Source organism: Cinclus cinclus, chromosome 11 (assembly GCF_963662255.1).
Source record: "Cinclus cinclus chromosome 11, bCinCin1.1, whole genome shotgun sequence".
Taxonomy (NCBI): Eukaryota; Metazoa; Chordata; class Aves; order Passeriformes; family Cinclidae; genus Cinclus; species Cinclus cinclus.
In genome coordinates this window covers 13,324,964-13,436,446 of record NC_085056.1, presented here as the reverse complement: position 1 = coordinate 13,436,446, position 111,483 = coordinate 13,324,964, and the positions used below count along the sequence as shown (strand labels likewise).

The following is a 111,483-nucleotide window of genomic DNA, read 5'->3' as shown; positions in this document are numbered from 1 at the left end:
GAATCAGATGGTAGAGTTTGAAAAATTATAGGAGAAGCAAACAATTTTATTATGGCTTTTACAGTATGAGCATTTATAAAGCACTTTCTTAAGTTTCTTCAGTGCTTTTTGTAAAGAAAATAAATTTCTTCACAAAGAAGAAATTCCTTCATAAGTAAGGAAAAATAAAGAGAAGCATAAGAGTCAGGATATCAAGGATCTGATGATTTCACTGCAAAATCTATTACTCCACTTAGCTCTGTGGCTTGTACACAAATAACAGTAACATAAGTGAAAGCAGATTAGAGAGGCTGCTACAGGCTGAGGTTACACAGAGTGATGGCTTCACTGAGACACCCTGTTAGAGACTCAGACATTTTATGAAGACTGACTAAGAGCTTTTACAGGTGGTACTTTCTCTATTATAATAGCAAACCTGATGTAAAAGGCTGTAATTAATATAATCTGCCTCAGGTATCCATAATGTAGATGTCTGCAGTTGCCAGTCTTGTTGCTACATCTCTTCCTTCCTTTCATTTAGTTTCACATGCCCCCTCTGCATTTGTCAAGTTACATAGAATCATGGAGTAGTTTAGGGTTGGAAGGGACATTTAAAGCTAATCCAGTCCAACTCTCCTGGAATCAATAGGGATGTCTTCAACTAGATCAGGTTGCTCAGAGCTCCACCCAACCTGACCTTGAATGTTTCAGGGCTTAGGGCATCTACCACCTTTCTGGGCAACCTTGCCAATCTTCTACAATCCTCATCATACAAAAAAAAAACCCAAACAAAAAACCAAAACCTTTCTTACATTTATTCTGAATTTACTCTCCTTTAGTTTAAAACCACTGCCCCTTGTCCAGTTGGTACAGGCAGTGCTAAAATGTCTGTCCCCATCTTCTATAGACCCCCTTCAAGTCCTGCAAGACTACAATAAAGTCTCCCTGGAGCCTTCTCTTCTGTAGGCCTGAATTTTCTCAACTCTTCCCCATAGGAGAGGTGTTCTATCCCTCTGAACTGCTTTTTGACCCTTCTGGACCAGTTCCAACAGGCCTCTGACTTCCTTGAGCTGAGGAGCCAGGAGCTGGATGCAGTGCTCCAGCTGGTTTACAGGAGCTGTAATACAAAATGCTTTGTAGAACTAGATGTGGTCATTTTTGTGCTAATGTCAGCCAATATTAAGCATATTTTGGTACAATAACCACATAAAAGTGCCTTTGTGTTGGTTATTTCACAGGAACTTTTTGTCAAATGTACTTGTACACAGAACCCTTGCCTTTGCTAAATGCTACTGTTTGGCAGGTACTCCTTCCACTTTGTAGCAGTTATTGAGTGACTAACAAATTATAATAAATTATATGTTCTTACTTTGAATGATGAATAGGTCTGCATACAGAACTGCATTGATATTCCATTTTCCTCCTTCTCATCCTTGACAAAATAAAATGTCAATAGGAAGAAATGCAAAAGCCAAATTTTGTTCCATGGAAAAGTAGTTATAGATCCATTTTCCTCTCTGCCGCCTCCTTTCTATTTTTCTGAATTGAACTGGCAGGGCAGAATTTTTATAGATTAAAATGTGATTTTTCCTCTTGAAATGAACCTTCAAGCTATAAAGAAAATTGCTATGGGATGATGTAATAGAGATCTGAAAAGATGAGAATAAGCTAAAGAAGATGGATAGGAATTAGATGGTCAGTGATAATTGGGATGCCCAAAACCTTTCTGAGCCAAAGGTGATGGGTTCTTTATAGCTATGCAGTAAATCTCTAGAATTTACTATCTATGCTCTACATAGTTCCAAAGTCAGACTGGACAAGTTCAAGAGGAAGAAATCTATAGGTTTCATGGATTACTAAATACTCAGAAATTACAATTAGTTAAGAAATTGCTTAATATGGCCTTCAAATAGCTAAACTCAATCCCACAACCTGTGTCATTGATGGAACACTAAAATATTTTTGCTCTCATAAAGATTTGTGAGGGTTTTCTTTGCCATGGGAGGCAGCTAAGTGGAAGTGTGCTTCTGCCTGTTCATGGAAACTGTAAGAATATCAGATTGCAGGATTGTGTTGTGGCAAAGCAGGAATCAGGTCAAGCTAGTGTGCAAGTTCAAAGAAATGAGTTGTCAGTGAAGACAGACAGCTTTTGTTTAAACTGTTCTGCAATGATCAGTGGGTAGAACACACACACATGATATAACTGGTAAATACTAGCTCTTGTTTAGAGCCCTTATTTTACTTTGGCAATTCAAGACAATTAGCTTGCAAAAAACCCACAAACAAACAAACAAACAAAAAAACCCAACACTAAAAAAAGGAGAAAATGTTCTTTTTATTAAACAATGTACCTTTCAAAACAGTTGGGTACTTGGACATTTGTACATCCGGTAATTTTTTTTTATTGATGATTCATTTACTTGCTTTACTTTGTTTGCTCTTTGCAAACAAAGGCCATGAAAAATATTCAGAATAAAAAATAACAAATGTGAATCCATGTAGGTTGGTCTTTTCTTGAGATGAGACTGACAACTCATAAGCTCTGTTCATTTCAACAGGTAATTAACATGAAGTTAAAATCAGTTTTTAATGTTAGTATTATCTCGTTACTGATCTTCATAGTGGATTTTTCACAAAAATCTCTCTTCCCTTGAAAACTCAAATGCTTTGTATTTACCTGCTATTCCCTCTCTTCTACTTGCACTACAGCAATCTTCAGATGCATTGTTTTCTGTTCTGTTTCTGAAAGAAAAGTGGTGTCTCTCAGATACTTATTTGCATACATTTTTTTTAAGAATTGTTACTATTTTGTGAAAATACATATGCATATTTTATACCACAGCATTCATAAGTGAAAGAAAAAGACCCCTATTTACCTCCTGTAGTTGATTCATTGCCAACAGTATTGGTTTTATTTATTTTTATTTTTTATTTAAGGGAAGCTTTTATGCCTTGTTCCAAAATAAGCTCTCCAACATGTGCATTAACTGCTGGTAGGGGATCATCCAACAAATAAATATCTCTGCTGGCATAAACAACAAGCACCAAGATGATTCCTTGTTTCTGATCACCAGACCTCTTCCATCTATCCAAGGGGAAGAGCAAGCTACACAAGTTAGAGGATACATACCTAGACAAAACACTGTTACAGCATAATTACACCTGATACATGATTATAAATCTGTGTTCCTAATCAGACTAGGATTTACTTACCTGATACAGTTTTAGCATTTTGTGGAGCATAACCATTAAATCCCACACAAATTTGGTGAAGCTTTATTCTGTGCCTTTGTTTCATTTTTTGTTGTTAGTGTTGCAGTTGCTTGTTTCACATGTTCATGAAAGAGCATTGGCACCTGTCTCCTGATCTTTGCTAATAGTATAAGAAATTATTCCCTCACAGAGCTAGGCATAACCTCATAGACATTATCTCGAAACTTAAGGAAAAGTGCAGCAAATTTAGACTTCAATTTTATGTCTTTTACTACTTCAGCTGTTCCATCTTCAGTCCAAGAGGCACTAAAATTACAATTTTAACAGAGGATGAAGTATCAGTGCAGGGAATTCTGGAAAAAAAAAAAAAAAAGGACTGTGGCTGTTTAAAGCTGCTGAAGAGAAGGAAGAAAGAAAAGGTAGCATTCAATCTTGTGGGCATTAGTAACTTGCATTCAAAATTACTTCAGTGCATTCTACAAAATGGCTTTTGCTCAGGCAAAGTGCTTCATATTTACTAAAATTCTGCATATTGTTCTTTATCTGATTCAGCTGAATCACATGAGATTTCTTTTATTTTTAAAATGGTTAAGCCAATCAGTACTTTTCAGAGATTATCAGCAGGTAGTAAAAGGGGCAGATGAAAAAATGGGTCGAAAGGTCCTTTATGATTTCAGATGCCCCCCAGATTTAACAGTTTTTTTGGCTACAGCACAACGTTTGATCCCAAATCTTTCTGAAGGCTGTAATCCCATCTTTCCCAAATCTGAAATAAAAGGGGTAGTTATCAACTGTTTAGCCAGAATGTACACTTGGAGAAATTAGTATATGAGCTTCAGTGTGAGTGGAGAGGGATATAAATATGTAAACCTTCTGTTGAAATGTATCCTTCTGACAGCTACTTCTCCAGCAAGGAAAAGACCTCTCTCAGCACAGGTCAGGTCAGGGAATAACTGATCTATTATAAACTGGCATAGAGAGGTCTCCTTTTGTGCAGTTTGGAAGTGGGTTATTTTCATTCCAAGTTTTTTTGCAAGAGAAGGATGAAATCTTAAGGGGAGCAAAGTAGCTGTGTACCAGGGTGCTCTGATTGTATCACTTTCGTGACTGATCACATTAACATTTGCTCTGATTATTAGGAGCAACTATATAATTTGAAATGCATGCCTCTGGAGTAGCTGGTTAGTTTAATCAGTCATAGCATAATTTTTCATTTGCATTTTGAATCCCTTAATGCAGATCAGAAATTAGTCACATAAAAAATGTGCCTAATTTTAAAACATTTCAGAATGTTTGCTCTTAAATGTGTGATAAGAGGGAAAAAAAAAAGCAAAATTCTGTACTTAATTCACCATTTGGAAATAACATTCAGTAACAGATGCTTAGCAGCTATAATATAATATAGCTTCATTCACTTCAGTCTACCCCAGCTGAGACACTGGCCCTTGTTAATGGACTATAAATGACTCTCAGGCAGTCACCACATTGAAATGGCAGAAGGGAATACAGTCATTCTCCTGAGCCTGTTAAAGAGTGTTTCCTTTATGAAGATGCTCAGTGAACCTCTCTCTGTTTCATTGTTTTACCAGCATGATTGCTAAATCTGACAGGATGTGGTGTAACTTTATTAGCAGTAGAAGAAAAGTATTAAAAGATGGTAAAACACAGAGCTATTTATAAGCAGTAGTACCTCCAAAAGGAGTACCTACTGTACAGTTTATCTGAGGTTATTAGAGGCAAATCCACCAGTATAAGGAAAGTATATGCCCAAGATGATTGTGCTTAGGAGAGCACATAGATACAGCCAAGGGTGTGTGGGATCCTTGGGCTTCCTACCATGGCAGGATTCTGACAGGCTACAAACCATCATGTCTGAAAGAGACTTGAGTGCAACTGAATATGTGCTGCTCTGCAGAATTTTTGAGAAACAGAAGTGTGTAAAAGAAATCTTGAGACACAAAGTAAGTATATTTGAAGGCTTTTTATCTTGGGGTTAATTTTATTAATCAATTTGCTACAATAAGATTGCTCCTACAATGCAGTTTTCAGTTCACTTAAGAATTATAAGCTATTTAAAATCTAGTCTTTCTCTATTATTTTTTCTCCCTTTTTCTAAAATGGCAGTATAATTGGATGCATTTTAGTGTGAATTGTAACACTTCAGTTGTAGCTCCATAAGGAAGAATTTCCATACCTAACTCCAGACTGTATATAGACCACATAATTGTATCTGAAAGTAAGAGTTCAGTATTTCTTATTTTTTACCATCTGAATAAAATTTCATACATTTTTTTTAATTGTATTATGTGTGCTCTGAACCATACAGCTCCATGACTAAGATTCAGTCCTTCATCTTGCTTTTATGTGTTCTTTGTAAAATTGCAGCTGTTTCCTACTGTGAGACCTATGGTATTCTCTTTAGTTCTAAAGTTACAGATTTGTATGAGAAGAAATCAATTGTTACACTTTCTAGCTTACATTTTAGACAAGAAGCACTCTTCAAAATTTTGAGCACTTATAAACGAACAAGTTCCTGACTTGACATAAGCCTTTACTTAGTATATACAATGTACAGGATTTTTTTTTCCTATAATAGGCCAGTTTGCCCTAACAGTGAGGTTACAGATTTGTCAGGTGGATTACCTGCCTTTTTCATCCCATTTTCACAGACACTGTTACCCTTGCTAGTTACCTTAGGCCAAAATGGGCATAGTAGCCAGTTCTATATTTTCTTTAAGACTGCTTATCCATCCATCCATCCATCCATCCATCCATCCATCCATCAGCATTTCAAGATTGATGCTTATTAGGGAAATTGGAGTGAGTTTTAAAAACTGCATGAAAAGTTACTTGGAGAATAAGGGAGTAATTTATGAGAAAAGATTGAGTTAAATATGTGTAGCTTAAAGAAATATCCGAGTTTTTCATAAAGGTCTACATATCTTTAACAGCAAAGAGGTGGTGAGTAGAATTATTAAGGGACTTGACTGGACTAAGGAAAAGAAGCAGGTTTGGGCTGTTTGCAAGTATCTGAAAATCAGAGAGAAAATAATGGTACAAATAATAAAGCATTTGGCCAGCACGTGACCTTTGGCATGCTCCAGGATCAGAGTTACAAAATTCAAAGTCTCTGAAGAACCATGTGATTTTGAGACTGTTTATCATTTCATTGTCTGTCATGGTTGTTGAGACAGAGTCTGGATTTTAAAATGATTGGAATTACAAGTATAATGAGTTTAGGTGCTTGGAACATTTGAACTGGTTGTGAATCAAGTACCAGATAACAGGGAAAAGCACACACTGAGAAAGCATTAGCAAAACTGAGATTGCTGTTTTGGCTTGGTTTTCTTTTTAGGTTTTGTTTGGTTTCATTTTTGTTAGGAACAAAACTGTAACAGATTGCAAAAAGCCCCCAGTGATTTAGGAAAACTGTATTCAGAGGAATGGAACTGTGAAAAGAAGTCTGTAGTACCTGAATCTCCAGTTCTCTTAAAGAGGACTTTTGTTCCACTGGGATGGAGCAAAAAAATACTACTCTCTTGAGATTATTTCTGTTTTGTTCTCCTTGTCTTTTATTAGGAGAGAGACCTCAGAAGAGAAATATGTAAAGATCGTTCTTTATAAAATGTTTCAGAAACTACATTAATTCATCCTGTTTCTGTGAACTGATGTTGAGAAAAAACAACAATTACAATTGTGTTCACTATTAGAATCACAGTTTTCTATGCCTTAGGTGGTTGTTTCAAAGGCTGTTTCCCAATAGTACATTGTAATCAATTTAATGCATGTTAGAATCTCATTCTTTATTTGGGTACACTTATCAGTTAATGAAATTGCTGCTCATTGAAATTCAGTTATGAATTTAGCCATCTTCATCTGTAATCAAGCTGTAAAATTCTTGTTAAAATATTTCCTTTATGCTAAAATATCTGAGAAAAAAATTAACATAAACAAAGATAATTGGACATAAGTGTTACAAAGTAGAAATGTTACAAACCTTGTGCCACACTTTTAAAAGTAATATTTGTGATATCTCCTTTTATGCTTATTTTTCCAAGCATATATTCTCTCAGTTTAACCACTGAATATTAATTTGTTCCTGTGATTTCTATCACATTTTATTTTTTCTTTCATTTTTTTCTGTCTTGCTGCTCAGTTAGGATGTCCTTATTTCCTGTCTTTCTTACCTTTCTGTGTTTTGCTCTACCCTCACTATGGCTAAAAACATCCCTTCAGTGTCTGGATTGTAGATTCTAACTGGAATCAGTGAGATTTTTTTTTTCCCAGTAGTGCTTTGGAATTAAGCCCCCAGTCTTTTTATTTTGCTTACATTATCTCATTTATTTAGGCAGAATTCTCTGCTCAAGGGTCTTTAAACTGTAATTTGGATCAGCTTGTGCCAAAGCTGTATTTAAACAGGTAAATGGTGCATGCACAGGGTATGTAGGTGTGTGTACATGTATACAAACAGGGAGTTCATGACCTAGACATACACACACCTATATTTACAAACACTGCAGAAATCCCACTGTTCCATAACTCTTTCCTAGTGCTTCCCTGTCACCATAATTCAGTTGCATCAAGTGCCATATCCTTTTCCTCCACAGAGTTTTAGATCACCTGCATATTTGATCAAGGCACAATACAGCTCTTTCCAGTCTTCATAAATATTAATTATATTAATTAAATATTAAATCAAATAGTAAATCATAATTAAAATTAAAATATTAAATATTTATTGAAGGAGTTCTTTTGCTGGTGACTCTGAGAGCACATATCCAGACATCTCCTCCTAGTTAATATTGTGCCATATATAATTGTTATGGTAATGGTCCAGCAGCCAATTATGTGTTTCAGATTATATTCATGTTCAAGTCAGATCATGCTTTCTCCTTGAAAGAGATTTGTTGAGCTATATTGAAACCATTGATAACATTTCTGCAGCAGATTTCTGGTTTGGAGAATGATAATTATAGCACAAGACCTGAGAATTATTCTGCTCAAAGCTGGGCTTACTCCCCAGTTCAAAGGCTCCTGGCCCTGGAACTTGGTCTTTGAGTAGTTTAGAACATAGTGAAGGACAGTTATAACTTAAACCTAATCATCACTGGGAAGGAAAAAAAAACCCACCTGATTATACTTTCTACTCTTGGAATTTTATTGCAAAATTGACATTAATTTACATTAGAACATGTAAATTATGGTAGGATAGGAAAAAGTCAGGTTATTCCTGCCTGTACTGTTTACTTTTTTCCTATTTATGCTGTTTATTTTGAAGAGCTATAATTTTTGCATATTTAACTGATTTTCAAATATTCAGCAAACCTGTCAGATTATTTTCACTAAATCGCCATTCTGAGGACAAGTATAAAGAACTCACATAATTTTAGCATTAGAATGATAGTGTTTGCCAAGAAATCCTGTCTCTTGTCTTTTTCTTCCAAGTTTTAAGCAATAAAGTGCTCCTGAAACCTAGAAATCCAGCATATCTGAAAGCATTTCTTTATCATGGAATAGATCAGACACTTTTGAACAAAGCCCTTGGTGCAACAGATAGAATACTGAGTATGCAATAAATAAATGTGAGGGTTTCATTGGTGAAGCAGGTCTGAGACTTTCTGATACCAAAAGATACTTGGAATATTCTATCCTGAGCCCTGTATTTCCCAAATAAAATGTTTCATAGAAGAAATAGGAAAAGTCTGCCATTTTTCCCCCTACTAGTGTTCATAGGACTTGATTTTATTAGTTTTTATTTCTGGCCTCATTTTTGTTCCCATGTGAAGATTCTATTCCATTTGAAATTGTGCAGGCTGAGATTACAATCACCAACCTAGTACAGCTACCTATTTGAGATAGCTGATCAAATCAAAAATGAGGCAAGAATCAAAACATGTAAGTTCTGTTAATTTATAAATTACACATTTGTAATGTATCTGCTTTCACCACATTTTGCCAGATAATTTTGTGTAGCCTAGTATTTCCTGAAAAGCTTGCTTGCTGTTTCTTCTGCTCTTCCTAAATGTAGCAATTTAGAATTAAAAATAATTATCCCCTTAAATTATTTCAAGTATTTGCTTTTCACTGATTATATATTTTTAAACCCATTGTGGGATTAAATGAGAAAGAAATATTGTGAAATACACGATACATGTGCCACCTACTGTTGGACGTTTTGATTCGTATTACAACCATTTTTATTAATCTAGTATACATGTTATTTATAAATGTTTATGCTGAAACAGATGAGGCTAAAGAGAATACTCCCTGCATTTGCAGTAAAACAGTGAAGCTTTTCATCCATTTCTATGTGGAAACTACTTTTAAGAAATTCAAATATAATTTCTAAACATTTTGTAAGAAAAAAACCCAACCAACAAACAAGAGGTTGGTAGCAAAAAGAGATATTAATCTGTGTCTTAATTTTAAAAAGCTAACCAGAAGTCAGTCCATTATCAGACATTTTCATTTAGCAACAGGGTCTTGGTTATCAGTGGCAGCTGCTGAGCAGGCAGTGCTGGGTGAGAGGTCTCAGTGCTCTGCCTCTTGTAGCAGTGGCACCAGATTCCTCTGCAGTGTGCATGGCACAGCCATTTGCATCTGCCCTGGACTGAAGGAACAGATAAGAACAAAGCCACTGCTGCCATTAATATTTGCATGCCAGAATCCAACCTACTGGGCTTTCTCAAGTACAATTGACAGAAAATGTCATTTTTGCTCCTCCCTTCCTAAACGGCTTATCAGCATTTCTATTTCTCCTCTTCTGCATTTCCGTAATTCGGGGAAAAATTCCTTATGTGGAAAGGAACCTGCTTGACATGTTTTCACTCTATCAATATTAATGTTTTCCAGAGGTGACTAGATAAATCAACAGAGATTGTTTGTCTCTCTGGCAAAAGAGGCCATAAAAGTAAATGACTGTGAGGAGAACAAAGTGGAATAAAATGTCAAGATTTATGCAGAGGTGTGAGGAAAACAAGGTTGTTTTTTCATGTCTTAATTTGTAGTCCATTTTGACATGCATTCAGAATTGTCTTTTCTTCTTCCTATCCTGGAGAAGTAAACCCAAAATGGGTGATTGAATTAGGGACAGAAGTAATTTTGGTAACATGTCTTGCTGTCTCAGATGGTGCCAGAGAAACTGCTAATTAAATGGAAGACTCTTTACTGAGGCCATTTCTGAAGAGTGCTGTACCCTACATGCTTCATCATGAAGCTACAATATCTGTCCAGCTTAAGAAAATTATGCACGTCACAGTGATTTAGTAAATCTCATATTTGTAAATCAGAAAACAGCTATGTTTTATATACTTTAAAATATCTAAGAATCCTGTCTTTCTTTTCTCTGTATTTTTATTTACAGCAGTTTTTGGCAAGACTCCCAGGATTTTTTAAACTGGTAAGGTTTTTCAGTTTTTTATAATATGTACTGAAAATAAGTTTGTACACATGAAAGTTTTATGAAGACATGAGAGAGGCAATAGGTAAAAACAAATTCCCTATATCTGCCATGTTTTGTATTTTCTCTATCATGATATTCTACAAGAGGGCCAACAGGGGAAAAATGTAGAACTGTGGATGCTGTTGTGCTTAGCTAATACAGTAATTTCTATGAAAAATAAGGTGGGTTTAACTTAATTTATGTACATTAGAGGAATCAGCATGAAGTAGCAGTGTTGTTGCCAGGTACGCAATATGTTTGTGCTGCAGAGATTTCAGAATTTCAGACAATGAGGTCAGTGGTTACCTGACCTGATTTTCCACAACTATATTAGAGAGGAAATTGGTTCTAGTATATAATTTCCTGGAACATCCTCAGGGAGTACACAGTTATGATTACTCAGTGGCTTTAAATCAACGCAACGGCTGGAACAATATTTATAATATTTGGCAGCTTAAAAACATTTTTGAAGATGAAATGATGGATGGCATTTTGGCTAATGACTCCATTCACTTTGTATTGTGGTCAAAACTGGCACTGAAGGGTTGGGTGTCTGTGTAGCACAGCCCCTGCCAAATGGCAGAGTGCAGGTACGATAGCAAAGAATGAGAAGGATTATTTTGCTAATTCAGAGATAGGTAATTGCTTCTATTAACTTTAATTTTTAAGGGTTTCACCTCTGAACAACTGAATAACGTTGATAAAATTTGGTTGAATAATTGAAAGCAGAGTAGGTCATGGTTCATGTAGAGAATCATTTGAAAGGGATCAGGTAGAAAAACATCCTTGAATTGATTGACCTACAGTGTGCAGTTAATATCCTCTCAAACTGTTGGAAACACAGACGAGTAACTAAATTCAGACCAGGCAGTCTAGCCAGTTGCTAAGGAGAAAAAGCAAAACTCTGTTCATTCCCAAACTTTAATGTGCTTATATCTCTGGAATAATTCTAGGCCCTGTCCCAGTCTGTGTGGACTTCCTGTGAGGTCAAACCCTAAAATTACTTCAGAACATTTACGTGCATTTTTTAGGTGGCAGTCAGCAAATTTTATTTGAACAATGGGAAAGAAAATGCTCCCTTGGGTAAGAGGGACATAAAAATGTGATTCTGGAGCTCCTTCGAACTGTTGCTTCACTAAAATATTGATTACAATATTGAGTTTGACTTGGAAAAGTATTTCTTTCAATAAGCTGTGGCAAAAACTACACTATTTCCCACATTTCTCTTCTTTGGTGGCAATTATTTTCCACTTTATGGGGTTAAAAAACACAGGAGGGTTAGGCTTACAAAAGCTTACCAAATATATCTGATCCTCAAATGTAGCCTTTTCAGCTTTTTCGTTCAGTTGCATTATACTAAGGAAACGTAGTTTTATCTCTTACTAGCAGTTTTCTAAAAAGGCTGATTTGGCAGTATGCAGATTAAAGAGAAAAAAAAAAAAAAAAAAGATGTATTCCAGGTAGTGTGGTATTGTGTGCAGCAAAACTAAGTGTAAGTGAAATTCTCTTTCAGTTCCTTCAGCTGTATCCTCATCAGCACAGTTCTACTGATGGCATTTCTTTAATTTCCCATGGATGTTTTCTGTCCTTTAGAAGTTCCTCTGAATCCTTATTTTTTTGTGGTATGGGTATATCTGGCATGAAAATCATGTCTGGTTAGGCAAGGCAGGCAAGAACTCTGTCTGCCCTGTTCTATTCTAGCTCAAATTTCAAATTTTAACAGTAATTCTGAATTCCTTTTCCTGTGTACCTCCCCCTGTCCTTTCTTGGAGTTCGCTCATACTTTTGAATAAAAGATTAAGCCTTTAAGTTCATCTGCTCTGGTGAGGTCTGTTAGCACTTACTCCTAAAACACATTTTACAGTTGCCATAAAGAATCCTACACAGAGCTTCAGAAATGTCAGAAAGGTCTCTCACTTTGTTAGTCAGTGATGTGCTGCCAGCAGCTCCTGGTGTGTGTTCCATGTGCTATTCTTACATAACCAACTGGGAGCTTTTTAATCAATCAGGATCTGGGAAAAAAAATTCTTTTGTGTGAAGGAAGAATGATTGAGGATACAAATGATAGTAAAGACTATGTTAAAAAAACCCAGATTTTTAAATTTCCACTTCAACCTTACACAGAGAAGAAAAATTGGACATTAAAATAAATGTACTTTAAAATGCAGTTCAGTTATGCTTTTACATACTTTCAGTAGTCTTACATAAACCTCCTTCCTAATTATGGTATTTTAAAGATTTTTGAAGTATTTTAATGCAGGCCAAGATAGTAGGAAGCATCTGGGTTGGAAGAAAAATTATTGAGGAAAATAATCTAATGAATAGACAAGTTGGGAAATCCATCTGTGCACAGACCATGCATCCATATAATCTCTCACCTCAGAATACACAAAATGTATGTTTTATCATAACATGCATTGCAAAATCCTGACAGTTAATTCTTCATATTGCACGAGGTTTCTATATTCCTTATTGGATATCTCATATTACCTGATACATAGAAACAGACCTTGAGTCAATTCCAAGCATCTTCTCACAGCATCTTTAAGAAAAAGTGTTCTGTTGGATTTGGAGTCAGATTATGTAATTGTTAAGAGAGGCTTTAAAGTTTTCAAACAGTAGAGAGAGAATTTGAAAAGAAAATCTGATTTTTTTTTTTTTTGTCTTTGATTTACAGACATAGGAGTTGAGACTGGAGAGAAACAGTTCTTCAAGAACATCACTGCATCAAACAAGCTGTAAGTACAAAACAAAGCAGTGTGAGAAAGGGAAAGTCTGATGACAGACTGAGAATCTTGTTTTATAAAATAGCTGCAGAGGGCTTGAGAGCTTTAAAAAGTGCCAGTGAGGGGGCAGAAGAGAAGTGTGTGCACATCTTAGGAGAAAAGTACTGAGCTTTAATCTCAAACATATTAACCTCAAGTCTTCATTGTGAGGGGGCTTGATCTTGGTTTTTGGAAATACTGAGCTCTCTCAGTTTGTGTAAACAGGAGAAATAATGCAGAGGTGAGGGGAGAGGAAAATGTTGTATATGAGTTTTACAGGCATAAAATACAGTTACCTGTGAATTGCAATCCTTTTTAAAGAAATAGGTCTTGAGAAGATCATTATTGCAAAATCATTAGTATGATCTCCCAAGGAGCTCAGGAAGAGCATGGCTATCCTGTCAGTCTCTGGAGCACATGAAATGAATACCACTACTTACATGCTTAACTGGGACCTAAAACAGTGCCCAGCTGTTCTAGCAACAAAAATTCAGTGGGGTCCAGTTGTTGTGCTAGTCCAATATCAGAGAGAGGAAGCAGGGGACTCTTGATTTATGAAGTGGGGAGCACTGCACTACACCATCTGGTAGAGTGGTCCCTGTCTTTACCCCATTGCACTGACACCCATCTCCTTCAGCCAGGCTCGTGCTGCACCCAGACCAAAGCAGGACAATCTGAGCTGTGTGAAGTGGGGCTGTAGCCAAAGAAACCTCACACTCGATTTCACTGGAAGGGAATATTGAATGGAAACACAAAGGGGGTATTACCCCTTTATGTAACATTTGCAAGACGAGTACTGGAGTTATAGGCTACCCACATTTTAAGGAGGATGAGGCTTTATTTAAAAAATGAGAAAGAGAAGCTCAAAGTTAAGCCATGACTCAACCATAGAGCACTGGTCAGTCACTGAGGAATTATTTTTATTATAGTAGGCAACTCTTCAATGTATTGGATACAACAGAAGCCAGTCTGTGGAAGCAGAGAGTGCAAGTAAAATTTGCAAGGTGCAAATTTTAACCAGGTAATCAAGTACTGAACAGTACCTCCATGGAGGTGGTAGATGCCCTCTTGCAGTCATTTATAACCAAAGTTGAATGCCTTTGAGATACAGTGTAAGTCAAAAACTATGGACTTGATGCAGAAGTTGCTGGTGAGAGTTAGAGGAGGTCAGACCATGTGGCAATTGTCCCTTTTTTTAATCTTCAATTCCCCAAGATCTGTTTGCATTTCAGCAAAATACAATTTGGGGGATCCAGTACTATTTAAACATAATCAGGATGTGACCCTGTAGTGTTGCTTGGTACACAGAGTAAAACACAGCCCTGGGTATTAAGAGTTGCTCAGGAGAAACAGAAAGGAATTTTAAAGGAATTATAATAATTGAGATTTTTTTATACAGCTCTAGAATAATTAAGAAACTATTGTCAATGACCACAGATACCAGTCATCTCTGAAGGAAATAAAAAATGGTTTTCTGCAGAATAAATATGGTGCCATTTCTAGATTATTTTAAATCAAAATACTCAAACTGAGAAAATTACTCAATAAATGTGATGAGCAAATATTTAACCTTTAGGTTTAGTTTGTGATCACATTCCAAACAAATACAGTTAGAGATACTTAAACATTTGTAAGTGTTCAACATGTTTACAGAGTAATTATATTTAACATTGGGAAATTCACAAAACACTTTCCACATGTGTTATGTGCCCTTTTATATTAATGTTTTCTAAATGTCATGTTGAATAGTATATTAAATTCCACCTGAAGTGGTAGCTTTAGAAGATATTTTTCTCAGCTGTAATAATTCCTGCATTTAAATATATTGTTGGTATTTCCATATATTCTATTACCTTGCATTTTCCAGTAAATCAACAGATGAAGGTTTCAATAAACCCCATGGTTAAGCAAGGCTTTTACTGCAGCTATCCTTTTGCGTTTCAAATTGTCAGTTTGTTGCTGCTGTGATTTCCCCTCTGTACAGAATTACCTTTGTTCAACAAGATCGTGCAAGTCAGTGATTAACAAGAGATTGGCTAATGTAGTTCACTGCATTATGCAATTTTGAAATCGCACCTCATTTCACCAATGGGGAAGTAAAAAGGAAAGTTTCTAAACCCCACTTTTTCGTCTGATCTCTCTGTAGGGCCTCAGTGCTTGGAGCCCTTTCAGCCGGGCAGGCTGTTTTGGCTCGCTGTCCTACTGAGCTGGTGCCTCGAGGGCTGCTGAACATCACTATGGAAGTGGAATTCCCAGGCAGCCAGGCTGGGAACGGGGAGTACCAGATGGGCTTTGCTTCTCGGGGCCCCGCAGGGAGATGCCGGCTCCTGCACCTCCTCCCTCCGCTTTGGGGCCCCCAGGAAGGAGCACGTGGAAGGGCTCACCTGTCCTCACCTGCGCTCCCTCAACAGGAGGAACAACTGCTTCCCATGGAGACAGGCAGAGCCCTGGAACCGCTGCCCAGGGAGGGCGTGGGGGCTCCTTCTCCGCAGACCTTTCAAACCCCGCTGGTCGCGTTCCCGTGTCACCTGTGGCAGGTGACCCTGCCTTGGCAGGGGTGGCACTGGCTGATCTCCAGAGCTCCTTCCAACCCGAACGATTCTGGGACTCTGAAACAGGACGCTGAGCCTTTCCACCCGGAGCACGGATGCAGGAGAGCAGATTTGTGTAAAAACCAACAAAAAAAGGGATTTCACCTCGTAGCCGTCCCATTTAACAGACGGTTTGTTGGAGCCTTGGCGCTGGTTCACAGCTCACGGCCCGCACCCATTGCCAGTGCCAGCCTGACACCTGCCGGCGGCCAGCGGCCTTGGGGGGACTGACGGGGAACCGGTCCGGCTCGGTGTTTGCAAGGAGACCGGAGCCGAGAGGCCCCGGGAGCGGCAGTAGGGGCCGTAGGGGCAGTAGGGGCAGCGGGACCGGTTCGGGAGCGGTTCGGGACCGACCGGGGCCGGGCCCGGGCCGGGGGCAGCGCGGCCACCGCCGCCAGGGGGCGCAGCGGGCGGGGCGCGAGAGCCCGGTCCCTGCCGGTGCCCGTAGGGGGCGGGGCCGTGGCGCGTGAGGGGCCGGGCTGCCATGGCGGCGGGGCCGGCGTGAGGGACGCGGGGCAGGGCGGGGGTCACGGGCAGCCATGGCGGCGGGCAGCGCTATCCAGATCCCAACCCGGCTGCCGCTGCTGCTCACACACGAGAGCGTGCTGCTGCCCGGCTCCACCATGCGCACCAGCGTGGACTCGCCGCGCAACATGCAGCTCGTGCGCAGCCGTCTGCTGAAGGGCACCTCGCTGCGGAGCACCATCATCGGTGTCATCCCCAACACCAGCGACCCCACCTCCGACTGCGACGATCTGCCCAACCTGCACAGGTGCGGCTCGGCCCGGCTCTCCCTGCCCCGGCTCTCCTTGCCCCGGCTCTCCCTGCCGCCCTCGCGGGCCTGGGGCCCCCCGAGCCCGGCCCGGCGTCCCCGGCCGGGGCTCCCCGCGGTCACCCCGGGGGCCGCCCGGCTCCGCCGCCCCCGGGAAGCGCCTCTGCCCTCCGGGAAACCAGGTCGCACCACCGGCCAAGCGGGAGAGGTGCCGGAGACGGGCTGGCCGGAGGGAGGGTTTGAGAAGAGGCTAAGGTGGACGAACAAAGTAAGACGAAAGAAAGCAGGTCGCAGCTGTTAGCCATAGTATTTTTCGCCTAACAGGTAACACGGGTATTGACTTAGTTCACATAAGATGAAAACAAATTCTGTCTGGTGAAGCTAACATAATGTAACCCTTACTCTCTGAACTTTATCGTATCGGTGGACTTAGCAAGACGTTGCTAGAAAATAATTTCTGTTGTACATCTGCTTACATAGGTACGGTGGTCTAAAACATAGATTCGGTAGGAGGCTGGGAATCTCAGTGAGGAACTGTCATTTACCAACACTCCCGTTTCCCAGTGCATATTGCCTAAGCAGAAATGTCACTGTGCCTGTCCACAGCCAGGTCCATTATTATTAAGAAATTACGTATGTTTCTAAGTTGAATGACTGTATTACAGTACCTTACTTAGTTTTTCTGTTAACTCATTTGTGTTCAGGTTTTGGGGTTTGGTTTTGTAATCTCTGTTACAAAGGGAATTGGATCATTTGATTTAATTTCGTGATAGGAACTATGACCCAGCAGGATCTTGCGACCTACAGCTTGATTGCTCCTTATAAGGAGCACACAAAATGTTCTATGGAAGGTGACAGATAATAGAAGGATTTAATCTGTTTTTAGGATTGGCACTGCTGCCTTGGCAGTTCAGGTGGTTGGTAGCAACTGGCCCAAGCCCCATTACACGTTGCTGGTGACAGGCCTCTGCCGATTCCAGATCCTGCAGCTGCTGAAGGAGAAGCCCTATCCTGTTGCTGAAGTCCAGCAGTTAGATCGACTTGAGCAGTTCACTAATGGCCATAAATCTGAGGAGGAGCTTGGAGAGCTGTCAGAACAATTTTACAAGTATGCAGTACAGGTAATTTGTTCTATTCTTGTGTGTCACCTTACTTGTGAGTACACTTAGGCTCTTTGTTTGTTTTCTATCTGCCCTTCTGTTTCTTCAGTTCCTATGTTTTTCAGCTACTAGTAGAGCTTCGGTATTTCTGCTGCAAAATAATTATTACTGTTACAGCTTGAGTTTTCTGTGCCAAGATTCAGGGCATCTACACCGCTCATTGCAGCTGAGTCTTGTGCAGCTGCTTGTGTTGGTGCTAAGCTGGTGTTTCATATATAGCAATACTATAAATACATTCTAGTAAAAGAATTAATTATTTTTTCAGGAACTTTACAGGTATATAAAAAAATGTATATATAGAATAGGAACTTAATGAAGTGGAATTTAAAGGATGCATTGAAAAAGAGTCATGGGGAAGTTTTTAATCTGGGTATGTGGGGGAAATAGGAGACATATGTTTGAAAACAGTGCTGCAAACAATAATGATACTTTTGAACTTCTCAGACAAGCAGAAGGCTCAAAGTCTCGGTGCTCTACGCTGAGCTAGTGCTTCATCTGTGAACTTCTGGTCAATTTATTTCAGTAGCTTTTTGGCAAACTACCTAGACATGCTTCACACTGAAAGGCACAATCCTGTTTGGATCAGAGAGCCACTGAGATAATTCCAGAACAAACACAGTGGCCATTGGCGTTTTTCCTTGTGTGTTGTAGCTGGTTGAGATGCTGGATATGTCAGTGCCTGCAGTGGCAAAGCTCCGGCGTCTCCTGGACAGTCTGCCCAGAGAAGCTCTGCCAGATATCTTGACCTCTATCATCCGAACAACCAACCAAGAGAAGCTGCAGGTATTGTGTTCTTCAGAGGTTTTAGTTGTAGTTGGTGTTGCTATCTTTTTAAAGTCAGCCACTTTTAGGTAATTTTGGAATTGCTTACTCTTGTGACTGTACAGTGATAACATTATGCCAGCAGGGATTTGTGTTACTACTGAGCGTGAGTGCTTGCAGAATGGTTTGATGGTGTTGTTTAAAGTGTTTATATATGCATATGGCAGAACTCGCCCTGGGTCTAGTTGGGAAATCTTGGAAATGGTTCATTTTATTAAACAACAGGTGGAGCATTGACTTCCCGAAGTGAAGAAGATAAATCTTTCTTCAGATTGTGTTGAAACTTCGCTTAGTTGTCCCAGCTGACTGATCATTATACATATCCTAATACTAATAACTTGATGATTAAAATATTTTAGTGTTGGAATTAAATATGTTTAAAAGCACCTTGAAGTCTGGGTTTCTTTAACCACTGAGACAGTCATATGACTGTCATATGTCAAAGTAAATCTGCAAAAATGATCTTTATGGCTTGGTGCTTATTTGTCTGATTTCTGTTTTGCTAGCTGTGTTTTGGAAGTTGTTCCTTTTCTTCTCTAAATGCTTATGTTAAACCTGGAACTGAAAGTGTGTTGGGTTCTTCCAAAGCACCACAAGTAAAAATTAATGCAGTAATTTGAAGGGAAGGTGTGTACTGTAGCTGAATATTCTGCTGGAGGAAGGTATATTAGTTATTAATGTGTAACTTTTTTATTATTTGAAGCTCTATAAAAAAGAACAGCTAGTGGAAGCTGTGGAAACACAGAGGAGCATAATTCTACTCATTTCCACATATTAACTTAATATGAAAATGGAATTGTGTGCAAAATATTAAAAAGACAAAATAAACAAAAAAAAAGCCTGAACAAAACCCGTAAGGCACAAGGTGATTTTTTTCCCCCTCTAGAGTTCCCAAGGAGATGATGCTGTAACTTTCTTAACAGGGACATCTCTTTCCTGAGGCCCAGTAATTGAAAAATAGAACATTGATAGAAGTTTGCCATGGAAAATGCAGCTGAACTATTAAGATGCTTTAAAACTAGACAGGATAAGATAATTTTCTCAAGTTTGAAGTGCTTCGTAGCTCAGGCATCCAGACCCTTGAGGCTAGATTTTTTGCACTGTATTCTCCTTGCTTTTCTTGCTCCCTGTTTTCCTAAATCCATATATTCTATTCCTCTGGTCAAAAGACAGTAGCAGTACGTCCCTGTTTCCTTCCCCCAGAGCAAGGATTCATCATTGTGAACTTGTTGCTTACAACTCCTTGCTCTTAGATTTTAGATGCTGTTAGGCTGGAAGAACGGTTCAAGATGACCATACCATTGCTTGTTAGACAGATTGAAGGCCTGAAGCTGCTTCAGAAAACAAGAAAGTCCAAACAGGATGATGATAAAAGGGTATGGAGCTTTAACTTTTGAACACTTAAACATTCTAAATAAGTACTAAGATGCACTTTTTAAACAGGCTAATGAATGCATTACCTTAATCTGAACATTTTTAATGTGTAGTCGTATTATGTGATTTTAATTTTTTTAAATTTAATTTTTATTTTAATCTGAGCACTTTGTGACATTAAGTGAATAATCAGATTCCTCTGAAGAGTTAGTTCATGTGCATGGTATGCACACAGTGAGTTCTGGCCTGTGCAGTGAAAGGTCTGTCTTTTACAGATGAGTGTCAGCTTTTGAACTACAGATAAAGAATGGGTGTTGTAAAATAGAGCTTCTTCACTTTTGCTGCATCTAACTGCACTTATATAGTTTAGTAACTGGGAAGTCATTGGGAAATGGAAAAAGATGAGAGATTTACCCATTTTGTAAAGATTAAGTTTCTTCTGCTTAATACAATGGGCTGCAGTGCTTGAAATATCACAAATAGCTCCTTTCAGTTTTGTTCTTGTTTTGTGGTGTTTGCTAGTTTAGGGCATATGATGAATTCACTTAGGAAATACATGAAGAACTGTAACTTTTTAAAGTAGCACCAGTAACACTTTTGAAGATAATTTCTGGAGTTCTGACTTCTGTGCACCTTACCTGTTTTTGCCATGATTTTCATTCAAAGCCAAAGTACACAGCCTATTTAAAAACCAAGACCTGGTGCAATTCTGTGGCCTGTTTCCATTGCACAGGTTGTAGCTATTCGTCCTAATAGAAGAATCAGTCATGGAAGCATTACAGAAGATGAGGAGGAAGAAGAAGATCATGATGATGTTGTCGTGCTAGAAAAAAAGATTAGAACATCCAGTATGTCAGAACAAGCTCTTAAAGTTTGTCTTAAAGAAATAAAAAGGTAGGAGGCTTTTAAATGGTGGTTTCTTTTAAAATTTAAAACAAATCTTGCAGACCTTTTCCTGTTTGATGTATGTTTGTGTTGGTTGTGGTTTTGAAATTATTTTAAACCTCAGACAGCAATCACTGCCTTGTGGTGCGGTAGAGGCTTCCTTTGCATTTAATTTCTGGTTGGCATTTTGAATTCTCTACTTATATTTCCAGATTAAAGAAGATGCCTCAGTCAATGCCAGAATATGCTTTGACAAGAAATTACTTGGAACTGATGGTAGAATTGCCATGGAACAAGAGTACAAAAGGTAGACCCTTCTTCTCTTAGTGGTGATTCTCTTGCACAAACATTTTAGGACAAGTAACTATCATGTAAACACGGTGAACTAGTTCTGTCGTGTAAAAATATTGTTGATAAGTTACTGTAAGCCAGGTAAACCATTAGACTTCAGTGAGAGCTGTACACTGAATAGCCTGTGTAGCTCAGTTGTACATCTAAGAATGTAGATTTTAAAAGTATTAAGAATAGTTTCATTTAAAAATGAAGGTGTTATTAATTACAGCTTGTGCCAGTATGTATAAAAAATAATAAAGAAATGAGCATCTAATTATTTTTTATACGTCAGCCAAAAACCCTTTTGGAGATTTCTGTAACTTTGGTCTTTCTGGAGAAGATTTAGGTTTATCTTAAGCAAGTACGGTAAGAAATAAAAGGATTACAAAGCACAATTTTAATTAATTTTAATAATTATTACTTGGGGTGCAGTAGAAAAACTGAGTCCATGTCTGCTTCGTACTATAGATTTTGGACTTGTGAGTAAGAGGTCACCCTCTACTGTTAATCTTGCACACAGATACAGTGTGCAAAAATGGAGAGTGAGAGAAGAGTAGGAAACCAAACACAACCAACAGCCATCTCCTACTGACCAACATGAGCAGGTTAAGTGGGCAAAAGGACTTTGCACAAGGTGGACTTAGCACTCCTGCATGTCCATCCTTCTGTTGGTATTTGTAGTGATGAACTGTTGCTGGTTTGAAATAGAGCCCTGGCTGTTTTACAGATCTTCTTGTAAATATTTTCTTTAATCATTAAATTGTAAAAAGATCTGCCTACATGTACTTTGCAGTATTATTCAAAGAATCCCCAAATGAGTAAAATGTTTGTTGACAATCATGTCCTAGCAGAATGTTTTTTTTTGGTGGAAGTTACTCTTTGATCTTCTAAAATTATGCTGTGTCACGTGAAGTTTGGTGTTTTTACATTAAACAAAGTTTGTGAGTGTGACCCATGTGATTGCTGTTTTGAACTCTGTAGCTACAGTGAATAAAAACACACATGAATATAGAAATAGAAAATCATAATTATTTTAGCCTTGGATGTCATTATCAGTACTGTGTCATTTTCAGTACTGTAATCTGTCTAACTTAGGTCTAATTTCCTTATTAAAGAAAGAAATTAAAGAAGAACTTTAATACGTTTGCTTTTGAAAAGCACTGTCTGAAATACGTATGTGAGTTGGGGGATTGCCCTGAGGAAGGTGTCTGTTTCTGCTGTGGGATGAATTGGTTCTGTTCTTAAGGTAAATGTGCTGATCTCTGTGCTGTTGTCAGATCGCCTGGAAATCCGTGCAGCTCGGATCGTGTTGGATAACGACCATTATGCCATGGAAAAGTTGAAGAAGAGAGTTTTGGAGTACTTGGCTGTGCGACAGCTGAAAAACAACCTCAAGGGACCCATTCTTTGTTTCGTGGGGCCCCCAGGAGTTGGTAAAACCAGTGTTGGAAGATCAATTGCAAAGACTTTGGGTCGAGAATTCCACAGAATTGCTTTAGGAGGGGTCTGTGATCAGTCTGATATTCGAGGCCACAGGTAATTACTTCTTTTTCTAATTGTATTTTTTTCTCTGCAGAATATATTGATTGTTTTCACTGTTCAGAAGTGAAAATTTTCAGAGATATTTTGCTTCTATGAAACAATGGTAGGTATTTATAGATTTTCCTTGGTATTCAGTGGTGTTACTTGGGAGAGAATTTTAATGGGAAAGGATGTTTAGTGCTGTGGTACAACCTTTATTCTTTCCTTCTGCTGCTTCCCTTTATTGTCATAGGGAATGGATTTTGTCTTCAGTGATTTTATCACTTTGAAGTAAAATTCTTTAGAAAGTTTAATGCAAATTCTTGATTTTTCTACTTTTTAAGAGGGATGTAAAGATTTAATTATCCAGTATAACCTATGGTAGCATTGCATTCCTTCACAATTATGTCTGCTGCTAAAAGATGAGGAGAAAATTGGAGTGATAAGTGAAAATTGCTAGAGGATAGCAGTGCACTTGTTTTTGCACTGTTTTCCTGTTTCAGAAGGAGATTCATGCAAGAACACCTAAGCTGGCAGGTTCAAAGGAAATTTTTTGGATTACGTTCCTTAGGACTGTTACTGATGTTGGGCTCTTTATGTATCTACTACTTAGTCTTTTAAATTCCTAGGAGTCCATTCCTGAATCCTTGCAACTGGAAGCAGAATGAATGGGCAATAGAGATAGGTAAAAGCCAAGCATCAGTGCAGCATTTTTGTTTCCGTTACACATCTTTTATGCTTCCTGCATGCAGTGTAGGAAGTCTGGAATAATTTATAATTTTAGTCATGTTTTCTTTTGAGTCATGTTTTTGAATAAAATTTCTCCTTACAATAGTAGGTGAATACTGTGACTTAAAGCTATCAGTTATTTTTTTGATGCCATCTAGCAGTTAATTTTGCCCAGTGGCTATGCAGCTACTCTCAGTAGACTACACCTAAAATAGAATGTCCTAAAAGCTACTTAAAATGTGACTCAACAACGTGTGCTATTCAAAGTGAAGCCACTAGAGGCTGTGGAATACTCAGCATTATGGAAGGCAGCTTTCCCAGAGCAGAGCAGGACAAAGTCCTTTGTAACAGCGCAGCCACATCTTGAACCTGACATTATAAACAAAAGTCAAACTTCCTCTTTTGAGCTTAGACCTCATAAAGAGTAAAGACAAGGAGAGTCATATGTGAGAGCCTCTAAAAAGCTTTTTAGGTCAGGTATTTGTGGCTGTCACACCTTTTTGAGAGCATTTTTAAGTTATTAATTCATGTTAGAGGCTAACCATTATAAATTTCTTATTAAAAAGTGTATTAAATTAGCCAATGGGAAGTACTTGCTAAGAGATTTATTTTTCACCAGCAAAGGAAAATGTAATCTAGAATTACCAAGAATATTATGTGGTTACTGTTTAACAAGCAAGTGTATAGTTTAAAAATGAACTTTAGAGCAGTTGGTACCAGGAGTCCTTTGTAGCCACCTGCTTTTTCCAGTTTTTTGTAGCTGAAATCAAACCCACCTGTTGCATATTGGATTTTAAATTCTGCTTTGGTTTGTTTTCCTTCTTCTCATAATAAGATTTAATCAGGTTGCAAGTACAGCTTTTCTGTAGAGTCTGTAATGTCCTTTGTGTGAGTAAATCCTTCAAATTACTCCCAGTCAGGTAAATCCATGTCGTGCATCTGGTAGCAGTCAGAGGGAGGAGGTCTAGAAGTGGAGGAGACACAGGCTGTTGCTTTCTGAGTTTTGCTGTTGAGCAGGCTGGTTTTCTAATATTGCACCTCAGAAGACATTGTTTTTCTCCTAAAAGCTCCTTATTAGGCTTTGGGGCTTAAGGATTCCATTAACATTGCAGGAGAACAGTACTGCATGTGCCTACTGATGTACTGAACATAGAGAAAAATGTACCAAATGTACTAGAGCATTCAAAAGGAACTGTTTCATGTTGGCTTGCAGTGCCTGAAATAGCATTCACTTGGGCCACTTCGGTGGAAGGTGCAGACTGGGAGATTGAGCAGATAAACCCTTGGAGAGCAGCAGGGTGGGGCGTGGTGTTTCAGTGACTGTGCTGTCCCTCCTGATGTGTAAATGTGGCAGCTGGAGCTGCCCAGGTTTGGCGGTTTCACTGGGGATCATGTGCCTGCACCTGGAGCTTGGGAATCCTTCACTGGCTGAGTGAAGAGTAGCATTGTTCTGCATTCCCAAAACGGAATCATCCTCTTGGTACAAAGCCAGAACTCCTTGATCAGACATCCTTCAGCTGTTGTCTGCATTTACCACTCATCTATACCATATGTGAAAGTATGCTGGTTTACATTTGTTGTTTACTTGTATTACAAAAAAAAAAAGAAAAAAAAAAAGAAAGAAAAATACCCACACACCAGTCTGAAAGATGACTTAAAACTTTTTTCCAAGAAGCTCACTGCTTTCAAAATCTTCTCAGTATTGATGTTTTGCATCACGCAGGAAGTGTATGATCTTCTCTGTTGTGTGCTTTTCTATTTCTGAAAAGGAAAGATGTAATTGTGCCATTTATTTGTAGTGATGCTGGTGAGGTAAGTGTGAAGCTGTTCTTTCTCACCTTCCTGTGAAGCACTCCTTCCTATATTACCACTGCTTTGAAGTTTGAAAAGCTTGGACAGTTCACTTCTGGCTTAGGCCTTTGCTGAAGGCTTGTTTAGGTGCACCATTTGAGGAGAGGTGGGATTCCTCACCAGGACAGCTGTGCTGGCAGAACTTCCCTGCACAGGCCTTGTTGCACCAGAAAAAAAACCCCAAACTGCAGGCAGCTTCACCCATGAGAAGAATGAGCTTTCTTAGACAAGTACAAAGCAGAGATAGATTTGTAAAGCCCTTGAGTGGATGCAACCTCTGGCCTTGCACAAAAAAATAATAATAAAAAAGGCTGTGATCTTGTGCAAGGATGTTCAGAAGCAGCGGTGTTTACTTTGTTTATCCTCTTCTACCCCTGCAGTTAAAAATTATTTATAACTATTTGTCTTGAGATCACTGTGAAGAAAGTGAGTCGTGTTTCTTTCAGTGATATTACCACTGCTTTAAGGGTACTGTTTCCTGGGCTGTCCCAGTTTACTTTGGGAGAACCAAAAAAGTTTGAATTTCCCAGCTGTTTTTCTTGCGTTTTCTAGGATACATAGTGCCTGATGGCATACTGTACAACTAGTGTTTTGTTTAAAGGTTTTTTTTCACTAATTTAAAACTGTATTAAAAGATTACTAAGTTGCAGACCTTCTCTGCCTGGAGCTCTCAAGGGGTTGGGTTTTTTTAAGTGTTGCTACACAAGTGAGATAAGGAAGAAACTTGCTCTGTGCTTCCTGTTTTGAGTGGGGAAAGCTGACTGTCCTCTGGGTTTAATCCAGGGAAATAAACAGCATCAAAAAATGAGCAAAGCAATGTAGGATATTGTTTTACCTCCTTTCAACCCTAGCAAAAATAATGAAATCAACATCACATTCAGTGATAATGTTCCTAAACAGTAGCATTTAGTTTCACATCTTACAAGGCATAGGTTAACAGCCAGACAGATAAATGGCCATATCTGCTTGTAGTTTTAATATACTCTGGCTGGTTTTACATGTAAATACCTGCAGGGCCTGCCTTACCAAGGATTCTTTTGTTGAGATGTGTTCCGTAATAACTTTGGAGATCTCAAGTATTTGAGTATTAGTATAATAAAATAGGTATTGGTCTGCCTCTGATAAATGAAGAGGTACTACAGATTTAGATTCTTGTATCTATTTGCCTTAATTTGGTTTATAAACCAGCCTCTTTCTTAAATCTCAATGGAACATGGATAGCTCAAATCTTTATAGGATTCAAAAGGACCAAGTAAAACTTTGTCTATCTAAAAACACAAAGATGCATTAAAAAAGTGTAATGTTTTTAAGCATGCACTTGAGAATAATGTAGCAAGCAAGAACAAAGAATGTTTGATGTTTACCTAATTATGTTACCATATTACTAGGATGAGCAAAATACTGAAACAGTTGGGCTGTATTGTCTCTGAAGCATATAAAATTATTCTCTAGTGCAGTGAGCACCTTGTAGTAAAAACAACCCAGAGAAGAATAAAATTGCCACCACCGAACAAAACCCAAAACCGCAAAAAGAAAAAAACCCAAACCCATAACTGAAAGAAACCCATATCTCCCCAAAAACAAAGAAATGCCCAAATTGCCACATTGATAAATTTATTTACACTGATAAGCGATTCACTTCTGTGAACTCCAGCTCTGATTCAGTCTCCTCATTTTGTGATTGCATTTTATAGAATGCTTTCCCTGTCTTGGCAAGGCTGTGGGTGTGCAGATGGAGGAGGAGGAGGAGGCAGGCTGGCTGTGTAATAGCTCCCCGTGCAGAGTCCTGATCTGTAATGAATGTTCCACAGGCCGCTCCCTTGCTGCAGATTAAGACTACACAAAAGCACTGAAGTGAGGAACTGTTGCCTGCTGGCTGCTTCAGTCTTTAGCAGCTGCCTCAGGAAGGTGGTAACAGGCAAACTGAATTTCTCTTGCATTGCTGCCTGTTTAGAAGATCTTAAAACCTTTTATTTTTCTCAGATCTGCAATTAAACACATTTACTGCAATTTGTTTCCTAGGTGGTTAAATGTTGCATGGAATTGACACCATTGCTGTTGTGGTTTGGGTTCTGCCTTTGTTGTTTTTTGGGTTTTTTTATATATTTTAAGCAATCTTTAGTAATTTTTGAAATTAGTCCTGTGGTATTTTTGGTTTCATCTTTGTAAATGTCATCCTGTTTATTTTGGATGGTAGTAAGATCATATGGCAAAGCAGGCCTGTTCTGCTTGTCTGCTTTGTGAGGGTCGTGAGCTAGATATTGTAATTCAGCACTTAATGGATCTCTTTCTTCTTAGAATTTCATGCTCTTAATTCTAGTATTTTGAGTAGTTATGGCACAAGCAGAAGAGAATGTGATAAATGCAGCAAACAAGGGTTATATACATCTGTAAAATGTAGTTGTGCTCCGTGTGTGTTGTGGAGAAAAGATTTTACTGATTTGCTGAACAAATTCAAACTTGTCATTTTTTTTGTTTCATTGCAGTGATCAGCTTTTTATTTTATATTGAAATGACAGTAAATAGTTATTTTTGGTGGGTGTTTGTTAAAGCATGCTGTTATGGGAGCATTGACAGTACAGCATAATTGGAATTTTGCTCTCTTTTGTAACATGCTGTGTGGACTCTGTTGTGATGGCAAAATCTCAGCATTGTAATTATGAAAATGTTTTTATTAATGAGGCTCCCAAATCTGCTTCTGCTTGTTCTTGCAGTACAAGGATGCTGGTTCTGGAAAATGTTAAGATGTCTACAAGCTGTAAAGTTGGATATGCTGTAATGCAAATTATTATCTTTGCAGACCAGCTAGTTTACCATGGAACTCAAATTTTCATCTGCTGCTGTAATTGCATGTATTAGCTCAGTTGTATATTCCATATTTTTATCAAGTATTCCACAAATTTTTGCAAAAAAGCAAGAATTGTTGCAGTGGTCCTTGTTCTTCTATTTTGCCTGGAGTTTCATTTGTGATATTTTGGATGTTGCTCCTCCTGCTCCCTGTGTCACCAGCCTGTTTCCAACATCCCCATTCCTTTCCAGGCGCACCTATGTGGGCAGCATGCCTGGCAGGATCATCAACGGGCTGAAGACTGTGGGGGTGAACAATCCCGTTTTCCTCTTGGATGAGGTGGATAAACTGGCAAAAAGCTTGCAAGGGGATCCTGCAGCAGCCTTGCTTGAGGTAAGAGGTGTGAAACTGCAAGCATTGTTTCATTTGGATTTTAAAAGAATTAAGCTGGACTTGGAAGGTTCACTGGACAAAAGAAGGCCTGACAGTGCTGGCTCTGTTATTCAAATACCAGCTGCTGAGTTCTGACATGGATGGGTTCCTGACAATTCCTTGGGCACAGTGCAGATGCTGTTGCATAGTGGCTAAGTAACGTATAAATCTCAGTGAGCTGTACTTGAACACAAGGATAGATTTTGGGGTGTTTTCTGTATTTAAAAAGTATTCAAGCCCTAAACATCACTTATGTGGGGGACTTCAAGACATTGATTTTTAATGATCGGATGTTGTTAGCTAAGAAAGAACTGTAGAGGATCTAGACAGTAACTACTTCTTCAAGTTTTCCCTTTCTTTCTTGGAACAACTTTAATATATTTTTGAAGCTCTTTATGGTACCAGTTTGTATTGGAGCTAAACAGTTTACCTAGTTGAATATGGACTAGCTGCATGTTCTTTGAGGAGCATTTATCTAATTAGCGTTGTAATTAACTTTCTGAACTTGGGTTTTTAATGTAAGTCACAGATTCCCACTCCTTGACTGATTATGGTATGATGAGTGTTTGGCTAATTATGGTGTGATGAGTGTTAGCTTTCCATGAGAGTCAGGTTTTCCATGAGTGTTTTTTTTCTGAACTTCTGGCACTCAGACTAATATGTGAGTGAATCTAATTTTGAGGCACATATTTCAGTTAGCACAAAGGTTTTAGAGTTGTCAAAGTTGATTTGCTTAAAGACACACCATTCTGGAGATACAGTTGAGGAGTTTGGTGAATGAGATACTGTTGGAATATTTTGTAAATCCCATCAAGTGCTGAGACATTATTAATTTGGTTAGTTGGGCTTTCAGGAGGCCAAAACTGGAGCGATCATGAGGAAGATTAATTGAGACCTGTGCGTTGCAAGCTTTGTGTATCATGTAGCAGGCAGCATTAAGCAGTTATCAGAACCTTCTTCCTAATTTCCATTTTCTGGAGTGTGACATGATACCTCAATACAACTCCTTCTTCCACTGATTTGTGTGTATTCAGTGCTTTTATTCGAGCAGTTTGCTGGAGGGAGGAAGGAGCATGTCCTTAGGTGTGGGGAAGAGACAAAGCATTGCCCTTCCCTGGGCAGAAGGTGGGGGCAATGTCCATCCTCCTGTGCCAGCACAGATGGCAAAGGGGAGAATGAGGGAGGGGATGGCACAGCAGGGCTGGGCCAGGCTGAAGTGTTGAGGCTGTCAGGGCAGATGCAGTACTAATGCACGTGATGTGATGGTTTTAGTACTGTGCATGCTTAGAGATTCCTTGTACTGCTGTCATGTTGCACTCTGCCTTCTCTTTTGTCTTCTCTCTGGCCCTAGGGACTGCCACGCTCCCAGTGTTGCAGCTGCACTGCTTCTGGCATGGTTCTGTGCCTGTTTCAGTCAAAAGGAGAGGCATTAGTAAAAGATAGCCACAGTTTTTGAGCTAGCCTGGCTCGCTTTCACAGAAGTGACTTAGGGCATGATGCTAGAAGCATCTCAGTTGTCAGACATGAGGTGTGGTGGTAGCTTTGGTAGGTGGGGATGAGAGTGGTTCTGGTAGTATTTGCCTACAGACTCATTCTAATGACTCTCTTGACTGACGGTGCTTAATGCAGTGATTTAAATATGAAAAATGCTACTTAAATTAAGGTGTCATGAGCTCATCTGGATGCTGTATGACATTCTGCAAATGAAGTGTCAATTGACTTTCTACAAACGTCATTATTTTCTTCCTGCTAGATAGTGGAAAATTACTGTTTTGACAAGGCCAATGAGTTCTTTGAAACTCAGTGTATGAACAGGCTGTGGTTTGAGAGCTCTGTTTTGATCTTTGCATGTTAACATGAACTAGTAGCAGTTTAAATGTGCTAGAAAATAGCATGGCTTCACTTCTTTAGCTTTAAAAAATGACAGTTAGGGTCCATACCTGTGCATTTCTCAAGTGTGTAGTACACTTTTTCTAGGGTGCGTGAAGGGCCTCAAAGTGCAAAGAAAACAAGTAGGGGAGTGTAATAAATACATTATTCCTTGTACTATTCCTCCGGGGGGATTTTATTTACACTTTGCTGAAAATGTAATGCTCTCTGAGTTTGCTGATGCCTCTCCTATCATTTGTCTTTTAGATACTTGAACTAAGCTGTCCTAGTTCTAGTCAACGCATGGGTAAAAATACCTGAAAATCAAATTATTCTATTTAGCTGGCTGTTGTTTGCTATGCAGACAAAATGATTTGAGATTTCTTAGAAAGAGTGTTCTAATTATAAATCTAGATCTGTGTATTGGTAGTTTTATTCAACCTTTCCTGGGTTTTAAGTTTTTTTTCATTCCCTGTCCTACAGTAGAGAACAACTGCAATTTTTTCTTGTGTCATTTATGAGGGCAAACAAATTTAATTAATACTTGTTTAAGTAGTTGTGTTTGAATTCTGGGTGCTTTATTGCTGCTTTGAGATGTTTCTTATTTTCCATCTTTTAAAACCACGATCTCAGTTACACTCTGCTATGCTCCTACCATGGATTTTTCCAGCTGAGGCTCATCAGGTTGGCTTCCCACTGCCTACCTGGGCTGCAGGGTTTATGCAAGACCTGCTAATTGCCCATTAGTTGCATCTGGAAAACTAATTGCTCTGTTAACCATAGCTAGGCTGCTCCCCTTCGATTGCTATATCCCTCTACTGCTGGCTAAACATCCTGAAGCAGGTGCTTTACCTCTTCTAATGGACAGCTCATGGCTGGACATAATAGCTTCATTTTCATCTGCTTCTCCTTTACGTGGTTGGAAAATCTATCTGGAGTGAGCAAAGGTGGCTTTGGAGGGCAAACAGTAGTCGGTGGTCACCTAACTGCTGCTTTTGCTATTCAGTGCTGCTTGTCTGGTAAGTGCCATCATTAAGTATTCCTTAATGTGTAGGTGTGTTAAATTCTTGTTGTCCACAACAGGGCATATTCAGGGAGAAGATTGCCATTCCTGTAATCTTGGGAGCAAAGCTTGGTGCTTTCTAATTGCTGGATGGTGTTTAGATCTAATGCTTGTGCAGAGCTGTTGCTTCAGCAAGACAGAATGTCTTCCTATTTCCAGTTACTGTTCATTAACAAAGGAATATTTTAGTCTAAATTTAGATGACCTCTGTTGAAAACAGAGGAAAACAGAAATGGATCCAAGTGCCTGATAGTGATTATTTGTATGCAGGGAAATTAGACCAGGAGCATAGCCAGGCAATTAAGTATTCATGGAATTTATTCTGGATTTTGTGGTAATAAAAAGCTGTTACAGAGAAGCTTTTGTATGCATGTGAGCTATCTGTCATAAATTAGCCAAGTTATTTTGTGCACTGGATGTTCTTTTTGTACTTCATATTTCTGTATTAGTTGAGTATCTTGGAAAACCTTTGAACTTGAACTTCAGTACAGATACCTAACTGAAGAGCAGTTCTATTTGCTTTGGAAAATCTGTTTGAAATACATAGGCAGGACATTGGTTTGTATCTTATTCTAAAACAAGTTGCCGCAACAAAGAATTGAGTCCAGAGGATCTCCAGCCATTGTAAAAAATCTCAGATAATTCACAGTTTTAGATATAATGCAAATTGGTTTGAATTACAATTTCCTTTATCTTTATTGGGTAGTATTTTTTGCATGTGAGTACAGCATCAATATTTTGTGTATCTTGTAAATAACATTCTAATCACCAGCTTGGCATTTAACAGGGTTCATAAGGATTTCTTGTTACAGACTAGAAGGAGAAAGAAACATGCATGTAAATAAATGTGTCAAAATGCCAGTTTGGTCTGTCAGAATACACTATTTTTTAGCAGCTTTGAAATTACTTACAAATACTTCAGCCAATAGACTGGAATTCTGTGGAAATACTATTATCAGTATAAAAAAAAAAGGGGGTAAGTTGAATTAGGATTAGCTGTTGAAAGCAGTTGAGAAAAATTTGCAAGCGTGGACTCTGAGTGGGAGGCTAATATTTGGTATAGACGTGCTTGCTTTGAAGAGAAGTTTGTAGCTGCTGTGCTTGCATTCCCTGCCTGTTGTTGTGTTGCCCTGTAGTTTAGGGCTGGGGGTCTGGCTGAGGTAAGGCACATCTCTGAATTATGCATCAGTGGACTTGGCTTGTCAGGATACTTCAAGGCCTTTGCCTTCATTGGTAAAGAAGGGAGTAAATGCTCGAAGCTGCTTGCTGAAGAGGGTAAGAAAAGCTTTTGAATAGCTTAGAGCCAGTGCACAATGGCATTCAGTGAGTTCCAGCCCTAGGTTCAGAATTGAAGTATATGCTTCAGTATGTTTTAAAATTTCACTAATAAGGGGAATGTGTAACTGCTCTCAAATCTGTGCAGCATTTCAAAGTAAAATCCCATTTTTTTTCTGTTTTTTAGGAAAGTCAGCTGTGTTTCTGGCATTCTGTAATTCTGTAATGTAAGAAGGATTTTTCTAGTTTGTTCTGATCATAAATTTTTTTCAAAAGATTTTTTCACTTTTCAAAGCCTAGGGAGAATTTAAGAGTAATGAATATTCAGAATTGTTTCTTTTAGAACTATCGAAGAAGTCCTCAGATTCAGTTGTTTTTTAATTATCAACGCTGTTCTTGGCTATAATTCAGGTTGTGTGCATTCACTTGGGTATAGGCAGATAAATTATTTTGACAGCTGTGTGCTGTTTCTCAGGAGATGCATGGGTCCCATTATTTGTGACATGAGAATTATTTGTGTTGGTGTAGCATTGATCATTCATCATTTGGGAAGGAAGAGTGGCTGTACTTCAAGGGGATGTGAAGCAAAGGTGGTTCACAGGTCATACAGAAGCCAGGAGTACATTGTTGTATACAATGAGCTTCCCATTTGTGGCACTGTTAAAAAATCTCTAAGGCAGCATCTCAGTACCCTCGAGTTTCACATATGTATTGAATATTCATCACCTAGTCTTAAATCTAGGCAAGTGATGCACTAGCACACATGAGTAGTACTGAAAGTGATAGTTATTGAACACAATTATTGAAGCCCTAGTTCTACTTGCTCAGTAAATCTTTGAGGTGGGTCAGGCTGTGTGTTTTTGTTCTACAGTGCTTGTTCAGTTTTGTCTCCATTGTTTTGGGACAAAAAAAAAAAAGAAAAAACTAAAAAAGATTGTACTGGGAAGGCCAGGACTCGCCAAGGGTCAAACCTTGCCTGGGATGTCATGGGCAATAAGAACTTGTCTCTCCTCCTTTAGTGATAAAGGCAGGACAAAGCAGAATGAGTGGAGCAGGTGACAGGTAAGGCTGGGACTGCATTCTTCCCACTGGTCTCACAAGAGAGATCTCGTGGGTTGGTGTGAGAGGAAGAAGAGCTGCCAGCAGCAGGTGAGGATTGCAGTCAGGGATTACTTGGGAGAATTCTCCTTGTTCCATGGGACCACATGGGCTGCTTTTCCAAAGTTGCTCTGAGTTCTTGAAGGGCCACTCTACCTTGTGTGGAAGGTTATGGAGATGCAGCTTGGGGGAGGTGCTTGATGGCTGGAGAAATGCTGCAGCACCTCTAGTAAAGGGCAGGAACAACTCATGGGGAAGTGACTTTCTGAACTGTACACGTGGTGTGACATGTAGTCACAGAGTAATCCAGGCAAGGCTAGGATTTAGTGATATCCATAACATATTTTACTACTGTAAAGTCAGATTTGACAGATCCAAGTGGAATATAATAAAAATGTGCATATTTTATTTACTTCTGATTAAACAAATGTGTCACTTTTATGTTCACCCTTGTTAAGGTCTTGGACCCGGAACAAAATCACAGTTTCACCGATCACTACCTGAACGTAGCCTTTGACCTGTCCCAAGTGCTGTTCATAGCTACAGCCAACACTACAGCTACAATCCCACCTGCCCTGCTGGACAGAATGGAGGTTATCCAGGTGCCAGGTAACACTGCCGTGCCTTTATTACACGGCTACTGCAGGTCCTTAAACAAGTTTGGGGTGTTTTTGCTGAAATGAAAGGTGGCTCATTAAGGAAAGCCTGCCAGGAATCTGGAGTGCGTGGCCAGAGTCCTTTAGAGGGACAAAGCAGGATGCCTCTGCTGTGGCCTCTGTCAGGAGAATAGTATTTAGCATTGCACTCACGGAGAAAGGGGTCTTTGAAATACTAAAATTCTGATTTTGTTCACATGAAGTTAGGAATAGCCACAAAAGATCATAACCAAACAGCCTTGTAAATTAAAGCTGGGAGAAGTTTTTTGTTAAATTCAGTCAGGTAGAATTGTAAAAGATAAGAAATTTGATTATATTGTAGTGTCTAAGCAAAAAGATCATTAATAAATACATGCTGCTTTTCTGACTTTTTCTTTTTTTTTTCTTTTTTTTTTTTTGAAGGATACACACAAGAAGAAAAAATTGAAATTGCACATAGACACTTGATTCCTAAACAGCTTGAACTACATGGTCTGACTCCACAGCAAATACAGATTCCCCATGTAACCACTTTGGGCATAATTACCAGGTAGATCTGTTCATTGCTTTCAGTTTCAATACCTTATTTTATGAATCAGTTTATAAAGTGGTAATACAAATATGTATTAATATGTATTGTCCTTAATAGCTTCAGCAGTTCCACAGCTGGTAGTTTATGGAATTGTCCTTTCTCTAGGAGAGCGTGCTTTCGTAGAGAGTTCCTTGCTCTTGGTCTCCAGGTGTGGCTCACAATCAGTTGTGCTGACACAATTGCCAAGGCTCTGTGAATAAACAGGGACAGTTGGTGAGGTTGGTGGGGCTGCAGTGTGTGAAGCCATGGCCTTGGCAGCAGACAACATGTAGTGTAAAGAACCAAGTGATATTTCTATCATATTCGTACCAAAAAAATTTAAATTCCCCTTTTTTTTTCCTTGTGACTTCATGGGTACATTTGTCAAGATTTGGAATACGTTTAAAAAAATTAAAATACGAGTTTTTTTAATAGCTTCCATTCATTAGAACTGGAGGTTTTGTTAGACATGACAGCAAATGTATTGATCAGAACATGTTTTTAATTTGAAACTAGCACATTTCCAGTGGAAAAAGTGTATTTGGATTCAATGAATTGAGGTATTTTATGACCAGTGTTTTGGCTGTTTTGTATAGTGTTACTGCCTGGTGCTTCTTTTTCATTCATAGACTAGAACAAAATATATTTTTACAGCCAGTTCCTCAACTTCCAGTGAGCTATATACTTTAAGTTTTATAATAGTTCTTCCTTTTAATTTTTATGCATCCAAGAGGAGCTCAATGCAATTGGACATTGCTTAGCATTTCATGAAGGTTTCGCTCCAGGTGTTAGTTGTGTCTTCCCACTCAGTAATGTCTATAATTTTATCAGCAACCACAATTATTTTGATCAAAACAATTGTTTTTTTCCTATATATTAGAGTAGTCCAAGGTTTTGGTACTTTTCCCATCCCATTTTATGTGGCTGTGTGTTTAGTCAGGAGTGTGTTTCCATTGAAAAGAGCTGTGTCTTGCAAAGCACAGCCCAGCACAGCCATTGTCTCTCACAGGTACACGAGGGAGGCAGGAGTGCGGGCCCTGGATCGGAAGCTGGGAGCCATTTGCAGAGCAGTGGCTGTGAAAGTGGCAGAAGGGCAGCACAAAGAAGCGAAGCCAGACCGTGCTGAGGTGGGGGAAGGAGAAGGTATGTATCTTTGGCATGTTTTGTTAAAAAGGGAACTTCTGATGTGGTCACTAGGAAGCTAATTTAGCACCTTTTTCTGATATTTTATTATTCTTTAAGGACTCTGTTTTCAAAAGCATGGCAGATATTGTGACATTATTATTATGTATAGTTGTAGTGCTGAATTATGCCTTAGGACATAAGTTGAGTAGTTTCAGCCTGCTGAGTTGGTAATCACAGAATCACTGGGTTGGAAGAGACCTTCAAGATCATCGAGTCCAACCCATGCCCTAACAGCTGAACTAGACCATGGCACCAAGTACCACATCCAGTCTTTTTTTAAAAACATCCAGGGATGGTGACTCCACCATCCCCTTGGACAGACAATTCCAGTACTTCATTACTCTTTCTGTTAAAAAACTTTGTCCTAATATTCAACCTATATTTCTTTTGGTGCAGCTTGAGACTGTGTCCTCTGGTTCTGTCAGTGCTGCCTGAAGAAAGAGACTAATGCCCCCCTGACCACAGCCACCTTTCAGGGAGCTGTAGAGAGTGATAAGGTCACCCCTGAGCCTCCTTTTCTCCAGGCTAAACAACCCCAGCTCTCTCAGCCATTCCTCACAGGGTTTGTGTGCCAATCCCCTCACCAGGCAGGAACTGAGAAGTTCAGTGCATCTGTTTCATATCTTAGGGATGCAGTTATGATACGTGTATGTCTTCTTAGGTTTTTAAATGCATATCTTTCACTTACTCTCTTTAATAAGACACTAAGCATAACTGTAGTTCCTACTGGCTCAGAACTCAATTTGGTTATTTTATTGTACACTAAAAAAATTGTCTGCTTGAAGGGCTCTGAAGTTAGAATTATTTGTATGTGCTTTTTAAGACCATGCTTATTCAAAGTCTCTTGGAGCTTTGGGAACTTCTCAGCCTTGGTTAGTCTGGTCTTGTTTCCCATGTGCACAGTGTTTTATCATTCCCAGTCATCAAACAAACTGAAAGAAAGCTAAACACAAAACTTTTAAACAGCAAGAATACCCAGGTAACTGCTTCACCGGTAAAGGTTGGGTCAGGCCCGTGATCCAGTTCATGTTCAGCACACAACAGGTGACTGCTCCCTCTTTCACTCCTCCCCCCCCCCCGTGATTGTTCTCTTTAACAAAAAGGAGCATCTGCATTGTGTTTGGTGAAAGGTACAATGGATGGAGGGTGTAGATGGCTGGAAGTGTACATTGCAGCACTAGATGTCTGCAGGATCCCTCAGTGTCAGGTGGGTTAGAAATGTGAAAGGACATACTCCAAACCTCAGGTTGAACTTCTAAAATGTGGATAGCCCTTAATCTAATAAAATCTATCCAGCAGGGTGTTGTGTGTTCCCTTTGTTTTTTGAGGACTGAAACGAGTTCAGGGAACAAGAAATTCTGCCAGTCTGTCTGAGAACAAGTGGGTGTCAGAGGATCCTGGAAACTGAAAACTGCAGAATGATTGCTTGCTTTTGTTCCAGGATACTCACAGACTTAAAATACCGAACAGGGTATTTTGGTTGGTTTGATGTTCTGAAATATTCCATAACATAGTTGATGTGGAAAAAGCCTTTAGGTTCTAACATCTGTACAGCTGGAATAGGTCTGGTCTGGATTGGAAGAGGATAAATGAGGAGACTTGTTATCTGTTACTTTACAACTAGGCAGCAAACAAGTCTCAGCAGTGCCCACCTCTTTAAGAGAGTAAATCCCAGGGGAGGAAATATAAGGGATATTTTTACAAGCCGTGGTAATAATTAGAAGGGTGTTTGAAGAAGAGTTTTACCCACAGTAAAAATTTATATAATTTGTCTCTGACAATCTGTTTCTTGACAGTCTTGCAGCTTTACCTTGTCTTTATTTCCTAGCTCAGTATTTCCCTTCTGAAAATTAAATCTTCTTTTACCTTGTTGGGTTTTCTAAGATCACCGTAATGTCTGTGAAAACTGTAATATCAGAAGGTTGAATTTGGCAGTGTTTGCTTAAGCAGGGTCAGCATGGTTTTCTCTGAATGTTTGGCTTAAAGGCAGTGAGCTCTCACAGTAGTGGTGACTGATCCTGCAATTTAAATAATCCCATCTACATTAAAAGGCAGAGGTTTTAAGACTTATTTACCAGTGCTTTCCTTTTATATTATTTGTGTGTCCTCTACCTTCTGTGCTCTGATGGACTTTGTGGAGTCAAACACTGACATGCTGATGCTCTCTGATGCTCTGTGCTCTCTTCATGAATGCAACTGCTGAGCCTTTGGGCTGTTCTGGCCCAGCTCACCTGCACCAGGCAGTGTCAGGAGTCCTGGCTATTGCACCTTTTGGATGGTAATTTTGACAAATCATATTTTCAAAGTGGGTATCTCGGTCTAAAATGTGTTTCAGAAGTCTAATGCAGTTGCTGAATAAAAAGAGATGTCATTCTGTTCTTCAAGCATTCTGGTAAAATAGATGAGAGGTAGTGCCAGAACACAGTTCATGGTACTGTAAGAAGAAACACTTTATTATTAAGGCAAGTAACAAAAAGGAGCTGTGTTAGACATCTCAGTCCAGTGAGAGAGTTATTTACCATGTTAAAATTAGCACTGTGCTTGCAAGTGAGGTATTTACGCTGTTAAAATTACACAGTGTTAAAATTAGTTCTGAACTTGCAACTTACCAGAGCTAAATAAAAATAGAAGCCCAAGTGCTTCAAAAGGGGGCAAAATGCTGGCATTTTTGGTTGACCCAGTTTGGAGTTAAGAAAGAAATGAACTGTGAAGAGTTAGTTCCTTTGTACTTCTGAAGTGAAAACTGTCCATAAGAAGAAGCTGTATTAATAAAAGGGAGTCTGAGGGACAGGTGTCTCTACAGTGAAACTTTGCTGTTATAAAGACTTGTACAGAACGGTGCAGCCTGCCAAGTGGGTTTTATTTTGTACTAATACTGTGCTTGCACTCTGGTGTGTTTTTACAGTGTGTCATTTGCTGGGAGTGTATGAGAGTAGGAGACTTTAAAATTATTTTTTTTGTTTTGTCTCTTGGAAACAACTAAGTGTTCAAAACAAAACTTGTAAATATCTCCAAATACTTGCAAATTGAGGAAAATAATGGGATTTGTAACCTAAACTGATTTCTTTGGTATTTTTCTGCTGTTGATTAGTGGACATTTGTGCAGTTGTGCATCATGATGATGAACTTTTATTTCATATAATGAATGACTTTGGAAGATTAATTAATCAAGTTGTCATCCCTTAATATTTTCACGTATAATTTTTTTTCTTTATCTCTGTAAAAATATCTAGAAGTCATTTTTGTTTCCCACATTCGTGTGTTGCTGATGTGAGAATGACACTCTGCAGTTAGTGCATTGGTATGCCTTGAGTTCTGATTAGGAGAGGACAGACTGCAGGCTTGCCTTGCTTGCTGAAACACAGTTTATACCTGATCCAGAGCACAGCCAAATCCTACCATGGTGCCTGTTGTTTATTCAGCTGAGTGCCTCTGGCTGGTGGGTTGTAGTAAGAGTTAAGGACACTAGGTGGTAGAATCACAGGCTTTCCCCCATTACATTGATTAAATCAGATTTTGAACTTCAGGGAGAGCACCTGTTTTCAAGGCTTTTTCCACTGTTTGGCAGTGGGCTCTGGGAGGGGAGGCTGCTGCCCTAGCAGAGCTGGAGACTGTCTCTCAGGCTGGGTCCAGCACTTCCCAGAAATGCACCACTGAAATGCCTGGGCAGCTTTTAGTACCTCCCTTGCTCTTCTGACTCCTGAGCTTTCTGGAGAAGTTGGTGAGTGCAGGAATGTTGGTTTGTGTCAGTTGTTGAGTTTCCACGAGGAACTTCAGCATTTTTCAGAGCTCTCTGGGGAATGGTCCCTGTGTACTGCAATGCTATCTGGTATTGCACTGAAACACTATCTAAGATTTATAAGACACTCCTCAGTCTTCTGACACTACAAGAAATTCTAGGAGCTACAAAAATATGTGAAACTATCCTTCCTATTTTAGTGCAACTGCGTTGAGAATACAATGCAGCAACTGTGCACGAAAGCAGAATATCATGATACAGCAGTTGAAACCCAGAGTCAAAACCAATTTGTCTGATTCAGACCTGAAGGGAGATTTAGGAGAGGTAATATTTCATACCTAAAAGCAATTAAATGAGGATTGTATTTATCTTGAAACCAAGGCTTTGAACATACTTAAATATTTCCATAACCCAGCAACACAGAGCAGTTTGTTCTACTCCTTGTGGGTGAAACACTTGGTTTTAGATTAAATGCAAGTTTGACCAAAGTGGTCCATGTGAGCTGACACATGAAATCTGCTGAGCATCAGTCCCAGGGTGGTGTGACTGCAGGTACTGAGCTCAGCTCTGCTGACCTTAGAGAGCTTCCCAGCTCTGCAGGCTGCAGTGTGGGCCTGCTCCCGAAATTTCTGAAAATTGCTTGGAATGACTTCTCCATAGGAAAAGGCATAAATGTTCTGAGAAGTTTGGCTTGAATACAAATTAATTTTAAGGTGTTATTTTTTCCATGTTAATTTATCCAGATATTCCTGCATGAGCACCTCACATTCAAGTGCTTCAAGTACACATTGTTATTGTAGGTCACAGATGATAGAATGTAATTATTTTGTGGAAAGAGAACTTTTCTGATGCTGTGGGGAGAAATGCACAAAGCATTAAATTTAAGCATATGAGTAAGTGTAAACAGGATTAGGAAATTGTTCCCTTCTTAAAGAAATGCTTCCTGAAAGTTTGGTGCATAAGGTTTGACAGTGGAATGTTGCTTTTAGGTTGCAGTTTCATGTTGTGGCTGGCTTTGAATGTGAACTGTTGTCAGCAAAAGCATTCCCATCCTCTTCTACCTAAATGCAGTTTTGGGCTTGTTTTTGTTGGTTTTTTGTTTGTTTGTTTGTTTGTTTTGGGTTTTTTGGTTGTGGGGTTTTTTTTGTTTGTTTGTTTTTTGTTTTTTTGTTTGGAGGGACTAAAAGAATTCTGTCTATTGTGTACTGAAGTATCTGCTGCCAAGTCAGATAAGAAAGAAAGAATGTTAGTTTCCCTTTAATTGCCCAGGGACTTGAAACATTGTCTGTCATGCTCATGCTCTTTTTTTATATCTCTTTGTAGCAATTCACCAAATCAGAATGTGTTATGTTAAAAACTACATTAAAATGTTAGGCTTCTGTTTATCTGTCTTGGTCAGTAAGTATGGTTAGAAACCTTTGGGTTTATGACTCATGTTGCTAGTGCTTAATTTAAATCTGCTTTATGAGGAGATGAGAAATTGCTACATGTTGAGGAAGTTTTAGACTTGTAATCTCTCCTTTCCATTACATCTGTAGAAGGTAGCAGTCTTATTTTTTTAAATCTTTGTGCTATGAAATGTCTGTTAAGATTAAATCTTTAATTATATTTAATAGTTCATTGTCAGTATGTTTTCTTAGGAGGCTGTTTTCTTACAAATCCATTTTTGCATGTGAAAACTTTGTTTTATTTTGGGAACTTGCAGAGAAAGATTCCTGAAGAACACTCATCTTTGAGTGGCTGTAGGTTCTGCTTGGAAAATTTTACAAACATAATCTTTGTGGTTGGTTGTTTTTTGAACCTATTTTTGGTTACTTGGGGAGGGCTCTGTGTTGTTTATTTTTAGTATTACAGTTTTTAAATGTTAAAAAACTCAATAACATGCTGCTTTTGTGTAAGCAGAAGTGTAATAGCAGAGCAGCAGGTGGTTCCTCTAGTGAAGTTTGGAGCTCTGCTAAGGGCACTTTTTGACCCTTTAGTTTATTTTGCCAATTTATCTCAAACTGTAAGATGATTAATCTGCTGTCCTAATGAGAAGTTCTGTTTCTGGAAACTTGAATTTAAGTGTCTTGTTTTTAGATAAATATGTCATTTAGCTTGTACTGTGGTTTATGACTGTTAGTCTGGGGTAGGTAGGGAACATGTATTTGTCATTGTTAGTGGTGGAAACCTTAATTACTTGTGTCTTTATAGATTCATCATAGTCAGCACTTGTTTAAAGATGATAAACGAAGATGGCTTTTTCCTTCAAAGAGAAAGTTTTTAATTACATTTTGGGACATCACTTTATGCTTTTATAGAAAATTAGATAATGCCAGAATTTAGGTTAACATTTTTAGAAAAAGTCTGGAGTTTGTTATTGTTACAGATGATAAAATGGCATCTACTCATTAGATCAGATAAACTCAAAGAAAAGAGTTTCTGATTCTTTTAATGGGGCAGGCTGATTTGTTTATGAGGAGTTTGTCTCTTCAGCTGTATACAGAGCTAGGTGGAATAAATACATTTGTGTTTGTTAGGCAGTAAAATCTTGGTATAGAAAAAAAGCAGCTGGTTTTAAATTAAATTTTGTTTTGAAATATGAATTGCATCTCAGATTATCAAGTAGTTTTGAAATTGCAGTCTGAATTGCAGGAATAGCATGCAGAGTCAAGTTTCCTAGACCTGCCAGTATTTATGTCTTTAAATTTATTATGTACAAAAATAGCAGTTTAACAAAAGCAGAGAGACACGCTGGAACAACAGGAGGCATCTGACTAAGGCAGTATTTGCAGTAAAGGAATGGGATTTAGCCATGGAGCAGCAAGTTTTACAATGGGAAGATTAGTGGCTGTTGGATAAGAACTGTTAGATTTGGAGTCCTGAGTGAAAGCTGAGCTGCTGCTGTCAGTTAATAGTGATGTAAAATGTTTTCCTTGATACTCTATTAAGGCATTAGTGAGATGTCACAAAATTGTCACTGACACAAAATTATCTGTAAAAAGACCCTTTTGTATCAGGATTAATAACAGGATAGTTTGTTTCTGGTGGAAGGAGACATCATCCTCATTCATGCATTCTGAGAATTGCTTTTGCACCACTGACCACTTCTTCATGTTGTAGTAAATAGATTAGACCAGTGGTTTGTGTTTATCTGTACTTGTTTGAACTCTTGGATCTTCAGTTACTGTGCATGCATTGATGTGCAGAGGAGGAACCAGAAAGCTCCTTTTCAAGCTAAAATTAGAAAGAATTCAGGGAAAGCAAGCAACCCATACTTGGGTCCAAAATATAGTGCAGGAGCCTTGAAGCTCTGTGTGCATTGCTGTGTAACAAACTTCAGATGTGTCTTAGGCTGGAGTTTGGGGTGGGAAGAAAAATCTTCACTCTGTGTGTGTGCAGGAGGGCAGCCCCAGGGCAGGGAGGCAGTGCCCTGAGAGTGCCACAGAGCCTTAGGAACGGCTGGATTGTCCAAGCATTCTTCATTTCTCTGATAGACGTTTCACTAAAACACTGCTTAGGGCTCTTGAGAAATGCTGATAAGCCTCTTGCACCTAGATCAGAATCTGTGGGGTAATTATTCTCTGCATTGTCCCTCTGCTCCCAGTCCCTTGGTAGCTGTGCAGTGTCAGTCCCTGCCAGGGGCCTGCGAGTTCTTGAGCTCAGTCATGCAAACAGCTCCTCTGCAGGCTGGGCTGAGACTGACACTGACATGGTTCCCATTACAGTTCACTTTGTATAGAAAGAGAAAACAGAAATTTGAAGGCAGTTCTGCTAAGGAGGCCAATTTCTGCCAAGAAATCCACTCATGTTGTGAGTGAAGGAAGGGAAGAACCCATAACTATTGCTTTAACTGTGTGGTCCCTCCTGGGTGAGTGACACTTGAGTATATTGCATTCAAAAGTGTCAGGCTGCTGGGAGTTTATAGTCCTTCCTGGAGAGTGTATCATGCCCGTAGGTGTTTCTGAAAATGTCTGGTAATTAGACCTTAGAGGAATTTTTTGCTGCTGCTGGATATTGAGCATGACACCTTAGCAGTATCTCCCTCAACAAAGAAAAGAACAGAGCCCTCTGTGTGCATAATATTTCAAGACAAAAGCCACAGGTTACTACACTGAAGTTGTTTGAGGTTCTTCCACTGAACAAGGCCTGTAGGTGTTGAGCTGGCTGTTGAACAGACAGGAGATGTCAGTTTTGTGAATTAAGCAGCCTGAGCAGGTGGAAGGTGTCCCTGTGTGTGGTGGGGAGTTGGGCTGATGATCTTTAAGTGTCCCTTCCAACCCAAACTGTTCTGTGGTTGAGCGAAGCCATAAAAGTCATAGGAGACAAAAATCAACATGGAGAGTGTCACATCAGAGTCTGTGCTGCAAGGGCTGCACTGGAGGTGCTCTGTGCTGGGCACAGCTGAGCATACATGAGAAGAACAGGAGCTCCTGCATTGTCAGAATTGCCCTGCTCAGCTGCACTTCCTCTATTACACCTCACTGCTCGTGATTCCTCCTGCAGGAACAAACCCTTCCCTGGGAGGGTGGGGAGGCCCTGGCACAGGTTCCCAGAGAAGCTGTGGCTTCCCCATCTCTTGGAAGTATCCAAGGGCAGGTTGGACAGGGCCTGGAGCAACCTGGGATAGTGGAAGGTGTCCCTGCAAGACCTTAAAGCAAGATCAGCTTTAAGGTCCTTTACAGCCCAAACCATTCTGATTCTGTGAAATACTGGTTTTCTGCACGAATCTGGTGAAAAGTGCAAAGTCTTAAATGAGCTGATATGTTTTGCTGTTTGAATTAGTTTAAAATGCACTTAAGCTGATGAGTTGCATCTGTCAGTGCTCTAGATTTAATTTTATCTTTGATGAACAGTTAGAACATATTTAGCCTTAATAATTAAATTTCATGCCATATTATCTTTAATTTGACAAGATTTTTGTGAGAGATGGTTTGAGCATGTTTTGCTGAACTTAATGAGTGTTTCGTTGCATATTTTATTTTTCTCTGTCACAATTTTTTAAAAAAAATCTACTGTCTAGGAAAGACCATTACAAATCCTAAATTAGATTTTCTTCCCTTAGATTTCAAAGAACACGTCACAGAAGATGCCAAACCAGAATCCATCAGTGACACAGCTGACCTGGCTCTGCCACCTGAAATGCCAATTTTAATTGATTTCCATGCTCTGAAAGATATCCTGGGGCCCCCCATGTATGACATGGAGGTAACATCTTCATTTGTTTCTGTTTGGCACTGTTTCTGGCTGATATGATTATTGCTATTGACTGAGTCTGTACAAATGTGAACAACTTCAAAATAAGTTAGTAACAGCACTGTGTTTCTTTATGTTCCACAAAATGTGTTTTCACCTAAAGAAGTTTTTCTTTTCTTTTAATTCAGGGTACATAAACAACATAACAGCCTGACTTTGCTGTTAGCAAAGGTTCCTGCAGCAGTGCTGAAGAATGTGGTGGTGTTTTTTTCAGTTTGAAACAATTTTGCTTTTGTTTGGGGGATGTTTGGTGGTCGTGGGAAGGAAGCCAAAAGTAGAACCCAGGAATCCTGTCTCTGCAGCAGCTGTGCTAAGGACTGTCCCTCATACCTCCTTAAAGCCAGGCAGCATTTTTGGGTATTAAAACCACTTCAGTTTGTACCAGAAGTTCTCAGACATTCTTTAGGTTAATGTGACTCTTAGCTATTAAAATGTTTTATGGTCAGTCAGGCACCTCCAGCTCTGTTCCTCAGTAGGCATATTTCAGATTTTTTGCTTTCTCCCATTGGTATTTTGCTCTGTTCTATGGAAATACCCTCAGTTAAAGTTATTTGTTCATTTGGGATTCTCATTTCACCAGTGACAGTGCAGTTGTTCTCTGTTTTTGAGAAGTTTCCTCTTACAATTCTTTTCTCCTAAATCAGAGGACCAGACTTCCAGTGGGATTTGAAGAACAAAAAGGGGACAAGATGATTGGGATAGCAGGAGAAAATGGGTGATTGTTTAAGAATGAATCAGTTTTTAGACCTGAACTGAGGCTTTTGGATATGAAGATTTTATCATGGAAGAGAGTCTTAAGCAAGAGACAGAAATGAAGAAACAAACTGAAAGGAGACAGTGCCAGTGATTGTGACAGAGAATGGTGATGGGAACAGTGGGAGAATGGGAGTCAAGGAAGATAAATGACCCACAGGCCTGGTGACTCTGGGCTGGGTGCATTCACATGGGTTCTTTGGTGATTTTTTTTTATTTATTTTTTTTATTTTCAGAAATTAGAAGAATTTGGTCTTTAGGCAAATGACTGAATTGTCAGCAACTTCCGTTTGTTCTTTCCAACTCTCAGAAGCCTCTGTACCCAACAGGAACATCACACAAATGCAGAAGTTCAGTGCTAATATGAGACTTTACTTAGGTGCTCTGCTTGGTGTCAGTTTTGTTTCTGGAGTTGATTATTCATTTAAATTAGGTAGTGAGGCTGTTTTGGAAAATAATTTCTGCTATTTTGTCTTTTATTCTGTAGGATTAAGTAATGCAAGTAAAATTTTTCAAGTGTGGTTCTTCATTTCAGGTGTTCAAATACAGGAGAGCTAGGTGGGGATTTTCTTCTGTGGGTTTTTTGTTTATTTGTTGTGGGGTTCACAATCTGCCATAAATTTGCAAATAAGCATTTCACGGATCTGCTGGCCTGTGTAAACTGAAATAAGACTGATTGAAGCTTGTGACTTCTTTATCAAAAAGTTTTATAACATTTCTGTATTTAGAAGGCAAATTTAGTGCATAAATAGAAGTAGAGGTGATTCCACACAGATCAATTCCCCAAGCAGTCCAGGATTTCTTTTCATATACTATTTGCTGTATCTGTTGAGTGAATATTTTTCAGTACACGCTTTGGTTTTTTTCCATGTAAATTGCCCAGATAACAGCATAACTTCTATTTTAAGGAATTTTCCCAACTAATGTGTTATTCTTTAGAATTTTCTCAAGTCCCCCCAAGGTTCTTTGAAGGAGCAGAGTTTCTGCTCTGGCAGGTGCCTGAGCCTGGCTGCTGTGGGTTCTGCTCTGTAGTCACAGGCTTGGGCTGGGGCTGACCTGAGAGCTTCACCCTGGGCCTGCATTTTGCCATTTATCAGCAGCTGAAACAAAGACACCATGGAGGCAGCCACTGTGTCAGTACCTGCACGAGGCTGAGCAAATGGAACTGAAAACACGACATGACTTAATTGATCTGTTGTCCTTCAGGGAATTCCTGACACAGAGATTCATCTTTCACCTTTCCAGAGCACTGCTTGGCTATTGTCTGCACAGCTCTCCCAGCAGGAAGATGTGACAGAATATTCAGCTCCTACTTGCTGGATCAATTCATTTATTACAAATAAATAATCTTGTATGTCTCCCTACTGAACAAATGTTGGAATGAATCACATAATAAGGCTTTGAAAGAATAACCTCAGCAGTTTAAAGTGCAGAAGATTCAATGAAATGTTTCAGCACAGCACACTTATGTGGGAAGGGGTTTCTAACATATCCAGTGGGTTTATAACAAAGTATTTATATTTTTTGGCTTGGATTTTAGTTTGTGTTTTGGGGATTTTTTTTTAGGTTTTTTTTTTTTTTTTTTTCCTTTCAACCCTTAATTCTGCTCAAGTGACAAAATATTATGGGCACCAAAGGAAGGCCCATCAGGATTGGTTTATAGCCTCATAACTTGAGTGAAATTGAAGGGACAGAAGCTGTAGGTCATGGAAATGGCCTGGTCTGGGAAATGAAAGTGTAGATGCCATAAAATAATGGCTCTGTTTTATGGGACATGCACAGTTCTAATTAGGGGAAAAAAATAGGGTATCTTTCAGAAACAAAACCTCTCCAAAGCACAGGTTTAGATTGACATTTTTATCTAAGAACTACCAGTATTGTGTTGATATTTCTGGGGAAATCCTTCTCCCTCAGAGGGAAGCCACTGTTAATGTGCTTTGCCAGCAGTGATTTGCCAGGGAATGAATCAGAAGAGTAGAAAAAAAAAGTTGGTACAGTCAGGCTGGGAGAACCTGTGGAAGGAGGACAAACATGCTAAAGGCCAGCAAGTGACTGAACTGTTTCTCATCTTCCCATTGTGAATCAGGGACTTGGCAACTTCTTGCCCATTGCACTGACTTGGTGTAGCTCCAAAACTGCAGACGATAACCTGAAATACTCCAAAATAAATGACTGTGCTCAATGTTAAGACTTGAATTTTGCAGTGTCCAGGCAGCTAAAATGCATCTGACAATATGTTCATGTACTCAGGATACAGCTCAATCACACCTGGGTTGGTCTCATCTGCAAAAATTTTCAAGGCATCACATGTAGGTCAGTGACATCATCATCTGACAGACATCACCAGCCATTAGCTGATTCAAATGGTCATTTTTAATTGAAGGTGTTTAGAAAGTGTAAGGATTTTTTTTCCTAATTTAAATTAATCTGATTTTTGGTGAGAAGAAGTGATTCAGAAGTGCCAGGAGCAATTCAGTCTTGTGAGGCTCACTGTAACCCTTTGTGGGTGTCTCATGTAGTCCAGTGTGCTTTCCTGTGAGTGTTGGGGGTTCTGTGGCTCTGGCTGCTTGTTTGGGGATTTCCAAGGGGCTTTTCTGCAGCCAGATCTCCAAGCTGGCCAAGGGCATTTGCCACGTGTGCCTGTCAGCAGGCTCAGTAAAGGCTCAGCTGAGGAGGTTGCAGCAGGGGTGGGTGAGTCTCTCTCCAGGTCAGTAGGAGAGGCTGCTTGGCTTTGGAGGCACCAGGAAGAGTAGTCCAAATGTGACCAACACCTACTACACAGCCAGTTTCTCTTATCAGGTCTCAACTGACTTGTGGAAGGAGGAGGAGGTATCTGCCTAATCTGAGGACAGAGGAGTGAGCCTGTGCTAAGTGATGAGTCTTTAGAACCATTTGGGTTTTGATCCCATTTGCTGTGTTCTGCCCCTGAGCTCTCAAGTCTCTAAACTCTTTTCAGTTAATCCAGAGTCCAGTCTAAACAAAATGAAACAAAACCCCCAAATCAGCAAACCTTGATGCTTTGGGCTGGGAGAGGGTGTGGACAATTAATTCTGTTCATTGCACCTGTAATGTTTGAAACCATGATGGCTTGCCAAAATAGCATTGTCTCCAGTGCAAAGGGGAATGTTCCAGCGTGGTTAGATTTCAGTGTGACCAGGGTGAACTGACTTTAGTAACCTGAATTACTAAAATAAGCAGAGTAAATCACCGTAACTAATAACACACAGGCAATGGATATAGAAACTGATGTTAGCAAAACCAAAAAATGCTTGGGTGAGGTATTTTGGTATCATAAAATTGAAACACACTGTTCTGTACAACTTCCTTAAATGCTAGAAAAAGAAAGAGCCTTCTTAGGTAAATCATGCTAATGACAGCAACTGGCAGGACGTTGGTGCCAGTGCACAGGTAAGGCAGAGCCCCGGCAGAGGGGCTCTGGGGCTTCCTTGGCTGCCACTGTAGCTGCTGCTTGCTTGGCTGCTTGTAACTCCTAAAGGGACTCTGTCAGGTATCCCCTCTGCCTGGCCTGGGAACACAGTCACATTTCTGCTGTTCCAGAGTGTTTGTAAGTATGTGCAGGGAACAACATCGGGGACTTGGCTGGCCACAGCTCAGGCAGTGCCACCATCTTTTAAAAGCTTTTAGGGAATACCAGGGAGCAAAACTGGCTTTGTCTCAGGAGTAACAGTCAGGGCAAACACGCTCCAGCAGATGGGTTGTCACATAAACATTGTCAGGATTGACTGAATACTTGAAGTCCTTTGAGGAGAAAGATTCTTGTGGTGTTTTTGGGGGTGAGGAAGGTTTCAAGAACGACATGTTTGCCATGGCCTTAAGCTAAGATGCCATACCCAGCTCTTGTTGTGTGATTAGTGTTTACACACATCCAGAACTACTGCTGCATTAATATAAGAGATCAGACACTCGGCTTAACTTCTGTGTTTTGATGGGTACAGTTGTTTCAAAGCCAACTATTGAATTGTTTTTGCAGTTTTTTTTTAATGGCCGTTTCCTAAACCGCTTCCTGTGTTTCCCTTCAGGTGTCTGAGCGCCTCAACCAGCCCGGGGTGGCCATAGGGCTGGCCTGGACACCCCTGGGAGGGGAGATCATGTTTGTGGAGGCGAGCCGGATGGATGGGGAGGGCCAGCTCACGCTGACGGGGCAGCTGGGGGACGTCATGAAGGAGTCGGCTCACCTGGCCATCAGCTGGCTGCGCAGCAACGCCAAGAGATACCAGCTCACCAACGGTGAGCCAGCAGGGGCACTGCAGGGCTGCTGCTGCCCCACAGCTGCTGCTGCTGCTGCTGCTGCCCCACAGCTGCTGAGTAACCCTGGGACTTACTGTCAGCATGTAACAAGCACAGGGCTGCAGCCATCAATGCTTCCCTGAAGATGGGATCAGCTCCAGAGTGCCCCTTTCCCAGTAGCGGTGTAGTTCTTTCCCATTTGCTGCCAAGCCGAGGTGGTTGTGGCCTGGCAGAACACGAGCTGTGTCTCCCTGCTCTAGCCTGGAAGGTTGTGGATAGCCTCAGTGCCAAGGTGCTTCTCCTTGGTTGTGGCAGACACTGCCTCTGACTCATTTTTACACTCCAGCTTTCCAGTACTATTTTCATGATGGAGACAGATATGGAAGTCTGTACTTTTTCTCTGATGGGTTCTGTCAAAAGGTTTTTGTAGTCTTAGTATTTTGAGAATGTTGGGTTTGTATGGCAGTTGTGGAACTGCAGTGCAGTGGGGCTCTGGACAAGAAGATTTTAACTATTTTTTTTTCTCTGAATCTCCCAGGACTTGTGGAAATGTGTTTTCTAATTGATCATTCACTGATCAGGCAAATAATTGACCAGTATCTGTCACTATTTGTGGAAGATTAGATAGGTTAAAAACAAAAATTGAATTTAATGTATGAAATGCTGCAGGCATTACCTGTGTGCACGTTTACCTCTCTGGTCTGCACTCCGTTACAGGTGAAAGGACATAAAGAAGCGTTTCACTTTATTGTAATTGTGAGTTTCTGTGGAGTGTTCTCTGAACATTGATGTTGATGGTTTGGGACATAAATTTCTATGTAGAATTTCTTTGGTTTCCACATTAATCCCTACTTTCAGTTTCCCAGTGCATGCAAATGCCAAGCTTATCAGTTACCATGTTGCAGTTTTTTCTTGGAATTTGGATAGGAAAGCTCATTGGGATTTCTCTTTGTTGTTTTTTCCTAGGGCCTCTGCAATATTGTGTTGGTTTTTTTCAGCCTACTGTTAATAAATAATGCCAAGGATTTTAGTTCTTGGTGGGCTTTTAGAATAAAGACCAGGAACAAAATAGGTTTAGATTTCTAACATTCAAACCATTCTTTTTTTCCTTAAGCTTCTGGAAGTTTTGATCTCCTTGACAACACTGACATCCATCTGCACTTCCCAGCTGGAGCTGTCACAAAAGATGGACCATCTGCTGGTGTTACCATAGTAACCTGCCTTGCTTCACTCTTCAGTGGGCGGCTGGTGTGCTCAGATGTAGCCATGACAGGAGAAATTACACTAAGAGGCCTTGTTCTTCCAGTAAGCATCATTGGAGAAAAGAGCTAAGTTGTATTAATTCTCCCTGTTTTGGACATAAAATCTGTTTATAGCCACTTAGAAAAGAATGGATCCACAGCTTTGCTGGATCATTCCTTAGCAGCAGTTGGAAGAGGCCAGTGGAGGCCAGGCTGCTGCAGGACTGCCCCACTGCTCTGCTTTGCCTTTCAAGCTAAAGCCAGCCTTGATGTGGCTTTTTGGGAAAGTACTTTAAAATGTCTGCTGGGAAAGGAAACCTCCAAGTCTTAAAATGCAAGATGGCTCTAAAGTCTGCACTGTGGTTTCTAAATGTGCTGCCTCAGACTGTTGATGCAGAACTACTCCTTGTGCCTCTAAAAGTTGTGTCTTAAAGCTCTCACAAGTAACTGCACACAGGTTACTCCTGAATCCATGGATCTGCTTTTAGGTTTCTCTTAAATGTTGGTCCTTGTATGTAGCTCAACCAGATGGGGTTTCCATAAAGCTTTGTCAAAGCTTAAAGGCAAAGAAGGTGTTCAAACAAACAGAGTTTAGTTTGAAGTGTCAGTGGAGCCTGGCGCAGGTGCTGAAGCTGATAAGGGAGTTACCCTCTCACACCAAATGATGGGCAGGAGGAAACTGGAACGAGGGACAGGATTTTGTTTCCTGCAGAGGAGACGGAACCAGAGGTGCTATGGTAGGCAGTGGCCTGGGAGGCTCTGGGGGCAGAGACTGACAGGACAGGCCATTGTCCAGGGTTCTGGAGCACCCTGCAGTGACTCTGGTGGGAGCCAGCTTAGCCCTGCAGCCAGCCTGTCCTGACTGCCAGGCAGTGACCACACTGTGCCTGCTGCTGAAGCTGTGTGCAGAGATAAGGTCCCTGTAAATATTAAACCACGTTTTCCTCCTTCCCCAGGTTATCTGGAATCTTGCTGTTATCAGTGACTGAATTCCCAGGGCTGTGCCAGGGGCTGCCCTTGCTGCTGAGTGTGCAGCACTGCCAGACCCGAGGGTCACTGTGAGGATCGTGGGTCACTCCTGGCCCGTGTCACAGCAGCCCAGGCTTTCCCCTTTGTACTGTAATACAGGCCCTTCCTCTCCTCTAAAACACTGTTAAATTACACGTTTCTGCTCTAGGATGGTCTTTAGGAATAGAAAGGAGTTTAGGGGAAGAAGCTACAGCTGTAAAAAACTGTAAGAAAAAGTAATTTAACTCCCCCCCCCCCCGTAAACATCTAATTAGCAGCTAACTAGGAGGCTCAGTGGAGCAGTGCCTCTCCACTCCTGGAACACAGGTTTGCTTTGCTGTGCATATTTTGTTGTACAGCTCAAGTTGTTTTTCATGGGACATTGCTTCCTTAGGACTCTTTTCCCCCTAAATCTAACACTGCCTTTATCTGAGAAAGCTTCTGTTCTAATGCAGGTACAGGCCACTTTTGTTAAAGAAATTCCTGAAAAGCAATGACATTTCCACTATCCTCTTGTACCTGCACTCCTAAATCTATTTTTCTGTCCGTAGCTGTTACAGAAAGAATACTGTAGCATATTAACATATTTCCCTCATTAAGCACACGATGAGCTACAACTCTGACTGCATTTTTAATGGTTTTCCTAAATGACTGAGGGAGGCAGAACCTTTCATCAAAATTTAACTCCCGATGTGCTGTTACAATAATTATTTTATTAGATTAGTTCGTTGTTTTTATACATGTATTTCTTCTCCTTCTCAGGTTGGGGGAATTAAAGACAAAGTGCTGGCAGCGCACCGAGCTGGACTGAAGAGAATTATCATTCCTCAAAGAAATGAGAAAGATCTGGAGGAGATCGCGGCGCACGTGCGGCAGGACCTGACCTTCGTGCTGGCCGGGTGCCTGGAGGAGGTGCTGAACGCAGCCTTCGACGGCGGCTTTGCAGTCAAGGCCAGGCTTGAGCACTTGAATAGCAAACTTTAGGCAGACAGGCTGAGGTTCCTCCTCTCTCCAGTTCCGTACTTCTTGATCTCTTTCAGCTACGTGTAGGTATCAGCTACAACTATGAGCTAAATGGGATTGTTTGAATGGGTGTGTCGGTGCCATCAAAAGGAAGATGTTGCTGCTGCAGTTACCAACCTGAAACTGCACTTCACAGGCACTTGCTGCTTTTTATTAGCAAAGAATCTTGAATCTCATTTCCTGAGCTTGAGAAAGAATTCCTTAGCCTGTCTGGTACCTATGCATGTACATGGCAGCAGCTGGTTACATCTTTAGAGGGAATAAAGTGCAGCAAGAGAGGCTCATAGGTGGGGTTGTTACAAAAAGCAAACTGATTTCGTCCAAGTTTACTTATTTACAAAATATCTGTAATAATAATGAATATTATAATGTGCTAAGGAGCAGCAGTATCTGGGGGGAAAATAAGGGTTTTGAAATGTAAAAAAATATGCTTAAGGCATCTGAGGAGAAGCACTATGGCCTAATGCCGTTAGGAAGTTCTTTCAGCACTTGGTTCTAGTTTGTAACAAGGCCACTGCAGCCACCATTTTTCAAAGACAGGAAGCAATGCCAGAACTGAAACGTAGGAAGTGTTGTGTAGGAAGGGAGAGAACACATCCGTTCCCATCTGCCCAGCTGTTCCTGCAGCAGCAGGGGGGGTGGAGTGTGCTTGAGGCCTTAATGAAAAACCCAGTAATGTTTAGAGGGACAGAGTTCATGTTCTTCATTCCTACTCACTACACCCCCCCTTGGTTCTGGGAATGCCTATGCTTGGAGGTTCACCTGTGTTAATTAAATTCATTTGAACAACAATAAAATTCTGAATCATTATTCACTGTGAATAATGTAAGGTTTAAGAAGTCTGGCAGCTTCCCTGTCCTTTGCCTCTTATTTCCCCATAAACCTCAGTGAGAACTGCACTTCAGTGTGTGATCCTGGCCTTTGGCATTGTTTATTCCAGGGTCAGCCCCACAAAGCAAATCCTGGATGTTGTTACATCCTTCTCTTGTTCACTGGTTCTGAAACAAACTCCAAAGTGCTTATAAACACAAACTGTACCAGTGACAATTGCCTGTTCTAGAAGCTGCCTAAAAAAATCAAAAGTAAGAGTCTGCCTTGCTTTCATTTTCATAGATAACAAAGCTGATTTACCTGGAACATAACAGCACTGATAGTAATCAATTCAGGGGGAATTTCAACACCTATTTTACAAAAGATTTTACAACTTTGACAAAATACTTAATCTAATAAAATGATAAAAAGAAAACCTGCTCTGTGTCACTGTTTCAAAAGCTCCACTCTTAGTCACTCACAAGCCAAGTTCTGAGACTACAGCCAAGAGCCCCAGTCTTAGAACATGTTCTGCCCCATGAGAGACGTGCACGGAAGTGCAAGGAAACTTCCCCTGGGTAAAACCCCAGCCTGGTAACTCTGTGCTGCTGTTTAGCTTTAGATCAAACCAGGCGGGAAAAATCCTTCACCAAACAATCCTGCACTGCTCTGCACTGTGAGAGCACTGACATGCTCAGAATTCCAGCACAGTCTGTTTACACAGGGACAAAACAAACTGCATTTTTTAAAAAGAGAATAAAGACTACTAAAATAAAGCTTCCAGCGTGGCAAACATAGGGAGCTCCTCAGGAAAGTTCAAGGATGACTTTGACACATCGCTCCAATTCCTAAGTCTTGCCCCACAGACTCCACCTGAAGGTGAGGGGTTTAATGCCACTGAAGATAATGCCAGGCATTTACTGCCGTTTTTTCCTGTCCCTGCTGCCAGAGCTGAGGAGGTTCTGCTAACTGTGTTGTTTTTTTAAGCAAACCCATTATATATAGCAGACACAGCCACACTTCGGTGCCTTTTGTTTTGCTTTCACTGAGCACAATAATCCCGAGCAGTGCAGGACTTCTGAAGGGAGGTCCATACCCTGGGGAGCATCTGCTCAGGAAGGCAGATGGACCAGAAACTGAACGTGTGTCCCTCACAAAAACACCCCAAAATAGCTGAAGCTTATCAAAAGTAAAAGCAGTGGTAGCTCCTTTCCTCTATCCACACTATAAACTGCTACAGCTAGTAACCATCCCACTAGAACAATTCCAGCTTTAATCACAGCAGCTTGGGAAAGATTCTGGATAAAACAACAGGACAGGCAGCAATACAAAACCATTCACCTGCTTTAATTTTAAAGCACTACTGCAAACAAGAACTAGCAGGAACTGTCACAACAGAATAAAAATATTTACATCCACATTTGTCAAACATTTTAAGGCCATTTTTTTTTTAAAGGGCAATGAAAAAACCACGGAGGTAGTGCTAGCAGACAAATGCAAGATCTACTGCGTTTCATCTTTAAGAGACAAATTTGAATAATCCTTCCCAATACAGCAAAGTAAAACAGCACTTTCTAAAATAAATAGCTAGTGTTAAGACAATGCCAGGCTTTAATACACCGTTTATTTTAGATAAGGTAGTAAACTGTACAGATTTCTAGTATGGTTTTTTTCATATGTAACAGTGTAGTTGACTTATCAGATCCTCAGAGTCTTTAGGCTTTTAATACGTTTGAGGATCTCGGCATAAGGGTAATTTCGTAGTTCCATCTGATGATGGCTAGTAAAGGTTTTATACAATTATTTAACACCAAATGGAGCAATACTAATTTACATTACAGTAAGTCAGCATACAGTAGTTATGCTATAGCTCTTGTCTTCTGTGAAACATGAACCAACCTGTCTGAGCACAGCAGGCAGCTTCTACAGCTCACTGCAAAGGCCATTCCTGAAGGCCCCTTGCAGAGCAGCACAGCCCTGACCTCCAGCCCACTGTACCTAAATGAAGTCACTGCAGCTCAGCACAAGGGTTCAGGGCTGGCAGTGCTCCTGGGGACACAGCCCCAGCTGAACCTCCCAGACACAGCAGCAGTGACCAGCCCTGCACAGCCCTGGCCTCTCAGGGCAGGGCCAGAGGGGCCACACAGGTTCCCACCACCTTCCCTTAGCACAGCCAGAGCTGGAATGGCTCAGCCGGCCAGGCAGGCACCAGGGAGCAAGGGAGATGCGGGCTCCTCTCAAAAGAGTAGCCAACTTTCTGTTACAAGCTGGAGGTAAATGTAGGCAAGCTTAATGAGGTGAGAATAATTACTGAACTTGGAAAACTGCAAACAGTTGGCTGTATATTCAAAAGGAAAAAAAAAAAAAAGCTAGATTGCAGGAGTTTTGGAAGCATTTATCTACTGTCACAAGGTACCAGTACATCTTTTAAATTACATCTGTGCACAGTTCAAACAGTCTTAAGCATCAAATGTTCAGAGTGAAACTTTTTCTACATGAAGCCAACTATTTCTGTAGTATTTTATTAATCCAGCCCATTGGATTTTATGTTCCTTACCTGCAGAACTACTTACCTCATCATGCATCAAAAACAGTAAGAACAAGAGTTGTCTTAACAGATCAACTTGTGATAAGAAAGTTAAGACAGTGCACAGTAAATAAACGGTATTTTAATGTGTTACAAAAGTAGTCAATAGCCAGAGCAGCTCCCCGACACGGCCGCTACACTTTGTCGGACTGACAAAGATTTTCTTCCTGCTCGAGGTGCAACAGCTTTTCCCCTGCTCGCGTCTGTGTCTGTGTTTTGTAACACAAATCCCGTTTACATTCGTGGTTCAGGTTAGCACATACAGTCTGCATAAAGCCCAGTATCCTTCCAAGGCCTTTAGGGATGGTCGGTCACACCTGGAAGAGATTTATCTGCACTGTCATGTGGATCATGTCACCAAAATGAGATACAAATTTCAGTTTCAGACAGTTGCTTTAGTAACAACCAAAAGACATGAAGACAAGAAACTGAGCAAGAGCATCAATGTGTCAAACTTTGAGCTAAAGCAAAAAACGGAAGTTGGCTGTGTTTTTTCCATTTGCCAGGTAATCTTTTAATGACAAATATAAAAAGACTGAAAACATCTCACTCCGACTGCCTTTTTTTTTTTTTTAGACAAATGGTCTGCTTTTATAATAACAAATACTGTGTAATACAATACTTTCTTTTGTACTGCAAACCAACAAATACAAGGATGCAATCAATTTTCTAAGCATCTCTAAATTTGAAATGTGAATTACTATATTTTTTTTTTAAATTTGGAAAGTTCTTAATAACTGTTCTTTTGTTAGAAGGTAACTCAAAGTACAACAACATCTAGATCTGTTTTTAAAGGAGCTGTCTTTCCTGACACATCTTTGAACATAAGCACTCCTTTCGAGTTCAGTACATTCACAAATAGCTCAATTAAGAACAGTATCACCAATGAATTGACTACTGGAAAGAGACAAAATTTACCAAACATACAGAAATATAAGTTTTACCATAGCAATTATGCATATCAAAAGATGACACCTGTAATTAATTTTAAAAAGATACAAAAAAGAGAAAAACCTGAATTACAGAAAAGAAAGTCATATTTATTTAATGAAAAACTAGAAGTTAATAAAAATTAGCAAATACACAAAAAATATACACAAACAGCAGCAATACTATGTAGTGACTTACAAAGGGGGGGTGGGGAGGAGGAGGGGAAGCAGCGGCCGAGACCAGACCGCTCAACATGGCTTGTCAGTCAAAGGGGGAGGAAAAAAACACAAACAAAAACACGAAACAGTATCCTTTTCAACAGTACAATCAATCTACAAACAAGTTTTTAGAATTATTTTACAACATTTCCTGTAGAATCAATTCTTAATACAAAAGATGCCCATTTTGGGTGTATATATATTTTCAGTGGTTTACTGTTGACTTATTTTAAATATATTAGTTACTACATGCAACTGCTTCCTGTAATTTAACAGCCTTTCCTTTTATTTACCTTCATTTATGTCTACCCTCCATCTACCAAATAATTTGTCTGACAGTCAAAGATGGTTACCCTATTTCTGCTAAATTAAATGCAATGGTTTTAAACACTGGCCTGAAGAGGTTTGATTGCCGTTTCAACACATGGATATAGTTACGTTGATGCCTAAATTGCCATTTTCTGCGAAGAGCTGTGCAATGCTGGTGTCAAAGACTAGACAGTCACTATTCATAATGGCTGTTGCAATTCCCTCATGAATGGATCGAGGAGTTGCTTCCCAAGTCAATCGCCGCCTATGCCCGTTTAGCTCGAGTCGATAAGCAAAGTTTTCCGCTTGCTTGCGTGTTCCTATCAGCTGTACAATTGCAAAGAACTGCTGGTGCCCATCATATTTTTCCTGTTTCTCCAACACTAGCATGAAATGAAAGCCAAAACAAGACTGCATCATAACCCAGTCAACAGCACCAGGAAGATTAATGTCCGTGGCCAGGAACACTATATCTTCTCCCTGCAGCGTTGTAATTGACTTGTGCTGATGCATCAGGTGCGGCATTACAGCATCCAGAGAGCCTTGCCATTTACACGAAGCACCGGGACAGGGGCAGGAGTAAGGCCTAAACTCACACAGCTCCTCGTGGTCTGCTTTTTCCGTGTGCGGCAAAGTTATCTCGCAGCCGGAAGAGGCGTATTTACACGGGAATAGTACGGAATTGGCAACTTTCTCCATAGCCAGGTTACGGATGGAGCCCAGCGGGCCTCGGCAAGTGGGGCAGCACGTGAGTTTGGGGCGACAGTTGCTACAGACCAGATGGCCACTCTGACACTGCAGGATGGGTGGCAGCACATAGTCAAAGCACACGGGACACTCGAAGAGACTGGCCAAGTCATTGTTGGAAGCTGTGGTGCCCGTCAGCGCGGGCACCCTCTGCGATGGCGTGCACTTGGAGGTACCTGTGGGTAGTGCTGTAGCAGTCTGACGGCTCATTTCTGCAACACAACAGAGAACACACACTTCAGAACCACGCTTCACTGCTCTGCACACATTTCTTGACTCGCAAGGAAGTTTCAAGAGACGGTAAGAGACAAGTGAAAGGGAAGCCCTCCCCTGTAACACAAACTGCATGTGTGCTACGTGTAGGTCAGCTGAACACTAACGGTACAGACACCTGCACCACACGGAAACTGAACAAGCGAAGAAGTTCTCCTCATTGTTCTAAAGTGACATTTACCTACTGGAAGCTGCAAGGCAGAGGAATAAAGATACACTAAAAACAAGAAGTTTGTTATTGTTGGTTTGTTTTTTAAATATTGCATTTATGAAATGCTTCACCCAGACCACTTGTGTGTATCAGCTCTATGTATGGAACAATTCTAAGCTGCTGTGTATGAGAAACAAAGCATTTTTCATGAAAAAACTGTCTTCTGGATGTGACCTTCTCAGTAATCATGTTCACAGTGTAATTTTTTTAAAAAAAGTTGAAAAACGCAGCTCAGACAATTACTACCCTGTTTTTGTTTTTTTTCCCAGAACAGGACAGTGACTCTTAATGTTCTTTACTCTGCTACTGAGGCCCATGGCTTGTAAAGCAGTGCTTCAGCTTCCTGAACTAAACCATTTGTGAGGATACAAGAAAAAAAAAAAAATAAACACCAAAGCAATTATTTTATTTAGTTTCCCAAATAAGACTAAAAATTCAAAGTTCGCTTGTTAAATTTGAGAATTCATTTTACCATGTAAATACTCAGACACTTGCAGTCCCTTGGAAAGGGCCTCTTGCAGCTCCCCCTGAAGTTCTGTCCTCTCCAATGTCCCCAGACAAAGGTGACAGCTGTCTGACTAAACAGTTTGCTTGAGCATTCCACAGATGTGGAACAAGTACCAACCGTATTTCTTAACATGTTATGTTTTCCTGCACTCCTAACTCTCCTGCTCCTTGTGGAAAAGGAATTATTAGCACTATCTGAAAAAAATAAACACAGTTCTGAAAGAATAAACCATACATTTGTAGGTAAAGGGCAGTTAAATAAAATGCTATCCAAAACTGGCTTCTATTACACAGTACAATTCTCAGCCACCCTAAGTGCCTCTCTGCGAGTACAACCAGCTCTGGATCTGTCACGTACATACAAAGCTCTCAAAATAAACCTCATCTTTAATCTCCTTGCTATTTGACATGGGAATATTAGGCAATAGGCAAGCTTCCCATATTTAGCATCATTTCACCCACAAACTTACTCATACTTGGACCAGACAGCTCAGAGCAGCATACTGTGCATGCTTTTGCAAGACATGCACTGTTCAGGGCACAACACAGAGGAACTAAGAGATTCCAACTTGCAAAATGACTTAGTCCTTGACATTCAAAAAGTAATGTGAGACAAACAAGTCCAAATTCCTCTAGAGAACTACCTCTCCCCAGAGCTAGAAAAGTATGAGTGCCTAAGATTTGATACTCAGTCACTGATTTTATGAGTCTCACAAACCCACTGACAGCATCTTCTCAACCCACCAAACTCTCCTCCTCTATCTCGGGCTTGGTGGTCTAGAAACACCCAATTCCCATGCTTGAGAAAAACACCCATGCAGCAGTTTTCAGTGCTGAGCATAAGTGATACTGTAGAGATATGACAAGAATGTTTATGTCTTTTGGCTGTATCTTCCCACTGTGAGGCATTCCAGCTTAGATGAGAAGTTTAGGATGCCTGTGACAAATCAAGCATGTGTCCTGGGGAAGTGATGCTGCACCAGTGAGGGGACTGGAGCAGCAAGGCCTCTGCCAGCTGCACTGCTCTGTGTGCCCCCCAGCAGCTGCAGGTGGAGGGCACCCTGCAGTTCTGTGCTCCAGAACAAACCAGGACACGGGAGAACCAATGCGATCATGCCGGTCACTCGGCAAGAGCTTGGAAATAACAAGCACATTCATATGTTAAATTCTCAAAGTGTTTCCTTTCAAACACTGCAAAAACACACATTTCAGAAAAGTCTGTGTGTGCTTCCTGTTGCCTGACCCAGCACGTCCTGATGCAGGGATCCCCCGTAACCTGCAGATAACGCTGGTGAAAACCACTGCGTCAGACCAGTTCCCGGGGCAGCCTGACGAGCTGGGTGAGCTCTGCTGTCTTTAATTACACCTCGCTGAGCCCATGCAACAGTTAAATGAAGCAGCCTACAAAGTTTGTGAAAGACCTTGTGCACAGACACACTTCCCACCTGAGCCTTCTAAGGTACGGAAGCACTGGAGAAGGGAACTGCGTTACCTGAGCTCCCGTGTGAGCAGCCATCACACACCTTCCACAGCGCTCACAGGAGCAGGAATGGAAACGAGCAAGAACCTCTGAACCAGACCACTGACATTAGCGTGCAGCAGACACTGGATAAGGATATAAACTGCAATTCACCAAGCCTAAACCTGCCCAAAGCCTACATTTTAATTCACTCTTATTAACACGAAGGTGAATAATACATCTTTTATGGCTACCTCAAAGTTACAAGACAATCACAAGTTAAAGTTTTAACAATGGAATACACTTAACCCACCGAACTATGAAACATATACAATTACAAACCAAGGAAAAACAACTACAGAACTAGAGACAAAGTTGAACGTTTCAAACCCCTTACTACAGGTAAAAACACCTATATGCAGTATTTGCTATTTCATTATCTTTATTTGCACACACTAGGAACAAGTTTCTAAGCAACAGCGACAAGCTGAGGACACCAAGTTGTCATTTTCAAGAGTGTTAGGGCCTTTAACTCCAATTATCAAAACGACTGAACATACTCGAAAACATTTACCCAACAGTAAGAGTGAAGAGGGGAAAACGCATCTTAAGATTCCTAGTTCTAAAACAAGAGAAGCTGTACTTGGTAACACCAGAACGCACCGACCTGTTGCTAAAAACCTTCTCGACACTGTTCTGGGAAAGGCGACACGCGCAGGCTACCCACACCTCCCGCGGGACACAGCAGCTCCCACAAGCCCAGCTTTAAATACTGCGCATAAGGCAATTTAAACGGCGCTACCTTTCCCCTTGCAGGTTTTACTCCCCGGCAAGCACGCAGACCAGACGCCCTTCCAGGAATACGGCCCGCTGGAGGCAGATCTGCCCGTCATGGGGCGCGGGGCAGCTCATGGCGCGTCCGCGCAGCACAGACGGGCTCGGGGCTCGGGCCGGGCAGCGACCGCGCCGAAAGCCCCCGCGGCCCCCGCGCCGCGCCCGGATGTCACCGCCCCGGGCGGGGCCCGCCGCCCCCATGTGCGGCCGCTCTCCAGCCCCGCGCCCCAAAATGGTTCCCCGAGCTTCCCCCGGCGCTGCCGGCCCGGGACGGCCCCTCCCCTCCCCGCCCCGCCCCGCCCGCAGCTGCCTCCGGGGGAGGACGCGGCTCGGCCCCGCCCTTCCCGCGGAACAGGGATCGGGATCCGGCCCCGCCCCACCGTGGGACCGCGGTCCGGCCCTCCCCGCCCGGCGCAGCCGCCCCACGCGGCCCCGGGGCCGCTCCTGCCGCACGGCCGCGGTCCGCACGAGCAGCCGGCCGAGCCTCACACGTGCGCACGGAGAAAGCCCTCCGCTTCCCCCGAAGTAACCGCTTTGAAAGAAAGAGCTACGGCTTCCACTCAAAACTCTTACAAGACATGAAAATCGCTTCTGTTTCAAGGATATTCCTCAGATGAGCATTTTTCACTGTGGATCTGTAAAGTCCTATTCAACAGGAATTTTCTCCATTTGTATAACCATTATTCCATTAAGCAAAAGCACAATCTCAAGGAATGACCAACAGAACTAGAACAATGTGGCATATTCCATTATCTACTTGGACTATTAAAAAAATTAGAACAGCTACAAGGATAAGGCAGTTGGAAACCAAGTCAATACGCTTGTATGATGCACGCACTTTGCTCAGAAAAGCTTAGACATTACGGAACGCTGCTGTAATGCTGGTAAGATCATGGAAGTGCAAGTTTCAGTGGAGGCAAGAGAACAAACACACAGAGATAAAACCGTTGTGGTCACATAAAAAGTAAGGCTACAATATCTGTGTAACGGAAATTATCTTTAAAAATTCTTTCCTACTATTTGAAATCCACATCCTTTTCAAGAAGACTTGCATCAGCACTGTAATACCTGCAAATAATGCCAAGTTGCTATAAAAAACCCCTGCCCACTCGATACAAGGCTTCCTTCAGTCTCACCCACACACGTGCAATATACAGCATCCCACCAGGTAAGAGTCAAGAACGTTTCCAAGCAGAACAGGAAAGCTGAAGCAAACCTGCACAGAAACAGCTTTAGACAAACTAAGAGCTACTGAGAGGTGTGTGGAACGTGCCCTAGGCTCCCCTGGTGCGACACCTCCGGGTGTCCCCAGAACACACCCTCGGGCCCCGGCCAGGTTACAGCTGCTGCTGCCGTGTGCTTTGTTTCGCTCAGGAGGCTACACAGTGCCTCGGGGACAAAGCCTTTGGGACCCGCACACAGAACCCAAATACGGTGGAAATGGGACGACACAACAAATCTGCTGGTTAAAAAGCTCTGCTGAGGGGCAGGCACACAAGTAGTTTGAAGAAGCTGAAAAAGATGGTGCGCCTCATGTGCCAGGGAATTAACAACAGTGAACAGGACTCGACTGATACTATTCCAGCTTCTCTCACCTTACCAAGGTGTTAGCTCCAGACACATTCTAGAAATCACATTTGTGCTTCACTGGAATACAGGGCACCTTTAACAAATTCAGCTTAGCATCATCCACTACTCTCCTATCAAACAGCACATCTGCTCTCATATCCTCACCCATATGAACTAAATTCGACTTGAGTTCAGCATTTTAGTTTGCTTTTAAAAGGGTAACTGAATGCTATTTTGGGGGGAATAAAACACACAAAAATTCTGTATAGTCATCTTAATAATTGGAAGGGAAAAATTTTCATTTAAGAGTGATAAAAGGACAGAAAAATAATTTATCACAATTGTCTGAATGTGATGCAATAAAGTATTTCTTTGTACAACATTTCAAAACTAACCGAGTTCAGGGACTTCCATTCAAAATGCACTCAGTGCATTACACCCATCAACAAAGTAATAGAAAATATTTTAACTTTTTCAACTGTACAATCATATTTGAGAATAAGACTCTTTAACACAAGAGTACTGTTAGAGAGCACTGGAAATGAGAACAGGATGAAGTTGTGAAACACACTGACAAGTTACTTTTTCAGTGTGACACAAGCCAAAGAATGTCAAAACCCAGAAGTTAAATGAAAGGTTGAGAATACTTGTTAAACATAAAGTATATCAGAGAAAAGCTTCCAATATTTTTGAAGAAACCAGCATTTTATATTTTATTTAGAAGACATTTTAGGGCCCAAGGTTTCTCCCTTCGCAGTCTATCAGTTTCTCTTTCCCAGCTCCTGGGAGATGTTGGATCCCAAGGGCCTGGCCAGACATACACTCCTGCTCAGACACAGCCTCTGGACCTGCTGGCCTACTTCAGAACTTTTAGAAGACAGTTCATGACACAAATTATCAACCATAAATTATCATGACATAAATTATCAACTATATTATATTTAGTCTCTATACACTCTGGTTTTGACTAATGAATTAGGATTTTTTTCAACCCTTCTAGACACTGTTTTCTTTGGTGCCTTTAACTGTGCTATTTCAGACACCTCAGGGCTTCTCTTTTCCTGCATAACAAGCAAAAGCCAGAACAATCCAATGTAAAAGAACACTATAAAGTGAGACCAATATAAATACACAAAATTGAGCCAAGACTCTTGATGATTTCCTTTGCCAAAATGTCATCTGTCCAGTTCATCTCTTTTTCATACGCAATTAGAGCATTTCCTGCTACCTTGCAGTGACCCAGTCTGCCTGAAACTGCAGGTAGTTTTTTTCTTGCATCACAAGACATTCTCTACCAACCCCATTTTCCAACCACCAGGAAGGGAAATCTCAATATATTTATATAACCATGGAACTATCTTCGTGGCCAGCACTGCAGTGAGCTCCCAGCTCCCGATGCCCCATGTTTCTGATGTGTCCCACACGATCCCCAAAGGCCATGGCAGTGCCCATCCACACCTCCTCCGAGTTCAGCACAGCCTGGGTGGCAGATGCAGACACAAACACAGCCACAGAAACACTGACAGCATTGTTACACCCACCGAATTAGAGTGATCTATTTGTAAATCAATGCAAAAACTTGACTTTGCTCAGTGCTGTTTGACTTTTGCCTCATCACTGTCACTTGCTATTTCTCCTGTGGAGATACGATGGAATATTCAACATCAGCCCAGGAGAAGCTTTTCCCTAGCTGTTAAAACATTTTTCTTCCAACAACTTTATAAGGTAAGATTAGGAAGGAACAGTATCCTGTAGAAGTCATACAACAACCACATCAAAATCACATTAGTAATCAACTACTATGACTGAGTGTTCAATTTTAAATGCAACAAAGAACTTCATCAATTCCAACTTCATCAATTCCAACAAGTGAATAACCTGCTCTCCAGTCAAACAGAGCTTCAACATCCACCTCTGCACAGACTACAGGAGCCCATGCTGCTATGGTACTCCAGCCTTGTGAAGGAAGACAAGCTGAAGACAAAGCTCTGCAAAATAAACCTGATAAGCCCCCAGATTTCATTCTGAAGGAAAACTAAAAATGTCTGATCAGTAGCCAAAACCTGAATTTGGACCACTCACTCTGTACTCTACAGGTGGAGAACATGCCAGCTTTCACACCTTTTATGTAGAATTAAATAAAAAAGCAGGTTTCCTTGTAAATTCACAAATCATAAAGCAAAGCAGGACATTTATCTCTCCTGTTTTTTGAGCTTGGAAGGAAAGGAAGTAGGACAGAAAGCAAAAGCTGCAGGAACTATCAAAGAAATTCCTGAAAACTTACGCTATATTAAAACCAAGTAATAAAATGCCACAGTGAAAAAAGAAAATGCAGTAATACAAAAAATAAATTGGTATGAGCAACAAAATTAAAATTACTAATATTTGGTAATCTAATGTAATAAAAGGGAGTTAAGCCACAAACTAGCTAGTGAAACTACAGCTAAACAAAAATACAGGGAAAAACCACTCTTTAAATACAAATAAAAACCAAACACTTGCATTAAAAATATTGTGGACACTTCCAACTTGACCATATTTTTCCTTTTTAAAAACGACCAAGTAACTTGTCTTGCTGTGACACTGCCAAATCCCACCTAGCAGAGAGGTGTGAAGGTGGTGATAGAAGAGCCCTGCTCCAGGCTGTATCCTGCACACTCCTGCACTGCACCTGGTGGTGCTGTCTGACAAGAGCCTTCTCTTCCCTCATTCCCCAGCTCTGTTATCCCCAGTGCCAGGATCAGCAGGCAGCCAATGGGCAGAGCCCTCCTCGCCACAGGACACCCAGAGCTGCCCCCACACAGACCCTGCAGCACCATAAACCATGGGATAGACCCAACCTGGCACCTGCGCCCCAGGAGCCTTCTGAGAAACCCAATGGAGGGTGCCTGTCTGCAGCCTGCTGTGCTCTGTGTGCCTGTCTTGAAATTAAGATGGCAGAGACCATAGAATCTAAGAAAATAAAGAAAACTTCAGATGAAAATACAGATAACTCCATGCAAACTAAGTAACAGGGAAAGATTTTTATTTTATTTTTAGTAGTATCTAGTTTCTGTTCACTGTGCACAGAGCACACTGAATGGAGCTGTATCAGAATCCTCCTTCCACAATTCAGCCCAGTAATATCTATAAACACAGGGAGACAGCTACATTTTTAAGAGCTCTGGACATACGATGCTGTAATAAAAAGTAAGGCAGGCATACATGTCACAATCCACCAATACAGGCAGGGATCGTGATGGTTCATTTGATCTCGAGGTACAAAAGACACAGCAGGGGACAACAGTATGCTTCAATATACTCACAGTAGAGCCCTTTTATACTTGGTGCTAACAACTCAGTTATGTGATAGAAGGGGAGAGATAAAGGAGACAGAGGAGAAGAAAGAAGGGGATGGGGAACAGCTACCAAGGGATGGGACGCTGTCCTCGTGGTCTGCAGCCAACAGACAGGTCTTCCTTCCGTGGGGAGATCTCACAAAGGCTCCCCCAAAGGGTCACCTCTGATAGTTTTTTCCAAAGTGAGTGGCATCTAACCAAAAGGTGGTGAAAGACTGGTGCTTAGAGAAGCAGGTATGGTACAGTTTGGTATCTATAAACAATTCAGGGAAGCCACTATAGCACACACAGTACAGTATCTATAAACAGTTCTTTGGCCAGCAACCACCTCGGCTAGGCCTAAACTCTTGTCTGAAGCAAGAGTGGTCCACCAGGGTGTCCTCGTGATGGTCGTGAGGCAAACGAGGGAAATGTCGGATTGTCTCTTACAATACAGAAGGATCAGTTACAGAGTGAACTAGTAAGAGCAGCAGAAAAGAGAAAAGCAAGGTATTTTTCATGCTCTAACACATACTGCCATTCAGAAGTCTCTAAACAGGAAGCACTCAATTGTTCTACAAGGCATCATAGATGGACTCTGTATACAATTACACTCGCTAAGATTTTTTAAAAAAGGAAAAAAAACAACCAACCCCTCTGTAAACATTAACAGCAAATCCTACCACGTGTGTCAATTTGAGAACTGTGTTTCTTCCCTCAGTCTGATTTTGCAAATCCTATACTCTTCAGTGCATGCTGTAATTGCCACTCAATATTGCATCACCATTCCTGTGTCTGTGGCAGACACAGGGAGGAGGAGGGTGTGGCACGGAAGCACCTACCTTAATTCAGTAAGGCTCAGCTAAAAAAGTACCTGTACTTTGATGTGTCTTCACTTACCAAGTCTTTCTGTGATAACTATTCCAATTCAAATTCAACACCTATTTTATGCTCAGTATTCTTCCTGCATAACTTAACAGTAGAAGGGAGCAGACCATCAAAATAACTAGACCTAATCAAGGAGGCCTACAAATACAGACTGCCCTCTGGGAGACTGACCCGTGACACAGAAAGCCCCTCTGCAGGAAGTCAGGACAGGATGACATACATTGACTACTGTTATAAAGATGCCTCTATCTTCTTCATTGCTTAGGTTTGTACATACTTCCGTTTAAAATAATAGTTTCTTCTTGGGATCCTTCACTTGTTCTGTGTTCATATACACAGTCCTGATGACAGTAGAGCCCGTGTAAAGTATGGCAATCTAAACCCAGGAGGGCAGATATGTAGGGGAGGGCTTGGAGAACCAAGATATTTATTTCAGAGTACAGACCTTGGTGTCACAAGGTATGTCAGCTAGGGATCCTACATAAACACATCCAGCATTACAGAACATAATCTAGTGGCACTGGAAGCCTAACACCTCAGAAATTATTATTTTTTTCAGAACCTCTAGTACTAAACTGCACCAAATCTCTAGTCAATCTGAGAGTTTTTACACATCTATTTTTTAAAAATTGATTTAATCTTCAAAAACAAGAACTTTTACAAGAATGTCTGATAATGTATTTATTTTATCACAGACACACACCACAAAGAGAATAAAACACACAACATTTAAAACTAAAGGATCAAGTCTGTATTCTTAAAATGTACATTTCTGAATTTTGGAAATAAAATTTTCCTACTCTGCATACTAATTGAAAAGGAAAGCCGTGGCAACCTAAGGTGAAGCACAGGTTTTTGTGTTCTGTTGATATACTGCAGGTAGAAAACAGAAATCACGGAATTTAGACTCTAACCAATGCAAGAACTTAGTAAAAGAAGTACAAAATTACAGTGGCACTTTTGCATTTCTGATGGTTCTGCACTTTTCAGTACTTCATTTCTTTAAATTTCCATTTTCTGCATGCCTTGTGTTTCTGGAACCTATTCTTTGAAGCCCATGTACCTCCATGAGAACCAATTCTGTTTCATTTCATTGACTTAGCTTTTCCCCACTCGTCAATTCTGAATCAACTGCTTCCTGTAATACCGTTGCATGAAAATTCAATTGCCACAATAATTAGTATTTTTAAAATCATTATTAAAACGTTAATCAAATTCTCAAACTCGGCTATGGACAAATCTGCAGCCAAGCCTGGTTACACTACTGCAGAAAGCCACAGTTCTGCAGCTTCTCATCCAACCCTCAGGTTTAAAATGTAGCTTTAAGTCACAAATAAGAGCAGTCTCCCAGAAAGTGTCCAACCTGAGCACAGAGCAGAGATGGGTGGAGCTGCTGACGTCACAGCCCACCATGTTGCATGAAAAGACTGAGCATTCCTGGAAACCTTCAAAGAAAAGCCAACCAAACCCAGGATCAGCCGTGCAGAGCACAAGTCTGTGGCAGGGGAGATCCAGTTCCTGTTTTGTCACGAGCTTCTGAGTCACCACAGGCAAACATTTCACTTCCCTGCCTTTTGCAGGTTTTAAACTACCACAAGTAGCTGTGAGTCTCACCATTAATGCAAAAAAGGAATGAAATTACTTGATAAGGATACCAAGTTAACCCTGCTCGACCCTATTCAAATTTACTTCAGGTTAGTAATAACTGAATATCATTACACACTAAAAGACACTGTTAAATTATTTAACATCTTGGTTTTTACAATCTGCAATCATCAGACTTCAATCACTGTTTACTTTCGAATTCCTGCTCACATATGGATAACTGCCCTCTACTCATTCCAGTATTTTGTACATCAAAGAGACAAACTATGGGGACATTGGCAACACCCTTCTCACTAGTTCAATTTTATCTAATCTGAAGGCCCTTCTGATTTTAGGATAAGTAAAGTAACCTTTCTTTGGAGGGATCCTTGTATTATCCCAAAAAAAATTCTCTCAGCCTTTTTTGCGAAGCTCCAAGTGCCAGATTTTAAAGCAAGTTATTTAAATTCAGCAGAAAAAAAATGCTCTTGGGCAAAAGAATTACATGTTCTTTTATTGCCATTAAATTCTGATCAGGTACATCTCAAATGCCAAGTAAAATTTACACTTATTTCACTTACTTGTATTGCTTGGCAATTGCTTCATGGCATACAAAATTTAAATTCTGTCATAATCACTCTGAAGTCAGGTCTGAGTCTGCATCAGAAATTAAAACACAAGATACTATAAATGGTTTTGGAAATGACAGAAGTAGACATTTTTCTGCTACTTCATGTTCTCTTATCTGCACTTTCTAAATTCAAGACCTATCACTGTCTTTCTCTGCAAAATAGTCTGTTATGTATTCAAAATCAAAACTTGAGTCTGTTGCAGTGCTCAATCTCAAACATCAACTCTTAGCTGTGAATCACTGTCTAAAGCACAGTTGTAAAATTCAGTACTTTCAAGCCCTTTCTTTTACACAAATATTACAGAAATAGAATAGGCTGGAGGATCAAGCATTCAAAAAATGGGAAATAAAAAATTTGAAGTTTCATAGGCAAACTTAAGTCTACTTCCTCATATGCACATTAAAGAACAGCTTTCAATGAAATCATTTTTTTCCCTACACTCAACTCCATTAGCAGATGAGCACCTGTACATCCATGGAAGAACTATGACTGTACAAGGAACAACAACTTCTGCTTAACCAGAACACCTGATTTTAAAACAAAACTGTTTAGGTCAGCAGCTGGTTTTAATATGCACAAAGTGCTCTTAAAATTATTATTTTACAAATGCTGTTTTGGAAGAATGTCCATCTCAGCTTCTATTATGAAATGCATATTTTTATCTGTAAAATTAGACTTGACCCAGCAAAAAGCCACACTAAAATTTCATAGTACACCATCAACATCTGCCAGCCAAATGATTCCCCAGTCACACCTGTGCAACCAGTCTCCAAATTACATCCTTAGTGCACTTGGGCAATCACACAGATATCAGCCACAGAGAGATGAACCCTATACAGATTAACTCCCAACTGTGTTAATGCCTTCATGCACAAAAAGAGGGAAAAATCCTGTGAATGAAAGTAGTTTTGTGACTCTAAAGACTTTTATATAAATACATGTGCACGTATATTTCAAAATAAACAGTCATGCAGAAACCAAAATATTAGTTGAGCAACTGTTTCAAGATGACAATTGCACATGCACCTTGTGAGACAGAAAGGAGCAAGACTTAAGGCTCAAATATAGGCACAAGTGATCAGCCTTAAACATGAAAAGTTTCTCTTTTACGCCTTAAAGTGGGGCCATACAGGTATCAACACAAAAATGCATATCAAATCATGTTTACCACGACTTCCAAAATAACATCAGGTAATTTAAGGAGATTAATAAATAAAACTGTAGCAGACCCATGTTGATAAAAACATACAAACAAACAAAAAGAGACAGCAGGTAATGAGGTCTCAAAAAAAATCAAGAGTCCACTTTTACAGAAAGGAGTCACAGTCACTATCTTTTGAAGTAGCAACATGCCATTTTTTTTAAAGGTTCTTAAATATTTTAATAGTACTTCTAAGAAAACTGCTCAGTTACAATATTTCTCAAGAGCTTTCACACAGCACTACAAGAAAATAGTTTATCTATAGCACAAAGAATGACCCACCAGATACGGGCTCCATGACACCAGGCACACACAGAGAGGATTCTGGAGTGTAATTCCACCACTTCCACACCAGTAAAAACCAGGCTGCTACCAACAAAACTGAGTGATTGTGCTGCCTGCTTTTTTTACCACTGGTTTTCTTTCTCTTTAAAGTAATGTATTCAACAAGACCAGTGTTGCACTAGTACCTGAGCACTTCCCCTGGCACCCCAGGAAGCACCAAACCAAGAGGCAATGGAGGGCCCAGCCTCCTTTCCTAGCTCTAAGCCGGCCCTCACAGGGACCCGAGTGCACCCGCAGTGCCAGGGGGTGACACCTCCTGCAGCAGGGCGGAACTCCCGGTCCCGTGGGTTCAAAATGTAGCTTTAACTCACAAGTAAAAGCAGTGTCCAACCTGAGCACAGAGCAGAGGAGGGAAGACCTGGGAAGGGCACCAGGAACACCTACCCTTCCTCACAGGCAGGGGAAGCTTTCAGCTGAACTTGGGACTGAAACTGCTCCCTTTTCACATTCCCATCAGTGGCAGCTACACAGCAAGTTAACGCTGCCAGCCCAGCAGAAACTGGACCCTGGATGTGCCACAGCTTGTGCGGTGCTACATTTTCTATTATTTCTCCTTTCTTAACACTGATGTGTTAACAACAACTAACCACATATTCTAGGAAAAACACTGACTTTTGAAAAAAATATAGGAAAAAAAAAACCTTTTAAACTCCACTTCAAACTAATACCTACATTACACTTCAGTGTGAAGCAACTCGTCCCAAGATTTACAAAACAGAAACCTTGTATTGCAGTTGTCATCCCCTTGTAAAATAGATGAGACATATAACTTTCCCTCATGAAAGATCTGTAACACGGAGCAAACAGAAACAACAAAGATAAGGCTTTTAAAACATGTACATTTCTAAGCTAGATGCCAATTTTAAAAATTTTTATGCAATTTATTTTCAAGCTTTCCTTCCTGCAGCTTAACACCAAATTGCTTTCAAATAGTCCTACTCCAGTTAAAACCTTTGCACAATCCATACATTAGCAAAATTTAAAGAACAAACTTCCTTCAACATACTTCATCTGAACATGTATTTGAAAGTAACTCTTAAAAGCTTGGCATTTTAAATGCTCCTCCTCGACAGCATTAAAAAAACCCAAAAACTTGAAAAGTGACTGTGGTCTTTCTTCAAAGACCATATTACTTTTTGCTCTGTTCAGTACTATGTGCAAGAATTCTACAAAAGAACCTTAAAATATTTAAAGACTTCATGCCACGGTGTTGATTTTGCTTTGGGTAGAGCTCGTTTTCTTTGCAGTGGCTGGGACAGGGCTGTGCTTTGGGTTTGTGCTGCAAGCAGTGCTGATAAATACAGATGGTTTTGCTATTGCTGAGCAGCACCTGCACACAGTCAAGCCCTTTCCTGCCTCTCACAGCACCCCAGCACTGGGGAGGCTGGGGGTGCACAACACCTCGGGAGGGGACACAGCCAGCACAGGTGACCCAGCTGAGCAGAGGGACATAACACACCATCTGGCATCATGCTCAGCATATAAAGCTGGGGGGAAGAAGAGGAAGGGGGGATGTTTGGAGTGATGGCATTTGTCTCCCCAAGGAACCACCAAGCACAACGGAGCCCTGCTTTGCTGGGGATGGCTGAACACCTGCCTTGCTCCTGGGAAGTGGTGAAAGAATTCCTGCATTTGCTCTGCTTGTGCGTGCACTTCTTCCTTTACCTATTACATTGTCTTTACCTCAATCCAAGAGGGGTTTTTATGCTTTTTCTCATGCCATTCTCTCCTTGATCCCGCAGGTGGGGAAGTGAGAGAGAGAGGTTGTGTGGTACTGAGCTGCCAGCTGGGGTTAAACCACCCCAGCCACACAAACCACACTTCAAAGAACTTCTCTTTCACTTTTAAGGAGTGGATGAGTAATTTTTAAGCAGCTGAAGTTATCACTACACACTCCTTGTTTTTCTTCACGTCCAGCAAGGTCATCAATTGCTACAAGAAGAGATAAAAATGTGTTTCTGGATAAGGCAGACCAAAAGGGAAAAGGTCAGCAACTGTCTATAGAGCAATTTACTGCTCTTCTTATATCAACTGCCCTGGAATACATCCATGGTAATTTTATAATTATTTTTTTCCAGGAGCAAGAGTCCAAATACAGATTTTATCATTTAAGTAACATTTTACTTCCTCCCTGAAAACACAGCCAACCTCACTTTTCATATTCAGCTTCTATAAAGGAAAACAAGTTAAAATCAGAAGTGGACCATTTGGTTAGCTGTAATTATCTAGCACTTTATCTGATTAAAGTACTGTGGAATTAGTAACCAAATCTCTCATTATTCCTATGATAACACAAAGAATTATCATTTTATCCAGTCACTCAGGCATATATTTATAATAGTTATCCTGGCCATTAGAGAAGTACGGTAAGCAGTTTGGATCAGAATTAGAATCTCTTTCTCTAGTGGCACAAAACTTAAAGTCTATTAAATGGGGCATTAATGCTGGCTTTTGTCTTCCTTTACTCCATTGTAAAGTTAACAGCTCAACATACCCTGGCATATCAAACAACCCCAGGTCACTGACTTAGGAAGGTTTTTGCTTACAATACATTTAAGTGTTAACAGCAAAATCCCAGGTAAATCTGAAGTAACAGCTCATGGTAATAACACAGTATTCATGCGTATCTCCCAATTTCTAGCCCACAATGTAATACTGTACACAGAAAATACACATCAAAATTACATTTTTATCATGACATTGAACATTTAGGAAAGGAACAGTGCGTGCACTTTGAAAAAGAGTAACTGGCTTAACAAATTTTTCTTACTAGTGAAACATTCTTATTAATGAAAACATTTTGTTAAGGCAACCATTTGTCTCTGTTGTGTATTTTGTCAAAAAAAAAAAAAACAAAACAAAAAAAAAAAAACCACCAAAAACCTCCTGCTATTTTTTAAAATTGCAACTAGTTTTCACTTTTTAAAATGCTGATTTCACTTCAAAAACCAAAGCTACAGAAAAGCAAAAGAAATCCAGTAAAAATAATCTGCATCTACAATGTTCATGACATTTAAGACTGTAAACTCTGGAGCTGAGATCCTGAGCTTCAGGTACCACGTGATGGCTGAGATGAACTAGAGCCTGCCAGCATCCTCACTTCAGTGCTGCTGCTTTCTGCAGCAGGTAGCACCTACAGCACTGAGCAGGAATTCAGGTAACCACAGTCAGCAGCTGCAAGCACAGTGCACACTCTGGCTTTCTGCAGACTGGCTACATGCACTCCATCTGCAGAACTGAGTTCTTTGTATGTGTCAAGAATTTCAAATATTATTCATTTACCTTCATTATTCTGCTTCAGTTTAGCTCCTGAAAATAAGACTACCATTAAAGCCAAAAAGACACTAAAAATCCATTTGGCAAAACTCAGTCCAGCTTTTAAAGCTGACAGCTACAAGACTAAAAGCACTACTACAGAAGAAAAATAAAGCAAAGTGATTCTAACTTAAAATTAAGAACAACATACTTCTAATAGCAGTTGTATGCACAGTCTTCCAGAATGTTTAATCTGAAGACCATACTTCATAAAACTGTCCTACTTGATTTCTTTGAATTTTGAGACCAAAGAGTTGCTTCTCACATGAACACGCTCGTTTCTCATCTTTTCCACATTAGAGGCAGGTGTCTGACATTTGAGCAGGATTTCTTTCTCAATTCACACTAAGCAAAGAGCAGCAACTCCACTCAAACCTAACTATGAAAAGTACTCATGTTATTTAAAGTATTTACTTTCATTACTTCACACCTACTTAGCTGGAGCCAATTAATTTCTGAGCTAACTCTTCTACTACAGTCTAATTACACTATAGCATTAAAACCTTATCAATAGAAATGGCACATTAACAGTTAAGCTACTTCATCTGGACATGCACTTTCAGGTCAAAAATGCCCATAATTTCATCAGGTTCAGAATTCTTGGGTCACAACAGATTTCTAAAATTATATCTCTGATGGGTAAGTCTTACTCTTGTGCTTTCGTCTATGATTTTTCACTGCTGTGAAAAGGGCAAATGCTATTTAAGAACATTAGTCTCCATCGAAATTAATATAATTTCTAGCACTCGATTTTTTTTACTCTAGGTTTACTCCTCAAGGTTATTTTCTGCAATGAATTAATAGTCCAGAGATCTAAGCTTTACCCTGAAAACCTCTATATTAGTGTACCTGTATTCCAATAACTCAAATCTTCTCGCAGACCAGCTTGATTAAATCAGGGATCAGAAGAGTCCCTTCCATTTTCCCTTCCGCTCAGGAATGCACCGTGCTAGTCTGAGTTTAGAAGAGAGTTGAACAGACAACTAAAATTATGCCCTGAGTGTGGAATATCCCATGTCCTTCATGACCTAGTCCAATTAGCTAGGAGCTTCCTAACAGACACACATGTGCCACGTTAAACAAATTAAATCAATTTATCTATTTATTTAGACTGTAAGTAGCGTGCTTATTACAGACACAAGGCAACATTCACCCAGGCTGATTGAAAAGGAGGGTACAAGAATACTGGAGAAATACTGCATTAATATAAGCACAAAATAAAAGTACCACCAGCACACCACCAGAAAAGAAACTTGGTTCTTCTCCTGAAGAAATACATAAGATGCTTTACCTTCCACTACAAACGCCGTTGTCTCGTCCTTTTAAAACCGTGGAGAAGGGCAAAGCACGAAGGTCCCCAGCCCTTTAATCTTTAAGGAGAAGCCGTAGGATGGACAAAAATCTCCTTCCTTCTTTGCTCTCACGGATTAGGTAAGAGCCAGCAGCCCACCTGGTAATGTCAGCGAGGGGCACCCAGCGGCCCGTTTACCCCAGCAGCCCGTTCCTGCGGCGGCCGGGCCCGCCGGGAGCTCGCAGGGGCCAGGCGGCCTCCCCGGGCCGCGCCGAGCTCACGGCGCTCCCCGAGCACAAAGCGCGGCGGGGCCGAGGTCGAGCCCACAAAGGGGCAGACCCGGGCCCGGCGGCGCAGGCCCGGGCCGGGCCGCCAGCTCCGCCTGCACACAATGGCCCGACTGAAGGGCTCGGGGCCGCCGCTCCCCGCAGGCCCCGCCGCGCCCCGCTCCTCCGAGCGGCGGCCGCCACACAACACCGCCCGCCCGGGCCGCGCTTAGGCCGCGCCGGGGCCTCGTCCCGAGGCCGCCCCGCGGCCGCGCCGGGGCCTCCTACGGGCGGCGGCGTCGGGACCCCGGCGGGGCCTAAGGGCCGAGCCGGGCGAGCCGCTCCCGCCGCCCCTCGCGCTCCCCGCGGCGCTCACCTGTGGGCGCCGGGCAGGGCGGGACCCGCTGAGGCGGCCTTGGCTCCCCCGATGGCGGCTCCGTGCGGGCCGACTGCGCTGCGCCGCTCCGACCGAGACGCTCCGTGCGCGGCCCGAGCCCACCGCGCGCTCCCCGCCTGCCTCCCTCGCTCGCTCGTTCGCTCGCTCCCTGCGCCGCGGGCACGCGCCGGCTGCGCCCGAGCGATCCTGCCGCCGCCTCCGCGCGCGCGCGCTCCACGGGCGCGCTCCCGCCAGCGCCCCCCCTCCCGCGCACGCGCACCGCGCTGCCCCGCGCGCGGCCGGGAACAAAGGCCGCGCTGCGCTCCGCGCTGCCCCGGGCCGCTCCCGTGCCCGGCCCGGCGCTGGCGCCCGGATCCCACCTGGGCCCTCCGCTCTCACCTGGGCCCCAGCTTGGCCGCACGGGCCCCTCTCAGCCCGCGAGCCCCGCGGTCGTGGCGGCCCCGCCGTGCCCGGGTCGGCGGGAGCGCCCCTGCGCTGGCAGCGAGGATCGGGCACCGCGGCTTCCGCAGGCGCCACGCGGGGACTGTCACAAGGGCTCGGGATTGTGTTTTAAAGAATGAAAGAGCCCGCAAAGGGGCCTCTCGCAGAGAGGCCGGGAACGTCCGGCACGGGGGCATTCTGGTGGTTTTAATGGACTGCTAAAAAGCCCTCCTCCAGTCTCTGTTCAAAGACTTTGCGTAATTCAGGTTAGGTCCCCGTGCAGCAGTGTCCTAAATACAAATGTAACTTTCAGCGCATAAACTGGATGAAATAAATGTAATTACCGTTGTGCTTACATCTGCTTCGTTGGATTAGGACCATGCTCATCTACTGAAGCTATTCAGAGATTTGCCAGAGGAGAGACACTGTTTGTTTTGTTTTCAGTAAAATATTTTAAAATATGTATTTGCTATTTTACTTCCATTTTTTGAATGGTTGAAGCATTTTCTTGGCCAGTTTAACTGATTATCCAGATGGTGCTCAATATCCTCCTCATTCCTTTTGATGACCAGTAAAGCACTTCTTTTTGTATTACATTCCTATGTTGAATCTGCCAAGCCTTCTATTCAGAGAAATTTGTGATTAATTTTAAGGCAGATTCTCAGAAATACATCTCTGTAGCGATGCAGTGTGATATGTACCAAATTATTTATTGTCAAAAGGATGGCCAACTACAGGACTTTAACTTTGCACGTAACTTCTCCCTGCACACCTTGTAATGATGCAGTGGTTATTAAGCCTTTTGCTTCAAGTATTCATGAGGAGTGATGGCAATGACTGCCAACAATAGTTGGGCTGACTTATTGAATACTTAAAGAGATATGATTAAGTAAAATATTTTTTTTTTGTCCTGGATTGAAAGGACACAATCCTAAAGCAACATATTTTCAATATTAAAGTTTTTTTTCCCCACCTTCAATTTTAGTACAGAGTGGGGCTGATCATTTGATGTATTTTTAAACGTATGGAGGTCTATTCACCAGTGTAAGCTTTAAAAAAAGATACCATAGAGAACAAGGAAAAAAGCAGCTATAATAGTAGCAATTCGTATTTTTAGAGATGAGAAGCAGGATGCTTATCAGTTCCGGTAATCTGTGTGGTTTTGTACAAAGTATCTCTGTGGTTAGCACTTTGATCCTGGAAACACACACTTTTGCTAAAAAAAGACAAGTTGGCAGTCTCACAGTCCTGTATCAGATCAATGCATTGTTGGTTGGTCACTATTAAACAACAGCATACAAACAAACACTTGCTTTTCCCTGAATGAAACTAGTTTCTTGAGCAGTGAAAGTAATCAATCACCATTTCTAAAGGGATTTTCTTCTCTGACCTTGCCACAAGAACCTCCCAATTCATTCCCACGTTCCTGCTTCCCCCCCTGCAATGCCTCCAGCTCGCCCACCTGCCTCAACCGCAGTGGCACCACTCACTCGTGCCTGTGACTGCAGGCGCTCCAGAGGGAACGCCCGACGCAGCTGCTGTGCTTATACACTGCTCCCTCACCAGCTCACAGCTTCCAGCTCTTCAGCACACCAGAGTCATCATCAGCACCCCTACTTATCTCAGTTTTCCTCCACTATGCATCATTACGTTTTGCAAGGAAGTTCCAGGAACTTCAGAGTCTTTGAGACTCATTCCTCCCTCAAACTGGGGCGTCAACAGCCCACAGGCTCATGAGTTAGTAGTGAGGGATGGCTGGAACAGACCCCATGGCAAGGTGGCACAGGCTTCATCACTGTAGGAGATGAGGGCTAAAAGGGCTCAAAGATGCATCATCCACTCCATGTTCCTGCTGCAAGGTAGGATCAGCTGTGCCTTTGTTGTTCCTACCAGGTGTTTGTTCAAGCTCATAAACGTCCTCACACAGGAGAAATGTTTAAACCTCATGTTTGCCTGTCCTTACCATTGCATTGGTTCTCCCACTATATATAGATATATAAGCTAAATTTCCCATTATAATTTCAGCTTGTTCTTGAAACACTTCTGTGAACACTGAAACACTTTTTTTAACTTTCCTGGTTTGGAATACTTTCCTCTTCAGTCCATTACATCAATTCCTTTCCATCTACTGATCACCACTGCCAGGCCTCTGATCTTTCTTGGTTTTGCTCTCTCCATACTCTGTAACTGCTTCTTTCATTATTTTTGACCATAGTTCTGGCAACTGGGCACAGCTCTCCATCTGAGGCCCTTCTAAATGATGAGTAATAAAGGCTGACTACGGGGAAACCTTTAAATTACCAGTATCTGTTAATATCATAATTTCAAACTGAAGTCAGTAGTTTTAACATCAAGTGTTACTAATTTATTGACATTACTTTTGTGTGCATTGTTTGCTAGAAATGTACCTACTGTCAGTGTGGAAGTATATGATACTACTGTCCTTGAAGTTATAGGGGTATGTTGTCCCATACTTTAATGGCCTTACTGTGTTTCCTTATTTGACAACAATGTCTTTAAGTCTTAATTTCATTTTATGTAATAAATTACTACTAATCTCCTTTGAATTTTAGACAGTATCCTTATTCTTAAAAGCCCTATTATTTCACATCCATTTAGTAAAAGGGATAAACTGGTTCACAGTACTTATGTAAGTTACTGTAGCATTTTACTAAGTTCATACATTATTATAGGATACATGAATTTTTATGTGCAAAGTTATTGGTGATTATGTTTCTGTAAAACCCATTTTTGTTTCATGAATGAAGAAAGTATGAGCTACACATAGCAGCTTTCTCTTGAGATGAAACATGATTATCAGAGGTTAAATTGGCTACTCAAATTTGGTGCCTGGATTTGATTTCTTAGGCAGAAACACTGCTTCAGAGTAACACTCAGTCCTGGGAATTAAATGCCTACACCCTAAGCAAAGCACCCAAACATAAATTCATTTCTAAGCTGTCTTTAACAACACTGAAGCGAGGAAAAATACACATGCCTAAGTGATTTTTCTACTTACAGCTTTTCAAAGTCTCTAAAAGTAATGGATTCATTTTTAGAATGAATTTCATTTCATTTAGAATAGTGTCCTATTCTAACTACTTTTTCATTATATGTCAAAATAAGAACACTGGGGCCATTAAGAAAACTGAGTACAGTGTGTCCAACAAAACATACTTATTTTTGAGACTTGCCTAATTGAAGTACCCAAAGGTAACAGTACACTAATTAAAAATTAGTGATTACACATATTACAAAAGGACATCTAAGATCTCTACTGATCTCGGCAGTGGGATGAGTTGGGGAGTGTTAATTTATTTTCTTCACTGCCCTGGCTGCTAAACATCAGTATTCCCAAACAGTTTATTTAGGGACCTTCTGGCAGCAAGAAAGTGAAAGACTAGCATGACTAATTAAAGCACTTAATTAAAAAAGAAACCTATTTTTACAGAGAAACATCAATAGCTGTTTCATATGTGTGCTTGAACTGCACATTTTGCATAGCAGTAAAATGCTGAGCTAACAAGAACTCCACAAAAAAGCAGTTTTGGATACATTGAATACAGCCTGGTATCAACTGTTGAACTAAACCTAGTTTGGTAATGAACTAAGTAAATAATGAATTAATAAGAAGGTGATGAACATCTCTGAAGCATGTGATATCCCATTCTTGACCTGCACAGCCTCGGGCATGCACAGCGTTGTTGTCACAATTCATTTTATTGATAAATACTTCACTTGACAAAAGTCTTGGGGATTTTTTCCTGCAAGGCTGCCTCTAACATCTGCAGTATTCAAGCAATTCCCTTGAATCTGGTTTCCCCTAAAATAAGGGAACAAACAAAACTTTGAGAAGTAAGACCTGAAGTTTCAGAAGGCAAATAAAATCCCAGTCTTACTACTTTAAATAATAAATGTTTCATTAGGAAGCTCATGTTATGTTACACTTGTTGGATATGATGGTCCTGATGTATCAGCTGAGGTCATTGAGCTCCACAGGAATATTTGTGATCAGCTTATTTCTTGGCAATTATTACTGTCCTGTTTTAGGAGGGAAGCAAGTGACTGTGTGCAAGTATGGGTGACATAATTAATCTAAATAATATTTTAAAACAAGTTCTGATTTTCAAGGCAGCAGGAGTACACTCCTAGCCACAGAAAGAGCCAGCCCTCCTGAGGATCAGTAAGAATCCAAGGAGAGGCTGAGGACCATCAAGCCATTTTGCAAAAATCTATTATTAGTCATTAGACAAAATAAAATTCCAATAAGCCCTGACCTATTTTAGATTCCAGATAACCAAATTTAAAAGCCTTTAAAACCAGTTAAAATCTCCTGAATCATCCAGGTCTTACTATGTAAATAAGCAGTCTTCATTTAAATTCTTCTGAGTGAAAAATGAGATGTGTAATTATATAGCACTAAATAGCATCAGAGAAATTCTGAGGTCACCTGATACTATGCAGAAATCAGTTCATAACTACATAGCAATTCATTAGGCCAACTATAGGATAAAAAACTGATTTTAAAATTGTGAAAAACATCTATCTTTTCCATTTTTGAAATTTCCATGTCTGTAAGACTAAACAAGGCTTTTTTGAGGATTTTCTTTTGGTAAGCTTCTTAGGAGGTTATAGCTGGATGGAAGAAATTAGTTTTGCACCATGCTATGAAGAACAACAATACTAGTCAGTCATATGTAATTAGAAACAATAGAAAGTAATAAGTCATCCATTAAACAGGTTGTGGGGTTTTTTGGTGGATATTTTTTGCTGTTGCTTTGTTTTAAATCTGGGACTATTACCAGATGTGAATTACTTTGACAGATGATCTCTATATACAAATAATCAGGTGCTAGCTAAAGCCTAAACATTATATAAAAAAATCCTGTACCAGACTCAACACAGCTTTAGTTTAATACAGAAACAAACAGCAAACAGTGTATGGAAACTCCTGTAGCTGGCCCAAATAAGTTAATTTGCTGAGGTATAGTCCCATACCAAGCACATTAAAGGTAGTTTTTCTCTAAATCATTAAAGGTTGTTTCATTATACTGTTGCTTATTGTTCAGGCTAAGAGCCAACTTTTTGAGCCTTCCTAAAATGAGAGACCTGTATAGGATTTAGGTATGTCTTTGTCATAAGCCTGTTTATGAAATATGCCATGAACATACTGGAGAGGAAAAGAAAGTGGCATCACTTTCCTTGCTTACAAATCCCATTTTTGCTTTTGTGAAATAGCTCTGACAGAGGCTGATGGCTTCTCTTCAAGTTTTCTGATGAGAAAACACACACTAATCCCCATTTCTGTACTTGCAACCAGTCTCCCAAGGCACATGATTAACACCTTGCTCAGATCCTGCCACGTCTACCAGCTCCTACTGGTTCCAGCTCTCTCAGTACACATAAATGTTTCATTGTTCTCCTGTTCAGCCTTTACTTACTGACTGTACTCAGGCCCGTGACTGAGCACAGGCACAAACATTTGCCAGAAAAGGAGCATTTTGAGAACACCTCTGAAGAAAATAGTCATGCTTCCACTCTTTTTTTCCTCTTTTCTTCCTCTATCCATACAAACAGGGACAAAAAGTCTCCTGGTTTTCATTTTCTGCATGAATCAGTAAGAATGGGAGCACCACCATGGGAAAGCCCTGACAAAGAAGAAAGGTTTGCATTCAGCTTTCATTGATGGGTGACTGGAGAGTTTTGAATTTCCCTGTTGTTAGTAATTTTTCAGCAGAGTTCTTATGGCACCAAGGTACAAATGCAGAAAGATCACACAGTACAGTAAGGGTCAACTTTATTCCCATTCCTATTTCTGTTTAAAATAGGTTTTAAAAACATTATCAATGTCAATGAAGACCTATCACCAAAAATACATCAGCAAGTCATGTATTGTATAAATATAACACCTTACATTAGGTGTTTTGAGAACAGTGCAAAGTGAGGATATTTATTGTCAGGTATTCTTAGTCATTCAACATTCCTGCTAATTTTACTGGGAGACAGTCCAAGCAGACACCACAGAGTGTAGCGAGGATTATAAAATTGGAGTGGGTGAAACACTGAAGAAGCTGTCGGCCTCAAAGAAATCTGATTACATGCATTATCCCTGACACTTCTGATTTACCAGAGAAGGAGGAAAATTACAAGAGATAACATTCTGTTTTTCACACCTGAGTACAGAGAAAGCTCGAGGCATTATAATGTTCTTTGAGATAAATGCCTAATTCATATTGCACACATCTTTTTTCCTTCCTACTGTCATATCATTTACCATTGTGGCACCTCTGTTTCCAGCCTCCCCATAGATTGCTGATGTTGCACATGAAAGATTTTGAGGCACAGGTTTCTTTTTATTCAACAAGGCTGTTTTAACACTGTTGTGAGAAAAAGGGAACTAATAATTAAAACAGTCTGGTTTGCAACAACACGATTAAAAAAATGTAATATGACAAGAAAAGGTTCACCATCCTAATTAGAATGATGACACTAACCATCAATAATGTCACCATAGTGTTCCCTACTGAAAATGTTGGGGGTTTAATCCCTGCTATTGCTTGTTGGTTTGGGTTTTGGGGATGGGTTTTTTTCTGTCAGTTGTATGGAGAGGACAGCTCCTTGGCTAAGGTGAAAGGCTTTTATAAAATTATTAGACTTGATTCATTAAAGATTAGGCATTTACACCAAAGTAAGCCCAAAACTGAATGTAAAAATCTCTTAGGTAGTTATAAATAAATCCATGCTTCTTTTGATTATTTTGCACATTTGCTTAAAATGAAAAGCTCTTGGGAAGATCACACATTTGCAGAGCTGCCTGAGAGAAAATTTATGGCTTGTCAGCTGCATAAAGATATCATCTTCCAAAGTATTTTTGGGTGACATGGTAACAACATTCAATAAGATATTAAACAGAAATCCTTTGCAAGCTGTGCCTGTGCTCACAGTGATACTGCTAAAAAGTTTTATTTCTCTCCAAATGGGAGAAAGCAAGTACATAATTTGAACATCTGCACAGTGAAACACACATCCTTTTTCATAATTATGATGCAAATTCTGTCCTGGCTGGCCCAGTGGGGATAAGGAGAAGCACTGCACAGTGCATTTGTTACCACAGGGATCCTGCAGACAGGATTGGATTCCAGCAGGCACACCCCAGGGAGGCACTTGAAGACATGATAAAACACTACAGCCCTGTCTGCCTGCTTAGCCTTATGTACAGTACCTTGGAAACCTGCACTAACACAGTCTTCTTAATTTGAATAATATGCTACTGAAGCTGTATCGCATCAAGCAGAGATCTGCAGTCACAATCTTCCTGTTTCTTAATTTATTATTGTAACACATGCTTCCTTAAAAATTCTGAAGAGTGCTAGTGCAAAAATACCTGATTTGTTTATAAGAGCCTAAGCTCCAGGACATGGGAATTTCTTGCTGCAGAGCTATTCATGCTGTTGACCATCCTACACATTTAGAAAGTTTGGATGGGTGCTAGGGAAATGTACTGCCATAAAATAAAAGGCAACAAAATCAATTCTCTCTGTGTCTATTCTAAACTACACTATTCGGGGACAAATCTCAAAGCGACTCAAATAGTTTCAACAAAAATGTCCCTTCTGTCGCTTTACAGACAATAATTTTCATAATCAATACATTTCACCCATGAGCTTCCAATAAATGGCCCTTAGAAGAGTATTACAATGGGAAGGTCTGGAATGTGACCTATCCTAGTAACTAACCACAGCAGAATCTTCTCCAGCTGCACATCAAAGCAGCTCTAAAACTGCTTTTAGCAAGGAATTAGAGTTCATTCAGAAAATCCAACTATTTTATCCCTATCAAATTTCTTGTCACTGTTGACTGTAGAGTTCCTACATGGCTTCATCCAAAGTTTTGGGGTTTTGTTGTAGAGGTTTTTTTGAGCCAGAGAGAAATTTCAGCTTATTCCTAGAAAACAGGAATGAACTTCTTGATTCCAACTACTATATCTCCTCCTTTCTGATTTCATTTTGACAATTTAGTATCCTTTTACAATGGCTGCTCTCTGCAATTGTTTTATTCCACTATCCAGGTTCAAATTATTGAATTGGGCATTGTGCTTTTCACAGTTACAAATCTTCCTTTTTCTTTTTAGTTGTGAATTCCATTAAGAAACTACTTTAAGCCATGTTCACTTCAACTCTTTCCTCCCTTTTTAACTGGTGTTTACCACAAGCTCTCAGTTTTATTGTCACCTTCCTGATTGCTGTCTACCAATCAGACATTAAAAAGCAAAAGGGTATCTGGAGTTTCCATCAAGGAGAAGGTACCCCCTGGGAATGAAAAACAACCCCTGGCTGCTGCATCTGCTGAATTCTAATGGAAATGAATTTAATCTAGTTAGAGGATAGACACTGGGGCTTATTAGTGCCAGAGGCCTTCTGAACTGTGTACATGCTTATCATAAATCCTCACAAACTATTTTAAATTTCATTTATCTTTGTAGCTTTTTAGTTCTGTAACTTTGTTATATCATGGTGTTTAATGAAACTGTAACAAAAAACTTCTTGCTATGCAAAACCTTTTCCAACATGATTTTATATTTTAGTACAAACTAAAACCAACACAAATAGGAACAGGGTGGTGGGGAGTTTATGTCTGTTTATGTCAGTAACACTAAATACATGGTCCCAGCAGCCTGAGCTTGTCTGTGTCAAGCCCATAACCATATTTAAAGTACTGCCCCCAAAACCCACTTACCCAAAGAGGATGATACCAGGACTGTATCCTAGGAAGGAGATAAATCTCTGCAAATTATCAATACAAATTAAGCCTGGAGGTTATCAAATGTATCTCTTGTGCTGATGAAGGTAAAAACAACCAGTTCTTGGTCTGAGACCCTTTTCTAAGCCATTCCCAGTTTTTCATGTTTTTACCTTGAGTTTTGAACTGCTGTTGCAGTGTCATCAAGATGTAAAGATGTGATCTAATTTAACACAGTTAAAACACTAAACAAGTAACTAATTTCAGCCAGTAGGCAAAGAAATGCTGCTTTCTCTGCCTTTTAAATTGGTTCCTGTATGATGTGGATTTTTTGGTTCACCAGCAGAGACTAGCTTAGACCAAGTGGTGTAATACATGATGTGTAATACACATTATTACTCATACAGACAAGTTACAAGGCTAATCTAAAAAAAATATCATTTGCTGTTTTGGAGCTCTGACAGATGTTATCTCCTACATCAAAAGGATTATGTTATCTACAACATAAACTATGAGTAATGTATGCATTACCCTATTTAAGCAGTCTAAAAATCCAAGTTTCATCTAGACAAGCATAACCTGGGAATCTCTGATACATTTCCTTTTGCACATATTTAATAAAACATTACCAATCTTCTGTATTCTAGGATACTTCAAATTCAGATAATTAACAAGAAAAGCAAAATAGGACATGAAATCCTATGTCTCTATTTCCATCAGCAGATCCTGTGTTGGCCTGGAGGAAGCTGGAATAGCCACTTCACTTCCCAATTGCAATTTTTGTCTTCATATGTTTGATTTGCACTCCTTGCAGTACCTACAAAAGGACTATGAAAAATCCAACTCCTCATGACCATAATTCATGGAGTAACCCTTTTGAACAACCAGGACATTAGAATGCTGATGGACACTTACCCTTCTGATATCACAGAAGTTACAAGCAAACCCCCTGACTAAGATGTACGTGCTAAGCCCACACAGCCCTCAATTTTTGTGATGGAAGACTGAATTTAATTCTTTCTACTATACCAACTGCAACTGGACACTTATTTTAATTACAAGACATGAAAATGTATTAGGTAAAAATATGCAATTGGATTTTCATATGTCTGTAATCATAGATCTCTTTACATAGCCTTAACAGTATCAATTCCAGATTTGCACCAGCCTAAATTATATAGGTTTTTAATGTGTTTGTTTATTTATTTTGTTTGGGGTTTTTACTTTGTTTTTTAAATGCACCATGCCTATGAATCCTAATCACAAGACAGGGCTTCAGTGTGTCAGGTGTTCAATGAATATGAAGTTAGGAGGACACTCTCCCACACATACTTTTGTATAAGATAGGAGAGTGAAAAGAGAATACAGACAAAAGAAAGTGGCAGGACCAAAAAGCAAGCAATATAAGAAGTAGCACATCCTATGTGACATCCTGATATTGATCTTTTGTTTTGTAGGTATGACAAAAAAAAAAGGGACAAAATGTTTACTGGTATTTGAAAGAAAACAACAGATTTGCAGGTTTGCAAAAACTATTATTCGAAGCATGAGGAGAGGCATAAGAAAAACATGAACATTTCAATTAAGGAACTAAAAAGGCATCAATCCTACTGTGTTGAGGTTACTGGAAAAAGGATTTAACTATTCGGGACCACTGAGAGTTGACAGACATTAATAGAAGGGCTGTGAATGGATATGAGAAGGAGCATGGTTTGTTTGCTTGGTGCAATATGCAGAACAGAAGCAGATGATCTCAGAAAGGGATCATGCTCTCCAAGTCACTGTCTAGGAAGAAAATCTCAATATTAGCAAGATAGGCATCATCAGAGGGAACTACCAGAATATTCATACATGTTCATTTACTATGAAGCACAAATACAGAATCTTAGAAATACAGTTGTTTTTTTAAAATTTTTCTTTCTGACCTATTGTATTTGTTGAGAAGTCCTGAATTAAAGTACTAAGAATCAATCCTCAGTGTGATTTTGAAAAACATTTCACACTTGACAGCTACAAGTTCAAACAGAAGAATCCCCTGGCATTACCACTGGCTTACACACAGATTCACTTATACACTCTCCATTTTTCATGAGGTGCCCGCATCAGCCATATTACATCTCTTACAGACAAACCTTACTGGTGTTTTTTACTAAGATAAGGCTTCTGTTTCCTCTGGGTTCTACCATTTCCTCTTCATTACTTCCTATCCAGAGGCACAGAAGAGTATCTGCTGCCTTTGTTGTATTCCTCAGCTGAAAAGGAGTCATTTTCATGCTTGGTGTCTGAGAGACCTTCCTTAAGAAAGACCCATTTTAGCAGGAAGACTTCTGTCTGGTTTGGTAAAAGATTAGGATATTTCTTCTGGTGTATCTCTGGCCTCATGAAGAAACTGTGAGGTCTTGTCCATTCTCTGAGTGTCTTAGCCCAAGTTTCACCTTGCAAAGAAGCAGACCCTCATATGCCTCATGCTTCTATATAAACAGTGTTACATGCATGAAGAATGTATGTAACTTATAAAAGCTTATAAAACTTACAACAGGCCCCAAATTCCCATGCTCTTAGAATTATGTGAATGGCAGGAAGGATTTGTACCCGGTTTGTGCTGTGGGAGCACAGCCCTTCACTGTCTACACATTGGATGAGCAGAAAGATTTGGGGACTGAGCATGATGAGCTGAGCTACAGCCAGCTGGATCTCCCAGGCTAATTCATGCAATGCATTTAAAATTAATAGTTTTGTCCCTCTCATGGTAGTTCATTGGTAGAAAAAAACCTGCATGGATATTCTGCATTCTATTTATGATTTCATGGAGGGAGTGGAAACTACTGCCATATTTCTTTTGTGCATATCTGCCAGCATTCTGAGATATAATTCCTGACAAATCTCCCATAGGTTTCAATAATTGGTAGAGGAGAGATGAAAGTTTTAAGCTATTTTACAATTTTCCTCAGTAGTTTTGGGCACTGACCCTGTTCGTCCTCCATCAGCACACGTACAATATGCCAGGCATCAGATCTTCAAGGAATTCCCCTGGTACTTGTTGACAGTCCTTGGGAAAAAATTGTATTGTATTATATTCCTTCAGAAACATGGGTGAGGTGACTGCTTCAAACCTTTTCCATTTACAGAAGAATTTCTTACAAAGCTTGTGTTAGTGTCTCCATAGCTTCAGTGATTTGAGCCTAACAGGCAGACTAATTGCTCAAGCCTTTGAATTTCTCAGTTAGAAATAGACTGCTACCTGTAATTTAATTGATTAACTGTGCACATACATTCAGTTCTCTACAGGAATGAAGTAAAGGATAAGAAAGGGAATAACATAATTTAAAGCTATGCATTTAAGTGGCTATGAATCAACTTGCTCAGTTACTGCATAATCCATCATATTTTTCTTCTCTTTCCCTCAGCATTTTACTGAAGAGCCTGACTAAATAGAAGGGAAGCAGAGAACTTGTGAAGAAATAGAAAGGACCATTAACACGAATATCTGGCTATCACAGCAGGAACTGAAATTCATCATCAACATCCAGATATTCACTTTACCTGACTAACCTTAATATGGCAAGTTCCAGTTTGGAGAATTCTGTATGAGAATCCACGTGGTCAGAAGGGACTTTCTATACTGAGGCAAGAAATGGTACAGGACAGAATAGAGAGAGTGCCTGGTCTAAGACTTCTGTTCAAGGCGATGCAAATCTGCATTAGGTTCATGTCTTGAGGAACAGAGAGAAGTGATAGCATCTGCACCTCTTGCCTAGGGCATAACTTATATGGGAAAGGAACACCCTTAAAAACACAACTGAAGAACTTACAAATAATTAAATAAAAAGGTTTCGGACTTCATATAACCTGAATGTGGTCTCCTTACCAGTGACCACAATCTAATTTCATCCACAGTAAGATCTGAAATAATATCATTATTAGAGACACAAAATATACTGCACATCTGCAAATTAATCATGGGGGATGGAGGGAATGTTTTTATATAGCTCATACAGGAAGATGAGATTAGGGTAAATATAATCACTTCCCACTCTAGTGAATAGATTCTCCATTTTAACAGATCCAGAACTTTCTGATTCCACTGTGGAACAATGGAACAGCTCACAATACAAATGAGTAACTTCTTGGGTAGCAGCTCAGTGATGTTTCAAAGAACATGTCTGTCATACCAACAAATCCATCCCACACACGATGACCATAACATAAATCTTTAAATATGAGTCAAAGTTTCCCCATATAGGAACAAAAGACATCCTCTCTAAAACTTTCAAGGGAGCTTGGGGGCAGCATCTATCCTGACAAAGACTTTGTGAGTGTTATATTCCCTGCTATCCTCTTTATTTAACTGTCTGTATTGACTTTTTATAATCAACATCCTTCTTTCTCTCTCAATAGTCAAGTGATATGTGAACATCTCATATCCTGTAATTAATATATTGTTCTATACTAGAAATTTATAAGATTGCCAATGCTTGTATCACAATTCAGAGTACAAAAAATGCCTACATGTGAACTTGCTCTGCCCATCTCTCAACAAAATTTCTGAATCACTTCTCATAGTTCTGATTTTCCTGTCTCTTGTATTTTTCCATCATTATTCTCTCAAGGGGCAGGGGGTGTCAAGGGTTCAAACTGTAAGCCAGGATAGATTCAAATCTGCCATGAAGGAACACCTAATCTCACAGCATCGTACAAAGCAAAAATATTCAGCTGTGTTATGATACAGATAACCTTCCCATTGTTTCCCACAGAAAGTACAAATATAACAATATCAAAAGCATATTTCTACATTTTGCATGTCAAACTGAAGCATATCGAAATAATAACCATAAAAAAGCTTAAGATAAAAGGTAATTTAATTTTAAAATGTATTTTGTGTACTTTGACATGATCTGGGAAACTAACCACAATAAAACAACTAAATAGGTTTATTTACACAGTGATATGCTGCCAGCAAGTGTTGCATATGAAGGCCAGAAGTCAACTTCCAATCTTCTGAGTCAAATCCACAATGGAAAACAATGTCACCACTTTACATTTTCTGGAAACATCGCCTGTCATTTTTGCAACCCATTTGTCAGCACTCCATCAAGCTCCTGCCACGCCATAATGAACTGCTAGCTACCTCAGATTATTTGCTATTATTTATGTAAGGTCTTGCACTATTTGGCTAGGTATTTTTGAAGCCTGATTAACAAAGATTACATCAGTAGCGATGATTTAGCCCTGGCAAAGCTAGGGCATTAAGAAAGAAAGGCTGAGCTGTTATACTGTATAGTAATTTGCAATATATTAGCTATATTAGCTATACTTCTAGGCTTAGTACAACTAAGATTGGATATTTCAGTGGTAGGACAAGAAAACATGATTACCAACAAACATGCACTCTATGTGCTATGAAACCAAACAAGTCCAGCCTCTGGAATGGATTGGAATTTAAGCAGTTGTGCCATCTAATCACTTACTGTCACAAATACAATAAGAAAACATCCTACCCTCAACACTTTGCTAGAAACTGGACAGTGGTGAGAAAGCTGACAATTTAAGCAGCAGGTGAAAGAGGGCAGGATCTCCTCAAACTCATTTAACTGTAAAGAGAAGCAGAGTAAATATCAAATCCTAATCTAGGTTATTATGCCACCAAGATATTGTATTGTGAATCAGGATTTAAGAAGAGCAGTATTTATCAATCTGGATATTAAATGCTTTCTAGCAAATATGAAGACAATATAGGCTAAAAGTTAGTGATGAGATTGAGCATGTTAGCATAAAAAGCTTCATAAACTAATTTATTTGGAATATTCTGCTTGTATCACCAACTGCAGACAGCTGTATAATGTGATACATGCAGGATAAAAATGAGAATTATGAGAATGCTTGCTATCTTTAACACACTGTACTTCTACAAGCCATTGCAGAGGAAGCTTAAAGCCTAGAGTTTACTTAGATTTATTTTTCAGAGATTTTTAGGACTTCCAGATGTTGCCAGAGCATTTTTAATTTCTCATGAAATATAAATGCCAACTGTGTTTCAATTGCTGCATTATGTTTTGTACATTCTTCCACCATTCTTCCCCTGCTGGCCTTGCACTCACTCCCCTCAGAGAACCTGATCTTAGCATGCTGCAGCCATTAAACTGATCTTGACCCATGCCAGGGGCCAGGAAAGCTGAATACACAGCCTACTTTAATTTCTTTGTACTCAGCTTGTGTAAAAGGTCAGTATGCAGAGTATGGCTGGTTCAAAGCACCCTGACACGGACAGAAATGTTATGCAGGTGCACAGGGATGGAAGTTTGCACAGGAAGTTGCAATTCCAGTTTATGTATCAGGGAAAGGTCACACACAGCAGAAGTCTCTCCCATTGGTTTGGTTGACCCTAAGGAATAGACTGGTTAAAAGATGGTGGAACCACACCTCCACTTTGCTTTCAACAGCAGCATAGTGTGGGAACACAGACAACCTGGGGATTGGGATCACTTGTGTCAGCATGGTGACACCCCCAAGCTGCATCCTGCTTTAAGCTAAATTATGCCAAATCACAGCAAGAGCTCTGTCCATCCCACTTACCATCTTGTCCGAGTAGATCATGCTCTGTGTGTTTTACCTTCAGAACTTTACAGTTGTTTATTTCAGCCACATTCCTTCTCCTCAGTGTTTGTTCCAGAGTATCAGTACAGTTTGCTTCAAAGAAGGGGTATTTATATGATGCCTAATAAATGGCATATAACATTAGGGTTCTTCCCAATACATCCTTCCTCAGGAACTGATAGATCTCCCTTTATTTCTCATTTTGCACAACTGCAGAATATGACCTCCCCTCTCTAGTACACACATTCATTAATATTTCCTTTCGAACTCACATACTCAGGAGGGAGTTTCCCAAAGGAAGGCCTTCCAAATAGTGTTCCACGTCAACTTATGACCCTGAAGCGAACTAGTTGACATGCCAGTATCTTGCAAGGGTGACATATCTATTCCCCTGATATATGAGCACCTTGAACTTGATGTCATGTAGTCCAAATTGCAGAGGTAACTAGATCGTGATACAATTCTGCTGATTTACTGGGAGTGCATAGAGGGGTATTTGGTTTATGAAACTCAGTGATGTGTTCATCTCTATTTTGAAATTGTGCTGAAGAAAGACAAACCCCCCCAAGACTGCCTGATTTGTTCTCAGTCTTTTTCCCTCACTGCCAGTACTCTGAGAGATGTTAGTTTTAAAACCAAAAACCTGCAGCATACCAAGTAGATGCTACCCCTTCAAAGGGATATGTTTCTTGTACTCTTATTTTTAATACTACTCCCATCTTCTACATACCTACTTTACTCAGAAATTATTTCCTCTTCCTTCTGTTTCTACCCCATACTGACTTCCTAAGTAACACAGACAAGGACAGAGAATAATTACAGTACAGGTGTTAGAATCTAGCCTTTTATATATACATCAATATTCAGTCCTATCTTCTCCCAAGGAACTCAGTAGCACACTAGCAGTCCCACCAAGGTCAGTGAATATGTGGGAAAACAGTATTTGTCCCATAGCAGAAATGTCCCCACTATGCATAATCAATCATTCTTAGAAGAGCCACTCAGTTTTCTTCAAATAAACTTCAACAGGATTTTATGATTCTGCAGAAGTCTTACAGATACTGTACAAAACTTTGCCTACTGCCAAGTGGTAGAAAAGGTGAAGACAATTCTTATACCAGAGAAGAACTAAAAGACATGTTTTATAGGAAGGAAGCAGGAGCCATTAATCTTTCATTTCAGAAAGCAAAAGCTATAATGGTATAGACTCTTGCAAAATCTCTTCCCCTCTAGCATGAGTTGAAAACATAACGCAGTGAGTGGGGAAGGACCATCAGTACCCCAGCTTTGCTTCTCACAGCAGTAGAGGAAGTAACTGATTTTGACTGGTGAGTGGATAAAATTAGGAGCACAGAGATCAGAATGTAGAGTTTAATTTTCTTTGTATTCACTTTCTTTTTTGAATTAAGTCTCTGCTGCAGACACAGTTTAAAACAGTGTTGAGATTAGATTTACCAAAATAAGTGTGTATGTGCATATTTATATTTCTGAGCAATTTTTATGGGGTAATATAAAACAGCTGAAAGTAGGAATTTCTGTGTGAGGCACACATTCCTATCATTGGTGGTTAAAAACTCAGATCTCATTGGGGCTTTCCTCTGCTGAATTCAGAACACTGTCACTGATGACCCCACTATTCCTCACCATGGACCACAAGTCACACACAAATACGGTTTTAATACGCTCTGCTGGCCAGGTCAAACCCTTTGCAAAGGCATTATGGTATTAGCCTGTCAATTGTTCCTGTATTATTTGTCCAATTTCTGTTAATTCTTCATCAGTACAGAGAAAGGAGAGGACAAGAAAGTGTGGCCAGAGCTGGTCCATTTTCACAGCAACTCTAAAAATATTTAAGCTTTTATATGAAAGATATGCTGCCTTATTCTTGTGACAAAACCAGCACCAAATGCTCTACTCAGTCACAGAAAGAAAACAACTTGGGTCAAATCCCCTTTTCAAAGCAGGTGCAATTAGATCTGATGGAACTGGGTTTTATCCTGTCCAGTTCTCCAAGGACGAAGATCCCATGACTCCTCTGGTCATTTGTTCCAGTGTTTGAGCACTCTGACAATGAAAACATTTCCTGTGTAACTGAAATGTACTGTGATCCAGTTTACATGCTTTGTCTCTCATCCTATCGCTCTGCACCCCTGGGAAGAGTCACCCTCTGCACTTTTCCCATTAAAGAGATGAAGAGAACAACAAGGTCTCCCCTCCATTTTCTCTCCTCCAGGCTCAAATAACCAAATTTTATCGGCCTCTTCATGTGTACCATGTACTTCAATACCCTGGTTATCTTAGTGGTCTTTTCCTGAATTAACTCCAGTATGAAAATGTCTTTCTGGTGCTAGAGAGCCATTAAGAAGTGCTCACATACCAGACAGTTGCATCTCAGTTAAACAACGGTAAAGATTTGAAACTCTTTCAAAAGTAGCCATAAAATATTTTACAAGTGGATCATAAACTGTCATACATTTGCCTTTCATCTGCTCCGTACTGCACAAAGCTTTTACACACTACAATACACACGATTTAATATATATCAATACCAGAACCTGTCAAACTTCTCTTTTCTTAAGTTTTTCTGCTGGAATTAGGAACTGGAAACTAGGACACTTCCTGCGTAAGCTTTACCTTCACTCACAGCACAAAGAAATATTAACAAGGACATTGGGACTTTGAAAAGTGTCACAGCTTTGCTGTCCTAGATTTGAAAAGGAAATAGCAATGCAGTGTCTGCTACATTGAGACTGGCTCCTGGGAGCCAGAGGGAAAGCAGATGAAAAGCAACTTTATTATTTTTTTTTTTAATGACAGCACAGGTTTCTAAATTTAAACCTCCAAACAGAGAGAACTTGCAAAGATCTTAAAGTGATACCTTAACCCACTTTCAGAAATCATGATTCTTTCAAAGTGCTACTCATTTATAGAAAAATAACAGCATAGGGATTACATCACCTCAAAAATACATAAGAGGATAGAGGATAATTGAGGATTCTGTGCTTCCAAAAGAAAGTTGGTGCAAAGATCAGCCTCCTCTGGGTTAATATTGACAAAAGACAAATGAACCAAACTTTCTCCCAGCAAACCTGGCAAAGCACAGTTCCAAAAAGGCACGCACCAACAGAGGGGAGAGGCTGCACCAGCCTCACGTGAGCCAGTGGCTGCAGCAAACATTGCTCCATCCCAAGAAAACACTGCACAGATCCCTCTGTAATCCTGCACCTGCATCTGTCTCAGACGAGCAGAATGCCTGACATTTTCTCCAGTTGATTTCCTACAGCACTCGGAGTAGCTCCATAGCTCCAGCAGCCAGCCAGGTCAAGCACAATAAATAAATCAGGAATCTTCTAAAATGTGCACTCAGACAGAAACAGAGCTTTCGAACAGTTTTGTGGGTTTCTTTGTTTTGGGTTCTTTTTTTAACCAGTGGACACCTGGAGGTAAAATGCGGACTGAAGACCTCTCCTAAATCCCTTATCAAATTGATGACTAGATTACTCAGATATATTAGCCCGCATTGCACAAAAGCCACAAAGTCTTTGACCTCATTTAAGCTGCTGAAAAAACAGAGACACAAAAATGGCAGTGAAAAACATTTAAAATTAGACACTGAGCTATTCAGACATCGTGTGCTAAATACTGTTCTATTCACTATCAGGGAGGGAGCACTGCAATCAGGAAGTTCCCTAAGACCTGACAATGACAGTGGCTTGTGTAGTGTGGGCAACAAAATTCTTTATGTTTGATTTTTGCAAGGTTCTGCACAGAGTTTAAGCTCACACATAAGATTCCCAGCCCCTGGGAGAGCACCAAGGCTACAAGTTCACAGTGACAAGACTCACAGAACTCCTGCAAACTCCCTGTATGAAAAGTTACAGCTCGGTAGAAGCAACTGACCTTTGTTGAAAGTCAAAGCAGTGTAAACAGAAGTGTTGTCTTTCCATAACAAGTACTTGCATGACTTGGGCAATCCCCTGAACTGAGGAATTCAAGTACCTTTACAAAATACAGGGAAGCAAGACTATAGCTGGAAATGACTTGACTTGCAAAGAATCTCTGACTGTTTGCTCTTTTTCCATTTGACCTCAAGGAAACATCAGAAACCTTGTAATTTCCACCATTTTGTGCAGTGGTTCAAGAACAACCAGCTCCCTGATTTTCTTTGTCACCAATAATGTTGTGGAGTTTTCTGCCGTGGTATTGCCAGGCAGCTGTCACATTCAAATCTCACTATTATAGCAGTTGGTGTTATTTCCTTTAGCTTATATTTACTGCTTGTTTGCATTCTTATTTTCTACCCTTAACTTTTGGGGAATAAAATGTTAGTGGCATATACAATACTCCAGACTTTTGCTATGGATGCTGATCAGTCCAATTGGTGGAGCTTCTATACCATATAATGGGTAAATCAGTGAAAAAATGGTTACACTACTTTGGAAACAGCCCATTATACCTCTGAATAACCTGAAAAAGTCTTAGAAATAAAAATACAGAAATGAATTCATAGGAGGAAATGGGCAGGGAAGAATCTGTTCCTTTTCAATACAACATTTAGGAAGAGACAAAATAAATACAGCACAATCTCAGTCATTTAGATGCCAAGAAAAAGGACCAACTATGTTTAAAATAAGTGATTTATTACAGTTTATACAGTCCATGTATGCACCCACATCTCCCCCAAGGATCTGGATAGCAAAATTTCATGGACCTTCACCTACTACAAACTGGGAAGGAGGCCAAGAACAACCTCTCCACTTGCTTTGATGGCTGTGTTTTCTATCAAACCATGGAAAATTGCAGAGGGACGGCCAAAAAGTGAATGTATTTCTATGCTTCAGAGATCTGGACTGATCACTTTTGTAAACAAAATCTCAAGGAAAACCCCTCATAAGATGCACGGCGAGGGATATTCAGACAGTTGATGCACATGGAGTTGGTACTGTATGCATGTTCTGCACATCTATATTGCTATACCATAAACTTTTTAAAGATATTGTAAAAACGCCAATATGGAGCCCATTGCATTAATATTTACTGTTTGGTTTCCGAGCATTTTTATATTTTCTCTTTCTTGCCAGTTAGCAAATATTCAACAATTCCCCCTAATGCTGGAATTTTGAAGTGAAAATCAAGACAGCACATCTGAGCAAGTATGTCAGTGGTTGGCTTGATCCACCAGCTGGCTCTGAAGGATCCCTCTGGCCCTCTGAGATGGGGTCTTAGGACCACACCTAGCACATTTAGTATTTAGAAAGATTGTGAAACATATACTACTTCAAATTATTTTAAAAAAAAATACAAAGGATGTAACAGTGCTTAATCAAACCTGAGGTAACACTTTCCACAAGAGGAAAATTTAGTGAGTTAATCTTCATAACCTGTAAGATACTGGCATGTGGTAATTTGGCAAATTGAAATGCAATTACTTGATTTCCTTAACACCAAGTAAGGAAAGGAATCAGGATTGAAAATTTATGCTGAAAGCCAGAGAAGGTGAATGCAGGCTGGAGTGCATGTGCTCAGTTTGAGCTCTCCCCACCCACCTCTTTGCTGCCCCAAAGGCTTTTATTACACATGGGAACAGCCTCCCGTGTTGTTTATAGATTGCCAAATAAATATGACTTGACCATGAAACTTAAATTCAATCAAGAAGGTCCATCACTTTGAAGTTACAGCTCTATCTCAGGAATTAAATTTGTTCACTAACTAATCAAAAATATTGATGCCCTTCATGGTTACTGATGCTCATAGAGAAAAACATAAATATTATGATTATCAAGGGATGTTTTCCTTCATGACAGTGTTGATGTTTAATGTGGTATTTGGTACCTCAAAAGGAGATTCTTGGTACTTTCTTGGCTTGATCAAAAATGTCCAAATTAATTTACTCTTGAAGAAAATAAATCAGGCATTTGTGAAAGGGTAGCAAAGCAGCTTAACGTATTTCTGTTATGATACCGAATGGCAAAACCCAAAAGTCAATTCATAGTGAAAGCTTCCACTACTCTGAATTAGAAATTATTTTACTGCCATATCTTTGCAAAGTGATTCCTGAAAAGGTTCTGTACACCTCTCTTGCAAATCCTATTATTATCACACTGCAGCAGCATTCTGCATGTGAACTTGAATTTAATTTTCATTTTTTTCTTATGAATCTTGGTATTAAAGGCCACTTACTGGGTCTCAATTAGTTGGATTGATGGTAATTTTTATCTCATAAGAGTAATGCAAACGAAGTATTCAAACCTCCAGACACCTATTGCAGTGCATTGGAGAGAGGCCAGCTTTCACTCACAATGTTCTTCGACTAAATTGAATCCATATGTTTACATGGAATAAAATATTACAAATGTCTCCCAGGGGCAGCCAATCATTATTGAGTGCTTTAATAACCTAAACCAAAAAATTCTTTAAGGTGACAACTAACCTTTAGCCAGAAAGATACTTTTGTTTATTTTACTTCTTTTTTTAATAATGCAGGGTGTATTATCCTAATTTAATTCCAACCTGTCATCAACAAAATACTTATCTGGGATAATTCTGAAAAAGCTGTACAACAAACCATTTGTGAAAGCAGTAATAACTTAGTTCTAAACATATGGTTCCAATTTTGTTTTTCCTTCCCCCCACCATAAATGTAACTTAGTTGTTGTAGTTTTAGTTTTGCAACACATAAATCTGATATCTTTGAGAGACAGATCTAGACATAAAAGAAAAGCTACGTTTACATTTTAGAGCTACTTCAGTTGCCCACCATTTTGTCCCCACAACAATATAGCCCTATTCAACAGGGTACCAGCTCTTGAAGTTTGCATTCATAGAGAGGCTACTATTTAACAGGAAATTCCTGGAAAGACATTTCATCTTTACATTTCTTGGGAAAATCACTTGATGCTGTCTAAACAAACAGAGTTTATTTATGTCTGCAGCTTGTACACATACAAATCTAAATTCTAGATTTCATAGAAATCCGGGTGAAGTTGACCTGTGAGAACTCAACAACAGGTCAGGAAAGTATATTAATTTTCAATATATTCAAGCATACAGCAAAGTAGTATGAGATGCCCACCTGGATTTCAGCTTCCTTCTAGATTTATTTTATGAGGAACTTGAAACGTGCAGAAAGTAAACTTATTGTCCATTTTAGTACTAGAAAGTATTTTGGTGATTAAAAATGTATATTAAATATTTATATTTTTTTATTTCCATTTCTTAAATGCACTTACCAATTTGTATTTGCCCTGGTCCAAACACAGGCCTGGTTCTTGTCCTTGAAGGCTGAGAATGCCCATTACTCTCCTATATAGAAGTCTTATTATGAAGTGCCACTGGGTGTTTAGTGAAGAAAACTCCATAATTACAAAGATTCCATGCACAAATTTCTTTCTTCCTCACAACTTCTCTCTGACAAAACTCATCTCCTTTCTCTGTCTCAGCCATTGCAACCATTTTGCATGCAATGAATCTCCTGCCTCCCGATTTACCAGCCATATTTACCACATAAAAGTGGTAAAAATTTGCTTTATCATGGAGTACAAGCATGTCCCAGAGACTTCATGAGAAAGTAGTTTTGTAACCAGGAAAACTGTTTATGTTATATGTCTGTTAAAATGCAATAAATAGCTAGAAATCTGAAATTCTATGTAAGGCACAGATGCTTCTTTATCTGTCCACAAATGCTGTGAGGAGTTACTACTAAGTTCAAAGAATGCTCAACAGCATCAGATAGACTGGAGAGTTCTACCATCCTGTTTGATACTGCCCTAAAACAAGAGGGGGCTTGTTAAAGCCTTTCAGTGCATTTGCCATGTGAAGAGACAATGGAACATGCAAAAATGCATCAGCTAAGGACCTGAAGTACTATGCACAGAGAAATACTTGTGGCACTAACTCACCAGACATGCAAAGACCAAGCCAACATAAACACAGATGGTGAAGCCCTTTTCAGACCCTATCTAGTGTCAAAGGCAGGAGAAGGTATCAAATTAATTTTGCAACCTGAAAGTACGTGAGGAATCCAAATTCCTCGATCTCCGTTGCAGCAGCACTCAAGCACACTAAAACAGGCAGTGATGACAGAGGGAGAGTTTCTAGTCTTGCTTTTGGGTTTGCTACCAAGGACTCCCCTCAGAACTCTCCTGGGGTAAGAGGCTGACAAACCTGCAGGGCCATAGACACACACATGGCTGCTCCCTTCTCTTCTACTCGAATTTCATATCTGTTACTGAAATGAGATACTGAGCATGTCAGTACAAAAATGTCCAGTGTTGTACTAACATATGGAAGAGATGCCACAGAGAGGCTTCTTCCCTCCTCTACACTGATGGGTGGTGTCACTCAAAATATTCCACCTTTATTCCATTTGGAGAACAAGATTTAGGCCCACATTTTATTTTGAAGCCAGATTTGTGCCACTCACTGGCTGACAGAAAAGCAGCAGCTTCCAGGAAGGAATTCTGACACTACAGAGAGAACTGCACAAATCTATAAAAAGTGGATTACAATTCACTCCTTCCAGCCCCCCCCCCCCCCCCCTTGAGGATCCTAGCCCATTAGTTTAAGGGGGTTATACACTCAGGTTCTCAATATTTCCATGAAAGCTTCTAGTTATTTTAGACCTGTTGCAAAACTGTAGTCAGAGACAGATATACCAGTCCTTTTAAATTGCAGCTATTGCTTGCCTCCAGATTATCAAATCTGGTTTCAAATGCCATATCTTTTAAGTAAAGTAACAGGATCTGTCCCATCATTTTTTTCCCCCAATAGCTTCACATTGTAATGCAATCAAAGGAAGGGTGCTTAAAGCACAAGGTACCCACACCAAACCTTGCTGTTTAAATATTTTTCATTCATATTTAGTCCCAGAGAATAATTTAAAGCATCTGTGAAATATTTCACTTTGGAAATTAGATAATGGACTGAGTTGCAAAGGAACAGGGTACTGACTATGCTAAAGACCACAAGTGCTGCAGAATAAAAGTAACAGGATTGTAGCACACACATGACCACACTTTCACACAAGAATAATTTTTACAGCTATTAAAAAAAAATACTTTTCTACTGAAACAGTAAAAAAGGGAAAAGCAGACAATTTCTGACTGCTAGTAATGACACTCATCTATATGACAGACAAAAAGTAGCTGCAATTAAGGTATTCACCTATGATCTGACATCTGGGCTTTTGCTGAGTCACATTGTATAACATTTATATGGTCTGTTGATTCTGGATTTGTCTGTATTTATGCAGGTGCTTTAGTAGGAAAAAGAACTTAATCTTTTTAGACCAAAATATCTTATCCTGACCATTAATTCTTGGTACCTTTAATCCTGAGGGAGACAAAAGAAGAGAGCTTGTTTTAGTTTTTCAGTTTAGATAAGCACTTGTAGCCTGTAAACAAAACAACAACAGTAAATTACCCAGTCATTTTAAATTAATCTTTAAGGAACAGACATTAAGCAAAATTCCTGACCACTTCAGGGGTTCTTGATCTTTCCAAATAGAAAAAAACAGAATTCACAACCATCCCTTCACTCTGGGCTCAGGCCACAACAATTAACCAGCAAGGATCACCAAGGGCCAGCCCCTGAATCTGTGGGCTAGTCTTCCTTAGTTTGCTTGGACAGACAAAAAAAAAAGTCTATTTTCTTTCCTCATGTAGCCTATATTTTCTTTTACATATTTTAGGGCATTTTCAGTCTGCTCAGACATCCTCCTCTTACCATGGAAATTTACTTCACAAAAAAAGCTACAGTTGGTAGCCTCCTACTTAGATTGTACTTGAAAACATGCTTGTAGCTGTAAACTTCTACATTCCTTTTAGCTGGAACTCTTTTGGGGTTATTGTTATGCCTAGTACTTCTTGGAGAGCATATTTTCCAGCTGTCACTGAGGAAAAATATCTGGAGGTTAGACCATCTAGCAGTGTTTTCATTACCACACAGAAACTAGGCGGGGGGAAAGCAAAGAATTTATGTTATAAAAAGATGGCAGATTTGGACACACATTTGCATGCTGATTAAATATGAAAATGCTGATACCACCAAAAAATCAGCTCTACCACTAGGACCCTTAGGCTTAAATAAAAATTAAGACTATCAGATTGATTTGGCTGTAAAACCCAAAGTTCTGATTTCCAGAATGGTTTGCAATCTTTGCTGGATCAGGATCTGAAACAACCAAATAGCTGTGATTTTCTTTGGACCTCTGAGCATATTTTCTCTGCTTTCATCTACCATGACAGTGTCAGAATATTTTCTATGTTACAATTAGTAAAGTCCAAAGCATATTCCATAAAAATCTTTGCCACGTGTCTGTCTTGAGAAACCAAATGTTTGAGACACCTTTACTTCAAAAATACAATTTTTCCCCCTTGAAATAATTATTTGGTGCTGTCTAGGTTTTTGTGGGCCAAAGCTGGTATCCAGATGTAATTCCAACAGTAAGAAGAGCTTTTCCATTAAGATAATTTGCAGAAGTTCCCAAAGACGTTCAGTGCCTGGGTTTAATCAGCCCTGGAAGCATGTTTCTAAGCCAAAACCACTTAAATGAAAAAATATTATCCAGGACTTTGTGATCTACATTGTCCCATGGGAGCACAGCTGTTGTCTTAGCATTTGAGAGACTGAAATTCCATCCTCAGTGTAGCTGTGGTTTGATCTATTAACTACTGTGCGTTGTCACCAAATGAATGAAAAAACCTTGGAAGACAAGATGTTATGTAAATTTAATCCATGTAACAGCAACACTATTTAGCCAAGCATTACCACTGGAGAAAGCCGTATTTCACTAAGCGTGGCTTCCACAATATATGGAGTTCAAAACTTGGCTCAGAAACAATCTGAAAAGACCCATCAGTTATATAAGACACGATAAAGAATAATTGAAGCAAGGACTGATGACAGAAGACACATCTAGAGAATATGTTTAGTGTGTGCCGTCCTCTTGAGAAGGAAATCATGCTGGTGAATAACAACCACACAAGAGGCATACTCCCTGTTGGTAAAGAGCAGAACTGCCACCAGAGAGGAATCAGTGTCACAAGCAGTTTGAACTTAAAATAACAAAGTGTGTTAAAAAGAAGAGGAAACAAATTCAGATGCAAACACCCTACACAACGAGTGCTTGACGGCCTGAACAAAGAACAACGCTGCTGTAAGGTCCCTGCAAGTCTCTAATCAAATCACTGGAATGGATCCGCGGAGCTCTTCCTCCCGGGAGGTGCTGCTTGGCCTGGCAGGCAGTAGCTGCTCAGTGACAGCAGCGATAAGGCTCAGTCACTGCGTTAAGATAATTGGGCAGCTAAGGGAGCATGTCACCGCTGGGAATCCCCTGCAGGATTTCTGTGAGCCAGTTCCATGTCAGATACTATCAGCGCACAAAAAAGACCAGCACACCCTCTTGCAGATGTGCTGGGATGCGTAGGGACTTGCTGGGAGACACAGGAGATGGAGCTCCTCCTGGGGCCCCAAACAAAGGAGAAGCAGGTAGGTACAGAAAAAGCATTATTTTCAGAATGTGCATCTTTATTTGTGATGCTTTATATAAAGTCTTATGAACAGAAACAAACTCAATCAATGTGAGAATAGCTCAAGAAATATATACACTCTACATCCTCTCCATTCAGAGTGGAAACAAAACCCCCCCCTAAACTTGGGGTGGTAAATAATACCCTATTTCCCTAAACACTTGAAATGGCCATAACATTTTTCTGTGCATCATTTTTTAGTGAGGAAAGACCTTGGACTTTCCTCAGAACCTCCTCTTCTGCCTGTTACCACTTCTCACAGCATTAATTTTGTGTTAGCTCACAGGCTCCTTTAAGGCATGGCCTGTCCCTATCACACACTATTTAGCTCCCAGTAGCTGCTGTGCATGAATGCTGGCACGCTCCTGAAACACCCCAAAATCTCATCCCCATAGTGATCATATGAGGATTTCCTACTCATGAACAGTCTGTTTATAAATGTAAACTTTATCCAACCATCTGGTAAGAATTTGAGAGTCAACAAATGATATTGGCTTTTACAGAATTTCATAGAGACAGTATTATGCAATTTTAAAGTTTCATTCAAATGAGGTAGTGATTACTCAAATGAGGAAATGGTGAAAATGCATATTGAGGGAAAACTAATAGTGAACACCAAGATTGTGTGGTAGAAGGAAAACCTCCAGAACTTTCATCTAACAAAATCAAAATGTTTAGCAATAGCATAATTATCATCTTGCATTTGTTACTACCACATCATTTAATATGTTGTACATTGAATTTCAAAACTTGGAGCTAAACTGAAGCTACTTTATCATTAAAACCAAAACTGAATTTGCCCAAGTGAAAGTAAGTTTTAGAATTTAACTCATGAAGAATAACTTGTTAGGTAACATAAGGGGAAAAAATTTAATACATCCTGCAAAAAGATTTTTCAAAGGCTTCCTAATTGAACTTGCTTTGGCTTACAAGTTGTTGAGGTTTTTTGTTTTTTTTTAATAGCATGCAAACATCTGAAAGCAAATAGGAACAAGGTGTCTCTGTACATTTTACTTCAAAATTAACAACACCTATTGAAAAGACAGTTTTTTTCTGATTTAGAAGTAGGGTCTTTTTAAGCAGTACTCTTACAAAAGCTAAACCAAAACACAAGCTGATTTCTTTCTAAGCCACTTCCAGAAAGCCTGCAGAGCCAACATAGAAGAGGTTCTAAGTCTTAAGACAAGGTGTTTTTAATCCTTTTAATGAGGCAGCAGTAATTGCCTTCGGGGTTCTCTTCAAATCAGCAACATGCTACCACACTTGCTGCTCTGCTGGGAAGCTGTGAACTGTATCCCTTCTTCTCCCAGGGCTTTAATTACTGCTTCCTCCGGTGGCCACAGCCCGTTCTGATTTTCGTTAGAGAGCGTTGTAGGGCGGGACCGTCTTCCAGCCATGTGCAGCTGAAGTGCCACTGTGTTAGGAGGTCTTTAGAGCCTTCAGTGGGCACTTGGCACTGTGCAAGATAGTGACTACTGCTGCCCACAAAAGCTTAAACCATCACCTGCAAATTCAGCAACATTTTTACACACCCAAAGCTAAACAATGAATAGCTATCCAGAGAACGCAAATATGTTCAGAGCTTGTAAATCTGTGCTAAAAGTGTAAATTCCCTGATGTCTTCTCTGCTCTGGCTCCACAAGTGCAGAATTAGAAAGACGAGGTCAGTTTTGAGTGAGTCAACATTTGCTGCAGCTTTTTCTCTCTCAAAATTAGGCCGTCTACTTGCTCTGGATGTGAATTTTTTAAATAAGCCCACTCCTGTGCAACTTACTCTAGACAGTTCTGTTGAGTCCTAAACATTTCTAAACAGTAAGAACTGCATCCTAAATCCTCTTTCAAAGTAAAGCAGATCATTTTGAACCCCTGTGCTGACAGTGCTGTGTGCAGCGTCAACTAGATCTTAACTTTCCTAGAACAGAGAGATCTTTGAAATAACTTCTGGCATTTGTCTCAGAAATGAGAATATTTGCATGAACAGTCATTTTGGAGCTGCCACTGCAGTGTATTAACCGGAGAAACTACTTTTACCAAATCCAACTCTGCAACCCTACACACTGACCTTTCCAGTAAAGAAATAATACAGAAAGCATAAAACCAGACTGAGCTGGCCAAGAATTGCACAGAAGCGTATTCAGAAACTCACAACTTTTGTCATCTCTGACTACCAAGTACTGTGCAAGTTAGCTGAGCAGATTCAAAACCTGATGTACTTGTGCAGTCCAGCCCTCTCAGGGAGTTTTCTCCTTCCTTAGGCTAGGAATGTGACTTTAAACAAAACTACATAGCTGAGTTATGCTCCCACATCATCATTTAAAAATAAGCTTATAACTGACTTTTAGTAAACTCTTTTTCAAAACTTTTCTGTTGATTGGTATGTATCAATCCCTTAGATAAGCAGTATTCTGAGATTATAACCATTTACATAATTTTTCATAATTAGCACGGCTATCTGTGTACTAGTTGTTATCTAGGACTTTCTGTTGATTACATGTATGCTACAAAGTGAATCTCAAAAATAGAAGCTTGCATTTAATCTCTTCTGCATTACACAGAAATATTTGGCACTTGTTCATAATACATTAGCTTCTAAGTAACATAATAATAGAGCTAGCTGTCTGACTCAGGGCTATTTCTGAAGCTGCTAATTTGATTTTTTTCCAATAAAGAGAAAACTTTCCCTATTATGTTGCTTTTCTGCTTGCAATGAATTATCCCAGATTGCTACATAACTAGATAATCTGATGATACAAATTTTGTTTGTTTCATATAACCTTCATTCAAAGCATCCATTACATACCATGACAAATGTAAAGTGATTTTTTAATAAACATAGTTTATACTTTTGACTGATTTATACAGCAGTAATAGATCTTAGGTAGCAAAGGAGGAGGTGCGTATGCTCAGGGGGCTGCACTAACACAAATCTACAGACAGGGCACACTGACAGCTGGGCAGCTGAACACTCAGGGACCTGATGTGAGCTCATTGTATGGCTGTAGCTGTTCTAGATTAATATTACTCTTACAGATATGTTTACTGAGTCTACAGAAAGAGTTTTACCACTGAGCTAAGGAAAAATTAAATCCAGTTTTATAGTCATTAATATTGGTGTCCATAAAAATGCTAGTATAGTGTATAAATATTCTAGTACCAATAACATATTTCTAGTTTCTAGCTTAATTTGCAACTGTAAGACTAATTCACAACTGTAATTGTAGAGCTGTACACATTCTGTTCCCCTCTGGCATTGCTCCTGAGCTCACTAGGACAGTTTCAAGGAGAGATAAGCAGAATATTTTTCATTTTCTACCAAAAGAGCCAGACAAACAGACCTGAAGGCTTTTAAAGGAGTAAAACTGGAAGTTCTTTTGTTCAGTAAGTCTTGTCCATGGAAACTTATTTGACATTTCACAATTTCAGGTATAGGTTTTGGTTTCACTATTGGTTTCAAGCCTTTCCAGAGTCTTTCAGAACATGAAAGGCTGAATTTAAAAAAAAAATCAATTTAAAAATTGAATTCATAGAACTTTACTTGTTTTTACTGTAAGAACTGGACCAGCAATCTTACACAATTTAGTGACTCTGTTGCTATACAATAGTCTTGACCCCACATTTCTCTCAGTTAAAAACTGAAATTAATGTGGATTTTGCCAGTGAGAAGGCAACTTTACCTCCCATCCCCACCCCTAAACTGTCAAAGATCAAATAACTCCAGAGTCAGTAGCTCATTAAATAGCATAGATTGCATAAACAGAATGTTCAATCGGTTCCAGTTTCTCCCAGATGAAACTCTAGGGCTGCTTAGTGGAGAGCAGCCAGACTGTGTTCAGGGACTCATATTTTGCTTTTTAGGTAGCCCCAAATGATAAATGTGCAGTTCCTTACAAGAGATTTAACTGTTATGAATAACCTCTGATCATACTTCCTGATTTATATGTAGCTGATATTACAAATGCATTTCAGTAATAAAATCAAAAGCAATCTGAGAATTTACTTCAATTTGCCTATGCCACATCTCAGAGTTTTTTCGCTACAACCAAACTGACTTTTCAAAATATGAATCTGAACAATTCCTGCTGGAGGTTTAGTGTTATTTTTGTCAGCTCCTTAGGGAGTTGAAAGAAGTGGACACTGAATGATAGTTTTCCTGTCACTCACATCCAAACTGAACATGCTTAGTGAATCCAAGAGATATAAATTAAAATATTCTGGTACTGTGATTGATCCAAGAATCATCTCCTTGGGTGTCAAAGAATCAACTAGACAACAGAACCAGCAGATCCTCTGATTATCACCTCACTGGGGGCAAGCCAGATATCGGGAAAGGAAATTCATTTGTGTAACGAAAGAGCACAATAATGGTGACAATGGTAGTGGCAGCTTGAGAAACAATTTTCCTGCAGTGAATGCTTTCCACTAAAAGCCTTTCCCTGCTAATACTGCTGGCAGAGTGCACTTCCTGAGGACAGTGGGTTAAAAATGCACAAATATATGACAACTCATATTTGTGCAATGGTTATAAAGCCTTCAGTTCTGCTGTCCATACTGCTCCTCTGTTGAATAAGGACTTCAGCAACCAGATTTAGAATTCTTAGTAATTTCATCCAAAAATTTAAACTAGTAATATTTAAATAAACTTTCTTAGTTTCATCTTTCATATCTGCTTTCATGGAAGGAATGCAAGTAACGACTGCTATAGACAATAACAGATTTCATGTGATGTCACATAAGTCATTCTGATTGCTGTTGTCTGAAATAGCAGTACTCCAGCTTCATCACCAAAGTTATTTTCAGAAAGACCAGTCATCTGCAATTACAGCTGACAATGATGTGAGATGCATATGTAACTTCAGCTCTTTCCAAGCCACCAGCTTGTAACTGATGAGTACCCAGAGAACCTCCACGTTTGTAACGAGCTGAGAACATTTTTCTTGCTGGGAATGAGGATTCAGGGGGGCAGTTCAGTGACAGGAGGAAAAGAATATTAGATTACGCACTTCCAATTCCCAAAGACTTAATTTACACATTTTTTCCTACACTTTTGCTTTTTTTTCCCCCTAGAAACTGCAAGATAAAGTAGTAATACAAATATATATGTCCGTTTATGCTGCATGGGTCCTCATACTGACTTACAAAGTTGCCCAGACAGGCCACAAAACAGGGGAGGACCTGGACACAAATACCCCCCATCAGCTGCCCTGGGATTCTCATCAGGCTGACAGGGAGAGCCACACATTTCTGTGAGGATAGAAACACATACACAGCAATCAAGCATCTGGAGATGGGCAGTGTATGTTATGAAGGGAGGAGAAGAATAATAGATGGAAATTTCTTGTTAGAGCAAGAAGAATGTGTGCCCCTAGGCTGCAATAAAGGACAAGACATCCCAATTCCCATTGTCCTTAAGTAACCACTGCAGCCATCTCCTCAGACAGCATCTTTGTGGCATTAATGTCATGCTATGCAGGCCTCCCTCTCCCAGCTACACAGACAAAGCATTCTAGTTGCAGGTTTGGTCACCTATGATTTCAAATATAGGTCATGTAAGAAAAATGAAGCTCTTAGAAACCAGCCTATTTGTCTTAAGGCCTCCAAGAAATGCTTAGTTGGCATAATTCAATTTCTTCAGTATTGTATCAACAAGAATTCTGCTAATAAAATACAAAGTAGCCTTCATGGTATGAAAAAAGGAACTTATAAATGATTCATTATTTTTTTAAAAGACCAATATACAAAGAGATCAAGTCAAAAGAATCTCTTGCAGAATGTTTTTTTTTAAGAGTCAGGGTACCATTATTTCAGTAATTGTGTAGAAATGTGGAAGCAGTTTTTTGTTGTAGACAATGTCTTATGAAAAAGGTCCTTTCAGGCTGGGAAGGGAGTGCTGGATTATAAACCATGTTATGCAAGCCTGCTGCTTCAGAAGCCAAAACCCTGCCCAACCAATTGCATAACCAGCTCCAAGGGAGATCTTTACGGAGGAGCCTCGATGGAAATTCAGCAAGTTACCAGCCTTCCACAGGCAATAAACAAGGCATTTACTGTCTCTTGGCATTTACTGGAGCCAATTGTGCACCATTTGAATTCCCTCCCCCTTCTCATTTCACAGCGTAAACAAAGAAACAACTTACAAAAAACCTGACACTGGGCAGACTGTCTCCTGTTGACACCATTCTGATCTGGGAATCATATTGCCCCTTTGAAATGCTGAACAAGCCTGTAGGCTGCTGGTACAATTCTGAAAGGAAGTGGGAGAGGCAAAAGCAAAACAAGATGCTCTGCAAATGGAATGCACCAAAGAAAACCAAATATTTCAACCGATATTTAAATTCCTCAAATATGGGACAAAACCTACTGATCTCACTCTCAACAGCTGAAGTCACTAGAAAAAAATTAGGGCTGATCTATACAGACATGAAAAAGTATCGTGTTCCCCTAGAGATCAAAAGACACCTTACACATATATTTACCATGTTTCTGCTGTACTACTGTATTATTTCCAGATTGCAGTTCAGTCCTGTTGCAGGGCATGCCAAACTTTTGCCAGGTTTGCACAGAGTAATAGAGCTGAAAAAACAACACAACTTCCATTTCCCATGTAAACCTGCTTTGTCTTAAGTATTACTATTTTTCCTTCCTCATTTGTTAGTGCTTCACTCCCAGAGCCTTCTGCACATGTAATGTTCTCATCTTTACTGGTCTGTGCACTTATTTAACACGCAGGATGCTGCACTGTTGTTTTTCCTTACAGTAGAAAGCAAAAAGGAGAAACAAAGGTCCAAAGTCTTGAGAACCCATTGGGCAAGTCTGGTCAGGGGTTTACATTTTCCATAGCCAAAACCATTAAAAGGACATATATGAATATTGTAGTTTCTGAACACTCCCCCCTCTTCCTTATTTCTTTTTCGTT

At 40.1% G+C, this 111,483-nt stretch overlaps 2 protein-coding genes across 6 annotated transcripts; one reads left to right on the top strand and one right to left on the bottom strand.

Moving 5' to 3' along the window:
* Positions 1–16,528: 16,528 nt before the first annotated feature.
* LONP2 (lon peptidase 2, peroxisomal) lies at positions 16,529–55,065 on the top strand. 2 transcript variants are annotated; one of them, XM_062499951.1, is made up of 15 exons: positions 16,529–16,761; positions 17,648–17,882; positions 18,573–18,704; positions 19,997–20,119; positions 20,851–21,011; positions 21,215–21,309; positions 22,613–22,871; positions 28,476–28,617; positions 34,420–34,570; positions 35,020–35,146; positions 36,177–36,310; positions 45,136–45,278; positions 50,120–50,327; positions 51,442–51,632; positions 53,339–55,065. In XM_062499951.1, exons 1-15 carry the CDS (start codon positions 16,529–16,531, stop codon positions 53,558–53,560), a joined length of 2,556 nt encoding a protein of 851 aa, XP_062355935.1. In that variant the 3' UTR covers positions 53,561–55,065. The 2 variants fall into 2 exon arrangements, with proteins under 2 accessions (XP_062355935.1, XP_062355936.1); XM_062499952.1 differs by lacking the exon at positions 18,573–18,704.
* A 681-nt stretch (positions 55,066–55,746) lies between these two features.
* On the bottom strand, positions 55,747–77,466 carry SIAH1 (siah E3 ubiquitin protein ligase 1). Of its 4 annotated transcripts, XM_062500109.1 has the most exons (3): positions 76,627–76,728; positions 70,424–70,499; positions 55,747–59,412 (listed from the first exon to the last, which is right to left on the bottom strand). In XM_062500109.1, the coding sequence occupies exons 2-3, from the start codon at positions 70,446–70,448 to the stop codon at positions 58,562–58,564; spliced, it is 876 nt and encodes a 291-aa protein (XP_062356093.1). In that variant the 5' UTR covers positions 70,449–70,499; positions 76,627–76,728; the 3' UTR covers positions 55,747–58,561. The 4 variants fall into 4 exon arrangements, with proteins under 4 accessions (XP_062356093.1, XP_062356094.1, XP_062356092.1 ...); XM_062500110.1 differs by lacking the exons at positions 70,424–70,499; positions 76,627–76,728 and adding an exon at positions 77,269–77,466; XM_062500108.1 differs by lacking the exons at positions 70,424–70,499; positions 76,627–76,728 and adding an exon at positions 62,453–62,721.
* Between the last annotated feature and the right edge of the window lie 34,017 nt (positions 77,467–111,483).

Bases quoted from the DNA above. Each gene is read 5' to 3' on its own strand.
- LONP2 (XM_062499951.1), top strand. From the start codon at position 16,529: ATGGCGGCGGGCAGCGCTATCCAGATCCCAACCCGGCTGCCGCTGCTG. The intron at 17,883-18,572 runs GTAATTTGTTCT...TGTGTGTTGTAG, and splicing joins TTTACAAGTATGCAGTACAG to CTGGTTGAGATGCTGGATAT. The intron at 36,311-45,135 runs GTATGTATCTTT...TTCTTCCCTTAG, and splicing joins TGAGGTGGGGGAAGGAGAAG to ATTTCAAAGAACACGTCACA.
- SIAH1 (XM_062500108.1), bottom strand. From the start codon at position 62,543: ATGACGGGCAGATCTGCCTCCAGCGGGCCGTATTCCTGGAAGGGCGTC. The intron at 59,413-62,452 runs GTAGCGCCGTTT...GTTGTGTTGCAG, and splicing joins TAAAACCTGCAAGGGGAAAG to AAATGAGCCGTCAGACTGCT.